General features: G+C 41.5%; 6 protein-coding genes across 14 annotated transcripts; 4 read left to right on the top strand and 2 right to left on the bottom strand.

Annotated features, from left to right (window-relative positions):
- Nucleotides 1-757: 757 nt before the first annotated feature.
- npy7r (neuropeptide Y receptor Y7) lies at nucleotides 758-15166 on the top strand. Its single transcript, XM_061835526.1, has 2 exons — nucleotides 758-795; nucleotides 13027-15166. Exon 2 carries the CDS (start codon nucleotides 13079-13081, stop codon nucleotides 14192-14194), a length of 1116 nt encoding a protein of 371 aa, XP_061691510.1. The 5' UTR covers nucleotides 758-795; nucleotides 13027-13078; the 3' UTR covers nucleotides 14195-15166.
- A 4158-nt stretch (nucleotides 15167-19324) lies between these two features.
- On the top strand, nucleotides 19325-25835 carry prelid1a (PRELI domain containing 1a). Of its 2 annotated transcripts, none has more exons than XM_061834526.1 (6): nucleotides 19325-19485; nucleotides 19871-19989; nucleotides 20807-21032; nucleotides 24396-24509; nucleotides 24618-24696; nucleotides 25229-25835. In XM_061834526.1, exons 2-6 carry the CDS (start codon nucleotides 19898-19900, stop codon nucleotides 25348-25350), a joined length of 633 nt encoding a protein of 210 aa, XP_061690510.1. In that variant the 5' UTR covers nucleotides 19325-19485; nucleotides 19871-19897; the 3' UTR covers nucleotides 25351-25835. The 2 variants fall into 2 exon arrangements, with proteins under 2 accessions (XP_061690510.1, XP_061690509.1); XM_061834525.1 differs by lacking the exon at nucleotides 19325-19485 and adding an exon at nucleotides 19609-19788.
- A 129-nt stretch (nucleotides 25836-25964) lies between these two features.
- Nucleotides 25965-35234, bottom strand: mxd3 (MAX dimerization protein 3). 2 transcript variants are annotated; one of them, XM_061834529.1, is made up of 7 exons: nucleotides 35099-35234; nucleotides 32317-32420; nucleotides 30780-30879; nucleotides 30623-30652; nucleotides 30427-30541; nucleotides 27934-28099; nucleotides 25965-27018 (listed from the first exon to the last, which is right to left on the bottom strand). In XM_061834529.1, the coding sequence occupies exons 2-7, from the start codon at nucleotides 32393-32395 to the stop codon at nucleotides 26900-26902; spliced, it is 609 nt and encodes a 202-aa protein (XP_061690513.1). In that variant the 5' UTR covers nucleotides 32396-32420; nucleotides 35099-35234; the 3' UTR covers nucleotides 25965-26899. The 2 variants fall into 2 exon arrangements, with proteins under 2 accessions (XP_061690513.1, XP_061690512.1); XM_061834528.1 differs by lacking the exon at nucleotides 35099-35234 and having other exon boundaries at nucleotides 25966-27018; nucleotides 32317-32857.
- fam193b (family with sequence similarity 193 member B) lies at nucleotides 33089-48391 on the top strand. Of its 3 annotated transcripts, none has more exons than XM_061834523.1 (10): nucleotides 33089-33436; nucleotides 35088-35339; nucleotides 37394-37580; nucleotides 41426-41644; nucleotides 42652-43066; nucleotides 43177-43357; nucleotides 43466-43699; nucleotides 45782-46787; nucleotides 46901-46976; nucleotides 47955-48391. In XM_061834523.1, the coding sequence occupies exons 1-10, from the start codon at nucleotides 33281-33283 to the stop codon at nucleotides 48049-48051; spliced, it is 2823 nt and encodes a 940-aa protein (XP_061690507.1). In that variant the 5' UTR covers nucleotides 33089-33280; the 3' UTR covers nucleotides 48052-48391. The 3 variants fall into 3 exon arrangements, with proteins under 3 accessions (XP_061690507.1, XP_061690506.1, XP_061690508.1); XM_061834522.1 differs by having other exon boundaries at nucleotides 33090-33436; nucleotides 45782-46811; XM_061834524.1 differs by lacking the exons at nucleotides 33089-33436; nucleotides 35088-35339 and adding an exon at nucleotides 36272-36419 and having other exon boundaries at nucleotides 45782-46811.
- A 1972-nt stretch (nucleotides 48392-50363) lies between these two features.
- On the top strand, nucleotides 50364-64421 carry LOC133508899 (probable ATP-dependent RNA helicase DDX41). 5 transcript variants are annotated; one of them, XM_061835437.1, is made up of 17 exons: nucleotides 50364-50402; nucleotides 52373-52468; nucleotides 52584-52734; nucleotides 52829-52903; nucleotides 52984-53044; nucleotides 53132-53268; nucleotides 53374-53446; nucleotides 54998-55151; nucleotides 55306-55442; nucleotides 55819-55981; nucleotides 57398-57529; nucleotides 57605-57676; nucleotides 57764-57860; nucleotides 60175-60324; nucleotides 61070-61141; nucleotides 61534-61644; nucleotides 61725-64421. In XM_061835437.1, exons 2-17 carry the CDS (start codon nucleotides 52466-52468, stop codon nucleotides 61859-61861), a joined length of 1725 nt encoding a protein of 574 aa, XP_061691421.1. In that variant the 5' UTR covers nucleotides 50364-50402; nucleotides 52373-52465; the 3' UTR covers nucleotides 61862-64421. The 5 variants fall into 5 exon arrangements, with proteins under 5 accessions (XP_061691421.1, XP_061691420.1, XP_061691416.1 ...); XM_061835436.1 differs by lacking the exon at nucleotides 50364-50402 and adding an exon at nucleotides 50452-50587; XM_061835432.1 differs by lacking the exon at nucleotides 50364-50402 and adding an exon at nucleotides 50605-50638.
- Nucleotides 64422-68369: 3948 nt separating this feature from the next.
- On the bottom strand, nucleotides 68370-69504 carry atoh1b (atonal bHLH transcription factor 1b). Its single transcript, XM_061835367.1, has one exon. It carries the CDS (start codon nucleotides 69297-69299, stop codon nucleotides 68700-68702), a length of 600 nt encoding a protein of 199 aa, XP_061691351.1. The 5' UTR covers nucleotides 69300-69504; the 3' UTR covers nucleotides 68370-68699.
- Nucleotides 69505-121896: the final 52392 nt, after the last annotated feature.

The raw sequence follows: 121896 nt of genomic DNA, 5'->3' as shown, positions 1-121896 counted from the left end.
TGTGGAAGGAAGCCGCAGGACTAGGAAAAGACGCAGCCAAGCATGGGAAGAACATACCAACTCCACACAGGTGAGGCCGGACTTGAACCCGGGTCCTCAGAACTGTGAGGCAGTCAGTTGTCACCATGCCCCTGCCCCTCCATTGTAAATCATTTAAGGCAATATTAATAATTAATAAGAATGATTCTGGAGGACTTTTTAAGCAGTACATTTCATGGTACAAATTTGATAATACACTACTCAAATAAAATGGTCAGAACACATCATTGTCACAAGTCAGTCCTACCATTGGAATATGGGCAAAGATGGAGAAACAGAGCCTGTTTGGAATTTTCCAGCAAACACCCGAGTTGTCAGGTGCGTTACTTGCATCCTATTCTCTTTACAGAGAAAACGTGACAGACGGGAGATTGTGGAGAACATTCTGGTGCTGCAACATAAATTAGTTTGTCCAGTTTGACGGTCCATCAATGAAGGCCTGGGGAGCCATATCCTTGGAGGGCTGCACAGTACATAAACTCGCCAGCGGTACATTGACTGCTGTTGGGAAGTATGATGAGATCAGTTTACAAGTGCGGTGGGGCCTGGGCTTTTTCCTCTTGTGACTGCGGTGACAACAGTGTTGATGCTATTGACTCACTCTTTTGCCGGACCTGAATTCAATCGAGCCCCTCAAGGACATGTATTGTTCCATCAACCACATTTCACATCTCTTTTGAAGGCGCAAATTGATGACCTGATGCCTCCATGTTCAATTCAAAATCCCTCTGGAGAGCAGCTCACCACCAGGAACATGTAAGTCCTAAACATGACTGTGTCCAATATATGAGTTGTCTTAGGTCAATTCAGAGAGGTTGGATGTGCCTCTGATTTGGAGTATGATTCTGCATCCGGCCCAGCTTTTTGCTTCGTTGTTTTGTACTCAACCACATACTGAAGGTCTTTGTCAATATGTTGAAAAATGGATGACAAAGAAAATAAAAGACATTTTTGACAAAAAGGGCTGCATGGGGGATTTAGGAGTCACTCTTTAGTGGCCCTTCTTTAGAACCAAAGGTAAAACAGTGGGATGGAATAAAAAGCATCCCACGTAATTGTTTACCGAGAATTCTACTCGAAAACCTTTCCCACTGTCAGTGCCTTTAATCCGTTCTTTGTAACGAGTGAAAAACTACGCTTAAAAACATCTAAATCTGTCTTCGAATTTGAAGCTGCAACAAGATCAAATTTTTCCTCCATTGACCGATGCATAAAAAGACGGATTGACATTTCTCAAATTTTACTCCCTCCGTCAATATCCAGTTGGCCTTCACTGCACAGAGGAATGGGCAAATCGCAGAATCGTACATTGGGTTTTATGGCTGCGTGAGAAGACATCAAGGAAGATTAGTGCACTCAAATCAGTCACCAGGATTGGATGGTAAAAACCCACGATTAAATGTAGGTATAAATGGATCGTCTCTGTGCTCAGTTTGGCTCTACAAGGATTTATACTAGCAGTGGTATAAAGTATGAAACAGCAAAAAAGATTAAAAATAATCTTTGTTGAGTGAATTGCTCTGGACCAACACTCTTTAAACCTGCCTACCACAATTCAGAGAAAGGATAGGGGTCACAAAAAGTTTCTGCAAGGACAGACCTCCCATACTGCATGCAGGTCAAACCAGGATACCTGTCAGCTATGACTGGAAATGGACTCAGTACACATAGAGGAAGGTCAGGGATGGCTCTTATAATTGAAAGCATAAATTGAAGTGAAGATCCAGGGTGCCCCAATCAATACAAGGCCACCACATGTTGCTGAGACAGTCATTATTGTATCATCAAATACCACTTGCGTGACACAAAGATATAATCCAGCGATTTTCAAACAGTGTCTCAGGAAAGGGGGGTGCAGATAATTTAAGACCCCCCCACCACACACACACACACAAACACACACACAATTGACAATTATTCCCCACCCCAAGAAAATTTCAAGCGGGGGAGGGGGCGCAGAGGGCGCACCCAAAAAGTTTGAAAACCTCTGGGTTATTCAGTCTGGGTGAGAAAAGCAAAATACAACATCTTAAAGTCAGACTCCTGAAGCCGTGACCTGAAATTCTGCTATCAAATTCTCGAAACCTAATTTTAGTAGGTCAAATGGTTCTCAAGGTGGACAAAGTCTTCATTTTTTAATGTCAAACTTCCTTCTTTGAATTATCATGAGTTAACGATCTACAGGTCTTGAGTCTCATAAAACCCAAGTCACTCTGATTGAATGACCTCCTTTCCTGATATGAATTCTGAGAATGTTTGCTCGTGGGTTTCATCTGATTTTGTTTCATCTGTTAAAGTTACTAATACAATAGCTTTAGCTATGAAAATGTCGAATTGACCCTCAAACCCCATCAAACAGTCTTTCCACAACCACAGTGCTCTCTGTTGAGCTCCATATGAAGTAAATACCCTCCGGCACAATGTGTATTATTATTTGGCCAAAAGATGTTTTTTTTTCCCACCATTCTCTCAACCACAAAAGGTTAAGTTTGTGCATCACCATTCAGAACACGAAAAAAAAAATCCAATGTTGGTGACCGTAAAAAAACAAGACAGACAGACGTATGGTCTTGTCTGCCTGATACTCCAACTGAGAATAACAATTCATGTGGAACTACAGCAATTTTGGCAGCTGAGGGATTTACTTAGATGGCTTTTAAGTATTGTATGTACGTGTCAATGACACGGTTTAAACAATCAGTGGCTCATACTCAGCTGAGTAAGGCTGGATTAAAATTATGTGACCTCTTTACAAGTCCTCTTTTTGGGAACTGAAAAAAACAAACAAATTTGCCCTGGATTTTTAGTCAATCTGTGTGAAGTCATTGGACTCTCGGCTACTTCATTTAAGACTGACCTTATTGTGTAAGACCAAGCATACCAAAATAAATTGATAAAATGTGGAAAAGACACAAATTAATGAAAAAAATGTATGCAATTAAATTGCAGTAAACCTAAAATGTGAATAAAATGAAAAATTCATATTAAAGATAGCTAAAATAGGTACAACACTCAAAATGCGGGGCTGTAGATCTACGTTCTGACTCCCGGTATCACTGAAAGGGTGATAGCACAGGACCTGAGGGTCCGTTAGGCTTGATATAGTTTGAACAGGTCAGCTAAATAAGAAAGCCCAAGACCGTGAAATGTTTTAATTCGTAAAAGAACTTTAAAATCGATCATGCAACACACAGGGTGCAATTACAGAGCATAATGTGCTCTCCCTTTCTTCTTTTCACCCACGAAACGGCGGCTTAATTCTGCAGGAATTGTAAATTACTAGTTGGAGAAGAGAGCTGTGCAGTAATCAATGAGGCTGCATATTACATAAGTTAGTATCAGTCTGTTTGTGTGTGTGTGTGTGTGTGTGTGTGTGTGTGTAGGGGGGGGTTCGGACAGGCAGACTCAGGCAATATTCTTAAGGTACTATACATGTACAGCACCAATTTACATTGTGATGTTGACATGTGCGATGAAACTTAACTCAGAGACAAATATTTTGGCCAGTTTTTGAACTTTGTCTGATGTAGTAAAATGAAAGATGGTATGTTTTTCTCTCTCTGAGCTTCAGGACTCTTAACTAAAACTGTGCATATTTTTTGTATGCATGAAAGTGCATTTGCTGACAAGCTACTCATCAAGAAATTTTCACTTCATTAAAAAAAATACTATTTCCTGGTATTGAATGCAATTACAAAGGATCGCTTATCGTCAAAATAATCTCCTGTAGTGCATGAAATGCGGGCTGTTTAAAAAGTTCAGAAATAACTTACTTGGATTTAGTGTTCCTTTGTAACTGGAGGTTGAGAACAAATGATGGGTAACACCCTCTCTGGTGACAAATTGTTTACTCTTCAGATAAGGCAGATGCAGAGAGGTTTGTAAAAGCGTTGGGCCCACACCTCCACGCTTGGTAACCATTAAGAGAAATCTGCCAGGGTTCGGGTTAAAAGCATGACTGGCTTATTAAACGATTGCTGAGGCAAAAGCCCTTGTAAATGAATTGTGAATGCCTCAATAATTGACACGTCATTTATAACAGATGAGGCTCTGGCCTCAGCCATAATAAATTCACGTGTCATTAGGTAAACGATTGAAGTCCATGTGACTAAAATAAGGGCCAGACACCTGTTGTTAAGTGCTATACGTTTATTTTACAACCGTTCCAAAGTTCCTTTAGTGTTTTGCATGTGACTGACAGAGAGCTGCGGTAGTTGTGCTGCCTGAAAATAATGTTCAAGATAAATGATTTTGAGCTGATCTGGCATTTCATTTATTTCCTGTACACTGATGAGCAGATGAGATGGAAAACTCATCATAAATATGCAAACGTTGCACAAGTCTCCAAGCGTTGTTTCCTGGGATGATGAAAAGTGTGTTCGATGGTTCCAACGGTACCTTACACATAATGCTATGAATCTCGTGCAAGTACTTTACGGTGTCGACTAGCCTACCCCATACTTGATTTTTAGCCCCCTTTGCAGTTATTGCTCTGCTTGCTCACTCGCAATGAGGACCTGCCCGTTGCGGACGGACCCGTCTCATGTGTGATGGAGGTCCTTGACTTCATGTCAGTACTTGATGCTGTGGTTCTGCTTCATAATTGATTTCACATAAAGGGCCCTCATCTGTTACCGTACGAATACACTGAATCTCGGACCCAACGAAAACAACTAAACAAAAGCAATTAAACGAGATTTAACTGAACTAAGGGAGCACTAGAATGTGAGCAACAACCATGAAGTAAAAACCTTCTTCAACAGAAGTCTAAATGAGAAAGACTCGGCGGTAATAAAGCAGTTGGGCAAAGCTACAAAGGGTTAAAATAAAAACTGAATACTTACAACACAATTAAAGAAACGATAACAGGTATTATCACGATGGTTCAAATGGCCCATTTTTGACTAATAAGTTCTCAGAGTTTGTTTTTGTTTTTGTTTTTTTTTTTTTCAAGAAAATGAAACTGGCAGTCATTTCAAATAATATTTATCTATTTTAAATAATTGGTAAATAACTAATTAGACTGAGAATGTACTCTATACAGTACATGACATTTATTTGTGATGTCACCGAAAGAACAGGAGACCAAATTTGCTGGATAGTGGACAAAAGAATGTACTATACCAGTGGTTTTCAAACTGGTGTGTGTGTGTTTGTCCTAGGGTGGGGGTGGCATGGTGTGACAGCGATGGGGGTGTGGAGCTACCATGATCTACCATGAACACTTTTCATTATTAAGTTACACCCAGCCGTTGTTCGTGTTTTTGTTGATTATGCTATTAATTGAGAAAGTAGCAAACCGTGAGAACTTACCTGATGCTGCACTGTATCGCACAGCAATTGGTGTCTTTAGGTTCAAATGACTCATTGAGTTTTATAGGAAAGTGGCTAACATGACCCTGTCCCAACTATTTTGCAATGTCTTACACGCATGATATTCAAATATAATGAATATTTGCAACAACAACAAAAAATCAGTTTAGCATTTTGAACATTGCAATCTCATCTTTGCAGTGCATTTAATTCAGTAAAGGTCAAAATAGATTTGCAAAACTTTGTATTCTGTTTTTAATTTAAATTCTACAGTCTCACCTTCATTCTAATTCGGGTTTGTACATACTGCATAATATATACTGCATACTATCCACCTCACTGCAATAATTAGTTGGATTTTGAATACTTGTAAAATGCATTCCTTTGAGGAGTACATACATAAATTAGTAGTCGGTTGTGATCCGCCAATTATGAGGCGCCGGTCTACCCCAAAAACGCCAGGAGCCGGCTTTGTTTTTTGCTCCACTCCACACTGAGCTCAAGCGACTATGTGATGGTGTGAAACTGCCTCAAGCATGATGGACCTGTCTCATAATTTATGGTTCTGTATCATACATGACAGACCTGTCTCATACTTAATGATGAGGACCTGTCACATACAGCAACTGGGTCATATTTGATGATTTATAAGGATCTCATACTTGATTGTCCTCGCTCATAAATGCTTCGCACTTGCCTGTTACATAATTCTGCAACATTTAATTTCATTTTTTCATCATTATAGTCCCTCAAGAGAAAATTCAACTTACATTGTCATGTGTAGCAAGTGTTGCACAGCACACAGAACCAGCTCACACACGTGCCAGCATACAAGGAGAGATTCAGGGTGAAAGGGTCACGCATCAAGTGCTGTACCGCTTGAGCTGGGGTAAGGCCTACTACATCCTCATGGCAGTAACTAACAGCGTGGAAAATTGATTATGTGGGCCTGCCTCTAATTTGATGAAGAGGACCTCCCTAATATTGTACTGAAAAGATGCTGTCGACCTTATACTCATACCTTGTACTTGATGGACCTCTTTCATATAGGATAGTGCTGACTTGACTCATATTTGATGAAACTGTCTCACGATTGATCATGTGGACCTGTAACATATCTGATTGGTATAGGTCAGAATTGCCTCATTCTTCACCTGCTTTGTGCTTGGTGGTGTGGCTCTCATCCAAAGGCAGTTCTCGGAGGGGCCGAGTGCACCTCACCACTTGCATATCGTTGCTACACAGTGTTGTAGTAAGACAGCAGCATCAGCAAGTAATGCCCATGAACGGCATTATTTTGTTCCACAATAAAAACACGCAAGGAGTGACTAAACAGAGCACAACCTTCATTTCAGTTACAATAACACAATGGAAGTGAAAACCAACAGGTGAGTAAAACACACACACACACACACATATCTATACACACACACACACAAATAACTATTATCATGGTAAAAATGAAAAAAAAAAAAGCATCATATTATGACTGACAGGTATTTACCGCATGTACAACATGCAGCAGGGAACTCTGCATCCACTTCTCCTGGTGCCACAGACAGCACATACTGAAAATATTAAAATTCTGACATTGCATCGGCCCAAAAAGTAGAAGTACTGCACGTCGCATAAAGTTTAATATTGTAGTGAGATACCTCAATGCATTTTGTTGTAAACCACATCACAGAGCTACCATCCGCTTTGTCAGAAGCAATCAGAAACAAGTAACAATTACTACAGACTATAAAGGAAATACTTCTGATACTTCTGGTCGAAACATTTTAATAGCCAGCTTCATTAATTACAATAGCAGCTTGTCAGATTAGGCATTCATGTGATCTTAAAATGTATGTTTCTAATTACCATTAGTTGACTTCAACGCAAAACTAGGCAAGTAGCTTATGATAAAAGTGTTATCTAAATAGTGTGTTGGTGAAATGTTGTGTGTTCCTCTCCATTGTTCCTTGTTGCCTTTCAAAATGCATGAAAATTTCTGATGCATTAAACACGTCTACAGTAGTTTCAGTCCATTTGAAGTCTTAGTTCAATGTCAGGATTAGAATACAATGAAAGAATGAACTGAATACAATTAGACAAAACAATGAATAAATCAATTTACTTTGTGCGTGCATGCGTGGCTGTTTAAAATTGTCCCCCTTTGACGAAACACCTGGCCCCACAAACTAATCAAATACTCTTTCACTCGTTCAAGAGCTCTTTGCTCCCTGAAATGAGTCATGAGGTAAAAGAAGTCCTGGATGGACAAATAGATGAAGAAGAGACGAGGTGTGATGCTGTGACTTGCTCTTAATTCACACACTGATTGAACGTCCCCACTAATTTGGATGCCTGGGGCCAGTGCTCAGCTGGCCCACCCCTCTGCGCACCACCGGAATTAAATGGCATGAACATTTTTCACATTTTTTAACAGCACTAGCATTTGTAAATGAATCTGTTATTTTGACTGAAAATGTATCTGTGGCCAGCTTATTTGTTGACAGGAAACGCATGAGTCATCACTCGTTGCTCATTTGAATGAAGCGGTGCAATTTTTACATTTGAAAAACGTGTAGGCATTTATTAGCAATCGAAAAAGAGGCACACTACCTCGCTGGAAGATATTAGGTCAGCCTTTCAGAACCTCTGACTGATGTGAACTTTAAGAGACAAAACAGAAAGGGCATCAACTTATTTATGAGTTTGCCACTTCTCTGTGATAGAATGTGTTTTCCTGTCACAGAAAAAGGATGAAAAGATTCAGTCGTGAATATTGTGGATACTTTTGACTGTAATAAAATATTATTATTAATCATCATTACCCCCTCCTTAAGTTATCAACTTATTGTGATGAAGAGGTCCCAATGATGCTCGGAGCTAAGTTGTCTGGGGATTCGTGCCCTTTGTATGGTCACCCACAGCAAAAAGGTCACCAGAGTGACCAGACAAAGCACTGCTACGTAAACCCCTATGACAAAAAAATGGATCAAGGTTTCCCTTGCCCGGACATGGATCAACAGAGCCCCCCTCTGGAGCCAGGGCTGGATGTGGGGCTCGAAGGCGAGCGGCTGGTGGCTGGGCCTGCACACATGGGCCTCAATTGGCCACAGCCCAAAAGGGTAACACTGGTCCCCCTTCCCATGGGCTCCCATGGGAACGTCACCTCACTGGCAGGGAAGGAACTCAAGCTGGTGTGTGAGGTCAAGAAGTTCCAACGAGATGGAGTCGAGATCGCCTCCACTCACAGGTTAGCTCTGGTACAAGTCCTCTTGAGAGGGTTTAGACTTTCTTCCTCTCGTGCCCATGATGAGAGGCGCCGAGCAGATGTGCATATACTTGCCGGCTCCAGCACAGTGCATGTACATTGGGGTTCACTTGATGAAAGGGTAGCCTCCTTTCGCCTTCGGGTAGGACGGGTCCTGATTGTTGTTTGTGCCTATGCACAATGTTCAGTGAGGGCATGGAGAAAGACTTCCGGGCGGCTTAAAGGAAATTCTGGTTCACCATCCGGTGTCTCATGAGGGGAATAAATGCAATGTCAACACCGTGAATAGTGAGGATGGGGCACTGCTGACCTCGACTCGGGACGTTGTTAGTTGATGGGGAGAATACTTCGAAGACCTCCTCAATTTCACTGACCTGCCCCCATGATGACACAGAGTTTGGATTCTCTGAGGCAGGCTCTCCTATGCCTGGAGTTGTAGTCACCGAGGTGGTTAAAATACTCCTTGGGGTTCAACAGGGTAGATGAGATTTACCCGGAGTTTCTTAAGGCTCTGAATTTTGTGGGCTGTCCAGGACATCAGGGCTCTGGACTGGCAGACTGGCGTGGTGGTGTGTTCCAATTACTGGGGGATGAGACTCCTCAGCCCCCCTGATAAGGTCTATTCAGGTGTTGTGAAGAGAAGGGTCGGTTCGGAAGTCGAATCGCAGCTTGAAGAGAAGCCATGTGATTTGTCCTGACTGTGGAACACCCTCAGCAGTGTCCTCAAGACTGCATGGGAATTTGCCCAACTAGTCTCCATATGTTTTGTGGACTTGGAGAAGGCGTTCGACTATGAATTTCGGGGAATTGTGTGGGAGGGACTTCGGGAGTATGGGGTACTAAACCCTGATATGGGCTGTACAGTCTCTGTACGCCGGGTGTCAAAGTTTGGTCCGCGTTGCCGGCAGTATGTCGGACTATTTTCTGGTGAGGGTGGCGTGGCAAAAAGGATGGAGATGGCTGAAGTGAACACTTATTTCCAGAAGAGGGAGGAACATATAGTGACCTACAAGAGCGGAGGTAGAAGCACGCAGGTGGATTTTCATCAACTTTATTCCTCTATAGTTCCCACGGCTCTGATCATCGCCTTTGTTCTTAAAAATGGGAACTAGAACACTTATCCTCCATTCTTCAGGCATCGTTTCGACCGCGAGTATTCTGTTGAATAAGTTGGTCAAAAACTCCACAGCCATCTCTCCAAATTGCTTCCATACCTCCACTGGTATGTCATCAGGACCAACTGCCTTTCCATTTTTCATCCTTTGTAGTGCCTTTCTGACTTCTCCTTTACTAATCATTGCCACTTCCTCGTCCTTCACACTTGCCTCTTCAACTCTTCCTTCTCTCTCATTTTCTTCATTCATCAACTTCTCAAAGTTTTCTTTCCATCTATTTAGCACACTACCGGCACCAGTCAACACATTTCCATCTCTATCCTTAATCACCCTTACCTGCTGCACATCCTTCCCATCTCTATCCCTCTGTCTGGCCAACCTGTAGAGATCCTTTTCTCCTTCTTTCGCGTCCAACCTGGTGTACATGTCTTCATATGCCTCTTGTTTAGCCTTTGCCACCTCTACCTTTGCCCTACGTCGCATCTCGATAGCCGCTAACCACATTATACATAACACCCTCAATTTCAAATTTTAGTCTCATCACTCGATCTGATAATCTTTTCACCTCCAAGACATTCTTAGCCAGCTCTTCCATTAAAATAATGCCTACTCCATTTCTCTTCCCATCTACTCCGTGGTACAATAATTTAAACCCTGCTCCTAAACTTTTAGCCTTACTACCTTTCCACCTGCTCTCTTGGATGCACAGTACATCAACCTTTCTCCTAACCATCATGTCAACCAACTCCTGAGCTTTTCCTGAGTGAGGCTACAGGGAGAAGAGATAGCGAGGGTGGAGTACTTCAAATATTTAGGGTCAACAATCCAGAGCAACGGTGAGGGTGGTATGGAAGTGAGCAGGTTGGAACAGCTGGCGGAAAGTGTCTGGTGTGTTATGTGACAAAAGAGTGCGACTGTTTGTTCTATGTGCCCTGCGATTGGCTGGCAACCAGTCCAGAGTCTACCCTGCCTCATGCCCGTTGACAGCTGAGATGGGATCCAGCATTCCTCGCGACCCTTGTGAGGATAAGCGGCTAAGAAAATGGATGGTTGTATATATTATGGTTAGGGGGTGAACAGCTCAAAGGTTGTCATCCTAGATTCGCCCCTGGGTGTGGCTATTTGATTGGGAGGACATCTTGTACTAATTGTTATATGACTCGGGCTCCCTCCCAACCGATGGTTCATACATGACGATGAAGACCTTTCTGAAAGGTACATACCCTGTCTGGTTCGGTTCCGACGTGCCTGACACGTCGCGGTCCCGCCTCGGGGACGCAGCGCTGAGCCACCGAGATGCGCACCAGGCGAAGCTTGGGAGGAGCTTGGCACATCTCAGCGTTTTCATGCCATTGTCGAGTGAAGACACGCTTTGCAGAGGAGATATAAACCGAAAGGTGAGTCCACCGCTCGCGTGCTTTTAAACTTTTGAATGAGGACTGTTGACACAAATGTATTATTTCAAACCAGGAATTGTTCGCCAATACTTGTGTAAGAAGCGTCATATAGTTGTTTTCGGGGTTCTAGGATATGTGAGTTTAAAAAGAAAAGTCCGACATAATTTGCTTCAATCACGGGTTGCTTTATTTTTTTTTTTACTGTGCTCCTGTCGAACATGCGTGAGTACGACGTCTACGAAAACCAAGTATTCACTTGGATGGAGAGAAATTACGCACAGAGTTGCATACATACGTTTCTGGCATGCGGTTAAGTAAATAACGTTGCGATGGAATAATTGACTCTTTTATTCTGGATTTGGCTACAGAGCGTGTATTGGACAGATTGGCTGCTTGTTTGGACATTAAGCCGTGAACACGTTTTCAGTGAATCGTAAAGTACTCGTGTCGCCTGCAGCCTGCCGGCTGTGATAAAACACAATACTAGGACGCATACGCAGACTGCTCATCCAAAACTCCTTTTAAGTTATTGTATGTTCCATCGCCTTGTATATGTTACGGCTAATGGCTGCATGATTTTTCATTTTTCAAAAGGATCATATATAAATGTATATATATATATATATATATATATATATATATATAAATGTGAGACTCTCGTACATGAACCCGAATGGAAATAACAGTCTACCTTGGATAATGCCGCTTTATCAAAAGGTCATCAAGGCTGCATCACCGTGCCGAATTTGTTAAGCAGTTAATATCTCTGAAACACAAACATAAATACTAAAGTGTCTCAATAAAGGAAAGCAACGACGTCGTATAATACATTTTGGGGTCTTAATAATTGATGGCTTTTTTTTTCACTTTTTTGTGAGGCGGAAAATAGCGCATCTGCAATTCTGGTGCATTGAAGCGACTGACACCATCATTGTTTGATATAAGCCAAAAAAAATGCCATAGCAGTTGATATCGAACTAAGTGAATCCTAATTTAAGAAAAATAGCAAAATGCACATATTTGGTGCATCTTGCATACACAAGCAGCCATTGATGAGTGTATTTCATTTGGAGTAGAAGCAGGTGGAACTTAATTCTGAAAACGGCAGCACGGTTCGTGAAGAGCTTCAATAGCACTGTACAAATTATGCTGCTTTAGGCTTGTTCATGGCATATTTTAGGTTGAGTGGTTATGCAATACAGGCTCAATGGCGGACAACCGGTTGCCACATCACAGTTCTGAGGACTCAGGTTCGAATCCAGACTGGGTAGAATTTGTAGGTTCTCCACGCACGTGTGTGGTTTTCCTCCCACATTCCAAAATCATGACAGGTTGATTGAAGACTCTAAATTGCCCATAAGTGTGAATATGACAGTGAATGTTTGTTTACGCCCTGCAATTGGCTGACAATCAGTTCACGATGTACCCTATTTCTCAGCCCAATTCGGCTAAGAGAGGCACCAACACACCCACAACCGGAGTGAAGATAAAAAAATGGATAGCCTGATAGATTGATGGTTATGCAATAAGGGGGTGGGGAGAAACCAAATATGCACTGTATTTACCTTCATGTCAGGGCTGGAATGCTTCAGGTCTCTTCATTTGATGATATTTTGTATGAAAGTAACGGGAATGGGGTTTACTTGGAAATAAACAGCAGAGATTGTTTAAACGACTCACGTTGGAATAAATAAGGATGAGGTTCACTTGATTTCAGAGAGTTTGACATGGAAGGCCACTGAAAGATTAGGACTAAAAATTCTTTGTTCAGGGTATGTATATACCATAGGTGCTGAATATGACAAATTGCAGCATTGTGTATGCTTTCAGCGTAGTAAAAAGGAAGAGAAAAACAAATGTTCTTGCCGTGACTTTCTTTGTTCTTTTCTGCCCTTGACAGAATCAAAGCGGCGCTGTGTCCCTCTCAGGTGCTTCCACAACCTGGGGAAGAAATGAGCCCCCCAGACCCATCTAACAGCACAGGAGAATGGGAGCCTTATGAAACCGGCATGTGGACTATGCCCAATGGAAGCATGGATTTAGACCAACATGGTTTCCACACAGACATTACCAAGCACCTGGGGGTGCAGATCACCCTCATCACAGCGTATTCCTTAATCATCCTTCTGGGGCTTCTCGGGAATGCTCTTGTTATTTACATGATCATCCGTTACAGGAACATGCGAACAGTGACAAACTTCTTCATAGCCAATTTAGCACTGGCGGATCTGCTTGTTGACACTTTTTGCCTCCCCTTCACGCTGGTCTACACCCTGCTCGACGAGTGGATGTTTGGCGCAGTGCTGTGCCACACAGTGCCCTTCGCCCAGGCCCTGAGCGTTCATGTGTCCATCCTGACCCTGACAGTCATTGCACTGGAGCGCTACCGCTGCATTGTCTTCTACCTGGGCCAGCGGCTCACGTGGCAGTCCAGCTTCCTCATCATGGCTTTTACTTGGACTATCTCGGCGGTCCTGGCGGCACCCCTGGCCATCTTCAGAGAGTACCGCTACGAAGAGATCCCCTCGATCAATCTGCACATCGCCGTGTGCTCTGAGAAGTGGCCATATGGGACCAACAGGGACGGCGTCATCTACAGCCTCTCAATGCTGCTCCTGCAGTACATTATCCCTCTAGCGATCATCAGTTATGCTTATATTTGCATCTGGGTCAAACTGAAAAATCACATCAGCCCGTCTACTCGCAATGATAGCATTATGCGCCGCAAAAAGACCACCAAGATGTTGGCTCTGGTGGTGGTGGTGTTCGCCATCTGCTGGCTACCCTTCCACATATTTCAGCTGGCCAGCGATCTGGACCTGGTTCTCAATTTTGAGGAATATAAACTGATATACACCGTGTTCCATATCGTGGCTATGTGTTCCACTTTTGCCAACCCGCTCCTCTACGGCTGGATGAATAAAAACTATAGAAATGGATTCTTAATGGTCTTCCGCTGTGAGGATAAGCCAGATTCTTTCCACCCCGAAGGCTCTGTCAGGACTCGCTCTATGAGGCGGCTGACGCTCAATGGTCGTAATGGCGGACACCCGCCAGCTGCCGTGTGAGAAGACATTTGAACATGTTGCTATTTTGCGGCACGTGTGGTACAAAGGCGGGATGAGCATTTCACAAAATATCCTGTTTCCATTTCAGTGTTGTATTGAGCAAAATAACACGTCAACCCAGTCACGGGGCCCTCCACATCAAATAATCAATATTAGTGTTCATCATCAACTAAAAAGTGTAAATTTGAGAAACTTATTCTCTTCTCCTGAGCTATAGACATGGAAATCCTTCTTAAGGATTATTATTCAACAAGTGAATCATATCAATGCTTTAGCTGTAATTGATGAGAATATTGGTCAACATTTGATATAGTTTATCATTTCGAGATCTTTGCGATGAAAAGTGTCATTTATGTCACACTCCACTTCATCTCTTCTGCATCCTCCACAGCTGACACTGACCACTGTACCAGTGCTACTGTTACTATACTGACAAGAGCATCTGGCTCTTGTCAGTTATGCACGTTGGGTACCCGCATGAAAAAGGTCGAGACCTTTGGTAGTTCTTATGAAAACTGTCTTCGACTCCACTGGGATCGCTCTGCTTCATTTTTATCACAATGTGCCAACATGTTTTTTTGTCCTGACTTGAGTCTGCCCGTGAGCAGCAAGACAATTCCATTCCATGAGAAGCACTGACGACACTTCAGACAGTAATAGAGTACACATTTTCATGTACTTTTTTTTTTTTTACAAGCGTGCAAATTAAGACTAAAGCATTCATAATTGTTTTCATCCATCCATCCATTTTTGAGGGGTTTATCCTCACGAGGGTCACAGGAGTGCTGGAGTCTCTCCCAGGTATCATCGTCTACGAGGTGGGGTACAGCCTGAACTGGTTTCCAGCCAATACCAGGTAATAATTGTTTTAAATCAAACTATGAATTAGTTTTCATGAGACGTTTATGCGCCCCTGGAAACCTCCCGACTCCAATAAGTTGCCTGTGCTTCCCTAATGGTAAATCCTTCCCTGGCTAGGAGGAGTTGACCTAGCATGGATGTAACGCTTATGTCACGTTTTTCAACGAGGGCCTATTTCAATGGCTGAGATGTCACCATGATACAGCGACTGATCAGTTGCGGCAACTCCGGGACCGGAGAGGTCATAATATAGCGTGCGCTCTGACCAGGAAGATGTCTGGGAGACATATCCACATAACGTGATATCCATTTCACCCAGAAACCGCTGCTATAAGGCTAAATACAGAATATATTTTATTTAAATAGATATATAATATATATAGGGGGCATGTGCTTGTTTGTGAGCTCGGTTGTTTCTGGGTGCTTGCGGTGAGCCATCTCTATCCTCAGCTGGCGAAGCACGGATACTGGGATTGTGAGGAAATGTTTCGACTTCTCAAAAAAATCCAAAAACATTGAGGCGATCATGCTGAGACTTTCAGAGGTGTTATCTTGAAGTGAGCACACGTCCACATAGATTCTAGTCATGGCTGACTGACATTAGGCGAGGTGAAGACTTTTTCTCTATGTACACATTTAGGGAAAATGCTTTAACGTACATCAAATCCTACATTTGGCTATATTTTTTATATTTTCAGAGGTTGAAATGAGCACAACAAGAGATGTGTAGGGAAGTTGCCAAAATGTATCCACTGAAATTGATCATGTTCGATTTCTCCGCAACTCCCTGGCAACCCAGCTCATTCCTAAAAGACTCCACGAGACATCACAGAGACATCCCAGCAACCAGCAGAGACTCAAGTCCCTATCAGGTAGCCAACTAGTCTCCAAGCCAGTGAGATAGGCCCGTTAGACCGCAAACTAGTTGAGACTGTATCAAATGTGCCTTTGTTGGCAGCCAAGCAGCGGACACCATTTTGTCTCAGTTGTTTCAAGATATGATTAATCAATAGCTGATTACTCACTATAGACACCACTCCATCCGCTCTATTAGGGGTGTCAAACAAATTATGGTGCCGTGACATATTGTCGTCACGGTTCCCCTCAGAAGGCTGCTACACTGTGAAGCCATAAAATATTTATTTGCCTCAACATAAGATGACATATACCCAGCACCTTGATGGAAAACTATTTTTTTAAATTCGAGTCAAACTGATTATTCAGCTATGATTCAAGTAAGCTGGGGTGGGGGGGGGCTGAATAAGAATGCTTACAATCCATATTTTTTTTTTTTTTAGAAAGAATTGTGGAAGTTGACACGTGTTTTGCCTCAGGCCTTAAGTTTGATGACATGTTTGTTCTGTCCATCCCTAGTACAAATGCAGCCTTTTAAACTCAACGATCTGGCCTTGAGTTTCTATCATGCTTTTTGTTTTGTAAAGCAGTTAATTTGTGAATGTTCATAGTGAACCCAGTGTATTTAAATGACGCTCATAAATGTTAATTATTTTCTGTAATGTGTTCCTTACTAATGCAAATGACTTGTTGATAAGTAACGTCCACTTAATTAAAAAGTCAGCTGCATTTATTTAATAATGTGTTCCTACTTCCCATAGGAAGATGCTACGTTCTTGTGATTACAAGGCCAATTTTATTTTTAAAACACAAATGTATGTATTTGCTGAGTTTTTTTTTTTTTTGTCTTAGGGTTTACTGCAAACCGAATGACATTCAAATCAATTTAAAGTGTCCACAGAAGGTTGCTGCTGCTTCTCTCTCCACAGGAAGTTAATTATGTCGACTTGAAGGTGCTCCATATCAGATGCACCAGCATGATTCCTTTTTAAAAGAAGTGAGAAACGGGATCATATGAATGAAGTGCAATGAGGTGTCTTGAAAAATGTGTAAGAGGGCTCTTAAAAGGGATTTCGATTAAGACTGTCTCTTTTTTTGTTTTTCAACTCTCAGCTGCTGAGCTGCATGTGCTTTGCTGGTTGTGTTTTATCAACAACACACCTTACACCCACGAGCAAAACTGTCAGTCAGAAAATCTGACACCATGTCAAGCAGAAACCTCTGTTCACAACTGTGTCAAAGTACTCAAGACATATGTGAATAAATACAGTAATGACAAGTGACAAGACTTCGTGGTGACAGGCCTACGATCAGTCACAGGAAAAAAAGACGTTTGCTCAGCTCAAGAACTCCACCCATTAGCTTTTAAACTGCTTTCTGAACAATGCAACTGGGGATTTAACAGCAAATAAAGCATTTGAAAAAGAAACAGAACAACTGTTGCTCACACATTGGTGTGTTTATATTTTCCTGTTTAGAAAATGCCTGTAGCCAGAGAAGGAATACTGGATCTAAACACCCACAGCGTGGATTTCATGGCTTAGCCTACGTATTCCTTTATGTTCCAGAGAGTCACATATAGAAGCAGCAGTCTTCGACCTACATCATCTGAAGTTTAAAAGAGATGCAATGTGCCGTGCATGACGTGTTTTTTCAGATGCTTGGCAGAATATTGTCATTGTTCAAAATTAATTGGGCATCTGTTCCCAAGTGGAGAATGCTTATGGGTGATTATAATTTAAAAGTTTTAACATAGTAGCCATTTCATTATGATTCCCATTCGCACTGTTCCATTAAGCAAAATGCCACTCTGAGTTACTGTTTTTTTGTTTGTGTGTGAGTTTCTTTTACTCATACACAACATTTATCTCATGCAATCCATTCTAAACCAAATTTCATAAGAACAGTAAGTATACTTATCACCTCTTCAGCACTGGGGTTACGTTTTGTGATTACTTGAAAAAAAAAAAAAAGAAATAGGAATAGTGTATTTAAATACACCCTGACTTGATTTTATGGCATTTACATCACTTGAATTTTTTTAAGTTCTCTAAACACACTTTTAAAACAATACAAACACAGTTAAACACATCCCGAGAGGGCAAAATCAATAGATAACATAAACATATTGTACAATACAGATTCGATAACTAACTGTAATAACACACCAGAAAAAATGTAAGTGAACCACGACATCGGGGTTTACCGTAGTGAATTGTTAATTCAGAATCAGCAACCTATTTTCTTAGCTAATTTGGCACAAAACATACACCGATGAAGACTGGCTGTCAGCCAGTGGCTGGGTGTGTGATTAAAACTAAATAATTCACACTTATTGCCACACCTATTTACAATTGATCTAGAGAGCTATTTTATTGGGTAATTTGGAGCAAATATTGCTCCATTATGATTAGTACTGTATAAACAGTGTTATCTAGCCATCCGTTTTCTTGAACCGCTTATCCTGCTTAGTGTGGCGGGGGAACTGGGGCCTGCAGCTGGATTTTAGGGCAAAAAGCAGACTCGTACAAGGCACATATAGAGTGTAGAGAAACTACAATTCACATCCACGATGACATTGTCGCTGAGTGGTGCCTGCACAAAAGTTAAGTGAACCACTACAACATGAGTTATATATCATCCGATTGTACAAAATGAAAAATTACAGCATGTACAGCTATATTGCAGAATTATATACCCTTATAGTAATTCGCAGGGATTCAAACGCCTGAACCAAAAAGGGTCTTCTTCTCAAACTTAGTGATCTGCGTGTCTTCTCTTACTGCAGCCATCAATTTGCACTTTGCTCCCTAACTGGCAGCTTGGTTTCCAGCATCTTTGGACTGATCCAGCCACTGTCCTTTCAGTATGTCCAAACCATCTCAAGATGGCCTTTGTAGCTTTGTCCTTAAACATTCTAGTCTGTGCTTCCCCCCACACCCCTGATGAGTTAATTCCTTATGCTGTCCATTCTCGTCATTTGCAAAGCGAATGAAATAAAATGTTCAATTTTGGGGGGAAATTATTCCTGATAATGTAACAACTCCTGGGCAGGATGAATGTAAATATTTTTTACTTGTATTTATTTATTTTCCACAGCGTGGACTCACAAAGTGCTTCACATAGACCACAGTTATACACAGAGTATACAAAATATTAGTTGCAACATTTCACTTTTTAAGTTAAAACGAGAAAAAACAAGAATAAATCACATAAAAATACATTTTAAAATAAATTTAAAAACTACCAACAACGTGTGTAACATAATTTGCCAACTTTATATGAAACTAAACGAAATCCTAGTTATCGTAGAAAAAGACAATGTAAAGAGCAATGGGAAATACCGCAGTCCTATTCTTCCCTCAAGTGGTCTAAAAGAGATATCGCAGCTACACACTGACCGGATATGACATCAGGTGTCACTTTCCGTTTGCCCCGTGTGGTCTTTGACTGCCGTTTTCTCAGCATCAGCATTGTCACACGAAATACTAGGAAACGCATCCTAGTGGGATTCATTTTTTTTGTTTGTTTTTGAAAGGAAAATATTTTTCCTATGAAGATTTTTTGCCGTACAGGTAAATATTTTATACTCAACATTTATCTTACATTGTCAGTTTGGGGTTATTAGACTATGTTATCGGGCTTGTGCCGCTCATATATTTCCTTATGCTAGGCTAGCACATGCTAGCAATGCTAGTAGATGTGTGCGGACGTGACACATGACAGCTGCGATATTGGACATATAATGTCGCTTATTAATGATAACTACGTTCTCCAATGTGAAATCAAAGGTTGTCAGCTCTTACTCTCAAACGAATTTTGCTCTTTTGAAACCAAAATGCTTTCGCTGTATGGTGAGAGGGTTATTCACAAACCGGGTAAAGTTTCTCTTATCACTTATGACGGAACACGTTTTAATTTACCTTAACGCCACCTAGCTTTTTCCTCCCATCGCCACAGGTTGTTTCCATACCAACTGGAGGAACAATGGTTAAGTATTTCTGCTGTGCAAGTTTGCTGAAAAGCTCTTGGGACCAAGTTTGCCTTGCTTTCTGGCAACGGTATCCAAACCCCTACAGGTGAGTCCAAAGTCAACACTGTATCCACTTGATACTGAGCTTGTATAAAAGTAATGTTTAATGTGAAATAAATGACGGTAAAATTATTTAAAGCAGTGTTTGCTTTTTGGGTCTACTTCCCTTCTGGAATATAGGGATATGCTTCATTTCTGCACATACCAAACGGGCTTAAATATAAACAAACAAAAAACCCTTCAATATTAACTTGCATCAAGTTTATAGAAATATCATCATTTTTTTCATTGCCAATAATATGAAAACAGGTTTTTATGCTTGAAAGAAGTTTCATTTATCGTAACATGTATGTAAAATTGAGCCTTAATAAATTAGCTTTTTTAAGTTTTAGAAATGAAATATTAATAAACCTTCAAACTGCATGACTCAGCTGGTGCAAATATCATAGACAATGCAAATCACCCTCTTCACCTTACTTTAGTGGGGCAGCGCAGCAGTCGCAGCGTCTGACTCATCTCAGTACACTCATGGACTGAATGCTTCTATAGGAAGTCCTTTGTCCCGATGGCAGTTACTATTTAAAGCCTCACCTCATGACTGGAGTTAGTTAAAAAAAAAAAAAAAACATTTTAGACCATATACCATTATACCATGGCTACATTCAAGATGATTGACACGTAGACCAGAGAGGCACATATTTTGGAATTGTATGTAGTCATATTTTTATAGCTGTCATTCAGAAATTGTCCTCCAAAGGTTCGAGCCTGGGCTGGACTACTCTTATGCTGTACTGGTTGCTAATCAGTTGTTGGTTATTCAGATCGTCTGATCCATGCGGTTTTTTGTTTTGTTTGCCTTTCAGTAACCATGTACTGACTGAGGATATCATTTTCCGAGAGGTGACTCCCAGCAACTGTCTAATTTCCAGACGTCTATTGACCAAAACGAGCCGCGCTCCACGCTGGATGGAGCGCTATCTTCCGAAGCACATGGCTAGCTGTGCGTACATCGTGGAGGACTCCATTGTGGACCCTGAAAAAAGAACGATGACCACGCTTACGTGGAACATCAGCCATGCTCGTCTCATGGTATGGCAACCACAGAATTAGAACATTGTCAAGTTAAAGCAATTGTTTGTAAATTATTTTGCCTCCTATACTCAAATACTATATTACAACAAATGCGGGTGAATATACACCAATATAAAAATCCATCAATTAATTTCCAAGCCGCTTATCCACACTAGGGTCGCGGGAGTACTGGATCCTATCCCAGCTAACTTTGGGCAGAAGGCGGATTACACCCTTAATTGGTTCCCAGTCACGAGCTGCTGAATCTCACGATGGAAAAAAAAAAAAAGGGTGGAGAGAAATTGTCAGTAGCTCAATAATCAGTCTATTTACATTCTATAACTACTGCGTGGTTACAGTGCCTTTTTTGTTCATACATCAGGGTTCGCACGCGTCCCTAAAAGTCCCTAAAAACCCCTAAATTTTCGACGGTGCATTTAGGGGCTCCTAAAAGTCCTTAAAATCCGCGAAAACCGGTCAAGCCCCTAAAAAGGCCTTAAAGTATAAAAAATCAAAGGGAGGACTTCTACTGCCAAAATTCTCCCGAAAAAAAAATAAATCTTTTATTTAAAAAAAAAAAAAATAGCAATCCGTCTGGCGTCTAAAACAGCCGGAAATTGTCAACGGAAGTCACCGTGTTGACAACGAGTCGCCATCTTGTCGTCGATATTCCATTATTTGTTTCCCTGAGTCGGCATTTCACTTCGTCTTCGTTACGTCTTTCATCGATCCAACTTGTATCATGGGGAAGTGCATTTTTCAAGATGCTTGGGTTGAAAGTAAGGAGTTTGGAAGTTGGGTTCGTCGAGATGCAAAAGATCGGCACATGTTTTACTGCCATCTGTGCAAGCAGACCTACCAGCTAGGAAAGACGGGCGTCAAAGCGCTGGAGTCGCACCGGAAAAAAAGGAGACACGCTGATTTGGCGAAGACTCTCTCATCTTCCGTTGGTAATCATCTGTTTCTAAAATATCAAGATAGTGAAGCATCAACTTCAGGCAGTGGTACTAGCAGTGCATGCGCACCTACAGTTGTCCAGCCATCAACTTCAACCAGCCAGAAGTCAGGCTCTATGAACGTAGTTCAATACACGAAGGCGGACTCGTTAAAGGCAGAGATCGTATAGACTTAAAAAGTGATCTACAGCCATTACAGTTACAAATCTTGTGAAAATAATTCAAAAGTGTTTGCAGTCATGTTCCCAGACAGCGACATTGCTAAAAACTACCACTGTGGGGAAATGAAGACTTCGTACCTGGCTACATTTGGCATCGCTGCCCACTTTTCATCTCTACTGCCTCAAAGCCAAAAAAGCCAGAATAGAGACTGACATATCAACGCTTATTGAGAAGGCTGACAGGCTGTGTGAGGAGGCAGAAGAAAAGAGGAAGCTGAGGTTTATCACCGAGGCCAATGCACTCAGAGGCAGAGCAAAGGACAAGAGAGCCACTTTGGCACCTCTGCAGCAGCAAATAGAGGAGACACTGGGTAGGCTCAAGGAGCTAGAATAGGGGTGCTGAGTTAGTTAGAATCAGTTTTTCTGTATACTGTTATGTGAAGACGTTGACAATGGTCATATCAATGAGAACTACCACAAGGGACGACAGGTGATCACTGTCACAGGTACTGAGGTACTGGAACCTTTGATGAACCAAGAACAGCCGATGGCACCATTGGGTGAGTCTTTTTTTCCTTAATCTTGATTTCCCACGATGGCCCTAAATTTTTCGTGTCGGCCCTAAATTTTTTCCGTGTCAGCCCTTAATTTTTCGTGTCAGCCCCTTAGAATGGCCCTAAAAAGCCCTTAAATTTTTGGGGTCCGACTGAGTATGAACCCTGTACATGGACACGGAAAGGTTTTGCAGGATTAAAGTGATTACATTACTTAAAGAGGACATATTTTCCAAACCAAATGTTTCTACAATATGTGATGTACAGTAATATTGTCTCTATGGTTCCTCTGTAAACATGTAAAATATGAACTAAAATCATCCACGCATTCCTGATTTGCATACATTTTCTGCCAAGAGCCCTGAAATCAGGACATTCAAATTTCTCAAGCTGATCTACATCACCAGCAAAGATCTCTGCCTTCTCTTTCCGGTCCCGAGCAAGAACTGACATCACAAACGTATCCTCTCACAAGTGGGTCATCCAATAAGATGAAAGGGGGTGGTCTCTGCTAAATATAGACAAAGGGAGGGTCAAACAGAAGTACCTGTTAGAGGGGCCTTTTCTGTACACTTGTATGACAAAACCAAAGGTGTTTTTTTTTTTTTTAAATGAAATTCACATTTGTAAACTAATTCCATTTCAGAGAGTAAGTCTGTGGAGTTTTAAATGTACAATACTGTATATGGGACCTTTAAATTCATAACGTACCTCTGGACAAGAAAGCAAAGCGAGTCACCAAAATGTACACAGGTGGTACTTTGGTATGTCACTGGCCACACAATGAAGCTAGCCTCTTTTGAATACAGTATCTCCCTCCCATCTCATTTTCCTGTAGCAACCCATTTCTTCCAGCTCCTTAATTTCCTGTGAGTAATGTGTAATTTTTTTTTCTTCCAAAAAATAGATCTTCAAAAGTCAATAATGCGCATAATATATTGGTATAGTCGAACTTTTAAAAAAGTGTTTGATGAGGCACGGTGGATCAGCTGGTAAAGCCCTGGCCTCACAGTTCTGAGGACCCGGGTTCAATCCCATACCTGCCTGTGTGGAGTTTGCATGTTCTCCCCGTGCCTGCGTGGGTTTCCTTCGGGCACTCCGGTTTCCTCCATCATCCCAAAAACATGCAACATTAATTGGACACTCTAAATTGCCCCTACATGTGCTTGCGAGTGCGGCTCTTTGTCTCAATGTGCCCTGTGATTGGCTGGCAACCAGTTTAGGGTGTACCCCGCCTCCTGCCCATTGATGGCTGGGATAGACTCCAGCACTCCCCGCAACCCTCGGGAAGATAAGTGTCAAAAGAAACGGATGGATGGATGGATAACAAGTGAAAATTATAAGGGTGTCTGAATACTTTCCATACCAACTGTAGTTTAAAATTGTTTACTTTTTTAAACTTTAAAATGGATTACTTTAGGATACAGGTAGAATGGTCTGTTTTGAAATGGTCATTGGAGCAACAAACCCTCAAATATTGGACCAAACTAATGACTTTCTAGCTAGCCTGCTGGCTACTTAACGCCGCCGCTACCTAGCTGCTGTAGCTTCATGCTACGCAATGTTGAGTAAACAGAAATATGTGGCTAGTTGCTGTCACATGTAGCACATAGCCAGTACATGCCAGAAATTTCTTTAACTCATGGAAAGTTTCTGTTGACCCCCCTGTGAATGACCATGTTGCCTATGCTTGTCCCTCTTTGCCCCCAGTCTGTGGAAGAGCGGTGCGAGTACCGAATTAACCCTGAGAATGGCAGCTGGACTGAGATCAATAGGGAAGCTTGGATCTCTTCCAATGTTTTTGGACTCTCGAGGGCTGTTCAGGTTAGTAGAGCACAACACACAAACTGAAACACAAGTGGACAAGGTGTATTGCAGGTATGTGCCTTCTGAATAATTTGCAGTACTCGATGCTTTCTTGTCAACTTTCAGGAATTTGGCCTTTCAAGGTTCAAGAAGAGTGTTACCAAGACTATGAAGGGTTTTGAATATGTGCTGGCCAAAATGCAAGGTACAACCCACAATTAGCTCCTCCAACTTCTTGACTGTGATTCAATTACGAAAGATGAAGAAAAGTATTCTCACCATACATAATTTATTAAAAATGGCGAAGCAAAGTAGCGATCAATTCAAAACTTATTCTATGGAACTTTCTTTGTCGCCTCCCAGTGATTGTGTCCTTTTATCTAGTAGCGGACATCAAATGTTTGCACAAAGCTAGAGTTGCATAACAGTGCTCAAAAGTGGGGCATTTTATTTGACAAGAATGGTAAAAAGGCAAAGGTGAGGGTGTGAAATTTACCTTCTGGCACTCAAGCGATTCAACAAGTGTTTTATACTTCATAACATATGCGATTTTGGTGAATGAAAGCCTGCATGACAGTAATTGTGGATCACTGGGTTTTGTGTAAAAGGCAAAGGCGGATAAATGCGACGTCTATTATAGCAATTTTGCATGAATAGAGTCTACCAGCTTTTCCCACTCTATAAAAACTGAGTGCAGCACATTTTACATTCTTTTTTCTGAATTGTCTATCGTGCAGGAGAAACGCCATCAAGGAGTTTGGCAGAAGCAGCGACGGAGCGTGCGCGAGAAACAGCACTAGCAGCTAAGGAGAAAGCCAAAGATTTAGCCTCTCAGGCTCAGAAGAAGCAATACGTGTGAAGATTCCTTTGCCTCACATTTCGGGGACACTTTTATCTTTAAAACCTTCCCAGTGCATCAGTTCATTGCACGGAGACCAGCATTTCCGAATGCCTCTGAGATGCGGTGGGTGGCCCATATGAAGGCCTGGATTGAGCTTCTTCCCAGACCACGTGTACTTGAATCAGTCATCCGGGTCATGCTCCTCTTCACATCAGCTCACAGGTGCTGTAATTTCATCAACTGTTCCTGTTGCCTTCATGCAACTTCCATGCCTATCATGATTCTTTATAGACTGTTTTGCTATGGTTAATATTTCAGAACTCAATGATTATTGCAAATTCATCAGGGTCAGATTTTTACCTCATTTAAGTTCTTTTTGTTTGACTGAATTAACTGAACAACACTTTTTCCTCCTGCCAAGAATGGTTTGCAATATGAGTTGAAGTATTGTTGACATAAAATTGACTACTCAGAAAAATTAATAAAAGCAAAAATACAGTCAATGTGCTCAGAAAATCAAGACTATCTTTTTAATAGTCACCATCTTTTTACTTCTTTTGTCTTGAATAAATGGAGCAAAGTTCTTTAAATATAGAAAATATTTATTCATAAAAAGCTTACAATTTTAAAAAATGCTACATAATATTACTGGGCGGAGAGAGTGAATGCATACAAGGTAAGGCATTTTGCAGCTACAAAAGGTGAGGGCAAAATGTGCCTTTGGTTATTACATATAGAGCAACATAATACATAGTTGTATTACAGCAAAATCATTACCTAAAGTTATTAATAGTGATCAAGAAGAACAATGGCTGTGCAAGAAATGATGCTTTCTATCTACCAGACATCAAAACTCTCACACGTCATAACAGCAAATGCAAATACACTAAATGAATATCAGGCACAGTCATGATTGTGCTATAAATCATTCCCGTTACCTGTTATTTCACTTTCAGTATACCGTACTTACAACTCTTAGGGAATAAGACAAGTGCAATGTGAAGATGTTTGTGTGCAGCAAAATAAAAAAAGACATGGCATATACAAACCATAGCAGAGATTAATGTTCTAAGTGCAGGCCACATGTGGCCTTACTGAGACACACCGTAATGCTTAGAAGTTCAATTAAAAAAAAAAAAAAAATAGACCAAAAAAGTTTAAGGCTGACGTCAGTGTAGGCATATTTAAGTCAAAAGTCTGAAATATTTTTTTATTTTTTTTTGGTGGGTGGGGGGATTTTTTTTTTTAACAAATCCTTTGCAAAATGAATGAGTCTTAATGGCTTTGGATATGTTTGATACAGCCATCCTTGCCCAGTGATGAGAACTGCTCTTCAGTCCAAATCGACACAACTCATTCATAACCAACATCATGATTACCCCTGTGATGTAACATTCAAACAACGTTGGAAAAACTGCCTTTGTAAAAAAAAAAAAAAAAAAAATCTGGTTCATTCACTTGTGCAATATCATTCATTGTCCTCACCCTCTTGGTTTTTGGAATGTTCTCTCCTCCTCCCCTCCCCATGCCCCTGCCTTGATGAGAATGAGGATGATAATAGCTGCTGTCATAGCCAGGCTTTGTCCGAAGTAGAATAACAGTGATCTGCAGCGCTGCATGCAATGTGCGGCTCTTCAGAGTCCATGCAGTCAAACACGATGCTCTCTACATCCACCTCTACATCCTCTGAAAGCAGAAAACAATGCATTTTCAGCTAAGACTAAACGGGCCCAAATTTCAAACTGAGTACACGAGTAAACTGAGACGAAATCATCATTATTTCAGTAAAACAGTGGTACCTCTAGTTACGAACATCTCTAGCAATGATTCAGCAAAAGTTCAGATTAGGAAACCCCTTCTCGGAAAAATATTCTCTCTACTTACGAAGGAAAATACAGGATATGAAAGGCAAAAATAGGCGCTGGATTCGCTGCCCCCAAATTCCACCGAACATAAACATCCTGTATCCTGGTTTGAAAGTGGCACAATAGAGCTGCTCTCCAATTGGTTATCGTCATAGCATCTTCCTGGCATCCCATTGGCTCGGAGGTACATCAGTCTTTACCCACGATGATTTTCGTTTACCTTGGACACTCCACCGTCACCGACTCACACGCTAGCGCATTAGCACGCTAACGCACATTGGTAAAGTACAACTTTTTCACGAGTTTTTCGTGTGTATTTTTTGCAAGTTTATTCATCTTTCGTCACCATGGGCCCCAAGAATCTTTAGTGGAATGAATTTGCGTGCGTGCGTACATTCCTACATATGTTTTCTTTCGGCAGTCAAACATTTGTCTCCTTCTCCCCCCCACGATGCCTTTTGTCTGTCACTCACCCTTCTCTTCCCATTGTCAACAACTGCTAAAGGTAAATGAACAGCATGAACTTTTCTTTTCGGCTTGTCCTGTTCGGGATTGCCACAGCGCGTCATCTTTTTCCATGCAAGCCTATATCCTGCATCGTCCTCTTTAAAACCAACTGCCCTCATGTCTTCCCTCACAACATCCATCAGCCAAGGTAATTGGCGATACAGGCAGGCGTGTACTTGGTGTGTCTTCTGGTAGGAAAGGGGAGAAGGATGGCTAAGGTAAAACTCACCCCTGTCTGAGTCCGACCTCTCTGATGACATGGTGGAGCCCAGGCTGTCGTTCCTCATCCGCTCGGCACCTCGCTGCAGCTGGTCCAGACGCACCTGCAGCTCCCTCTGCTCCCCGCGCAGACGACCCTTTAGCTGCTCTGCGCGCTCATCCTGCTCCTGCAGCTTCTGTTATGAAAAACAGAAGGACAGTGGAGATGTGAGTAAATGGGGGACAACTGTGAGGCCCAACCATTAGAGGAAAAGTTATCATTTGTCTCTGAACAAGTCACCACAAAAGATAATGTGCAGTTTTGATTAAGGGGGTCAAGATGTATTTATTTCAACTTTTATGCTCATAATGAGAGACGATACGAAAATGTTAACACAAGTGGTTAAGTGTGAGGGTCAAAAATATTAGAAACAGCTCTTGGGGTCCTGCTGACCCCACTTGACCTTCTTCCTAAAAAGACACTATCGCATTTGCCACAACACTTGCCCATGGAAGAAATTTATTTTACCTCATATACAGATGTGTAGCAATGTCTGTAAACAAACTCAGTATGTAAGCAAAATCAGTCTGATTCATGACACATTCCTTCCCTATGTTAATGAATTAGAATCCATTCTTAATGGTGCGCTGGTGCCCACCTTGAGGCAAACTGCGTAAGCCGCGCCACAATTTCCCTATAACACGATGACAGTTTGAAGCACCTCAGCTAATGCACAAAGGGTGATATTTGCGAGACAGATGCTAAAACAATAACTTCCTTAAAGTGGCACTGTCATGAAATGTGTGATTCTTAGCATGTTATTAATGAAAAAACGGCAGCCAACATGGACCCATGCGTTTTTTCACCACAAAACATAATTTTGACATATACAGATTTTTGTAACTCGCACCATGAAAATCCTCTCAAGGGATTTTTTTTTTTTTTTTTTTTTGAGAAGAAGCAGGAAGTGACGTACATGGCAGGACCGCCCTCAAGTAGACTCCTTTGTTTCTATTAGTTTTACCTCCGGAAGGTAACTCGTTGTTCCTTCGTGTTAGCCAAAATGCTGGCTCGCTGTATTGCTGGACATTGCTTGAAGACTCGGGAGGATGGATTTACCCTTCATAAGTTTGCAAGAGATCCGGTTCGTCATGAAAAATGGATTGCATGGGTGCAAAGGACGAGAGCTTTGTGGGTTCCCAACGCCAGGTAGGTGTGTATACAGCTAGTAAAAAAAAAAAAAAAAAATAGTTGGGGGGTGGGCGTAATCCATAAATCAGGGTTGCTAAATGTGTCGATGTGTGCATCGGAAGGCTTCCATGTAGCAGCCGCAGAAGGACTGCCTCCGCAGGCCTTGTGGATTGCTACCGGCCTTGTCGACAAGACCGAGACAGCCGCGGCCTTGTCGACAAGACCGAGACAGCCGCGGCCTTGTCGACAGGGCCGAGCCTGACGCTGGCCTTGTCGGCCGGGGTGGCTCATGTCCGCTGCGGAGGTGGATAGGGCGGGGAGGTGGTTTGGCCGTGATCCGCATGTCATCTAAATATGGCTCGAAACAATAGAGTAATATTGCCCCGGACACTTCACTCGGTTGTGATACGTTTTCTTCTAAATGAGCTTCCGTGTCTGAAGGGGCGTGTCCTACAGTAGGGGCCACAGCGTGTTTTCAATGGCGAATGTCCAGGGGGTGATGTCATAGACAGTAAATGCAGCCAATATGGTGACCACTTGGATGTTGAATGACACTTACGCAACTTTGCGCATAGATGACGCGCTCTCCGCTCATATTTATTTTTTCGTGTAGACATTGAAGTGAATAATCTTAAATGTATTTTTCATTTCAATATCTATTTTAGAATGTTTATAGGAGTGACACTAGACGTTCAATCTTAACCCTATTTCATGACAAGGTAAGACCCCCAATACCCCAAGTAGACAAAAATAGCGGGCTAGCCGACGACCTGAACAGCTTTTACTGCAGATTTGAAATTTCCACATCTCCAACTATTAACAGCTATTTAAAAACTGTTACCAATACTAGCTGGTGAACCTGTCACGGGCAATAAAAAAAAAAAAAAAAAAAAAAAAGATTCTGGGGTTATGACGTCACATACCATCATCGGTAACACCGTAACTGTAACTGAACATATTTCCAAAGTAACCCTACCAACCCCTCTGTACAAGGAATATGTACAACTTTGCAATTCCACAAATATGACTCTCACTAAAGAAAAGTAAATCTTAACAACAGACTCACAAAACCCTTGCTGAGTCCTTTAGGAAACAACCACATGACAAAGCAGGTCAACGTCGGCAAGACATTAAGAACACAGTCAACTACATTTGTTTCTGCAGTACTCTGGCCAAATTTGTATGCCACTATGTGCTGTAGTGGCTATTAACAGTGAACAACAGTGAATTATCACACCTGTGTGGCTGGAAAAGAAATGTTAATGTTTCTTAAACTACAGCCTGTGCAGTTTATAAAGGTTAACAATGGCCACGTGTTTTCATTTTTTCTACCTTGATGTGCAGCTGGGCTCGCCTGAGCAAGTTGAGCGTGGTGTTCCTCATCGAGTCGGACGCCAGAGGAACTTGCTTCTTGAGCTGCTCCAGGCACTGCCTCAGCTGAGCCCGTCTGCAAAGCGCAACAGCAGCTTGTACGACCGCAGGTCACCCAAACGTGGCTCATTATTCCAAACACGACCGTATTAGTCACCTGTTTTTCTCCAGCTCGTTGTGCACGGACCTGCATTCCCACCGTGAAAGTCCGGTTCATCGGGGAAAAAAAAAATAATGACAATAATCACCACACTAAAGTCAAACAACCAAACCACACCCTCTTGTCAGCTGTGTGTGTTATGCAATGTTTTCACCGATTTCCACCAGCAGATAGCTTCTTGCTCTTCTGTTTGCTCCTCTTATCAGACAGAGTCGGACTGGGAGGCAGCAGTGAAGCGTAGCCGTGTTCTGCCTCTGGAAAAAAAACATCACATGCATGTCTGTCAGACTCCCTCCATCCATTTACAGTATGTTCCATTGTTGGGGTCGCTTGTGTGCAGAAGCCTGTCCGTGGTGACTTTGGGTGAGAGGCGGGTGCACCCTGTCACTGGCCACCAGACAATTGCAAGAAACGTGTAAGGGATAAGCGTTGGTGTCCAAGCACGTAGCCTCGCAGTGCATTTCGATATTACAGGTACCTCTGAATAATCAGCTTAAAGATGCTATGCTACTCAGTTGTGAGTTAGCTTCCATAAAAAGGCCCATTTGACACTCCAGCGTGCAATTAGCAATGGCTTCAACCAAAAATGCATCTTTGCTGGATGCCTCAACATACAAAAGAGCTCACTGATGTTTTATTATGCTGCCCAAAAAAATGAGGAAATAAGAAAGCAATGGATTAAGTTTTTAAAGACACACGCAGATGGCAGATGAACATCAAGCATCACAACCTGGCTCTCCTATGCACATTTTCTGAATAATAGTTTTATAACCTTTCACCAGATAACTAAATAGTGGTAACCACCTCGGCTTCCGCCTATCGTCCTCCTGTCATCAGGTGCCGTGTTCGGCTGTGATATTATGGAAACAACAACGAGGGCAAATGAACTACTGGATGCTTATTTTAATAACCATTCAATTTTGAAGTTGAGCCTCCGGAGGTGATTTTACATCATAAAACCCATCACCCCCTCGTATGTTTCCTGTTGCATCCATTCGACACGCCCACCGCGTATGAGAGTTGGCCCTTGTGATTGATGTTTTGAAACCTGATTTTACATACCGTACTTCTCAATTTTTTTATTAATTCAAATTTGACAAGCTTGTTCACATTACTATGTGTGTGGTATTTACATGCCATTATTTGGGGGTCTGCTTCGTGCCACTTGAAGTATTCTTTATTTTTTAACAGCCAGATCATGTCACCGAATAGCACTCGTATTAAAAAGTACACATAAACTGTCTAAAAATGAACAGTTGCATCAGCTGTTTGATTTTGGCGCCATCACCCGCCGCAATTTTTCCACTGTTGCAAATGTCCGAAGGCTGTTACGTAAAATCTCGTCAAATACGAGCAAAGTACTGCCACGGAATTGAAGTGGGAAGCGCAAAAACAATTTTTCTGACATGTCCACTCGCCGTCAGAAGCGCACAAAGGCGCTCGGCTTCCATTTGAAACTGGAGTAGATTGGCGCCTTTGAGTACAATGATGGGAGCGATATGTATGTAGGTCACTGAGTCAAATGGAGACCTCGTCCAAAATAGCTTTCCTTGTCCATCGATCATTTCGCGTGCTTTCTTTTCAGTTCGCCCTTGTAGTTGCACTCGCATCATTTAGCGTATTGTCATTTTGACAATATGCAACTTCGCCGCCAATAGACGAACGTTTGTTGTAAATAAAGAGCCACTGACCTCGCTCTCTCCTCTCCAGGAATTCGGCAGCGCGAAGAAGCACCTGGATGTTGCAAAAGGACCCTTCCATTCTGTTCATTCTGGATTTTGTTCAAAATAACGAGCTGAAGGAGTCAGCAGCAGAATACGGGTGAAGCAGTTTCTGACCGACTGACTTTGCAAGTGTGCAACGGCTCAATCCACCCACATCACGAACGTAGTGCTGCCTTCAATGTTCAGATAAAAACTTGGATATCTGAATACTCACAAAAAAGAAAGAAAAACTAGTACAGTCGGTATCCATACAAATGGGCCGCATTAATTTAGGTTTTTGCGTGTAGAAAGACGCATACCTATAAATTGTTTTCTGAAAATGTAATCGTGCAAAACGTTCCCAAAACGAGCTCCAAAAGAGGATATTCGATTTTAGAAAAACGTATACAGAAAAAACATGACACGTGCAGGAAAGAACGTCGTTGTAGTTTTTTTTTCCTATGAAAAAAATTGCGACGCACTATTAATATCTAGAACGCATTTAGACACGATGTAAAACTTTACCGTCACGCCCTCTTCTCTTCAGTATTTTTTTTTTTGCCCATTATTTTTTTATCGATAACACAGAGATTTAAAATGCGGATTTAAGTTTTAGAATGTTATTCAATATCGAAATAAAAAAAAGTATGATACTAAAATAAAATTTAGAACAAAATAAAGGCGTTTTGCCCTTAGTAAATATGGCAGCGCTAGCTTCAAAAACCACGTAGACGTCAGTTGTATTTTCCTTATGATGGCGAAGCCGCTCCGCCATCAGTATCTGTAACCTATGAACTCCCGAGTGTGCCAGACCAGTCCTCCGCCATATTGACTGTTGTCTTGGTTGGAGGAGAGAGAGAACATTTTGTGGTCCGAAAATAAACCAAAGTGTGCGCTTGGAATTACCGAAACTGGTGCAAACTTGCCAAAACGCTTTGCAGACACCATCGCGATGGCAAGGAAGAAAAGCAAGCAGCAAGGCGCTGCTCAGAAGGAGCTTGTACCTGGGCAGCAGACCGTACCGAAGAATCCAGTGTCTCCCGGCGATGCAACTGGCGGCGGCGGAGATGCTGGAGTGGAGAGCCCGGCCACCACCAGGGCGAACCAGGCAAGCTACTTACTCATTTCACAATGGGCTAATTTGACCACGGCTCGCCCCTCCTTGCTCGGCCACCATACTGTATGGTTCATTAAAAAAAATCTGACACCCCCCCCCCTCCACCCCGTCTACCCCCATAATCTTAATTGCATTTTGTATTTCACTTGACTCGGGTGAAAAGATATCGTATACGTTAACGCATTAATAGCGAAGGGAACGCTGGAGACTGACAAGCATTAAACCAAACATGTTTCCTCAAGTAGCTTCAAATAGGTGTGCCATACTGTTTGGCATCGTGGCCGTGCAAAGCCCATCTTGTGCGCCAGACAGGTGACATTGTGCTTCAGACAGGTCGTCCCGTTTGCAACGTTGGACGCGCAACCGTTCACCCACCCCGCTAATATTAGCCACAAGGCTAGCCGTGCTATGGGCTAGCAGGCAAACGTGCTTACTACCTTTACTTTGTACACACCACAGGAAACGGCGGCTAACCCGGCTACAAGCTAATCGGGCTAGCTCGCGCCTAGAGGCTACATAACGGCTTTGTAACTGTGTAGCTAACGCTGGACATTTTCGTGGACTCCCAGGCAGTCTTTACTGCCGTTTCTAATCCGCCCTCAGCCACTGGAATGCATGGTGCAGAAATGTAGAGCTACTATAAAGTTGATGCGAAGCAAGCAATGGTAGAAATTCACGATACTCCGCTTCAGGTTACACATCTGTCAATCAGGGACCTCTGAATTTGAGTGCTTGCTCGCGAGTAATAACATCTGAACCCACCCACTGGAATAACCCAATAATGATATGACAGATTACGTTTATTTACATTTAAAAAATAAATCACAATATATCAGTGATTCCCAAACAAGGTTCCATGGGAATTTTTTTTTTTTTATTATTTCACTTACATTTCCCCCAAAAATTGGCATCATTAAGTATTTTTATTGGGTGGCGTGCCATAAGATTGTTGGAGCAATTGCCGCAGATGTGAGGTATGTCAGATAGACCTACATAGGTAGTTTGGCTTGGTGTTGTATACAAAACATTCAGTGATGATCTATCGCAGTATGATTTCAACTGAATTTGATTTAATCTCTTTTTCCTTTGTCTGCAGTCAATACGTCCAAAATAGTGGGTAGCGGATCAGAATAGTGGTTGGTATACCTGCTTCGAATCTTGGTTCAGGTCCTCTTGTTTGGAGTTATATTTTGTCTCCATATAGTCATCAAAACAGGGTGTTATCTTTGTAAAGGCAAAAATGTATAGACTTATTTTCCAATTGCTGTGTAGTTAATATCGTGGCGAGTTGGTTTATAAAAGGATTATTTTCCAATGTCACCCAGCAATTCCAGCCCATAATCTTCATGTCCACTTCGATATTTGTTCAAACAATTAGCACTTTATCTCTAATAAAACAACAGTGACAATCTAATAATAAATGGAAATTCATGGAGATGATCACACATAGTCTCACGAGATGCATAATGACCTCTATAATTACTGGTTCTATTTAACTATTAGTTACCTCCATCAGATCGCACACCCTGTTGTTTCATATTGTGTCATATATTTTTAATGAACAAAGTGATCTGTATAGTGTTAGAGTTTAGCAGCTAATCATGTTCAATTAACTCACATCTGTACCCTTTTATGCCCGTAGCCGATGCATACCTGCTGCCTTTTATGCCACCGTGAATTTAAGGACTGGGCTGTGAACCCTGTGAACGGGCTCCCTGTGGGCACCAAACTGGGAGACGCTGTGCCTGGACTCTCCCAGGCCTTATTCCAGAAGGCGCCGGCGGGTAAGCTGGCCCAGTCCCTGCTGGAAGAGGTGCCTCTATGGATCTGTCAGAGCTGCTGTAAGAGTGTGGAGGAGGAGGAGAGACGGAGTGCCCAGGAGTACCCAGCAGGGGTAAATAAGTGGAGTGAAATCAGTTGTATGTCAGTAGTTTTTTTCCGCTTTACTGTTTCTTTATGTTTAAATGAAAGTACATTGTCTGTTTACCAAGGTTATATAGTCTTTATTGAGCTTAAAAATGCATGTGCTTACTTATTTGTCACAGCAAAACCTCTATAGTCAAACAAAATTTGGTGTGTGATACCTTTTATGTCCTGACATGTTCACATTTCAAACTAATTATAAATGATTAAAATAATTCACAGCAAAACTAACATTGCAAATATTTATAAAGTGCGCCAATTTCAGAATTTTTTGAGTTACAATCATTATTCTGTCAAATTTTTAGCTTTGTTTGGCATCAGAATTTGAGTTATGTGGGAGCTTCAGCAACTGCTTGAGAGAAGAAAACGAAAAAACAGCTACCGTTGCTGGTTTGCTTTCAATTAATTATTGAACAGGACAAACATTCAAATACAAAATGAAAACACATTTACACTGAACTAACTGCATGGCAAACAAGCATCCCGACTGATTCAAAAGTCTGAGTCTCTTTCACATTAATCTTTTACCCCGTAAGGACTGACTTTGTGGTGTACCTTCCTTCAAGATTAGCTGAAGCCACCACTGGTGACGGTTCAACGTCCCAAGATTTCTTGTGACTTAAGAGGGACATTTTCCAAAAGTATGGATAAATTTCAAGTTATAGTTCTTTGGACTCTTTGCAGTAAATCTCTGGGATAGTACTTCATCATTGTTTCTGTTTATGGCAGCCTTCAAAAAAAATTTCAAGTTCTTTTGTAATTTACCTTTGGCAGTTACAAATGCTTAAAAATAGTTGAATGGGATGACTGCAGTAGTCTCTCCTTTTGTGACTTAGAAACTATTTGTTTGGCACATAATGGACCTTTCCGATGGCGACCCTAAGCTCCGCCCCCTTAGCCATGTCCTTCAAGCTTTCAAAATGAGGATTGAACAGAACATGTTTGAAGTCAATTCTCTTTGGCTTATTCCAGATAATATTGGGGTATGTTTTTTGCCAAATGCGTCAGACTTGTCCAAGAGAGTACTACAGAGAGGCCTCAACTATTTCACGTAAGAATATGTGTACGGTATTGAGATTTTGGACACAGCAGGACACAATGTCAGAGTTACAGCGAAACGTTGGCGATCGATGCAAAAAAGTTTGGCGCCTCACAAACTTCATATTGAAATCCAACAGGATAAAATTGTGGAATTGTAGTGCACATGTAAAGCAGAGTGAGTACTTTTTACTTTACTTTTACACGAGCAATATGGTGAGTGAGTGGGTGTATTCATCTGACTTGGCCCGTAATCGAACCCAGTACTCTGTCTTAAAAGTCAGATGTGATACAAATAGGCAAATAGACATTTCTCTTGCATGACATTGCTCGTTTAGTATCACGAACCCGAGTCTTCAGCATAAAGCATTACACACTTAATTCGGCAGGTCAGTGATTCACTAACAAAGTGAAAGTTGTTCTGCAATGTATAAAGCACTGATAATAATGAAATCAAACTCAAAGAAGATACTTATCCATCACTTACCTTTGAACATACAGCCTTATGTTTGTTATTGTCCACACTTAGTTGTACGTGCACTCTTCCCCAAACCTTAATCCATCATAGACATTTCATCAACTGTGTTTTAGGCTTTGGAAAAGGAATCAATCGGGCCCTTTGTAACCGAGCCAGATATCTTTCATAAGAATTGCATGTTGCCCAAGCGTATCTGAGGACCATTTTGTTCGTAACATTAATTTTTCAAAGCGCACAGGACTGATAACCAGCATTGCTTGTGGGACATGACGACAAGAGGGGCGTGTCAAGCCAAGGATTAAAACAATGCAGCTATCTGATTGGCTATTATTCTACGAGTTATTGACAAGTCGGAAAGGTCTATAACGTGGCTCTTTTACAGCACTTTTCTTTCACACATATTGAGTCACTAACATTTTGATTTATTTGGAGCCCCTTCTTACTGTTGGTGGGATGTAATGCAAGACCTGTGATTAAATTATGTAATTGTGTGTGTTTTGTTATTGCAGGTACCATTGTCACACTCTTCCTCCTGTAAGTTCCAGGGCTGTGGGAATGGTTACCCAGAGCAAAGTACTGTGGATTGGGACCCAAGTTCCTTCCTGTCAGCCCACAAACTGTCTGGGCTCTGGAACTCAGCCCACACCAATGGAGGGGAACACTGCAACCACAACGCCTCCTTACACATACAACAAGGTCTGTCGTCTTGTTTAAGAACAATGAACATCGTCAAACATTCAAATTTCAGATCTCAGATCAGCGGCCACATACTATTATATTTTAGTTCCTTGTCGTTAAGGTTTTAATCTTAGAATATATGCAGTGTTTCTAATAACATTTATGAGGTAATAAATAGATGTAAAATAAATGAATTGCAAGGTTGCCTTTGTGCAAAAGTGACACATGATTGAAGTAACAGTTAAACAGTAAGAGTAAAATGATTACACTGTGTTACAAAACATTTTTTGTTGCAAGTTCTTTTTAATCAACTGATGAGGACAATTTTGCTGCGCTCAATCTGCAAATTACATCCCTTTCTCTTTTTAACCTCAGATTTTTATTCCAAGTTAAGGTTACAAATATTACAAGCTTTGTTTTCTGAAAATTGAATAGTAGACATTGATAAAAGTAATATCTAAATTGAATGTTACGTCATCATCATTGTTCAAAATTCAAAACATAAACCTTTCTTTATTTGAACCTCCACAGCCAAATGTGTGGACACAAACAAAATTATGGCCAGAGTTTCTGTTCACAATTTAAAAAGTTCAGACCTGAGCAAAAACAATGTGCTATTTGGCTTCACCACATAAAAAGTGTCCTAAATCCATCCATCCATCTTTCTACACCACTTATCCTTACTAGGGTTGCGGGTGTGCTGGAGCCTATCCAGCCCACTGTGGGAAAGAAGCAGGGTACACCCTGAACCAGTTTCCAGCCAATTGCAGGGCACATATAAACAACCATTCGGACTCTCATTCATACCTTCACACAATTTACAGTCTTCAGTTTACCTAATGTGCATGTTTTTGGAAGAAAACTGGCGTAGCCGGAGAAAACCCACATACAGTTGAAGCCAGAAATTTTCATACACTGTGCAAAAACACCCGTTTCAATATTTGTCTCACTGAAGTCAAATCACACTAAACACCCCCTGTTTCAAGTCAATCAGGATTACTAAAAATATTTCTTCTTTTTCTTTCGGCTTGTCCCGTTAGGGGTCGCCACAGCTTGTCATCTTTTTCCATCTAAGCCTATCTTATGCAACCTCCTCGCTAACACACTCTGTCCTCATGTCCTAATGCCACAATAATGAGAGAGAGAATTTCATATTTTCTGTGAGGTCAAAACTTAGCATAAAATTAAAGTACTATGTCCATAAACAACATGGGGAAGCCCAGACGATGTCATGGGATTGGAAGTTCCTGATAAGTTTACTGACAACATGAGTTAATTTATGGCACACCTGAGGATGTATTTAAGGCCGCACCTCAAACACTCTGCTTCCCTATTTGAAATCATGGGAAAATAAAAAGAAATTAGCCAGGGAGTGAGAGAAAGAATTGTAGAGCTCAAGAAGTATGGCTCAACCTTGGGCGCAATTTCCAGATGGCTGAAGAGCAACATCTCGAGACATTGGCCAGGAACCTCAAACTTCCATGGAATTTGGTCTTCTAAATGGACAATTACCCTAAGCATACGGTCAAAATTGTTAAAAAGTAGCTTGAGTATAACAAAGTCAATGTCTTGGAGTGTCCATCACAAAGCCCATATCTGAATCCCATTGAAAATTTGTGGGTAGATCTGAAAAGGTGTGTGTTAGCAAGGCAACCGATAAACCTGACTCAGTTACGCCAGTGGTGACAGGAGGAATGGACCATGATTCCAGCAGAGTATTGTCAGAAGCTCGTGGAAGGTTACCCAAAATTTGGACCAAGTCATGCAGTTTAAAGGAAATACTATTCGATACTGAGGAAATGTATGTATTTTTTTTTACCTTTTAAGAAAATAATAATAAGAATTCTTGAAGAAACTCATTATTTTGGCATTCAACAAAATTAAATAATTTTCCTCATCTGACTGACCTGAAAAAAAGACGTTCAGTCTTTTTGTCTTCAGAGTGAGACAAAAAAATGAAATGTGCTTTTGCACAGTGTATTTAAACTTCTTGCATCAAGTGTAGGCATGGGGAGAACATGCAAACTCAATACACCTGAGGCCGATTTGAACACCGATCCTTGGAACTGTGAGACGGATGTGTTAACCAGTCATTCACTGTGCCAGGACATAAAAAAATAAAAAAAATGTTTTAAATTTTAGACAAATTTGTTGTTGACCTGAAGTAGCAATAAGTATCAAAGGAAGAGTTCATTTCAGACAGATCTTTAATAGCCTCTTGTTCCGTTCTCAATCCCCTTCACTTTTTTGGAGTAATTCTAGGCCTCACGTAGGTTGTATTTTTAAATGAGCATGGAATTTAAATCTTACTACTGAATGTGTGATTGTGACCTGAACTACTTGTGTGCATCTTGACTTACTCGTCAAATATTTTTTGCATCACCACATTTTCAATGTTTGTGTGAGTGCATGTATTTGGTGCCTCAAGGAGTTCAGGTGGGCAACGGACAGAAGAAGTAGAGGGGACAAAGTGGGTAGAGGTTTCAGATTCCTGCCAGCCTGATGACTAATACTGTCTTTGAGTCAGCGAGTCCTCGGCCACAGACCCTGCAGTCTCCTCCCTGATGACAGCTGACTGAAGAGGCTCGGTGATGAATGGCCATCCCCTGTTTTACACACACAGGGCTTTGCAGGTGAAGGCGGTGCTGTAAATGTCCTGCAGTAAGGGGAGGGGCTGTTACGATGACCTTCTCAGCTGCACTCGCAATGGGAGAGAGAATCTTGTGGCCGGATGTACTGCAGGCTACGTACCAGAGTGATCCAGTTGGTCAGGATGCTCTTTTTGTTCCCTCTTTAAAACGAGTGCAAGATGGGGGTCGGGCCTCCTTCTTTTCTGAGTTTGCACAGAAAGTAGAGACACTGGTGAGCTTTCTTGGCCAATAATGAGAGTTTGCTGGTCTACGATAGTTTCACAGTGATGTGCAATCCCAGAAATTTGATGTTTTGCACTGCTTCTCTGCACCATTGATGTTGAGGGGAGCATGCTGGGTGTGCGCTCTCTTGAAGTCCACAACAATCTTCTTGTCCGTCTACCCCTCCTCTCCCCCCCATTTAGGGAGAGATTGTCTGTCTTGTCCTTGTTGCTGATGAGACCCACCACAGTTGTATCATCTGCAAACTTAATAAAGATGTTGGATATGTATCCCACCCAGTCATATCTCAGCAGGATGGAGAGGAGGCGAATCAACACACAACCTTGAGGGGCCCCCTTGTTCAGATTGATGGTGTCAGATGGGTTGCTGCCAACCCTTACTGCCTGCATTCTCCTTGTCAGAAAGTCCAGCACCAAATGCACACCGAAGTGTTGAGCCCCAGCATGTTCAATTTGTAGATCAATAGTTGAGGGATGATGGTATTGAATGCTTAATTGAAGTCTATGAGCAGCAGTCTGACAGATGCATAAGTTCATAGAGACCAAGTGTGTGAAGGCAGTGGAGACTGTGTCATCGGTGGACCGGTATGACAGATATGGAAGGGGTCTAAGGATGAGTGGAGGGAGGACTTGATGTGGTGCATGACTAGCCGCTTGAAGCCCTTCATCAGGATTGGAACAAGCACTACTTGACGGTCATCATTGAGGCAGGAGGGAATCAACTTATTAGGGACCAATGATGATGATGATTGCTTTGAAGCACATGGGACAACACTGACTCAAAGAGGTCTTCAAGATCTCTGTGAAATCGTCATTCCTGAGAAATAAGAGATGAGCTTTACAAACAAAAACAAAAAAAAAAATTGCACACATCTGGCTTTGCCATCAAATTAAATAGGTTCTTTATGGCACACAGTTTTGTGTATTCCTGCCAGCATGCCTGGTTGAAGTTATATTTATGACCCCAACAGTCTGTAATGTCCACATGCAGGTATGACAGCCGCATCAGTCTGTCACGAGAAAAGAGGACTCCACGAAGCACCTGGTAAATCTGTTAAAACATCGGTAGCCAAAGTGTGCCCCTACAGTCACCCGCTAACTCAGAATTCCAGTGGCTCTTCTGCTGGGACCCATCTCTCTACCTCAGCTGACCTGTGCAAGACCACTCCCAAGCATTTCAAGAACGTGTGCCGTCGACCAACGCCACCAGGTGCAAAATCCTTCTTTTATATTGTACAATGAGAGCCAGTGTAGAATCATCCGTGACTGAATTTCAGTCTAAGTCTGCCAAATTATCACATAGAGTCAAATCTCAAACGTTACATCTTTCTTTTCTCCATCCATCTATCCATCCTTTTTCCACTTATCCTCACTAGTGTTGCAGGCGTGCTGGAACAAATCCCAGCTAACTCTGAGCGAGAGGTCGGGTGCACCCTGACCTGGTTACCAGCCTATCCCCGGGCACATTGAAACAACCAACCATTCACACTCAGATCCACACCTATGGCCAATTTAGAGTCATCTTTTGACCTAAACTATGTGTTTCTGGGATGTGGGAGGAGACCGGTGTACCCAGAGGAAACCCAGACAGGCATAGGGAGAACACATAAACTCCACAGATTTGAACCCTGCTAACCAGTCGGCCATTGTGCCGCCTAAAGTTTGTTCATCAAATTATCGAAAAAGCTAAATTCATTTTTTAAAAAATAATTGGAGGATTTTTAATAACCAATTTTATTATAGCACTATTGATAATGTGCTCAGTGGGCTGGAAAGAACTGACTGGGCTGCATGTAGCCCATGTGCCCTAGTATCCTACGTCTGCTTTAGACTATCCATCCATTTTCTGAGCCGCTTATCCTCACAAGGGTCGGAGGCGTGCTGGAGCATATCCCAGCTATCATTGAGCAGGAGGAAGGGTGCACGCTGAACTGGTCACCAGCCAATCGCAGGGCACGTAGAAACAGTCAATAGTCACACTCACAATCACACCTAGGGACAATTTAGAGTCTCCAATTAATCCATGATTATGGGATGTGGGAAGAAACCAAGGTTCCCGGAGAAAACCCAGACAGGCATGGGGAGAACATGCAAACGCCACACTATGAGGCAAACGCTCTAACTAGTTGCTCCACTGTGCCTTTAGACTAATTAAACAATATAAAATATGATTATAAAATGTAATTGCAATTGTGACATGGTACATGATTCTTACAGGTGAAGCCTTCCACACCAGCGACCATCATCAACACACAGACTTGTCAGTACCCCCTAATAGTCCCACGGGCCTGTCTTCCCAGCATTCCTCCCTATTGCCCCCAAAGTCAAGTTCGGGACAACACAACCACGTAACCTCGTCATCTGCCACCGGTGTCGCAGGCCACAACCCCTTCCCCCCTCTGGTACCAAACCTCCATGGGCCCACAGCTAAAAGGGCTTCTCCCAGTCCAGACAGCCCAACATCAGTTCACAAGCCCAGTCCGTGCAAAAACTCCCACATTCCTGCTGTGAATACACAACACAGCAAATCGGGCCCATCAGCAGCAGGTTGTAACCACCCTTGTAATGGGCATAATACGGGAGGAACGGTGGCCTCTACAAATGTGGGCAGTGTGTCAACTGGGGTCTGCAGGTTAGTACCTATGAAGTAACCATGGCATTTGATAAGTGTGATTGATTAGTGACTACAATATCTTCTTAAAATTATCTTGCATGGGTCGTTTTTTTTTGTTTTTTTTGTAGGGACCAAGCATGTAAGGGGCACAAGATGACTAATGGGACAATGTATGATACAGTAGAGATCGAGGAAGTCGAGGATGAAGACAGCAGCTCTGAAAGGAGCTCTTGTGCCTCCTCTTCCACGAACCAGAAGGATGGGAAATATTGTGACTGCTGTTATTGCGAGTTCTTTGGACACAATGCGGTACAATTTATTCTTTGCTAGCCTCTGTTAAGAATACGGGTTTTAGATTCTTTTGCAAATTCTTACAAATTGTGAAAAGCCTATTTTGAAATATGCATTTGGTTACAGCCCCCAGCCGCTCCAACCAGTCGAAACTATAATGAGATCCGAGAGAAGCTCCGGTCGCGACTCACCCGACGCAAGGAGGAGCTGCCTCAGCGCCAGGACTCGGAACTCACAGGGTCTGGTGCTATCGACAACCGGGATGTGGATGAATTGCTGGACTTTATCAACAGTTCTCAGCCCAAACCTGTAAACAGTGCCAAAGCGGCCAAAAGGGCTCGGCATAAACAAAAGAAGAAGGTATGCCATCAATAACATTGGGTTTCAAGTTCCTTTTCAAATACGATAGCTAATTCATTCATTGAAATTTGTTCAATTTTGCAATCATTCACAAAAGTTGAAACTCTGTGGAACCGCAATTGTTCAGTGATCACGGTTGACTTAAAATTCAGTCCTTTTCAAAAGTGTAAAGCAGATGTAAAGGCATTTAAAGTAACATTTTAACATAGCTGGCATACAACGGTGAGTAGTTGTCAATATAACAAATAATTGTTAAACCAATTTAATTAAAAGAAAACGTTTGCTCAAATTTACCTTCAAGATACCAATAGTTGGGGTCACAGGAAGAATGAGTTTTCTGAGCAATACTGTCACCTTGTGGCATTCGATGTGCACCACTGGAATTGATGTTTCGTTTAAATACGTTAAGCTGTATGTTATTTCAGCGGCCTCATTTAAGAAACTGCCACTTAACGTTATCGTAGTTTTCAGCGGAGTAATAATGTCATATTTGTTGGTCAATTACTTGCTAGTTTGTTGCCACGATTGTTTTGGTTTCATGCTATACACAGTGTCATGAAAAAGTATTTGCCCCCTCCTGATTTCAGGTGTATTTTTGTTTTTTTTCACATTGATCACACAAAGAGGTTTCAAATCATCAAGCCAATTTTAATATCACTCAGAGACAATCCGAAGAAATACAAAATGCAGTTTTCAAATGACAATACAAATTATTACGGCACCAAAAAAGGCCAAACCTTTCTGACCCTCTGAAAAAGTAATTGCCCCCTGAATCTAATGACTGATTGTGCTTCCCTTGGCTGCTGTACCTAAAGTCAAGCGTTTGAGATGATTGGTGATGATGCTATTTCATCGCTCTGGAGGAGTTTTGTCCCATTCTCCTTTGCAGAATTGTTTCAACTCCGCCATATTGGACGGTTTTCTTGTATGAACTGCCCGTTTAAGGTCACACCACAGAATCTCAATTGGATTTAAATCCCGACTTTGACTTGGCCACGCCGAAACTTTAGTTTTATTTTTTATTTTCTTTTTTTGCCATATAGACCTGGACCTGCTGGTGTGTTTCGCATCGTTATCCTGCTGAATGATCCAAGAGCGCATCACATTCTGACCACCCTGCTTCACTCTTGGAATAATGTTTTTATCAAATGCTGTGCCATTTTTACACCAGATGTCACAGGCCGCACACCTTCCAAAAAGTTGAATTTTTGACTCATAATTCATCCATCAATTCGTTTTCTTAGCCGCTTATCCTCACAAGGGTTGGAGGAGTGCTGGAGCCTTTCCCAGCTGACAAAGGGGCAGAAGGCAGGGTACACCCTGAACTGGTTGCCAGCCAATCGCAGGGCACATGGAGACTGACAACAGTCGCACTCATAACCACACCTAGGGGCAATTTAGAGTGTCCAATTAATGTTGCATGTTTTTGGGATGTGGGAGGAAAACCCATGCAGGCACAGGGAGAACATGCAAACTCCGCACAGGAGGGGCCGGGATTGAACCTGGGTCCTCAGAACTGTGAGGCCAATGCTTTACAGCTGATCCACCGTGCCCAGTCCACAGAGTGTTTCTCCAAAAGTCTCGAGGATCATCAAAATGTGTTTTGGCAAATGTGAGATGAGCCTGTGTATTCTTTTCTGACACCGGAGGTTTTCGCCTAGGGACTCCCCCATGGATGCTGTTTTCGGCCAGTGTCTTTCTTATGGTAGAGTCATGAACACTACCATAGGTCTTTAGATATTGTTTCAGGTTTAGTTAGATGCTTACTGAGCTAAACTTACTCACGTCAGGTATGTTTGACCTTGAAATTTCGTTTTATTTTTATATAAATTGAGTGGGGGGGGGGGTTTCAAATCAGGCTTATACCTCTTTTTGGGCTACTCATCTTGGAGGAATACTTTCTCTAAATAGAACTAAGAAATGTCTTTGTGTATTACGTTTTTGACAAAGGTAGCCAATATCCCAAATGTTAGATGTTGTTTTAAATGCAAATAATAATTATTTCACTTACTTTCAATTACAAACAAAATAAGTCTGATCAGTGTTGGAGGTGATGATTTACCGCTATCATGTCTATTTTAGGAAAAAGCTCTTCAGGGCAACGTGAGTGCTGCCAACAGTGATCCCCTCTCCAATCCATCAGAATGCCTAGACGAGACCACGCCCGACACTGCCGAGAGTTCACGGTTATTGGATTGGCCCCAGCTAGAACTTGAGCGGGTCAACAGTTTTCTCACCAGTCGGCTGGAAGAGATCAAAAACACCATCAAAGACTCAATCCGGGCCTCGTTTAGCATGTACGATCTAAATCTGGACGTGAATGATTTCCCGAAAAAGGCAGCCACGCTGGAGGGCAACCATTTATTGTCCCATCTGAACAGCTCCCCTGACTTGCAGCAGATAGACCTCGACTTGGCCCCTCTTTCGCTGGGAACCTTTAAGAACCATCTGGACCTGGTCAATGGATGGGAGGACACAAACGCTTCCCCAAACCCCACCACCACCACAGCTGCCAGGATGACAGGCGTGTCCAAGGATCTTCAACGCTTGAACAGTGCACCAAGTGTCTCCAAGCTCAGCAGAGTCCACTCCCCAGAAAAATGCACTTCCTCCGGGTCTGACAGTTTTCCACACGTAGCGGCCCATGTTACAGCAAAATCAAAGGAGGACATATCCGATTCTAAGAACAGCACTGTTGGGAATGGCAGCACAAAGTCAAAGAAGAGTAAAAAGCAGCAACAGCAAAAACAGGAGCAATCATTTTCAGAGCACAATTCCAAAGTCACTGAGTCAAGAGTATCTGAAATAATCTGTAATGGCTCAAAAGCTTCACTCAAACAGCTTCAGCAAGCAACGGACACCCACAAAATCAGCCTGAAGAAAGCTGAGGAGAGCAGATCGTCCAGAAATGCGGCAGCCAATGGGGGAAACATTTCCCTCTCAAATGCACACAAAGTTAAAGCTGACACAGAAATGCGAACGGGGCGATGTGAGCAGGATTCCGAAAGCAAGCCTCATCCTGCGGTTCCGGCGAACGGGCAGCATCAGACCCATTCGAAGGGGAAAAATAAGAAGAACAAGAACAAGGGTGAAAAATCCACTACTGCTATTGGTGCGGGAAAATCTTGATATTTATGTCAATGTATATATTTGTGTGCAGCTTTCAAATTGTAATTTCTGTTTCTTTTTGTTTCTTTTTAGATGATGTATTTCTTCCAAAAGATGTCGATCCGACAGAAATGGATGAAATTGATCGAGAAGTGGAATACTTTAAAAGGTAAAGCAATTATATCAGTAAATCCAAATGCATTAAAACAATAAAAACTGACCACAGTTCATTCTGTGACTTTTGTGGACATCTAATTTGACAGAATTTGAATGTGACTTTACCCAAATTAGATCCGATGTATTTGAAAATGGCTGAAACAGGTCATCCTTAAATTGCTCACCAAAGCTGCGTACACGCATTCAGATTTGTAGCATTTACGTGAGTCCATGGTTGGGCTAAACTTATTAACGAGACTCAAAAGGATTTGCAATTTTATTTGATTTTATTTGACCCCATGTGTTTTGCAAGCGGTCTGTAATGTCTTTGCATATGATTTCAGCAATCAAAACATTGCTTCATTTTCCATATAGGGTTATCATCACTAGGGTCATGGGCGTGCTGGAGCCCATCCCAGCCAGATATGAACCCGGTCCTCAGAACTGTAAGGAAGACATGCTAACCAGTCGCCCACTTCATAGATATTTCATGTATTTAGAAAACAAATCACTCCCATTTCAGGAAGCACGGTAACTGAGTGGTTAGCACATTCGTCACGCAGTTCTGTGATCGGTACTCATGAGTTCAAATGTGGGATTTCGGTCTTCCTGTATGGAGTTTGCATAGTCTCATCATGCCTGTGTGTGATTTGTCTGAGGACTCAGGTTTTCTCCTACATCTCAAAGTATGCATAAGTTAAGTGATGTGTCTATATTGTTCGTAGCTTTGATTGTGAGTAAGAACGGTTGTTTGAGCACCACGATTGACTTGCGAACTGTTCAGCGTTTACCCCACCTCTTGCCCAAAGTCAGCTGGGATAGGCTCCACCTCACCTGTGACACTGGTGAGGATAAGCAGTGACAGACAATGGATGGAAAAAACTTTCATCTTTGGAAGTTCCACTGTATTTTGAGCTTAATAATGTAATGTAAACGTTGCCATGTTGTTTTCCTCCGCTTCTCCTCATCTAATTGCTTGTGGTCTTTCTAGGTTCTGTCTTGATTCTGCGAAACAAACCCGCCGGAAGGTTGCTGTGAATTGGTCCAACTTCAGCCTCAAAAAAGTTCCCTCCAATGCAGGTCAATAGCTGACAAGAGCCAGGAAATAAAACTTCACACCACAAACTCTTTGAATAGAGCTGTGCTCGGCCTGAGGCCTTCTCTCATTCCCTGTTTGGTTATTGTTGAGTTGAGGGAACTTGTTCACAATATCGCACTCGTTCAAAAGACTGACGTTCAACCAGTGGCTTTTCAGCCAGGGATCAATATTAAGGACCGTTTTTTTCTTTGGGCTGTTATGGCAATGTTCACCAAGTTAAAGATCCTAAATGGGAAAACTAGTGTGTTTGTCCACTGCATCCATGTTATGACGTATGTAGTATGTAAACATTTACCTTACATGAATAAATGTTTTTATCAGAAATTTTACATTTTAACAGTGTTAAACTTTTGGACTTCAATTCTGGTGCTCCCATTGTTACACACCAGCTTTTACATTCAGCATGTTTGACAAATGTCAATGTTTACTCACAAGCAGAACACAATACAGTATACACCATGTGCAGAATTATTAGTAAAGACTCATTTTTTAAGGATTTTTATTAAATCACCAACCACAGTGCATTAGATTGTTAATAAACGTCAAGAATGTTTAAGTAGCTGAAACTCGGTTTTATATTTTTATTTGTTTAGATCAGGATTATTAACAAATCTTGAAACATTCCAAAAGAAACATTTTATATTGCCAAAATGATTTGTTCACTACAAATGGGAATTTAAATGAGCATCTATAACAGCATTAACTCTTCGCACAAGGTTGTCAGCAAGGTTTAGGAATGTATTTATGTATTCTTCACCATTCTTCCAGAAGTGCACGTGTAAGGTCACACAGTGATGTTGAGCAAGAAGGTGTGGCGCTGTCTCTACTCTTAATTTATCCCAAAGCTGTTCTATCTGGTTGAGGTCAGGACTTTGTGCAGGCCAGTCAAGTTCATCAACGCCAAACTCTCATCCATGTCTTAAGGGACGGTTCCCATTTCAGTATCACCCGTCCAATTTGCTTGCATCTTTTGAGTCAAAGTGGACCTCTGTTCTCGTTAGTGATCCAGCCACGTGGCCATCAGGAATCTCTCATGTCAGTCTCTAAGAACCTTTGAGAAATCTGTCTTCAAATATTTCTTGGCTCAGTCTAGACGCTTCAGCATGTCTTTTTTTTTTTTCAGCCATACATGTGTTGACAATGTCTCGCAACACCAAACATCTTGCACTTCAAGGTATTCTAGGTGGGTTGCAGTTCTGAAATATGACAGAACTTAAAGATAATGGGTTCCTGGTATTTTCACACTTGATTTTTTTGTAAATTCCTGGCAGTTGCTTTTTATTTTTACTAGACGACCCTTTTGACCATTCAGAACAAAACATTTAATGGGTCGAATGATAGTTCAAAAGTGCTGCATCACACTGAGATTTTGATCATTTTCATACTTTTCTGAGCCAGTTAAATCTCTTTTTTGCTCATTTTGCCAAAAGAAAAGAAGGTGCATAATGCTAGGAAATGTCCCCGATAAGTGAAGATATTGTCTAAAACCTAACTTGTCTAATAATTCTACACGTGGTGTGTTTGGTGACTTTCTCCAGGTGCAATGGGCATTGAAAAAGATGCACTACGGGAGAAATAGAATGTATTCATTTGAAATAAGATTAAGCAAATCAGTTTACATAGACAAACACATTCACTGAATGCACCCCAACACTTAAAGGTTATTAATAAAGTTATTAATAAAAAATAACAGAAAATGGTGTCGCTCAGTCAAAATGTATTGCCGTAATGTCATTACTTCCTTGTTGCTCATGAATATATTTCATAGCTGTTAGCCAGAAGACTTAAATGATCCGAACATCAGTCTATGAGAGAGGTGAGGTTCGTTTTAAGGCCACTTCATACTCCCGCTCGCGTGCCCGACAACACCTGCATCGCCCCACGAAGTACCTCTTCGTACCTTGCCACGCATTCATCAAAAAGAGGTTTCTGAGCAGGCAGAGTCGCAGAGCTCATCTCTCCTGGATGGCCCGTTTTAGTCACATGGTGTGATGATGTGTCACGGTTCCTCTTGGCCCCACATAACACCAAGCTGCCTTCTCGATCAATTTTGCAGTATAATTAAACGTATCATCTGGTCATTTACATCCATTTGTCCAAGCAGACACTTTCGCGGTCACCATTGTTGTTACGGAATGGAAAATAAAAACAGGGACCAGAAATGACCAAAAGGTGCTGCCAATACCAGACGAAGTGACTGACACCTCTGACTTGACAACTGCAGCACATTTTCAGAACTGTCCCCATGGGTTGCGCTGGAGTATTAAGGGTTATTGGATAGGTTTCCAACTATGCCATCTTGTGTGTCATAGGTCAGAGAACACAGGTAATAGGTGAAAGGTGAGGTTTTTTTCTATCATTAATTTATCCAATTGGTCTAAGGGTGGTGGTGATGTAATTGGAAACCTATCCATACAGACGGGAGAGCCGCAGTGATGTCCGTGCGGTCGCCACGAGCTCGAGTATAAAGAGACCTTTAACATTTGAACCGCAACACAATTCATTTTGATTCCTGAATGTATAAGGTAGATATTTTTGGGGCCCTTTTAAGACTGATGTGTTACAACGGATTAAATGTGAGTGAAACGTGTTCAAACATGAGACTTTTTTTTCCGTATTGGACTTCAAAGGTTTGATCCATTTTTCAGTATAGCTTGGCTGGGCTCTAGCACTCCCACGACCCTTGTCGGGATAAGCGGCTGAGAAAAAGGATGGATGGATGTTAAGAACACTTGCATCAATAGTTAGGTTTCACCTTACGGTTATCATGGTGATTAATAAATTTTGTCTTCATTCTGTCAGTTTGTTTCCATACAGATAACTCCGATGCTCTTAGAGTATCTTAATAGTTAGAATGTAGATTTATACAATTGTGATGTCAGCTAGTGTAGTGCTTTTTGTGTACTGTGTATTTGTCGTCCATTGTTATTTGACGTCACTTCGACGAATAGAATTTTGACCCTTTTAGCTTTCTGTACTTCAGCAGCATAGTTGTCCGATGTGCGAAGGCGCGAGCGTATGATACATATATTTTAATACGTTATTTGGAAAACTTGGCCAGTTAGTGGCACAAATGTCTAAGCGAGTACGTCGTTTCTACTAAGATGGACGACGATAACCAACCCAAAAAGGTAAACGCCAATTAAAAGTCGCGGTTCGTGCGGCAGACGAGAAATATTAGCAGCTAGCTAACTCGCTAGCAATACAAACCATTCCTCGTTTGACGCAAAAAGTAAAACTAAAGTAATGTTTCGTGTGTGACGCAAAGGAGGTTCGTCAGCTTCAACTATAGTTTAAAAGCTATTTAATCTTAATATAACGCGCCCCATGGTTGCAAGGTGATACTGCTGAGCTGCCTCCCTCGGTCCACCTCCAACCTCTATTCCCTTGTCGCTAGGTGCTTTTCCCTGTCTGAAGATGTGTGTTCTGATGGTGCTCTGTTGGCTTAGTGTGGTTTGCCGACGTATTAAGTTTTTTTTTACAGAAATTATAACACCACGCTTGGTACTTTCTGGGTAGTTGGTTGTTTTTCGTCAGGCCTTCTGAAAGCTGCTAAAAATGTTTAGGTCATTTCCTTGTTTGAGAGTCTGGAGTGAAATGGCCTTCCCAGACTGTGGCTGAACTGGTCCGCAATGCCTCTCCTCCTAAATTGAAGATTACCTAGTCATTCCATTGTCTTTTCTACAGGGATAGGCTTTTGGACTTTTAGTGCTTGAATCCGCCCCCAGGTACAAAGATCATCCATCCTCTCCAAGAGCATGGATGTGCATTGTGCAGTTCATTGGAGGCAAGTTCTGTCATCTTTCTCACTCCCGAGTTGGGAAAACCTTTACCCTGCCACCAGATGAACACCATGCAATTGCCTTGCCCCAATCAGGATCACTTCAATTGCTGCCACAAAGAGGATAAGTGAGATCGAGCTTGAGATTGCAGTTACTTCCCACTTCTAGTATTTGTTAGCCACTGCAGGGCTTTTGCAGCGTTAAACTAATTTGCAGGGCTTGGAAGTATTTCATAAGCTTAATGTCTGCAATTTGCTGAGAGGAAGAAGTCATGCACAAAAAAGATTAACATGGCGAGGTCTGTACCGATAGGTATTAGCTTCATTCAGCAATATGGCATGTAGATCTCGCTTTTTTAAAAAATTATTATTGTACTGCACCAATTGTAATCCTTCACAGGGAAATTCAATTTGTACTCACCCCAAAAGTTTATCTATATTGTCTGTTTCAATATTAAGTATGATGACTTTATTTTACTGGGACACTTTAAATGTCATTGTTTTCTTCTGTTTTATTTGTTTTTTTAAGAGAGCTCATGGAGATGATAAAGGTTCTGGCCTTGAAGGGTCAGAGGATGAAGATTATGTTCCTTACGTTCCCGTCAAAATCCGAAAGCAACAAATGGTAAGTTATCACCCCTCCTTCATAAGGCGTTGAATCTGCGGTTGTGTTTGTGATAGTTGTGGAAATAAAAAATTATCCTTTATATTGCTTAATACACCAGTTGTTCACCTAACAGGTTCAGAAGATGCTGCGATTGCGTGGTAAAGCAGTGGATGAGGAGCACAGAGACAGTGGGGAGGAACAGAGGGATGAAGACGAAGGGCTTGGTCCACGGTCCAACGTCAGTCTCCTTGACCAGCATCAGCATCTGAAGGAAAAAGCAGAAGGTTTCTATTTCAAGAGATATTTTCTGAAATCAAACATTTTACTGTTAAATGTATTTTTTTCCTATGCATTAAGTCTCTTGTTTAAATTGAACAGCACGCAAAGAGTCGGCTAAGGAGAAACAACTGAAAGAAGAAGAGAAGATTTTAGAAAGTGTTGCAGAGGGCAGAGGTGGGGAAGAAAAATTTGCACTTCACTGTAATAATTTCAAAGCTTTTGCAAGCCTAACATTTCCATTTTTTTTCTGCCAGCTTTGATGTCCGTGAAGGAAATGGCCAAGGGTATCATTTATGATGATCCAATCAAGACAAGGTGGGATCATTTTACTTAAAGTAATCACTTAATAATTGTCAAATAACATTTGTGGCCCACTTTACATAACCCAGTGGTTCTTTGCAGCTGGAAGGCTCCGCGCTATGTTCTCAATATGCCAGAGACCAGAAATGAGCGGGTCAGAAAGAAGTTTCACATCTTAGTTGATGGAGATGGCATCCCTCCGCCGATTAAAAGCTTTAGGGAGATGAAGCTTCCGCCAGGTTGGTTTCAAGATGTTTAACCCCCCCCCCCACCTCATCAAACCGCCACCTTTTATTTGAGCATGATTTCTATGTCCAATAACATTTGTGTCATATTATTTGCAGCAATTCTTAAAGGTTTGAAGAAGAAAGGAATTGTACATCCAACACCAATCCAAATTCAAGGAATTCCAACAGTGTAAGTGGTGAAATTTATTTATTTTTTTTACATTAGGATCAAATGTTTGACTTCATTTAAGATCATCATCATCATACCAATTATTGCCTTTACATGAATGAACTGATTTCATCTGATTATATTCTGTTTTGTTTGTCTATAATTGCACTTCATTGGAAAGATGCTTCAATTTTTTTGTTTTCATATTCATATAGTTTTGAAAGAGCCTAAACAATTTCAATGATTCTCAATATGATAGAATGGTTCCCTACTGCTGCAAACATGCAATTGTGATAGTCAACCTTGAATTAGTCTTGTTAGTTGCAAACAAATCTGAGTACTAACTGTGGAAATATTAGTGAGTGTGGTGAGTAATAAATATATGCATCCAGACTACTTTTAGATTATAAAGTGATGCCTTGAAATTGATCTATGAGTTTAATCTATTCATTGACCACACTTATAACTCAAAACACTTGTATGTCAAATATTCTGTACCTTTTTAGATGAACGTAAATGTCTTTCATCGGTTCCAGTCAACCCATAAAGATAAACAAAAATGTTGGAGTTGGTTTTTATTAAGAGGAATCACACTCTACATTTTACTTTGTAAAACATAGAGTATGATAATGCCGTAAGTAAATAGAATACAAAAATGTAACTAGCATCATGTTCATGATGAAATAATTGATGGTTCTTCTCGTCTGATTGTCTTGACCACCAGGTGCAGTATAGTACACTCATAGAGATCCAGTTGAACAAAAGTTTAACAAATACACTAGGTGACTCGATAAACTGCAGGAACAAGTCTGTCTTCACAAAGTTGCTTGTGAGTTCTGTCTACATGCGATTGTGCTTGATTTGTGTTCAAATATCTGTTGCTCAAAGCATGATACCGCCCCCATATAGATGCTATTCGTTAGCTAGTATGTGCGACTTTGCATTGTCAGCATTAAACGAAGCAAACTTTTGTAAGACAATGCTAGTGTGGGTTTTTAAAATAAACACCTTGATTCTGATGTTTTCACCTAAAAATTCTATCATGAAATGATATGAACAGATTCTAGTGACAAAGGGCAGCCTTGACGGGGTCCAACCCTCACTGGAAAAGAATCCAACATTCTGCCGCCAAACTTTGACACCATTTGTACAGGGAGTAGACAACTCGCATTAGGGAGTCTGGTACCCATTTTTCTCCCAGAGCACCACCAACAAGATACCCTAAAAGACATGGTTGAACACTTTTTCCAAGTCCAAAGAGCACATGTAGACTGGTTGGGAGAACTCCCTGAACCTGCAAGTATTCTCTCGAGGGTATAGGAGCTCATCCACAGTCCCACACCCAGGACGAAAACCACACTGTTCCTTCTGAATCGGAGATACAGTTCTCTCAAATTCTGATTCAAATTAATCCGTAACTGTCTGAATGCGAAGGTTTTTAACAGATTCAGCATAACTTTGTAAAAGAAAGGTGTATCCCTCTGCTCACAGTAGAATTCCCCATATGAATATGTTCCAGAGGATTTTAACTACTATTACTAGTTTTTCATGCCATTTCATCTCTACTTGTAGTCTGTCAGGTCGCGACATGATCGGCATCGCCTTCACTGGCTCAGGCAAAACTTTGGTTTTCACTTTGCCCATCATCATGTTTGCACTGGAGCAGGAGAAGAGGCTGCCCTTCTTTAAAAGAGAGGGACCTTATGGACTCATCATCTGTCCTTCAGTAAGTCATTGCCATTTTTTCTTATTGCATACATTAATTAACGTTGTCTACATTTCCTTTACAATGCATAGGATCTGTGAGTTTTGATACCTCCAATGATGGTGACATCTACCAACGTTGTTCTTCAACTATCTGTAATACTGATTTTGCGCAGAGAGAGCTGGCCCGACAGACACACGGCATCATCGAATATTACTCTAAATTGCTGGAAGAGGAGGGAGCACCACAAATGCGAACAGCCCTCTGCATTGGAGGGATGTCTGTCAAGGAGCAAATGGAGGTTGTCAAACAGTAAGTTGAGGTCAAAGGTGGAATAAAGAAGTTGCACTTCCTGTCTTTAATTTAGAACCCACAAGTCAAACTACCTCACTTGTGCAAATTGTGGCTTTGTTTTTTTTTTTTTTTTTTCTAAATTGAACTGCAACTTTTAAATACTATTAAATCACATGTATTTTAAATGGTTAGATGATTTATGAAGTGATTCTTTTGTGTCCCACTTGGGGGATTGTGTACCATACTTTAAGAGTCACCGTTCTAATATATTGAGATGAACTCGTAGTTGTCTCTGTCCCCGGAGTGCATGCCGTTCTGTTAAGTGTGAAATTTCTAACCAAATGAAGATACTAAAAAGGTTGGCCCATACAATTTGAATATTTTCTGCTTGCAGTGGCGTGCATATGATGGTTGCCACACCTGGGCGTCTCATGGACTTGTTACAAAAGAAGATGGTGAGTCTGGACATCTGTCGCTACCTGGCCCTGGATGAGGCTGACAGGATGATTGACATGGGCTTCGAGGAGGACATCAGGACCATTTTTTCCTATTTTAGGGTAACGACCTCCCCTTACATATATACTATACCAGATTAATTGACGCTAACTGGTGGAAAATTGGATATTAACAGAGGTCTTCCATGTTTTAAACGTTCCCAGGAGTGTGTGAAAGTATTACAAATATAGAAATCAGTTTTGAGTTGTTAAAATGACATATACATGAAAGAGCTAAAAATATGTGACTTATCATATATATTTTTTTGTTGTAGAATTGGGGGGCACCATTTATTGAATTTTAATTGTGACTCCAATTTTGAAATATGGAGTGCACTTAGTATACTACACTAACACTAGCGCGCTTTATCTACACCATAACAAAGCCCAAAGTGCTTTACTTACAAAGCCTCACATTCACCCACTCACGCGCACATTCAGACTGCTGCCGTGCAAGCCGCTGCCAGGCTCACTGGAACAAATCAGGATTTAGTGTCTTGTCCAAGGAGACTTTGACATATGGACAGTCAAGGCTGGAATTTGAACAAGGGACACTGACCAACGTTGCTCGACCAACTGAGCCACATTTGCCGCCTATTTTGGCTACCACGATTAAATGAACCTGATATTCGAACATTTTTTTATGTATATAAATAAAAAATATACATAATTTATGTGTAAATAAATGAATTGATTTCAATATAAATCCATTTATTATGTACATTTCTTTATTTTATTTTACATTTTACATGTGGTCACATATGAAAAGTGCTTCATTTGTATCTGTGCCTGCCCCCTTGTCAGCCCGCCAGCCACCTGGGAGCAAACATGGTTAAGGCTTTTTGAAGAGCCTGTACCATACCGTTCGCCAAATTGAAAGGGGATGTTTAAAATGGCGTTGATGTATATAACATATAAGATACATGAAACATTTTATGAAGTTGGCCCTCTCAGGATTTTGGCAATTATGACAGTTACAACCATTGTAGTGGCTGCCATGACTTCAGCTTACATGACAGAAGTAAATAGAGAGACATCACAACTGTCAAATTCTTGTGACTGTGCATCAGTGGGCAAGCAAAACAACAGACGTAGCCTTCCTTGACAATTGACCCCTCCGTGGATATTGCGCAATCCGCGTCACTGACCGATCAGAGGCCAGAGATCTACATAGACCGTGACGTCACTTCAGGAGGCGTGGTTAAGTACCCTGTACGGAGGGGTCAATTCACTATCTTGATGGGGATTTTCAAATGAAAAGTTGGGGCTTCCAGCCTAATGTTGTTTTATGCATTAATTATTTGTTTCTATTAACTTGCCAATGGCGATTGCACTTTTTAAAAGCATATCTATTCAGTTAGCCCTGGTAAAGTATAATTTTTATGAGTAATTTTTTTTTAATCTATCATTTATTGTTAATTAAAGATTGAAAGAGGACAAGTATTAAAGTATTCTCCCCACCCCCACCCTCTCCTCAAGGGTCAAAGGCAAACATTGCTTTTCAGTGCCACCATGCCCAAGAAGATCCAGAATTTTGCAAAGAGCGCTCTGGTCAAACCCATTACTATTAACGTAGGCAGAGCAGGAGCAGCCAGCTTGGATGTCATCCAGGTATGCTATGATTCACCTGCCAAAGACTTTATGATGTAAAAGTTGATTCTGAGACTGTTTTGTGTGTATGAACAGGAAGTGGAATACGTCAAAGAGGAAGCAAAAATGGTGTACCTGCTCGAGTGTCTCCAGAAAACAACACCTCCCGTCAGTACCTTGTTCTCCATCAAGCTCTGACATGCATATACAAAATGTATACATAATTTTATTTAAAAAAAAAAAATTCTCCTTCAGGTATTGATATTTGCTGAGAAAAAGGCTGATGTTGATGCCATCCATGAGTATCTGCTGTTGAAAGGAGTAGAGGCGGTGGCTATCCATGGAGGAAAAGGTACTGTGTGGAATTGATCCATCCAATTTCTACAACACTTGTCTTTACTAATGTTGCAGGTGGTCTGGAGCCTATCGCTAGCCAATCACAGGATATATACAGGCAATTATTCATACTAATATTCACAAATATGGACAATTTAGTCTAGCTACAGTATGGGTTGGCAACTAAGTGATGCCTCGAGCCACAATTTTTCATGACAATTCAATTGTGGGGCAAAATTTCATTCTCATCAGCCAAACCCTGGTGTTCTGACAAAAAAATATATTTTTTACACATTTATACATGTCCAATAATGTTATTTAACTAATTAAAAAATTTAAATTTAATTTGCTTCAGGCTGTTATTTCTTTTTCCTGCCAGGTAAAATTTTGAAATGGTCCCTAACACAGATGGTAAGCCAAATATCAAATCACATGCAGTTGTTGCTGTTATTGCCAATATATTTTGTATTGACAAATCCAGCGACGATAGTAGTTTTTATTATGTTGCCGTATTCGTAATTTAGAATTTCAGCAAAATGGTCCATAGGCTGTAGTAGAAAATTTGGTTGTGAGGCTGAGTACAACCATAAGAATTCAGGGTTCAGCGAATATCAAACATCTGACTAATTTTCTCTCACTCATTCCTGACCATGCCGAGAACAAAAAAAATTGTCATATTTGCATCAAACTTCATTGAAAATAGGAAGAATAATAGTTCATCACGTCGATATGGTTGTCAATCACGACAAGATCTTATGAACACCGAAATCAAGGACAATTGTGATCATCATAGGAAGTGCAAGGAGTGGAAAGGAATAAATGGCATTAATCCTACCTGCATTTATAAATGCAATGCCAACTTTTCTCATCTCCAATGAGGTCTCAGCCAGGAGATGGATAGGATGAGAGGTGTGAGTGTAACTGGCAATCCCATGCTGTCCAGCCACGCCGGGATTGTCACCTGTTAAAAGTCAAATGCGGCGAGCAGCCATCCACCCAGTGGGGCCTGGCCCCAGGAGCACCGCCATGAAGCTAGTGGAAAACCACCTCCCCACCCACATAATAAATGCCAGGTCACCCCAACTGCTAGTCATTGGCCCTACCCCTTGCATAAGTAGCCGCCGAGTAGTGTAGTGTTCAAATCTCGAGTGGGCCATGAAGATGGGGAAGAGGACACGGGTGCCAGGCAGTTGTACCCTGCAGCCAGAAATCAGTGTCTGTAGCGCATTAAAAAAAGAAGGGGGATAATTGTGATAATGTAATCTCTCGTAAAAACTTGCATTTGTCATTTTGTACACATTACTTCTGCGTTGATTGATACGTTTTGGTCTCTTAAGCAGTCACATGGGGAAGTCAGCCAATCAGTATGTTTCTTCTTACATTGTCACATAGGTTACATGCACAATCAAGTGCTTAAATACTGTAGCAAGGAAGTGAAGTGTGTGCTGTTGCAGCTTTCCCCCCCCCTCCCACTGCTGTAGCAGCACAGCTCATTATCGTTCCTTGACAAGAGTCAGCTGATGGGCTAGATATAATGGGCAGTGGGTCTATTCTGGCCCCCAGGCTGCTATTTACCCATCTCCGATGTACAGTATGCCTTCAATAAAGTCACAAGATATGAATGAATTTAAAAGCCAGTGTAGCTGGTGAAAACACATTCAAACTCCACACGCAAAGCACCAAGATTTTAATCCCAAACCTTTCAGCTGTGAGGTAGACATACTAGCAGGCTGCTATAGCTCCCTTATTTGTTGAATTCATGAAAATCTAAAACAGCCAAAGGTTTCCAGTTCAACCCAGTCCACCCTGTAGTTCCTCATCTTTGTCACTAGATGTCCCTTTAGCTTCATCTTTTTCGTAGAAAGTGTTCCATTGACTGGAGACATTATTTCTTTCATCACAATTTGAAAGTGTTCCCTAGGTTTCTTAATAAAATCAGTGGCAACTGTATTTATCAACAATCAGGAATTATAGTACACTTTAGACCCTATTTCTTGTCTGAGGGCTCTCTTGAAAGTGGCCCTGGATCTTCGCCCAGCTTCGCTGGTCAAGTCATGGGCAGAAGAACTGTGCAGGGGTGCTTATTGTGTAAATTAATCCCACTGTTGTATTACAGTGGGGCAGAATGGCTTTTGTTGACACATTTTCAAAAATAGCCAAATAAAAAGACAGTTGTTTAATTGTGTACTTGATGGGTGTTCAGATACTTCAGATAGCTGACTTTTCATCTATTAAAAAGAGGTTTCAGTGAAATAATGTCCCTTTTCATTTACATTAATTTGAGTCTGTCTTTTTTTTTTCTTTTTTTTTTTTTTTTTTTTTTGATGCAGATCAGGAGGAAAGAACAAAAGCCATTGAAGCATTTAAAGAAGGAAAGAAGGACGTCCTAGTTGCCACAGATGTGGCCTCCAAGGGTCTGGATTTCCCGGCCATCCAGCATGTAGTCAACTATGACATGCCGGAGGAAATCGAAAACTATGGTATGACAGTACGGTTTGTGTTTTTGCTTTCCAAAATATTTTGTTATTTAACTTGCTGATCTCATTGGAAGCCCCTTGCACCTGTCGATGTTCAGCGCTTTGAGCTCAAGATGACAGCACAAATCTTTGTTTTAATGAATAGAGAAAAAAATCACTCTTGCAGAAAGTCTTCCTGTAAGAGTAGAAGCTGTTTGTCTGCAAAAGATGGACCAACACCATCTTTATCAATTTTCCACCCCACTTTAGGCCCTAAAGGCAAAAAATCAAGTGTGTAGACCTGAGGACCCCTTACAATGACTGTCATGTGCTTAAAACACTTCCACTTGGTGTTTGGTAAGTGGGTCTTTGCACTAAATGAGAATAAATGAATTATGGGCTTAATCTGGACATTTCTTGATTTGACCTACTAGAGAAATCACAGTCAGTCTAAGAGGTTTTTAAATACGTAGTCACTAAAAATGAAAAATGTGTAGAAAGTCATTATCCATCAAAGCAGAACAGCCTGGCACCCACATCTTCTGTTCAGAAAGCAGCTTATGTGCATAACATGAAAGGACCCCAAAATGTCAGTTTTTAAAATGTATATACCAGTAATCCTTTTAATAGTCAACTATTAGAACATGTTGCATTCCCAGTAGCCTTTTCCCATGTCTGTTTCAACTTCATCAGCATTCAAATACTGAAAGAATTGATTTTATTTGGATTGATTGTGGATGTCTCCCCCATTTTTTTTTTTTTTCCCCAGTCCACAGAATTGGAAGAACAGGGCGATCTGGTCAGACTGGTATTGCCACAACATTCATCAATAAAGGCTGTGGTAAGTTACTACACCGATAATAAGTCACATTCTGATTGGAATCAGTAATTATTCAAAATAATTCATAGTTTCATATCCTGGCCAAATTTTGATTGTGTCCATTTTTATTTGTTGAGCCATTTTTTTTTTTTTTATGAGACAAAGAATCATGGAAAGTCTTGACTTTTTGGTACATTGTGAAAAAAAGTTGCATGTTCAAAATGGTTGAGACCTTTTCTCAATGCAAAATATGTGGACTAAATGTTTAGTTGATTACATTGTGAAAGAAGTAACCACTGTCCTTAAGTCCAAAATTATTCCCCATTAAGGTCAGAGATAGAACTTTCATAATGTAAGAAAAAATATATACATTTGTCATTGATATCGCATTTTCTTTTTGCCTCGTTTCTCAGGTGAGTCTGTGTTGATGGATCTGAAGGCCCTGCTCATTGAAGCCAAGCAAAAGGTTCCTCCAGTTCTCCAGGTGCTCCATACAGGAGATGAAACAATACCGGATATTGAAGGTTAATCATTCACTAAATATAAGCTAAATAAATGTTTGACTGTGTTTGTCCTAACAAACGCTGCGCTTGCTGCTTTCCAGGAGAGAGGGGGTGTACTTTTTGCGGTGGTCTCGGTCATCGTATTACAGATTGTCCCAAGTTGGAGGCAATGCAGACCAAGCAGGTCACCAACATTGGGCGGAAGGACTACCTGGCTCACAGCTCGATGGACTTCTAAGGGAAAGGAAACACTGTGCTCCACTTACTGAGGAAGTATATACAGTACTACTCGTTCACTTGCGTGCGATAGCACTCAAACCACCAAGTACCAATACATCTGTGCAGAACGATTACATCAGCATTTTTCTTGTACAGTTGTTTTACAAATTGTAAATAAATATCAGTCTTTCTGAGAAAAGAATGCCCTTCTACCTTTGCATAAGTAAAAACTGGATGAATGAATTTAAATGAAAGTTTATTTTGAGAAAAGTCATGCTGTTTTTATTGATTTCCAATTTAATTTTGAGCAACCTTTTTAATCAAATTGACTATTTTTTGAAAAATCAATACAAAAAGGGGGGAAGGAAATTTTAATATATCAATTTGAGGGAAATCAGCTCAATGCGTTCAGAAAAGTATCACTTTAATCTCAATCCTTTAAATGGTTTTTGGGCCCAATGAAAGGATGGAGTGGAGCATATATGGCCCGAGTTATTTATTTCAAGGGATCAATGTATGCACATTCGTGTAACTTTATTCAAGAGTGCAAAAGGGCGGTGCATAAAATGGATACCAACTAAAATTGATGCCGGTATTACAAATTACAGTTTTACCAATGCAAATGCATATGCAGTGCATATGTCCATGCACAGTAAATGTAAATCAAAGTGGCCGCGAAAGTCGACAAAAGCATTGTAGCCCTTGTCATAATAACATATGTACAGTACTTTTATTCATTTCCATTCAAATTCTAAAATGATTCAGGATTATTTTTTTCCCATCAGAGTGGAAAGTGAATCTGAATTTCCGATCATTTGTAGCTTTATTGAATATTGATAAAGTATTTTTTAAAATTTATTCCATCATATTGGTGAGGTGAGAGCATGAACTTATGGAAGTACAACCATGAAAAATGCCTGATGGTATTCGTCCACAATGAAGCCCAAGCTGTCCGCCAAATATTCATGTAACTTAAGTGTGATAAAAGTTGTTCAACAAAACAATCTGTGATGCTAATAAAGTAAGTAACTTTCCATTGATTTGAAATGAAATATTTTGATTTTATTGAAGCAGCGATCCAGCTATTGGATTATTAAGGAACTTGTTTTGTAATTTATTTATTTATATTCATATTTGTAGTTAGTGCCGATAAGGACTACACCAGTACAACCACCCTCTTTTCTTTGTAATCTGTGTAATTGATATGTTGCGCAGAGATACAGCAGATAGCACATTGCGGAAGCTCCAACTCCTGACATGTCACTTCTCCAATTCTTCTGCTTGCACAAGCTCTGGACTTTCTTGCATCTTAATCCATTCAAAGCCATAAAGCGGTGATAAGAAGGTGGAGTGCTTGCAGGGTCATATTTACCGTGCCACTGTGTTTGCAGAAAGATCCTGGTGGTGAATCACGCAAAGGGGGTTTCAAGAGAGGAACTGGCTTGACCTTGAAGAACAATAATCTTTAATAGACACGGAAAACCAGTAAGAACTTTCACATGACAGCTGATCAGTCCAAAAATCACGACAGCGTGGGTATCGTGTCAGTGAGCGTGCAGACCAAAACTCTATATGAACTTGCCAAGATTGCAACTTTAATAGTATTATAGTATAGTATTATGATACTACAGTTTTTGTAATAGTTCCAGCAATATATTGTCATTTCAAAATGTACATAGGTACATATGGGGCGACAATTAAAAAAAAAAAAATACTCCCTACCTTGAATAAAATAGTATTTTACCCATGTTATATGAAAACAATGTTTCAGAAATATGTATGTTTTTTCCTTGGAAAAAAAATGTATCCTCCATAACGGATCCCTGGACTATTCTGTTGTACTTACACATCACAAACAAACAGTGCAGCTCAGCTTCTGGCCCTCAGGCAAGGCAAAATGCAAGCAATATGCAAAGTTTGAGAGTCGTGCAACACACAGAAAGACTTCCTGCATTCTTACATTTGCAAAGTTTTTAACTTTAGCTTGGAATTTGTCGATTTCCCTCGTGTCGTGACTAGATCACGTGGGCCTTCTGAAAGCAACACCCAGAAACAAAATTGCAGTTTTCAGTACATTGTAAATTGTTGTGATCAGCAAAAACAAAATTTAAGCAGTGGGCCGCAGTCACTAATTTATTCCGTGCTGGTTTGGATGTACCAATTTATTTTCTTCCTAATGGATTACACGTCAGTTGGAAAATTCAGGCACATGAGGTCATTTGTAGAACGCAAGCATTTTTAGTGAGCCACGCCTCAAAATGTATGTATTCATTTTGCTGATGTGTTTGTGCTTTGGCCTTAGAGAAGGAAAATGTCACAGTTATGAGAGATTTGTTAGAAAGAAGGAAAAAAAACTGACTAAAAAGTGAAGCACACTTTTTACGTTTTACAGACTACTTGAAAATGAAAATGTATTATTTTGCAAATGGTGTCGGTGAGGTGGTAAAAATTTAGTTTTTTTTTATTGTTATGATGTATAGGTTGAGATAACCCCGAAGCCCAACGGATTTATTTTTGTTTATCTGACGCGTTCCACAGCATTCATTGTGAACTCACTTTGTGAGCATGTCAGCATCAAAACTGCTAACTCATTATTGGTGCCAGTAATGTTGCATAAAAAAATTGTTGCAATGCCAAATAGATCAAGGAGAACAAAACGTTCAGAATGGACGATCTTCCTTATTTTTCTTCACACAATCAAAGCGGTACTTTAAGGCTTTGGAATTGTACAAAGCAGAGGAGAATAATTAGTCTCATGGGTTACATGTTGTGGATACAAAATTGTAGTTACCGGTACTGTCTTAACAGTGCGGTGTACCAAGTTCAGACATCGTGGGTCTGTGGGCAATGCCGTGCCCATCCCATAAAAACTTTTTGAAAGCATTTTGAAGAAAATGGGCTGCTGAAGCTGGTTTCTGTAGCTGGGGATCAAATCGCCAAGGTCCCCACCCAGCTCACATTGTACCCGACCCCTATGGCCCCTCTCACAGGTGGTGATCCCATGGGGAGAGGGTTACCCTTTCGGGCTGTGCCCAGCCAAGCCTCATGGAGCATAGAATTTGTAGCCGCAGCCGAGGCGTAGAGGTTGTCCGGTTCGGTGGCCTCAGCAGCGCATCTCTGCTCTTTGCAGATTATGTGGTTCTGTTGGCTTCATCAAGCCGTGATATCCAGCTCTCACTGGAGTGATTCGCAGCAGAGTGTGAAGCGACTGGGATGAGAGTCAGAACCTCCAAATCCGAGACTATGGTCCTCAGTCGGAAAAGGGTGGCGTGCCCTCTCCAGGTTGGGGATGAGATCCTTCCCCAAGTGGAGGAGTTTAAGTATCTTGGGGTCTTGTTCATGAGTGAGGGAAGAATGGAGCGGGGGATCGACAGACGGAGCGTCTGCAGTGATACGACTTTGTGTCGGTCCATTGTTGTAAAGAGGGAGCTAAGCCGAAAGGCTAAGCTCTCAATTTACCAGTCGATCTATGTTCCTACCCTCACCTATGGGCATGAGCTGTGGGTCGTGACCGAAAGAAAAAGATCCTGGACACAAGCGGCCGAAATGAGGGTTTCCGGGCTCTCCCTTAGAGATAGGGTGAGAAGCTCGGTCATCTGGGAGGGGCTCAGTGTCAAGCCGCTACTCCTCAGCATTGAGAGGAGCCAGATGAGGTGGCTGGGGCATCTAATTCGGATGCCTCCCGGACGCCTCCCTAGTGAGGTGTTCTGGGCATGTCCCACCGGAAAGAGGCCCCGAGGACGACCCAGGACATGCTGGAAAGAATATGTCTCTCCGCTGGCTTGGGAACACCTCGGGATCCCTCCGGAAGAGCTCAAAAAAGCGGCTCGGGAAAGGGAAATCTGGGTATCTCTGCTGAGGCTACTTCACCCGAGACCCGACCCGGATCAGTGATAGATAATGGATGGATGGATGGGCTACTGAAACCTATCCCAGCTGACTTTGCGCGAAAGACAGACAACACCCGGAACTGTTCACCAGTCAGTCTCAGGGCACATAAAGACACAAACAACAAATTTCATGACTCCAACATATTCCCAAAAAAGCTGTGAAAGTGCCATGACTTGCACTACCTTTCATTTGGAAATGCAATCAATAAGCTTTTGGGAACTGAGGACATGAATTGTTGAAGCTTTGTAGGTGGCGACGAAGCCTTATGAAGATGCTCGTATCATGACACTCAGCTAACCTGTTCACGTACGGAATGTTTCAGGTAGGCATTACTTTTTTTTTTTCTTGGGCATTCCTCAACATTCCCAGTCTTTTCTTCCCTTTATCCCACTGGGGCCTCCACTCCCTGAGAAGGGTTGCGTCAGGAAGGGCATCCGGCGTAAAAATTGTGCCAAACATTTATGTGCCTTCATCTGAGATGACACGCTGTGGCGACCCCGAAAGGGACAAGCCGAAAGAAACTTACTTTTTTGCAAGCATCAAATTCCAAAGGAGAGAATATTTGAACAAGTTGGAAAGCAATTGGCTTCATTGGTTGAAGCCAGCTAATAGTGTGTTTGGCATTCTTAGACTTGCTTCACAGCTCCTCCAAGCTAAAATGAATCATCCAGAAATGTGTGAAAAACATTTACCGTGTCCTGCAGCCAGGACAGCCCCTTAAAATAAGCCACCACAGAAGGTCATTACCTTACCATATTCCATTTCTTCTGCGAATCACAACCAACCAACCTGTTGACGACGCACACGGAGGATCAGGCAGGTCCGCTTTAATGACGCCTCTGTAGTATTTGCAAAGCGGCTTTTTCTTCTTATGGCAAACACCGCCGGACGTGAGGATGAGAGGAAACATTCCTCCGAGGCCAGATAATGTCACTGATGGAATGCCTAATATAACTGTCAAAAAAAAAAAAAGGTCAGCAGCCTGGCTCTAGTAGGTTTAGAGACTTCCTCGTATCTTGACGAATCACCAAGTCCCCTGCTACCGTATACCAGCCCCCCCTGCGAGAAACGACATCCAGCCTGCTAACGACATCAAGTAGACGGGGCGGGGAGACGAGGAGGTCATCAGCCCCCTCCGCCGACGTGGCCCCCCTACTGAGGACTCGGCCAATTTGACACACGGGCTGGCAGAAAGCACTTCTGAGGCGATGGAAAAGTTCCAAGCGTCTCTCGTTCGGAGAGGCCGTTCCCATTTGTTCTCACTAGAGGCCATTAGTGCAGCAAGGAAAAGCCACTTTAACCGTGACAGATAACCATGCGGCGTCATTAGCGTTATTAGAATTTGGCTTCTTCTACTTTCAGAGAGCACTTCTGGCTTGTGTTTGCCCGATAACTTACCTTATTTAGCAACTCAAGCGGAGTAAGATTTAAAACAATTTCTATTCCTCACAATGTTATCTTGGTACATTCTACTGTATTGATATACAATAAGTCTTACTTGTTTAATTAACCCTTTAGTGAGGGGTTGAATTGAGTTGAATTGAAATGGACACCGCATCTCATTATAAGGCAGGAGATCCATCTACACATTTTTAAATACATATGTAGTATATCATAAGTTACACAGAAAATTGTTCACCCCACCCCATTGTAAACTATAGTGCAAAATGTCCAGATTTTCAATGGATGATCACTGCCAATAAATAGTGACCGCTCGTAATATTATGTTGCGTTATTGCAAATTATTCATCTGAATGGGTGTTGAGTACTTTTCAATGTAAGTATGTCACTGTTTAAAACATTGCAAGAAACACGACATGGGTGTATTGTATAATTCACAATATGTAAAAGTGCTAATGATAAAAACGTAAAAAGTTCTTATTTACTCCATTAAATTTAGTCTAAAATCAAATGACATTGAAATTTTGTTTTATTTTAAATGTAATCATGGCAAGTAAAATACAGACTGTATAAAAATAGAATAGAATCATTGATCAATCATTGTCCTTGGATCCCTTGACAGGCATGATATAAGTCACTCTTAATAATGTTATCAGGAGTTATATGAAATAATTTAAAGATATAGTGAAGGAAATGCCCACAAAAAATGGCTTGATATTGTATCATCTGCTGCAGACCTGAATTTTACATACAAGAAAAAAGTAAGTTGGGGGGGGCTTTTAAAAATCTGTGGAATTCCTCTTCTGCACTTTTATGACATGCATATACATTAACGACCAATAAATTATTGTACTTGGGCATTTTTATTCAGGTGAGGTCCATACAAAATATAGCTCCGTGTTCTCTGTACTATAACTAAAATCTTTATAAATCACATAAATACAGAAATACCAAAATAACAACTGACTAAGAAAATAATGACATTTGTGATGGTTCAGCCCATGTAAAGTGCAAAAAAAAAAAAAAAAACATCTAAGAGTTCCTTGTGACTAACATTTTCATTCATTTAGGACATTTTTTTTTAATTCTTCTATCAAGTTATGATTTAACCCTTTCACCAGGGGATAAACCAATCAGGAGAGTACATTAATTAAACAAATCATCAGTTTTCACACCACGGATGACATCTCACCCGTATGGTAGTTTATGTTTTTCAAAAGATGATTTACTACACGTTTTGTTGTTGCATAACCCAAATAAAGGTATCTTGTTGCACCCTACACAGATGACATGAAGACATAAATAGTCACTACATGGCAAAGTGTAATATTTTCACGTGTTGAAATGGAATAGTAACAAACGAAAAAGAAATAATGTGCGAATCCACTCTGCTCAAGCATTTGCGCTGGGTATTTCTTGGACTTACATCATAGTAACTTTAATTACTGTTTTTCCCCTCCCTTCTTTTTCCATCAAGTGACAATTTACTTATTTTTTCATTTTTTTTTTTATTTTTTTTTTGCCGCACATTTGGGCTCGTTGTACTTCCAGCCAAGTGTGTTGGTTTATTGTCTTCCACTCGGACTTTCCTCGGTGTCGCTGAGGTGAGACGATTCTCCATCACTACAGGAGCACGTGGTGCTTTTATGAAGCTCACTTTTAGGTCCGAGTATGATGAGCTGCGAGCACGAATCCCTCCGCGGGTTCTGCTCCGGGACGAGGGCGTGGATGACGTTCCTCCTACAGGAGGTTTTGTCCGCGGGGACCGGGTGTTGTTGGACCATCCCGGCCAGGAGCTCCGACAGCTCGGTGATGTAAATCTGCGCCATTTGGAGGGTGTCGTACTTGGACAGCTTCTTCTCGCTTTCCAGTGACGGGATGACGCTCCGCAGCTCGTCGAAGGCTTTGTTGAGGCCGTGCATCCTCCTCCTCTCCCGAGCGTTGGCCGCCACCCGCCGGTGTCTGTGCGGGCCGCAGTGGGGCGGCGGCGGCGTCTCGCCTGCCTCCTCGTGGTCGGACGCGGGGATTCGCAGGGCGGACGAGCGGCCTGGTATCTCGGCGTCTGGCCTCGGGGAAAAGACGCGCAGGGGGTTGGGGCGGTACCAACTTCTGCGCTCCTCCTCACGCTGGATCCAGCTCGTAAACTCGCTTTTGGTAGCGCTCATCGCTGCGATGCTCACAAGTTGTCTCCGGCGTAACACGCACGCTAGATTTTATACAAGTGCTCCCACCCCCGACAGGTCGCCCCAACCTCCCCGCCCGACTCTTTCCAACACCCCCGGTGACTTTTGACAGGTCCGCTGCAGCCGAGCCCCTCTGAGCCAACACAAAGCAATTTAACAAAAGCATCTTCTTTTTTTTCTTTTTTTTTTTTTTGGGGGGGGGGGGGCGTCACCTTTTGTGCATTGTAACTCAATCGCCATCTTCTTATTAACTCCACGCAGAAGGTAGGCCGGCGTATGAATCATTTAAAAGCGTGCCCTGAGAGGATGACTCCTTACAAAGTGGACCAGATAATTGGCAGTCGTGCCTTAAACTAGTGGTCTAGGCGTATTTGATGGGGCCATCAGTTCTTCACCCCCCTGCTCCAAAATGTTTTCGTTGTTTAAATTATTATTATTATTATTTGGTGGGAACTGGAACTGAAACAATTTGAAGAGTGCTCAACAGTCTAGAGGAGGTAATTTAAAATTCACATGTAAAGATTAAAGTTAAGTTTACGTTCATCCTGATATTTTGTGCAAAAACTGCATTTTTTAAACTTTTTGCGCAAAGTGTATATGGAAACAATCATTGAAGAGGAAGTAAACCCACAATTTCTGTAGCGAGAGATGCGTGTTATTGACATGATTGTGTGAATGTGAATTTGATAAAATATTGTCGAGAAGATCATGAAATCAACCGGGTGGTCTGTGAACAGGTACCTCCAGCGAATGCGTCCGGGTTTGGTCATGTGACTTACGCAACCAGCGTCACAGCACATCACATCACTAAGCCATAATTTGGTGACTTACCAAACTGAAGTTGAAATGACCACATTGTAGTGAAATTGCTGATAATGCTAACTGTACCAGAAATGTGCACACCAGCAGCTAACTGAAACTGAATCTCAAAAGCTCAGTAGAAGAAGGATCAATCAATCAATCATCAATCAATCAATCAATCAATCAATCAATCAATCAATCAATCAGTTTTGAAAAAAAAAAATTAGGTTAGCAAGTGTCCCGGCAGTTCGTGGAAAAAAGATTTGGATGTATTTCTCATACTTTTTAATTGGCCTTTAAGGCGGATTTGTTCTCAAACAAACTGTAAAGACTATTTGCAAAAGAATAATAAAAGGAACAGATGGAAGGCAAAAGGCCCCAGACACACCTGTCTGTGGTAAAGCCAAGACAACTGATAAGTAAAGCCATTTATGACTCGTTAAAGATATCATACACCCATGGCATGATGTTCAAGGGAAAATGAAAAGATAGGCCAATCATATTTGTATAGACGTTCATATTTCTATTTGTCTTCCCGTGAGTCTTTGCAAAAGCATGAGGTATAATTTTGATTACAGTTTGTTGGCTGCTTAAGCTGAACACACCCATTATAATCATCTCTTAAGTGTAATTTGCAATGATTTTCATTTACATCTTTATGCATTTTTAAATTGTGACAGTGACGTCTCCACCAGTGGTCTCGATTCTCCTGAAGTACCAAGCCTGACCTGTGAGAGGCAGCACAGTGCCACAAGGCATCCAGACTGCCGGCAATTCAAAGAAGAAGACATATCTGAAAGAAGCTAGGCTATATTGCTATTGTCTTTGCTGGTGTAGTGGTACACGCGCCTAACTTTGGTGCAGGCAGCACGGGTTCAATTCCTGTTTAGTGATGGTGGCAATATTTGCCCTGCGACTGACTTGAAACCAATTCAGTGTGGAGTCCGCCTGAAGTCTGCTGGGTTTTAGACTCCAGCATGCTCACGCAACTTGTGAGGATGAGTGGCTTGGAAAATGGATGGAAGGAATATTCTATTTGCATGCAGCACATGGAAAACAAGCTAGCGTATGAATTAGCTATGATTCTTTGCCACAATCACAGTCTGTGGCAACTGATATTGGTGTAACCCACTTTAGCAGTAAAAGCAGGAAAATGCTCAAGAGAAGGTGGAATTTTCCACCAGAGGGACTCCAACATATCTGTGTTTTGTTTCTAAAAATACTAAACACTGAAAACATGTGCTAAGACTTATAGCAACATAGTGATGGATTGTTGCAGAATAGGTAAAGCATTTAGTTCACGATTTGCGTTTTCTTGATTTTATGGGGGCGGCACGGTGGAGCAGCTTGGTAAAGCGTTGGCCTCACAGTTCTGAGGTCCTGGGTTCAATCCCAAACTTACCTGTGTGGAGTTTGCATGTTCTCCCCATTGCTGCGTGGGTTTCCTTCGGCTATTCTGGTTTCCTCCCACGTCCCAAAAACGTGCAACATTAGTTGGACACTATAAATTGCCGCTGGCTATGATTGTGAGTGCTGTTGTTTGTTTCCATGTGCCCTGCGAATGGCTGGCCACCAGTTCAGGGTGTACCCTGCATCTTGCCCGTTGACAGCTGTGATAGGCTCCGGCACTCCCTGTGACCCTCGTGAGGATAAGCGCCAAAGAAACTGGATGGGTGTGGGTAAAACAACCTAATGACATAACAGAGCTGGGGCGTTTCCTCTTGACCCCTTCCCCACTATAAACCGACAAGGTGACTTCATTTTGGTTGGCTGCTCAGTTGAGAGTTAGCTGTGCTTAACTTCTGTAATTAGGCCCATTTAGCAAGCTAGCGATGGCTACACCTGGAAAATGCATCTTTGCCGGATGCCTCAGTTTATAAAACAGCTCGGTAACGTTTTTTGAAGCTTCCAAAAATGTAGGAACTAAAAAAAGCAATGGGATTGACTTCTCAAAGAGACACGTAGACGGCGAGCTGAACATCAACACTCCGCTGCAGGCCACATTTTGCAATAGATCGTCTTGGCTCTACCTCTCGTCAGGTGTGGCATTCGGCTTTGACATTATGGCATCAACAGCGAGGATAAGTTGACTTGTGTCCTTATTTTCATGATTATAGCCCTCAATAACCATTCAGTGTTAAGTTGAGACTCCTAAGATGGTTTTATATTGTTGTTGCATATGTTTACTTTTGGTGCATCCATTCGGCATGCCATCGTGACTGAAAGCTAGCTGACAGGTGGGCCTTTACATACTTAGCAATTGTTTTGGTCATTTAAATTTGGTAGGCTTGTTTGCATTGATCTCTGTGATGTGTCGAATTTACATGCCTTTTTTTTGGGGGGGGGGGGTCTACTTAGTGCCACTTTAAATCTGGCACATTTTTCCCCTCAAAGTTTGATGTTAACAAAAAGTTCTTTGGAGTGTTGAGTCAAGATTATCCCAGAATGCAAATGGTGAAGTCCTTCCTAGCTACTGAATCTCATGTCACTTTCGTGTTGCTGTTTGAGTCTCCATACTAATGTTTCCCCAAACTCTGATATAAAAAAACACATACATATGGTACAGTCCAGTACTTTTGAATCAGCCTCCATACTCCAGTACGTGGACTAACAGATCGCTGCTCCAAGAAAATGATTTTTCTTTTTGCTGTTTGAGTTGCTCTTTTGTGGTCAAGGGCCACATTTGATTTTTAGAAAAAACAGATGGGCCCGGTCATTTGTTGGTGAAGTGAAAAGAAAATGTGTATATATGGGAAATAATTTTTTTTTTCTTGGCAAGGAAAGTATAATTATTTCTTACCTGTATTATTTATAAATTAATGTCAAATAATGTGTATATGAATAGTTTAATTATCTTTATTATTTACAATCAACCACTTATGTAATGAGGTAAATTAAAAAATGTATAAAAAAATTAATACATGGATTTGAAATTCCAAATTTTTTTGGGGGCGGAGCAAAATTAAAGCAACAAACAAATAAAAGTTTTGTGGCTCGGATTAAAGAATGGTGAGGGACACATGTGACCCGCATGCCATCATTTGCTCACATCATACATGCAAATACAAATGGAAAAATGCATTGCTCCATTTTTTTTTTCTTTCTTTTTTGCTAACAGTTTAAACCTTGGCGGGGATCTGTATGTCTGAACTTCTTGCGTTTGCTTATTATTCTATACAAATCAGAGATAAACACCGAGAGACCAATTCTGAGGCCGGTGTGCCTATCATCTGCCGTCCCCTGGCACCTCAACACAAGACGAATCGCCCACGTCTCCCATATGCCGCGCTGTGCGGCAACTCGACTTTCACGCCGACGCGAGATACTCTGACACAAGCGCTAATGCCTCATTAGGTCATCAATTACAAGCGAGGAACGTTCTCAGCACCAGCGCGCAACATCAGACGTTTGCGATGATGCACACTTGAACAAATTAAGCATCTGTCTTTTTCTTCTGCTGTTTGTGTGACAAGCATGACTGAGCACCAGTAGAGAAAATCTCCGTGACCTGCCTGGCTGCCAGCAGTGTAATGAGGCCTGCTTTTAGTTGAATAAATTGGCACACTCCATCCCTGGGTGTCCATTCAATTCGGGGCTTGCATGAATATTTCATTCCTTCAGCCCCACTGGCAGAGCAACAGCCTGCAGCCCTGCGCGCCGCCTTTAAAAAAAATGCAGCCACACTTCCCATCTGCTGCCGGGCCGAGCGGGGAGGTGTAAGGAGCGTTTTGAAGGTCAACGCCTTGTGACCTCCTGCGGGGGCGACACTGATGCCTCCCAGCAGGGACCAGCCAAGGAGGGGAGACACGCTGACACTGTTGCAATTCTCAGTGGAGGAGGATGAGGAAGAGAATGCATTCAAGCATGAAAAGAGAGTTAACTTGTTCTCAAACGTTTGATACCCAAGTTAATGAGTATTCCTTAACAATCTGAAACAAAGACTCACTAACTCCTTTGGGATGAACTAGAACAGGGACCGTGTCAATTGAGGACCGCAAAGGGATCTTGTGAAATGTTGATGAATGAATGTTTTGTCACTTTAGCGCCATCGTCATAATGATACATTTGTGTCACAATTTTTTATGTTCATTGGTTGCTTCTGTTGCAAGTTTTATTTGGCCCGTGAACACGCTCGTAGTTTAAAACACTCGTATCACAAATCATCTTTACCCATTGACACGAATAGAAATGCCATAAATCTGTGCCAGCCTCCCTCCTCCAAAACACATTTTTTTTGTTGATTTTTGAGAAAAAAATTACACTGGTTTGGAAATATTACATTTGAATTTTAATTCTACTTTAGTTTGTCAGTGAGCAGTTGTGTACCAAGCATTTTATTTTCTTTGTGATTGCGGCGGTGTTAGAGGAGACTCAAGTCGTGTTGTATTGTGTGGGAGACAAACATTATCTCCATCGTCAAAAAAAGACCAGCAAAGGATGTATGCGTATTTCCTGCGGCTCGTAAGGAAGCACGGCCTGCCACGAGAGCTGCTGAGACAGTTCTACACTGCGGTCATCGGATCAGTGGATCAGTACTGGTTTTGGGGCTGCCACAAAAATGAACAAACTCCGACTGAAACAGAGACTCAAAGCTGCTGAAAAGATTGTCGGCACCACCCTAGAGGAATTGCACGCCGTCCGAACTAAGACAAGAGCACGCAGGATCGTCTCCGACCCATCGCATCCTGGTCACCAGCTCTTCCAGCTCCTACCTTTGAATAGGAGGTACCAAATAATCCAAACAAAACTAGCAAGCATTCCAATAGAATTCCATTTCCTCATCTCTTCCTGCCAATGAATTATCCTACAGTTCATTCCATCCCAGTGTATTTACAGTATATGATGCCAACACGTTCAGGGTGTGTAGTTCAAGTGTACTTGCAAATGGATCGCAGCCAGATGAGCTGTTTTGTTACCATAACTGTGTTTCATGTGACATATCATCTCTATTGTGGGCTTTTGATGAGGAGAAATCACATTATTACAAATGATCATAATAATGGATAATGGGTGAAAGATGTCTCTTTCGCATGTAAGGGAGATGGCTCATACATGAGAGGGAATTGGGTCCAAAAAGAGTCCAATGCAACCACTTCCCGCTTCACTATTATGCAAGTGTTTTTTTATTTATTTTTTGGTCTTGAACCATGTTGTTTGCGCCAAACATACTCTTTTGAAATAATGACCAAAAAGATGAAAGCTAATTTCATCAGATCATCACACATTTTCCCACATGCACTTGGAGATTTCAATTGTGTTGTTGCAAAATATAGCTGGCCTTGGATAATTTTCCTTGGAAGATAAAGCTGATATCTTTCCACTCTACCTCACAGCCCAGACATATGAAGAAAACAAAAAATTGTCACATCGTCACATATCCCAAACAGCCAGTAGTCGGGTTTATTTTTAAACAGGAAACCTTAATCCCAAAATGTCACAAAGGGCTTCACAAGCCCACAGTTCACAGAGATCAATAACATCCCCCGGTCTCAACCCCGGATCTAAGCAAGGCAAGAAAAACTATTAAAAAACAAAACAAAACATATTGGCTGTGGGGGTCGGGGGGGGACACAAATGTTGAAAAGGGGTCACAGATGGGGTGATCTTCCATATCTGCTGAGTTAACAACATTAATCACAATATATAATAAGTAAATGCTGTACAATGTTAGCATTTGACAGAAATTCCTACAACTCCTTCAGTGTTGCTGGCATCCTACTGGACCAATTTTCTTCTCATATGGAATTCATTTTGGAAAAAAATTGTCCAGGTCTTGGTAATGTCACTGCCGTGCCATATGCTGTAACTCACTTTTGCACCCACTCCTAGCTTGATACTTTTTTGATTGGAAGAAGCCAATTATGCTGTAGAAGCTCTCTGGACTTGTGCTGTAAGATTTGCCTACAAAATGTCAAGAGAAGCCTTTCGACCTAAGATAGCTGGGATAGGCTCCAGCACACCCGTTACCCCCATGAGGATAAGCTATATATAAAATGGATGGATGTTTTTTGAGATTTTACATTGTCCTCGGGTTACACAGTACTTGACCCACCGCGTTTGGACTTCAGAACGCTTGAGTCTCGCCCGTCATTTTGTCTCCAGCCCCGTAGTGTAGCGTGTCTGTGTTTGTGCTTCATAATTTTCTGCGTATCCTCGCCTTTTTCAGCCTCCTTTTTCACATCACGGCCCAAGAAAAGAGAGCAGAATCTTCAAGCAATGCTGGTCCAGCCAAGAGGAAAGCCATTCCGATGGAAACGAAGCTGGATATCATCAAAAGGTCGGAGAAAGGCGAGACGCCGACCAGCATCGGTCAAACCATTTTAAGGGCTACAGTGATCATGAAGCAACGTTCTTCCATCCTAATCGAGATGGAAAAACGACTTATCATATGGGTCGAGGATCAGAATCAACATAGGCTTTTGATTAGCCTAATACTCGTTCAGGCAAAGGCGTGGCATGGTTTCCAAACTTTGAAAGAGCAGAAATCCAACGATGCAGAGAAGGAGGAATTTACCGCCAGCAAGGGCTGGCTGACTTCGCCTCCTCCTTCTCCAGCCAACTCTCAGCGGTGATGGTAAGAACAGTAGCTTATTTTTTTTCTCCTTATTTTATTTTAGCTCTCAAAGTAGCTGCTGCTAAGCCTCTTCTAAAAAACAGAGCACTGGACGATTCCATGTCAGCCAGCTATAGACCCATCTCAAATCTCCTGTTCATAGCCAAGATACTTGAGAAACGTATTTTTAATCAATTGAATTTAAATTGACTTTTTGACAAATTTCAATCAGGTTTCCAAACTCATCACAGTACAGAATCTGCTCTTATCAAAGTGCTAAATGATATAATGTTCAGGAAAGGTGTCAATTTTGGTCTTGTTGGATCTCAGCGCGGCTTTTGATATGGTAGATCACAATATACTGCTAAACAGGTTGGAAACATAGGTAGGACTAAATGGAACGGTCCTTAAATGGTTTAGGTCCTACCTGGAGGAAAGGAGCTACTTTGTGACCATTGGAGGTGCTCAGTCTCAGCAAATGGCAATGATCTATGTCGTCCCTCAAGGGTCACTTCTTGGACTTCTCCTGTTCAGCCTGTACTGTATATGCTACCCTTTTTGTCAAATTCTTCAAAACTTTAATTTTGACTACCATAGCTGTGCAGATGACACAGTTATATTTAGCAGTGTCTCCAAATGAGTACAGTTCGATTGAGGTATTGTGCCACTGTCTAAATCAGATAAATAACTGGACGAGCCAGCATTTTCTTCAACTGAATCACAACAAAACTCAGACAATTGTTTTTGGCAATAAAGAAAAGAGAATTTCTGTTCGTAAACACCTGGACTCTCTATCTTTAAAATCCAAAGACCAAGTCCGAAACCTTGGTGTTCTGATTGATTACGACCTGACTTTCAACAATCATATCAAATCAATCACAAAAACTGCCTTCTACCATCTGAAAAATATATCTAGAGTCAAATATTGCATGTGTCAAGCAGACCAGGAAAAGCTTATCCATCCTTTTATCTCAAGTAGACTTGACTACTGTAATGGTCTTCTGACTGGACTCCCCAAAAAGAGTATTAAACAGCTGCAGCTCATTCAGAATGCTGCAGCTCGCGTTCTGACCAAAACAAAGCGGTCAGAGAAAATATAATGCCAATCCTAAAGTCCTTGCACTGGCTTCCAGTCAGCTTTAGAATAGATTTTAAAGTTTTGGTCTATAAATCACTAAATGATTTAGGTCCTGAATATATGAAAAGAATGCTTATGGAATACAAACTCAGTAGAGCTCTGAGATCGGCTGACTCAGGTCAAATAGTGGAGCACAGAGTCCAAAGCAAACATGGTGAAGCAGCATTTTGCTATTATGCGGCACACAAATGGAATAAGTTGCCAACAGAGGTGAGGTCAGCCCCAAGTGTGAATGTTTTTAAATCCAGGTTGAATACTCTTCTTTTTTCTCATGCTTTTTAAAATATATCCACTTTTTGATCATATTACTTACACTGTATGCCGTTTTGTCTTTTTATAGTATTGTTTGTTGTTTTCATTGTTTTTATCCCATTTTCAATGTTTTTTCTCTTTCTTTTCAAATCCCTTTAATCATGTAAAGCACATTGAGTTACCTTATGTATGAAATGCACTATACAAATAAATTTGCTTTGCTTTGCTTATTAATGTGATGTATAATACTTGGATATGGATATGTATTTAGAGTTTTAGGTGGTAGGGTTAATTACGACTTCCACAGAAATTCGGGTTACGTAGCCAGCGTAGGAACAGAACTCATATGTAACCCGAGGACCACCAATATATAAATGATGTATAGATATTACTATTTTATTTCTTTTTGTCATTCTTGTACTACTACTACGATTAATAATAATGGTATTTGATGATGAGACTACTTCCAATCTGAAGCTATCGAATGTCAAATTTTATTGCATCACGAGAAGCAAACGAGGTTGACAAAGGCGACGTGGTTTATTGCAGACTAGGTCATTTTATTACAATGGAGGGAGGACTGAGGTCAGCCATGTAGCCTGGAATTAGCCCCCCCCCACAACTACAGAGGCGCTTCCTTTTTCTTCACTGGCACATACAGAACAGTACATTACAAATCTTAATGCGGGGGTTTTATACCACGAGCAAATTAGAATGATTAGCTGCCTCATTAATTTGGTTCAGGAGAAGTCACATTTTAGACACAGCCACGCTTCATTAAGTCAGTTGCGCTAATTGACGCATGGTGCAAAAGAACTATGATCCAGAGAAACCCTTTTAAAGTATCATTTTTTTTTTTAGTTTGCCACGTGGCAGTCACATATCTTTGCTGCCCTGATGTTAACGAGGGTGCTTCTCCGTGGATCTCATTATGCAGGAAGTAGACGGAGCCCTCAGGGGCTTAGGAAATATAACAAAGCTGTTGTTTGAACCGCGACTTGCCTGCCTCGCTGATCATGGGTTTCACGCCATGATGTGCGTCCTGTATACTTACTCTGTACACGTTGGCTTCCATTTCCTTTGATCCTTAAGGGTTTGATTATTCATTTGAAACACCGTCATCAGGCTTGAAAATGTGTCATCAAACCATTTTGCATCATGGGTGTAATTGGTGACTCCGTTTTTCTTTTGTTTACAACTGAAGATGAGCTCAGTTGTGGCGCTGCCTCAGTGTATACTTCATATGCTGTCATTCGCTCCGTTATTCGTCGCACCTCCTCACTTGATTGCAAATGGGGAAAAAAAAATTGACAACGGACTACCTTTTTACAGCTTTGCTGCTTGGCAGCAACAAAAGACCAAAGCCGAGTAGCTTCAGAGCTCACAAAGAGATGTCAGATGGCTTTGATGTCAGCTAGAAGATGACAAAAAATGTAATCCTTTGACAAGATCATGAATATTGTTTTTCATGATTTTCCGTTAAAGAGCCATACTAATGATTCCATCAATAGCAACAAGTTCTCCAGGTCTTGAAGGACAAAAGCAGCCCAAGACCATGACACTGCTACCACGTTTGACTGGCGGTATCACTTTTTCTGCAGCACTGTACTACATTTACTGCAGATATAAGGAAACACACCTTCCCAAAAGTTGTACTTTTATCTCTTCAGCCTCTATAGTATTCTTCCAAAAGTCTTGGGAATCATTCAGATGTTTGAATGCAAAAGAAAGAAGAATCTTTGTTTTTGATCTTTTCGGTCAACAGTAGAATGGATGGATGGATGTTTTTTGGCACTTTTGATCAGTCTGTTCCTTATTGCTGTCATGAACATTGAACTTAACTGAAGCATGCATGGCCTGCAGGTCTTTATAAGTTTTCTTGGGTTCCTGTGTGGCCTCCTGGATGAGTCATTACTGTTTTCTTGGGGTAATCTTGGTTGGCCCGCCATCCCGAGTAGATTCACCACTGTTCCACATGCTCTTCATCTGGAGATACTGCATCTCCCTGTGGTTTGCTGGAATCCTAAAGGTGTAGAAATGGCGTTTATAACCCTTTCTAGACTGATAGATGTCATTTACTTTATTTCCTAAGAATTGCAGGATTTCTTAGGATCGTTTCGTCATTTTCTTGCAGCTTTTTAAAGACCTTTTGTCTGATTCGGTTTTGTCAGGACATATTCCGTTTCAGTGGTTTCTTGATTTAAACATGTCTAGAGAAATGTGCGTTCATCTGAGATGACACGCTGTGGTGACCATGGGACAAGCCGAAAGGAAGAGAGATACTTAGCCATGGTTCAAGGTGGGCAATTGGTTAGGAAATCTGTCGCTTAATTCCAAGGACCTGGGTTCAATTAGATCTCGCCTGTGTAGAATAGAATTTGCATGTTCTTCCTGTGCCTGTGTGCGTTTTCTCCGGGTACGCCACCTTCCTCCCACCTCCCGAAAACATGCATGGGAGGTAAATTGAAGACTCTAAATTGCCTGTAGGTGTGAATATCCATCCAGTTGGTTGTCTATATGTGCTCTGGAATTGGGTTGGGACCAGTTAAGCATTTACTCCGCCTCTTGCACAGAGTCAATGTTATTTGCTCCAGCATACTCGTGATCCTCGTGAGGATAAATGGTACAGGAGCTGAATGGATAGTGAAACCTCGAAGTTTGAACATATTTTGTTCTTATGAGGTGTTGAAAGTCTGATTTGTTTAACCTCAAATATTTTTGAATGTGCGTGCTCACACGATGACTGCAGGACTGACTTGAAGTGGGCAGGGGTTTGTCTCGGCACCGCCCGGTCTGCGTTCAGCAATGCTCGCTTCACTCGGCTACCCGATCAACATGGGTTCAGCTTTGCTCGGGTATTGGGACTCCGAGAATTGGGTTGAGGTCAGAGCCATTTCTAATGCAGATTTTCTTTGTTCAAGTCCAATTTGTATGACCCCCACCAAGTCGTTCAAACTCCGAGGTTCCACTGTATACTGAATCTTGGCTTGGCCTCAGCCTTTGTGATCTTTAAATTCGGGTACGGAAGTATCAAGGGGAGGTGGAATGACATTCTGAATGTCTTTCACAATGGGACAACGATATGTTGTTAATATTCTCGGTAGCCCCCAAAATGGCCACCTTAACCCATCTGTGAAGTGGTTTTCAAGCGCTTTTACCACAAGGACATGAGAGGTTGATGAAGAAAAAAAGAAAATGATGATCTGGGATCCCTTGATTCTGATTTAAACATGGAACTAAATTATTACTCTATATTTTAAAATAAATAAGAGGCCCCGTAGCTCAGTGGTTAGAGGACTGGTTTGGTAAACCAGGGGTTGTGGGTTCATATGCCACCCTTTCCGGCGTAAACATATATGTGCGTTCATCTGAGATGACACTCTGGCGACCCTGAAAGGGACAAGCCGAAAGTAACCTCCTCCATTTTAAAAGAAATAATTTTACATATAAGGGGTGTCGGGTGGGACCTTTGCATTTTCCAAACAATTATTTTTTAGAGACCCCCCCAATCTCAAAAAAAAAAAAAAAAAAGGTTAGTTGAGCCATTATGCGGCCAATACCAGCAGACGAACTGCCAGGGAGTTTCCGAGGTGTTAGCATAACTTACCTAGCAAACCGTACCTTGCAATTGCGCCCGATAACTGTTGATGAAAACAAAGGTGCAAAAATTCTTAACTAGTGAAAAGCTTTGACACATGCCGGACTCCAAAGTACATCATTTTAGCCACACCCCTAAAAATCAGGAAACCTAAAATAGTAAAAAGCAGTTCAGTCCTACATCTCCACCATTGGATTTTACATAGTTCTGTCTTTGCAGATTTCCAGCAATTATCTTTTCACATGTACAATGTACTGCGATTGGCTTGGAACTTGTTCAGGGTGTACACTGCCTACTCTCCGATGACGGCACTCTCACAACCCTTGTGAGGATAAGTGGCTCAGAAAATGGATTGATGTACTGTATAATGTATTTGGAAAGAAAGACCCAAACTTAGTTTACAGGGTCTTGAAGTAAAATGACACGACCTCTTAAGGAACATCACTGTGCTGCAGCACCGTGGTTGGAATCCCTGGTGCAGCACAGCCATATCCAATGTGTCACTTCAAATGTACGTTATTAGAGAGAGAAAAAAAAATCAGATCTAAACATTACATTTAGAAATGGGCACTTGGCACTTTTTTTTATTAAGTGCCACTACTGTTGTGTGTAAAGCTGGACCCATGTTGTCGATATTTTTAGCTCCTACGTACGCGCATCAAAACAATACATTAGCATCTCATGACAAACAATAACCTGAATCTCCATTACGCATTGTTAAATACTAATTCAGGAGTGACAGGTCTCTGCATGGCTGCGCGGTGCTGAAGTGTCTGGAGCCTTTCTTGTTCGTTTGACGGACTGCATCCTAAGAGCCTGCTCTGCGCTCCCCTATCTGCCATATGTTGCGCCGCTGTAAGAAAAGAACTTAGTCCAACGTGTAGAGCCTGTCATATGCGGCCTTAATTAAGCACTTTGAGTGATGAGGCCCCTAATGAGCAAAGAGTAGGATTAATGCAAAATAGATTAAATACTATAAGAGGGGGTTTATGGATCCGAAGATGATTTGGGGTGTTATTCAATATAAATTTTATGAATCCTGTCGCAAGACTGTGCACAATGCAATAAGATCCAATACAAATCCTGCCGTTATTAAGATACTACTTGTAAGCGCAGTTATGCAGGAGTTCATTTAACCACATGCAGTCATTATTTTTAGTCAATAGTCAATTATTAGACACAGCTTTCAGTATAAAGGAGTGCAGTTGCACAAGTAAAACGTTGCATAAAAGATTCATGGACTCCATAAACATCGTTGCTTCTCTTTTAAAGTGTTTGTGTGTGTGTTTTTGAAAAGTATACAGTGGATATAAATACTCCACAGACCTCTGGTTAAATGCAGTTTATGTGGGGGAAAAAAAAAATCATTTCAAACTTTTTCAACCATAAATGTGACTTAGGAATTGTACAAATCAGTTAATTTTTTTCCAAAAGTCTGCACACCCCATCTTGACTGGAATTTGACTGTGTTCAGAAATAACCAAATGTAAACTGGAGTCAGCAGTTGCACACATCTGCTGCTATTTAAAGTACTTCTAATTAACCCCAAATCAATTCTAGCCATTCTAGGTGTCTTTTTCAGATCACCCCCCCAACCAAACTCTGATGGTTATATGCTAAAAGCAGGAGTTATTTCAAACTGTCCATAATTTTTTGTACCTTCTCTAAAGTGCAGGTTCCAGCTGTAGGAAAAAGTGTCCCGATTAATGACGCAGCCATGATCCAACGACACTACGGTTTAACATTTTGTCTGCTTTGCCGGCACAGTAGGAAGAGCGGTTAGCACGACTCCTGCCGATTCTGATTCTGGGTGTGAATCACATCTGAGGCTATGCTCTGTTGGCTCTGCAAGTTCTCGGAAGGTTTTCTGCAGTTACTTGGACTTCCTACCACATCCCCAAAGCATGCACGTTAGTTCAGATGAAGACCCTGGTTTTCGTAGTTTTAACTAAAATGGAGGTTTGTCTGTAGGAGCACTCTGACTGGCAATACCTGGCGACCAGTCCAGGGTGTGTCTGCCAAAAGAGTACAAGTGGGATTTAAAAAAAAAAAAAAGGCTTTTTTTTTCCAAGATGGGTAAAAAAAATATTGAAGAAAAATACAGCATGAATTTCTTGCCTTTCAGCAGACAGGTTTTATTTGTGTGCACGCAAGTGTGGTGGTGACTTATCCCTGCTTTCTCTGAAGCTTAAAACAAACGGAAAAAAAACCCCTCAAAACAGTTTTTTAAACATTTCAACCCAAAACCTATCAAGGGCACGGCACACCATATGTAAAGTTTACTTGTACTTATTTATTAATACACTTTTTTTTTTTATAATCGAAATGTAAAAATCCTGCCACAAGAAAGAGTGAAGCAAAATTGGAGTCACAGCAGAATCACTCTGACTGTCGGCCTCGACGGTAGCTACCACTAGATGGCAACAGCACCAAGCCCTTGCTCCAGAAATCTCTGCGGTCTCTGCGAGGAGACGAGGTGCTTAAAAAAAAAAACCCAACTCTAATAGAACATATTGATGCTTAAAAACACACACACACAGCTGCACATTAGACTTTGTGAAATGAGATAAATCAGTTTATTTACCACCCGGCTTCCAGAAAAGAATCATTTGGGAGGGTAAACACAGTAATCAGACCCCCATTAACTGCTATGGCTAAAGGCCTTATCATAATAAAGCCCAGCTCACAAAATCCAGACCAAGACAACCTGGGATCCTCGCGTCCCAGTCTTGTCCGTTGGAATGTTTTCCATACACGGCGGACAGGGTGGACTCTACTATTGCACTCTGATCTCAGCATCATGCATTCAGCGGTCAGTAGGGAGCAGCAGCACTCTGCACTTCTGCTCTTCACTGAGATGAGCAACACTTCACCTATTGACATCTTTGACCTTGTCAATTTGACTGTGCAACACAAAATGAGGACTCTCAAGCCACGCCGAGCCACGCGAAGCTTTTTTTTTGTGCCCGACCTTCACGCGTTAAATGCCCGCGTAGTCCGTAAAATGCGCTAAAAAGGGCTTATCTTTGACTTTGTTGTAGGCTCTTATGATGTCTTTGTCATATTTGACTGACACGCCACACTGAGCCATTTCGGAAAAAAATAGGCTGATAATTCACTCTTGCTGCAGCGGAGGTCAGAAGGTTATTTTGACAAGAGTGTTTCGTTTGACACATAGTGACAACCACAACCAACTTTAATTATAATCACTGAATCCCTGAAATTTGTTCCAAAGGATTGTTCATCAACTTTCAGTGTGATTTTCTATGGTTGATTAATGTAATTGGATAGGAAATCAGTCATGTCTGCGTCGGAGCTGTTGCACATATCCACATGGGCGTGATATTTTTATTTCTGCAAGTTGTACGCTTGTTTTTTTTTTTTCAAAACGCGTGAGAGAAAACAAAACCAGACTGCATGTATAAATAACCAGAATTATGAGAAGAAAAATAAAAATTAGCACCTGAATGCTTACTGCCGCGCTAAGAAATCACGTTGGTGCGATCGCTCCTTTTAAAGCAGCTTTGATGAGATAAAAAGAAAAAGAAGTGAGAAATTGAGTGAAGGTCTCGGGTGAGACTTCTGCTTGTGATTGGAATTGTTGAAACAATAAAGCAGCGTTCGTCGACTTTTTTGAAACAAAGCAACAGTACGTCTTCAGTGCTGGTTAAGGTGAAGTTCTTCCAGGTTCACGTTGGTAAACATTCCAGGAAAAATATTTTTTTTTGTCTTTTATGTCACCAACCATTTATGGTGAAGTGGAACAAGTGTGTAAATGAATACAGAAAATTAAACATTGTTCAAAACCAACGATGGTGAGTATCATTTTCAGAACCGACCATAAAAATATGTAATCGCAACGATGAAGATGTTTTTATAATGCGGCAAAAATCCCTCCATAAATGTGTCTCTCTGGGATTCGTATTATTTTGTATTATGAAGTGGTTGACATTTCATACTTAATACGTGCGGCACGGTGAATATGATGGTAAAGTGTTGGCCTCACAGTTCTGAGAACCTGGGTTCAATCCCAGCCCCGCCTGTTTGGAGTTTCCATGTTCTCCCCGTGCTTGTGTGAATTTTCTCCGGACACTTCGGTTTCTTCTCAAGTCCCAAAACCATGCAACATTAATTGGACACTCTAATTTGCCACTAGGTGTGATTGTGAGTGCGGCTGTTGGTCTGTCTCTGTGTGCCCTGCGATTGGCTGGCAACCAGTTTAGGGTGTACCCCGCCTCCTGCCCGTTGACAGCTTGGATAGGCTCGTGAGGATAAGCAGCAAAGAAAATGGCTGGATGGACTTAACACGTGTATGGCAGTAATGCCCTTCAGAATGTCACAGAAAAATATACTGCTGGCCTTAATTATTTTTAAACTTGGAAGTCGACCGAATTGCATTGGATTCCAGTACAGTACGTGTAATCCGTAACGTTAAGTGATGTAATAGCGAGCTAGTAGAAGTACTTTAGGATTAGGTGAAGGTGAAAGTCGTGATCGCACTTCTGTCAATGCCAGCAGCCCTCACCTCGGTCGCCCCACACATAAGTGGAGGTTTACTTGTTGTCTCCGGCTTTATCCGGTCCATATATTTCCAAGCCCATGGTTAAACTGTATGACAATCATTAGCACCTTGTCCTTCATTGTGATCCTCATTTTGCAAAGTGCAAGTGGGGGAGCCCGGAGGAGGAAAAGTAGCGATGTGGGAGCCACTTGGCCGCAGGAGGGGTGAGCATAGATGGATGAGACGGGTGAGGCATCGGTCAAGGTTGAGAAGAAGAGACTACAGGGAGTGGAATAAGAGGTTTGAAGAGGCTGCTATTAACAACATTTTAAAAGAAATGGGCTCCACTTGAAGATACTTAGAGCCGTTGTATTACTTTTCCACATCACACATTTGCCCCTGCTTGCTAAGTGTAGTTTATGGGGCGCAACCCCCATTGGATGTTAATAGACTTCATTAGAACTGCAGTACAAGAAATTCCCCTCTCGGATTGAACCATAATAATAACGAAGCTACGCGAGTAGTTGACACCCGCTCCAAATAGTTTGTAATCACCCAGAGATCCCACTAAGTTGCAGCAAAACACTTTTTAAAATGAGATATGTCATTGGTCAGCGAATACGTGAGTTTTTCATCAAATAACAAAAGATAGACTGGCAGAAGAGAAAGATGGCAGCTGTCAGACTTTTAGGAAAACCTGCCCATGAAGACAGAGCACTTGAGAAGAAGGTAAAAGGTGATAGGTATTACACAACTAATTAAAGGAGAAAAACAAGAACTGTTGTAACTAAGTAACGAGATGATGAGAGTATGTTCTCTAGTTCTCCAAAAACGGTCACAAGTCTTTAGTTCTTCAACTGCAGACAGTACCAGGGACTTTGTTAAAGGAAGAGTCAATTTACGAGACACTCTTGATGGAAGTGAGCCAAAGCGCCGTCTCGTATTTATTTTTATTTTTTTTTTTATAGGGGTGGGGTCTCTATTTGGAGGGAGGCATTTAATTTTACTCAAATGGACAACGCTCTAGGCAACTATTTACGTCTGTTAAAGGAGAAGCCACTCTTTGAGGACATATCCAGAGGATTTGGAATTGAATCCCTGCTTTGTATTAAATATAAATGCAGTAAATGCCAATCGGTGTTTGAATCCCTTCCACCTTGCCAAACACAAGGAAGGAGGGGGCTCTTCGGGGTAAAAACATTATAACATCTGAAAGGCGAGGGAAGCATATCCACTGGTTGCACCCCACGCTAAAGAACTGCTTGCACCTATTGGGAAAGTTTATGCGGTACTGCAACATCTCAACATATTCACTAGTCGTGTGTTGACATTGTGAAAGTCGCTTGCCCTTTGAGTGAAATTAGATGCATCTTGGTTGAGGGACAAGAGCGAGGTCAGCGCAGGAGGGAACACAACAAGCTCAGACGTCTTGTGAGATCTTGACACGGTCGCATCAACACCTCCACAAAAAAAAACAACAACCCACAAATATCCAACAACTCTTTGGTTACGACTGAACCCATTTGCTCTTTAATTTGAAAATGTATGAAAGCCCGAGTCATGTGTATTGACCTTGCGCGGGGAGGTTTTAAGTTTTCACTTTATTTGAACGAGAAATCCAATTTCCTTTTCGGGTTTGCTCAAGCGAATATACTGTATCTGTTTTTGTGTTTGAGTTTACGCTGTATTTGCATATTGTTGTTAAATATTTTGTTCGCTATGAAATAAAAAAAAAAAAGAAAACAAAAACAAGATCTTACAGAAGTGATGAATGGCTGGCTTGACATTTTCCTTCATTGCTTTTTTCATATGGTTTCGACCTACAATATTTTGTGGTTATTCCTCTACCAGTGTACTGCTACAAGAAAGATAAAGAAATTCTTTTTTTTTTGTTTGCATTTTTCGTCAGATTATTGTCTACTTAGAAGTACTATACTATATTTTGGACTTTACTGATGCATTTTCATTAGATCCTACATGTGTTCTGACTTGGGCCTAGTACACACACACTGTAACCATTTTTCAAATCCCATTTTTTTTTTTTTTAAATCAGTAAAAGAATCCTACTCATAAAGATAAAAGATCACACTGTAAACAGTTTTGTTTGTATCTTGTGTGTATTGTGCTCTGCTGATCTCAACACAGAACACAACATACTGTACAAAAAGAGTGTGATCTTGAAATCTCACCCGATCGATATGTGATCTCACAAAACCGAAAAACGCTTCCAGATGGGGGGATTTTTGCCAAGTGTTCCCGAAGGTTGCAGGAGCTGGGAGACTTGTTAAATGGTGATGTGCTTAAAAACCTGCTATGGAAAATAGTTCTTGCTGTCTGGGGAGTACACTTTTGTACAGAAAATACATTGGGTAAGATAAGTTGGTTTTTATTTACAATATTTTCCTTGTTGGAGAGTCAGAGTGCTTCTTGATTGGCAAGATTCTGTTTCACTTCTCAATTCTTGGCGTCATCCCTCGGGATACATCGGTTTCCCCCTCATTCATGAAGAATTTTGGTCACAACTAGTAAACGGTTTCAATATTTAAGATTGTCGGCCCCAACCAGTTTCGGATCATAAAATGGAGACAAATCCGCTTAACAATCCTATAGCATAATTTTATAAGACCCAAGGTTGTCGGTTGACCTCTTCAGTCAGGAAGGGGCAGAATATCTCGATTGGCTTTATGTGCACTGATAAACATTTCATAAGGTTTTTACTGTAAGTTACTGGCAATAACTTACCACTACAAATTTTAATACATGACAACATACGGTGACCACACGAACACGGGCTGGGGGCAATGACTGCCAGTTGCAGACCTGGCTGTTGTAGCAACCCGGGGGTTGGGGGGGTGGTGGGTTGCAAATCCTGAACACGATCGCTCGGTTTTCCCGTGGCAGGCAGTTGATTTTTAAAGTGTGAGGGTTAATTGCCTGGAAGTTGCACATCAGGTGGATTGCCTGGCATGTGGGTGGTGGGGGGAGGCAACTCAGGCAGAGCATCAGCCTAAGACCATGTTATTGTGTGTGTTAATTTTTGTACTCCCTTTTCATTAAGATCTTCAAATGATACAATATTGTGACAATGATGAATCTCAATTGTTGAGCAATAGCAGTGGCATATCAACTCTGTACAGTAGACTTGGTATTGAAAATAGAACCTCATAGTACAGCAGTGTCAAGCCCGCCCAAATAATACAAGCACAGTTGCAAAATGGTATGAATGGTCAGTGGCGTACTATTTGCTTTGATATAAACACAGCGCTTCTGTGTAACTTCATTCCCATAATGTATTGTCTCGGCTCCAGGCAGCTCTTGTTTCCGAGTCGGTGAGGTCTTCCCGTCCGGTCAGTTATGTCGCCGTTCAGGAGTCGAACGGACCCAGCGGGAGTCTGAACAAAGGCCCGCCATCATATTTAATACAGCCCTTCTCCTATATGAAAAGAGGCATTTGGAAAACCGCAGGGAGCTATGATAACGACGGGTACGACTGATTTTTCTCCCTCGCCGCTCAGTGTCTGTTATGTCTGCTCTGTTGCTAATGGCTGTCCCCGACACCTCCGTTCAGTCAGCCAAATGTCACATCGCAGAAACTGAAATATCAACTTGGCACTCAATATAGTGGAAGAAGGATGTGGGAGGCGCTGCTGTCTTGTCCTCAGGGAAGCTATGTGCGTCTAATTATCACCATGGCAACATGCTGAGAAAGAGGCCCTTGAATAAATTATTCCACAATTTTGTCTGTTTACCTTAAAATCCCCCAAACTCTTTCATTGTCTAAATATAGAACAGTGACAACGAACCACGGTGTTGCAGGATCCTCAGGTGTGCCGTGGGCATTGTCGGATCTGCGGGGCTGCAGCTGGTACCCCCCGCCAAACCCCCCAAGTTGGCACCCCTACCGCAGGTAATCAATCTTTGAGAAAATAATTTACTAAAACCAAAATTAGATTATAAATGTTAGTGATACTTACTCCATAGTTTGTTGTATGATTTAATCACTGATTTAGAATTCACTCCCACGCCAAACCCCCCTTTAAAGAAAAAAATGGCCATAAACAGGATAGTCTCTTAACATAAAGGCATAAAATATCATTGCTTAAATTCAGAAAACTGCCATCAATATTAACCAGAATTTATATGAATCCATCCATCTATCTTTCTATTTTTTTTTTTTTAATGTATTGGAAATTGTTTAACCAGGAAGCCTCGGTGAATTAATATAATTATTATTATAAGAGTGTCCAGGACAACAAATAGTTCTGGAACATTAACAATATGCAAACCAACTTGAACACTACAAAATTATAATATCGCGTGAAATCTCAAAAGCTCAGCCATCAAAGTACTAACAAATTGTTGCATCATCCACTCCATTCAATTACTTGTTAAAACATTTAAAGATACGTAACACCTTGGACCCAATTTTTCCTCAAACTCCATGTGACACTATTTTAAAGGGTATGAAAGAGCCTGTTTCGATTGGACATGGCTGTGATCACGCCCCGACCAGTTCAGACGTCCCACGTTTAAAACCCATTCATGGGCAGGGTGGCAATTTTTTGCCTTATTGAGATAAAAGTCTCCGAACAGGCCCCAATCAAGGAAATACTTCTTTTTCGTTCATGATTAAGTTAAGGGCAAAAAAGATGTACCCTCTCTCGGGCAGCATCCCAAAACTGGGACGGGTATATTATCAGTTCTGTGAAGTGGCACATACTCGAGATGTGTTTATTAATGAATTCTTCTTCTAGAACAACACTTACGCATTAATAATGCTGATTGATTAGCATTTTGAAGACAAATTTGGTTGCATACTGACGTTTTTCCCTTTCTTCTCTTGGAAAACGTTCCATGTGTATTTGAGGCAGCCATGTTGGGTCAGGAAGGAAAGGGAAATAACTCTGTGCTAGCTTTAACCGATGAGTTATCCTATCGTGATACTAAATTATGGCTTCAGATTAAAACACTTCAATATTTCGATATACTGAAGGATATATTGCGTAGAAATCATGGTGTCCCAAAAATGGGACGCTGCCCACGAATGGAATATGATTAAATGTGTTTGAGGTACGCCGATCCATGAAATTACCAACACCGCCCACATCCTCACAGAGTTGGAGACCAAGCACAATGCTGGATTAGCACTAGTCGCAAAAATAGAGACCATATTGTTTAAACACAACAGTACTCTGCCTAATCTTGTTACTGACATCTACTTGAAAAAAATAAAGCAATAAACGAACAGCACACGGCGGATAAAGAGAGAGGTTATCACGCGGGTTCTGTTTTGTCTGTCTCACAAGTCCCAGTCAGTTCGGTTAAATCTACTTTCACAGACATAAATGAAAGATGACTGCTCCGAGTTTTATTGCCTGGAAATACACTTGCCTGCATAGCAACCGGACAAAGAATAAGCACAGCAGGGGGAAAAGCTACTATGACTCGCAATCACAACCTGCGTAAAAGCACATTTTTCAATTGTGAACAATGCAAATAGAGATACTGAAACTACTTGTATTTTAATTGTATTTTGTTTGACTGTGAACCAGTCAACCTCTCGATGACTGCAGTACGTGGACTGATCAATACTGAGGGAATACAATAATAAAATCCAAGCAGTTATTGACTGCAACCCCCGTGAGCTATCAAAGAGTTGATGTGATGATCCAATGTGCTCTAACCTTTCATTAAGCACACGTTGAGGACGGAGACATTAACAGACGTGTAAAAGTCGTCGCTGGTACCCTCTAGCTGGACATTAATTGGAGAGAATAATGGAAAATTATGGCAGCATGTCAGTTCCAATTGCTATCTCAAAAACACGTGTCACAAACAGATTGTCAAGCAGGTGCACTCAATTTAAAGAGGTCCAGTTTATGGAGATTTTATATCGTAGGGTAAATTTCATTTTGTCAAATATTTTGTCATGGCGGCACACTGAAGGAGTGGTTAGCATGTCTGGCTCACAGTCAGGAGACACGGGTCCTTTTTAGGAACTTCTTTGTGCGGATTTGCCATGTTCTTTTGTTCTTGTGTGGGTTTTCTGCAGGTTCTCTTCTGTTCTCTGGGGTCAGGTGGCGGGGGCAGCAGCTTAAGCGGGGAAGCCCAGACTTCCCTCTACCTAGCTACTTTGTCCTGCTCTTTCGGGGGATCATGCGCTGTTCCCAGGTCAGCCAGTAGAGAGTCTCTCCTGCAGGTATCCTAACTCGGTAGATGGGTGAGCCACCCCATGTGGGCGCCCTTTCGATGCAGAAGAGTTGTGGGTTTTCTATGAGCCCCTCCTGGATGACTATCCCTCAAAGGAAGCCTCGAAACAGTGCAGATGAAACTCATTTTGGTTGCTCATATCCATGTTCTTATTTTTTTTTTGTAGACGACACACAGTTCTTGACCGTAGGTGACGGTAGGAATGTGGAAAAAGCGGTTAATTGAGAGCTTCGTCTCCTGGCCCAACTCCTTCTTCATAAAAACAGAGATGAACAAGGAATATTTTTTATAGCTGAGTGTAATGTGGTGAAAGTCGTTGTAGTTGATAAATCGATGACATTATTGTTAATTATTACTGTTTTATGTAAATATATTTGTGAAGACAGGTATTGAAACAAATGACAACAAATGATTAGAAATGCAATTTAGCATTAAGGGAAATGTGACTTTGAGTCCTGAACATGTTTCTTTACAACAAACCTGCCGGTTACAACTGTTCCGTAGGACTTTAGACTTATCAGACCACAATGTGACGTCTCTTCATGGGCTACATCTACATGAGTACAAAAACGAGCTGGGTTAGCCTCAATCACATCTGCTATTCCAGTTGCCACTCGTTTTTAAAGAGCCATATCAGAAGTAGCTCGGGACTACATGGTGGCAAGGAACGAGGGGAGTGGCGCAACGCCAACTTTGCTGCCAAAATGTCTAATAATGCAGACAACTGTGAGCTACAAAGGATTGTGTTCCTCATCTAAGTTGTTTACGACATCATTGTAGGAGAGAGAAATAATGTCGTGGGAGAGTGAGTTTAAAAAAATGCAGTATGATTACATCTGCAAATGAACCCTATTCTGTTGATTATTTCAATTTAAATACATTTTGTTCTGCATTGTTAAATGTTTATCAAATCAAAAGACTAGAGAGGTTGTTACATTCACAGATGAATCAAATCTATTGACTGGCTCAATGAACGATGGAACTGGGACTGAATGGCAGTTATGAGCTATTCTTTTTCTTTCAATTTATTCTTTTTTTATTGCTGTGTGTTTCACACAGATGCAAACACGAGCCACTGAGTAAGATGAAGGACAGGCACATGAAGAGGAACAGGCACGCTATGTGAATCCTGCTGCACGTTGAGGACTTTAACTGCAACGTGATATCTGCTTTCATGTCACCTGAAGTCACTTTTGAGCGGAAAAAAAACCCCATTAAAAAGAGTTGAAACGTCTCCAGATTTAGAAAGAACACTACTGTGTTGCCTTGTTTGCCAGACATTTCACTGCTCCACGAACCGTCAGCAGCAGATAGGCAGATCAAAAGGAATTTGTAAAGTGGCAAAACATCACACCATACAGAGAGGACATAATACTGAGGCCACCAAACCATACACCTTCAAGCCTATAAGGTCCATCTATAAAGGTAACAAACAGAATCAGTGACTAAGGGCACCACTTCCCCAATATGGATTTTACACAAGATCGTACTTCCCTCGGATGAGACAATAGATAGTGAATGAGAATTTCCTGAAAGTCATCTGGAAGTCTTTCTCCATACCCTGGTGGCATGACATAGTCTTTTCCTCAGAAACCACCAAATTGGCATTATGCCTGGCCTGGCCTGACACATCAGCAGCCACCATAGAAGTACAGCCTGAAAAGGCCAGAAAGGACTCCTTCTGCAGATTGTCAGCATCTTTCACCGCTGGTGACCACAAATGAAACAACGGGCAGCCATCACCGTACAGCCACAGCTCCGCTCTGCTGCCTCAACAATGGAGGCATGGTGCATGGGCCACTCTGACTCAGTGTCCCCTACCTCCATTGGCACTTGGTTAAAATTCTAAGGGAGGTGGGAGCTGAAACGCCTTCTGACAAGAGACTCTGCTAGATGGCAGACCTGGCTGCGTACATGTCTGCCAGGTCTGACTGGCATCCTCCCTGACCACGCGAGCCAACATAGCACCATATTGTGATCAGTTGGCAGCTTCCACCCTGTCTTTGTCGGAGTATCTTAGACATGCAGCTGCAAGTCCAATGAAATTACCACAAAGTCAGGCATCCAACTCCGGATGAGGGTGTCTTTGTCCTAACGCCCTCATATTTAAACATAGCGTTTCCTATGGACAATTTGTGATGGGCCCAGTCCAGTATCAAAGCACTGTGGTCAGGGTTGCCATTCTTCTCAATCAAGTCCCTCTAGGTCTCTCTCTCTTTGCCCAGTGTGTCCACAGCATGATTGCTCTTCAGTTTCCCCTCCAGGGATTCCAAAAATATCAAATGTACTGTACACGAGGACAGTGCACTGCATGTTTGTGTTAGGCATTCGTCAAAGCTGAAAGAGCACTGCGTGATCATAAGAGTAAGTAGAACGTGGCTCCTTGCCACATAGAAGTTTGTTTTATCCTGACCCCTATCAGAGGCTTTGTCCATGGGAAGACCCACTCCATACTAATTATGGTCAAGTTGTTTGTTGTAGAACAGCTCCTTCTCTTGTTTACTAATGAAGACCATGTGTGTTGCTGCCGCAGCCTTGATTAGAATGGATCGTGTGACCTCTACTCGCCCCCGTAGGCATCCATAAAGAGAGACCTTAAATGCTCATCTGTTCCACCTATCAGACAGTGTCAACTTTGCCTCCATCTTTTCCAGTGTGGTTTGTTTGCATGCTGTAGCTCACGATGCCTGCTGAGATCCATCTGTGTTCACTAGATGGCAGGCAGCGAGGCAGCGTCGTGTTGAGTGAAGAAAAGAGGACTGGGCCTCTTTCAAGTGCCGGGACACCTGAGGGGGAGACTGCAACCTCTAAGGTCCTTCAGTCCATGCACTATTGTTTTGTTCACCTAATTAAGAAGCACTGCTCAGGCTGATTGGTTTCCAGTGTGTAATTATTAAACCTTCCGTTGAGTGGGCTTTCCATCTGAGTGCCAGCCTGTCTGCCCCTCAACTAAGAGGAAATGAAGAAGCACTTGACAATATAGAATGCCAAGGTCACAAGCCTCGATTCTCCCAGATAAACCTGATTGCTCTAAACAAGGGGAGAAGTTGGGAGGAGGGTGGGGGTCCTCTGTTTTGAGGCCTCTTTAGGTTTAGTGTATATTACAGTACTTTCTAGACGCATCTTAATTTGCCCGCTATTCTGCTCTTCAAAGTTGGTTACACTATGCCAGGGGTCACTAACCTTTTTGGAATTGAGCGCTACTTCACGCACTGCACGCTGATCACTGCAAAGGGCTCACGGTTTGATACACACTTCTGAAATAAACTGACTTAAACCACCTTTAATGGTATTATTATATGTTGCTAATTAATGGTATTCATTAGTTATTAAAGATCAAGTGTCATCCTATAAACATTCTAAAATAGATATTGTAATGAAAAATACAAAAACATTATTCACTCCAATGTCTATACCCAAAAATAAATGTGAGCGGAGAACGCGTCATCCATGCGCAAAATTGCGGAACTGTCATTTTGCGACATCCAAGTGGTCGCCATATTGGCTGCATTTACTGTCCGGGACGTCACCCGGGCATTCGCCAATGAAAACACGTGGTGCACTTTACTATGGGAGACGAACACGCCCTTTCTGACACGGAAAAGGACAACACCACACAACCGGGTTAAGTTACCGGAGCAATATTACACTATTGTTTCGAGCCATATTCAGATGATATGCGATCACGGCCAAACCGCCTCCCATCCTATCCACTTCCGCAGCTGAGATGAGCCATCGCGGCTCTTCGTAACCGGCCGGTGTGGCTCATTTTCGGCGCTGTGGTGGCTTATAATGGAGCCGAGCCGTGCTGCTTTAGGGGGTTGTTCATAGCCGCTGCAGTCCGAGATGAACAACACCGTCGTGCCGGGGCGCTTTACTGCGTTGTCGTCGCACGCGGCTGAGTGAGGCATTGTCACCTCCGTTCTTCAGTGCCGCCACCGTCCGCAAGCCTGATGGCAGCCTTCGCCAAACCCGTGACCGGTGAACGCGGCGCCTCAGCTGGTGTAGCTCATTTTTGGCGCCGTGGTGGCTTATAATGGAGCCAAGCCGTGCTGCTTTAGGGGTTGTTCATTGCCGCTACAGTACAGGATGAACAATACCATCGAGCCGGGGCGCTTTACGACGTTGTCGTCGCATGCAGCTGAGTGCGGCATTGTGGCAGCATTCTTCAGAACCGCCGCCGTCCGCGAGCCCGAAGCGCAGCCTTCGCTGGCGAAGCGACACAGCAGCCCGACACCGTCCGATGCGCACATCGACACATTTCGTCCGCGGATCTTTTGTTACGCTATGAGAGACTGATTACGTGGTCCGCCCCAAACTATTATATTTTTTTAGTAGCTGTATACACACCTACCTGTCATTTGGAACCCACGAAGCTCTTGTCCTCTGCAATCTTGTTCTGTGCAATCCATTTTTCAGGACGAACCGGGTCTCTTGCAAACTTATGAAGGGTAAATCCATCCTCCCGAGTGCAACGAGCAGGCATTTTGGCTAACACGAAGGAACAACGAGCTACCTTCCCGGAGGTAAAACTAATGGAAACAAACAAGTCCACTTGAGGGCGGTGCTGTCCTTTACGTCACTTCCTGCTTCTTCTTGAAAACAAATCCCTCGAGAGGATTTTCATGGCGGGAGTTACAAAAAGCTGTATATGACAAAATCCTATTTTGTGGTGGAAAAAACGCATGAGTCCATATCGGCTGCGTTTTTTTCATTAATAACTTACTAAAAATCATGCATTTCGTGACAGTGGCATTTTAATCACGTTAATGATTTTTCAGTTTTGAGGACACTTAATTTCTACAAAACGCTTTTACAACAATCCTAGAAAATGACAATGTCCTACATTGTTGTAGTATATTCGACACAGGCCTGCAGGCTCCTCATGTTCCTTGGGGGCTCCCTGGTGCTGGCTGTCACCACTATAACGTGGTTCCACTACCATATGAAGAGTGTGCTGTACCACCCAAACACTTATTTTAGTGTTTTGTGAGTTCATCAATTAGCAGAGGGTTCCCAATCCTCACCCTCCCTTTGTGACAGCAATACTAGTCAGAAGGATAGTTTTTTAGCTCCCACTGAGGCAATGATCAGTGACTTGAAGCTATGTTGAAACCGGCCACAAAGTTAATGGTCACCTCTGCAACTTGACATCGTATTTTGCAGTGTTGGCCAAAATTTGTAGGTACCTGTGGTGGTGTGAAATAGCGTGCAACAAACATTCCCATATAGTACTTGAACTGAGGAAATCAGAGAAGTTAGAAAGTTGAATATGGATGTACTGATTTTATGTTCTTTAACAATAATGTGTATATGACCATGAGCCGGTCGTGTTTCTTGCTTGTGTCATAACATTCTGATCCCATGGTTTGAGTTTGGTGACGAATGTTTAAGTCCGAAATTCATTTTAGGCCATTTTCAGCCTGCCCAAATTTTTAAATTTGGTGCATCATTGATCTCAGTATAAAGGTGCTATCATTCATACTATTAAATAGCTTAGCATGTAAGACTGTTGCTGAACACAAGAGCAGCATGTGAGCAGTCAGGTGATCTATAATCAGGAGTCTATGTGTCATATTTCAGTTGTTTCAGTCAGTTGATAGGTTTCCAATTACCCGTCATGCCTTGTAACGGCCGCCATCTTGTGTGTCATAGAGGTCCGTGGAACACAGGTGATAGGTGAAGCGTGATGTTTTTTTTCCCCCATTGTTATTTATCTTACTGGTCTAAGAGTTATGACCTCGTAGAAAAAGGGAATCCTGGGACTGTGGTGACATCATCTGAAATCTATCCAAAGCATCCTGTCTGCCCCAGTTCTTGCTCTTTATGTACATTTCCTGTAAAAGTCATTTTTAAAATTAGTTTATAACTTGAGTTTTGCATGACATAATGAGAGATATACCAGTCATAATCTTTAATATTATTCCATAAATTGATTTGTACAGATAAAAGCCCCTAACAGAAACTTCCTTACACCTGAGCGAATAAATGCCCCATCTGTGGAAATCCAGCAAACCAAAATGCACTCAGAATGATCACGTTCTCACAATATTAGTGCTTTAACAGTGGTGACAGGTGAAATATTTGCTTTATAACAGCAAAAATACTTAAGTAATAATTTCTTCAACTGTACTAAATGGCTCCTGTCATTTTTCCTTCCACTTGACATTTATACTATGGCCATGTATGTCTTGTAAAAGCATCTAATTGAAGTTGTCAAAGTCTCAGTGTCTCCAATCCCCACACAGGAACACTGTTGGTGCCGTTTGATCGTTCCGGTATTCATAAAGCTTCCAGGAGCAGGATATCTTTTAGGTGAATGGCTGCCACGAGCGGCATCAAGAATATCACCGCTTAGAGGGAGAAGCAAAGTTTGACTGCATTGCAAAGGAACAGCGAATAAAGGCATGCTTAAATTACAGCTCGGGAGAAGAGGGGGGGAAAGGGAAAGAAACGCATTCTGGAAGAATGAACACGACACATTATAAAGGATTAGTAAAGAGCAACATAAGAAAAACCATTGTACTCCAAGGAAAATGATCAATTCATTGAAGATGAATTGACTTTAATCTTCAAAGGCCTTGCACATTTCATTTTCCCTTTCAAGTGCTCCATATTAGTTTCTTATATCCTTAGTGAGCAAATCAGTCCCCAAAATATGTTGAAAGAGGTCAGACTAGAGAAACAAGCAGCGCAATCACAATAAATAAGACTAATTAAGTGTTGTTTTGATGAAACTGTCATCGCAAGAATGTTGCACAATGATGCAATGATTCACAGCCGTGCTTCAAACAGGAAAAAATAAAATAAAAAACAAACTCAAGCATACTCTATCATTCATTCAGGGCTCTTATGTGATTACCCCTGAAGAAAGAAAGCGTGATGAAATCCGTAAATGAATTTCAAAAAGCAAATTGCTCTCCATAAGCGTTTGGACCGAGCACTCAGCAGATGCTTCCCCTTCAACGCGCTGCTCGGTGATGATGTCATCGGAGGTCATCAGCGGCGATGGTGCGAATGAGCTTGAAAACGAGGTGAAAATGTGGACAGTTTCAAGCGCTGCCTCCACATGCCGAGAGACGTGTGGGGTCTCGTGATTAGTCCCGCCAGATGCTAAATGAGACCACATGAGACGGGAAAGTGCGACGGTGTTAAGTGGAAAAAGTGTCCAAAACAATCATGCATCGGCTCTCATTGGCTACATCTGACATAAATGCCACTACTTGTGAAAAGTGCAGGGGATTAACGGAAATCTATGGGAAAACTTTAACATTATAAATGTAGAAGTATGAAAGAAAAAGAAAACCGATTCCTTCGGGAACAAAGTAGAAAATCACAGAGAAACATGAACCCGGTGTTGCAAAACATTTGCGGATGAATACTGTCGGACCTCATCCCCTGTTGCGAGAAGCGTTAAGAGGAAAGATGACTCGAAGAATGAATATGCCTTAGAGAGCAGACAGACTCGGACGGCCAAAATGAAATGGATTATGTGGAGAAGTTGCTGCTTAATTTCGTGAATTAAAAGCAAATACTAGTGAGCGATACAATCAATGAAATGTTAATTTGTGAAAAGGCGACCTAAGGCAAAAAGAAATCCAATTTATTATCTAGAGAGGAAATGTTCAAGGCTAGTCGTGGCTGGTTTGCTCAATTCAAGAAGTGAACGGGAATTTGCAATGTAACATAACATAAAGGTGCAGCAGAAAAATAGAATTTATTGAGGGTAATGGACTGATAGTTCATTTATTCCAGTACTCATACATTATAGGTTCATCAAACAGTACCGCCTAGTTCCTACATTAAAATAACCTTTTAATTTGTTTATTGTTCTTTACATAATAATTTAGTTTTTGTAGATTTGGGTTTTTCACATATTGTAAACTTTAATCTGTATTTTCATTGCGATGTATGTGTGTGCAATTGTTACATTTCATGATCAGTTGCTGTGTTGTTATACTGTAATAGACAGTGAATCAACTGTAATATTAAAAGTGACCAGCAGGGGAGGACTACTTTAACTACTACTCGAGGCAGTGAGCACACAAAGTGCATCCAGGGACCCCTAGTAAATTGGAGTTTTTTTTTTTTTTTTTTGCAATACAGTAATACACTGCATGATTGTAAAAATAGATTACTAGGAAAATGATTTGCTGTATCAGAATGCCTTAGTTAAAACACAATATAAGCTTGCTCTTTTCCTTTTGGCTTGTCCTGTTAGGGGCAATCTCCAATAATATTCAATATATTTTCTTTTGTAGTATTAGAGCAAATATATTTATTCAATGGCATGGTGGATCTCCTGGTAAAGCATTGGCCTCACAGTTCTGAGAACTGGGTTCAATCCCAGCCCACGCCTGTGTGGAGTTTGCATGTTCTCCCCGCGCCTGCATGGTTTTCTCCCGGGCGCTCCGGTTTCCTTCCACATCCCAAAAACATGCAACATCAATTGGACACTCTAAATTGCCCATAGGTGTGATTGTGAGTGCAGCTGTTTGTCTCGATGTGCCCTGCAATTGGCTGGTGATCAGTTTAGGGTGTACTCCACCACCTGGCTGTTGACAGCTGGGATAGGGTGCAGCACTCCAGACGACCCTCGTGAGGATAAGCGGCAAAGAAAATGGATGGATGGATGGATATTTATTCAAATAGTCAGCCAAAACTGTTGGAATGCAAAGTAATTCATCATTCCGTTCATACTGTGGTGCATATTTTTGCTTGCATATTCAGGACAAAAGTGCTGTTTTTATTTTAATTCTTCATTTACAAAAATGCCATTCAAACAACAACTTTTTCTGCGTGTTTGATATTGTTGAGTAAAAGCAGTTATTTGTTACTTGTAGGGACTGCATGGGTGGCAACAAATGGGAAATTCAATGCCTGTACAGTATTTGGTGGGTAATAGCCCATCAGCAACATATTGAAAAGAAAGGGAACAACAAACTATTTCAGTTTTGGAGTGGTGAACTTAGGTCCAGATTTTGAATTATGACCTATGAACTAAAGTAGTTAATTTCTGGAACGATAAACTGAACTTTACACCAAAAATGCTCCCACCACCCATATTCCACATCGCGATATCGCTGTTGAAATCTTCTGACCCTTTGCCACCTGGATTGCGCTCAACAAGTGGCCGGTGCGCTAATGAATGAGTTACTCGCGTTCTTCAATCCTCAAAGTTTGACCCGAGATTTTACTTGAGACTTTGCGAGCAGTAGGAGAGCAACATCCCTTGGAGCAGACTGCCACTTTTTTTTGTCTCATGTTGGGAAATGGATGACGGCAAGAAGTGAGCGACGCAAAGTCTGTTTGACAGGTTCATGTCATGATGAATAGAGGGTGGGGGGGACGGGACAACAGGTGGACAGCATAGTTTGATGTCTGCTTTCCCTCTTTTTATCACAGTATGAGTTCCTTGCACATCAAGCTTGCTGTGCTCCAAAGAATGGACAACACAAAATATTTCTTGCATTTCAGCTCATCCTTGCTCTGCCTGTCCCTTTTTCTTGTCCTTGGTGTGGGTGCACACTCAATACAACTGTTCCATTTCATCAGGTTTTTATCCCATTAAAAGAAATCAAAACAGGATTTCGGCTCCCATTCTCCAGGAGACACACTGCGGTGACAGCAGACATTTTTTCCCCCCTCCTGGAGGCTGCTGAAAAGCTCTGGATGCAATCTACTGTGCATCAGTAAAAGAAAAGACAAAGCATCCAGGTATGAAAACAACATCAAGAGCTTTAAAAAAAAAAAAACAGAAAAAGAACCCTTCTTTCCAACGTGTTTCATCCACATTTCACCAGTTTCTCTCTGAGTCGCTCCAAAAAGGTTTCTGTGATTGTAAAAGAAACATTTCCACACTAGTACTGCAAAATCACCAGTAAAGAATACACATTTTTTGGTCACTCCCGAGTGTGTATAAAGCTTTTTTTTTTTTATGAAGGCTCCCACTCAAAGCTAGCCATTACTCAATTGTGACTTCTGTGTGAGCATGTGCGTATACTTACATGCAGCTCTGACCAATTCTTGTGGTAGAACAGTGAAACTGCAGTACATGTAGAACACACCGAAGATCGTTACCAAAAGCATCACATCGAGCGTCTGTTGTCCACGGGATTTGTGGTCACTGGGACATTTTAGCGGAACATATAGCAGACTTGTGGCTTTTCGCAATCGACACTAAGTCCAATCAGACCCTTGGCCCCAATTTACATTGGCTTCCCATCCAGATGCTGTAGATTGCATCCACATTTCAAGCGAAGCGCCATCACACAACAAAGTCACCAAAGGGAACACAAATGGATTTCATTCAATCAATGGAGGATTCCTTCAGCCATTCATTTGAACTAATACTGGACTTCTGTGTACCTCCAAGTCGGAAGATGGGACTGCCATGAATGTGGAAAAAACCCGACACCACTTAATGGTACAAAACTGCCATCAATTGTCACCAAAATGTGTGCTAAAATCTCTATTTATGCTCCCCCTCGCTTCTGAAAATATCAGAATGATCATCCCAAAGTTTTTTGGCTTTGTGGACATTAAGCGCTTTCCCCACATTAAGTGACATTATAGTGAGCTGAAACTTCCTAAGCGCCTCCTGTACTTATAAAGCGATGCAACTACGCCATTTGAAGTTGTAGGGCACATCGAGTCAAACAGCCGCACTCACAATCACACCTAGGGGCAAATAAGAGTGTCCAATTAATGTTGCATGTTTTGCAAGATGCGGGAGGAAACCGGAGTGCCCGGAGAAAACCCACGTAGGTACGGTGAGAACATGCAAACTACAATGCGTATCTTGAAACGAAAATGAAAATGTGTGCTTACTACAGAAGCTCTTTGCACAAATTTTCCCATTTACACAACATCAAATATGTATTTATCTTGTAATAAAATTGTAGTTATTTCAGCTCTTGGTTGTTGGCTGTTTCCACAAATTGTAAATGCAGCAGTTGTGGAGTATGTAACTTTTGGGTGGGGTATGTCAAGCCTGTCATTCAATTTTGGAGACTTTATTTGACAAGTATTTTGAAAGTTTAGTGTCCCTTTTCCAAAGGAGTGTGGCGTGAAAGTCAGGGTGTGGGAGGTGGGGAAGCTGAGGAAGAAAAAAGAACCAGCTTGCCTGCCTCAGAGTGCTTGCTCTGCGACCACAAGAAAATGGACATCAGCCCTGGAGGTGGGTTTGTAAAAACAAGTGGCAGGGGGGTGTGGGGTGTTATCTGAGGGGGTGTGGGGGGGGGGGAACTGTTGCTGCTCGTGGGGTTCTTTTTTCACCTGGGCATTTCAGAACAAAGCGCCCACCCCACCCCCTCACTCCCCGCCTTGCCTCCATACACTCCCGGCTCCCACGACGTCCACACGAATAGCTGATTTCTCCTTCGGTTGACCAGCACTGAAGGTGGCCGATGGCAGAGGGACTGCGGCGGAGGTTCCTTGCTTGGGAAAGGCGGCTGACGTCCCAGCCGGTGAGGATTTGCAGAGGGAAAAGGAAGCAGCATCTTCGAGCTGCACCCAGCCGTAACCCATTGCAGAGTTCTGGGAAACCGCCACTTCTTCAGCACAGTACCTGTACTTGTCTAATATATATATATATATATATATATATATATATATATACATACACATTTTTTGGCACTACAAAACGCAGGTTTTATTTTACTATTTCTGTTTCTATGATATATGGATTCATGTATTAGCTAAATATATAGTTCGACCCAAGAATTTCGATTTAACATTTATATTTCAATATATATTGAACATAGTCTTATCATTTATATTTAAATGGAAGATTTATCGATATTTAGTTGATTTACATTTAAGGAATGTGTATATATATATATATATATATATATATATATATATTTATCTTTCAAAATTTCTATGTTTAAGATTGAGTTTGAGATTTAGGTTTAAGAGTATAATATTTCATATTTAATATTTGGATTTAAATAAGTTGACAAATGTTTTTCTAAATGTGCTGAAAAGTAATTTGAAAATTGACACCAGTTTTTTGAAAGTGTTTGAAGCTAAATGTCACAAAGTATATCAATTGACCAAATGTTACAGTCACTTTATAAACTGCACCCCATACGCGGCAAGACCAAGCGACCTACAAAACTGTTGACTCGCTTAGCAGCTCAAACCGATCAGAGTCCTGGCAGTTTGGCTGCATCCTGAAACGCAGTTGTCGCAATGGGCTAACACGGCTAAGGTAACGAGAGCTAACCGCTGCAAACGCCCCTCCTCTGTTCCAGTGTTCGCTCACTGGAGAATAAATTAGATCATCTACAAATAGAATTAACATCAAAACACAACTGTCCCCCTTTGTTCGGCTGGGAAAGCGCAAGTGCACATCCACTAATGACCCGCGTCAATTGGCTTTCCCAGAACCAAAACTCCCCCCTGCCACAAATTCAAATGATCACCCTATATTATCATCCATTATCTGATCTGATTTTCCACCCTTTTATTATATAAAAAATAATATTTGAACCTGTGTTTTATGTGAATATATTAGTATTGTATGCCGGTACATTTATACACGGCATCTCATCTGAGTCTCACAGTACTTTTGCAAAGTGACAAAAACATTTTATTATAAGACCAGTTTAATATAAAACAATTATTTACAATATCCATAAGTAGTCTCGAATGCCTTAGTCTTGAAATCATTAGCAATCCCTGATATAATACATCCATCCATCCATCCATTTTCCTGTTCGCTTATCTTCTCACTTGGGTCGCGGGCATGTTAGAGCCGATCCCATCTGACTCTGATCGAGCGGCAGGGTGCACTGATCGCAATTTGTAAGGCAGATACAGTATAAACAAACAGCAAGCCACAGGCACATTCACACCTACGGGCAATTTAGAGTCTTCAATTAACTGACCATGGATGTTTTTGGAATGTGGGAGGAAGTTGGAGTACCTGGACAAAGCCCACGCAAGCATGGGGAGAGCATGCAAACTCCATTTAGAACAGCCTGGATTTGATTCAGAGTCCTCATAACTGTGAGGCAGATGTGCTAATCAGTCATCCACCATGCCACCCAAAAATAAAATCCATATTGGAATCGGTATCACCTTGGAGAAGGAACAAGTTATTGTCCATCCCTAGTTGTCATGGGAATGAGAAGGATGCCATACTCATTCCTAATCAGATTTACTCGAGATATTACAGAGAACCTGTAACAGGGAGATAGATGTGCAGCAACTGCTTTCGTCTGGTCGAAAGCGACTGTGCAGAAAAAAACAACAGCAGACTTTGATTCTCACCATCCCTCATCTGAGATACAGGTATTGAATGCCATCCATATTGGTCTGCCTCAAACCAATGAACAGTGACAGGTGAGATAATCCCTCACTGGGACAAGGTGGATTTCAATTTCATTTGGATGGGAAGAAAGGGCTGTGGAAAACGACCTATTCGTTCCTCTCCGGCTACCATTTCACACAGGAGTCACACAGGAAGGCTATAGTTTCACATGAAAGGTGTGCTAACTAGCACATGTTGAAAAGAAAAATCAATCTTCATATGAGGAATTTTGTGTCATTCACATGGTAGATCAATACATAGTGTACACAACTATCATAATTCATCATGCATACGCTGCCCGGGGGGGGGGGGGGTAGTAGTTAAACAGCAGGAATCCAAACAGAGCAGGCAAGAGATAACGAATGAGGGAAAAGGACACAGAAAGGTTAGCTGGTCATGTCTTTGACTTTCTGATGTTTGCCTTACTGAGTAGACAGTTTTTCAACAGGAGGGAAGTCACCTTGGCCTGCGTGGGGACAGGTTACAGGAGGAGCGGGCCAAGCTGCGGCACCGTCTCTGACTCCCGCTGATGTGGGCCGGTCTTAAGTCGAGATGACAGGCGCAGGGAGCGGCTCGCCGGGCTCGCAAGACCACACAGCAGTTGGTCCGGGAGACGCCGGCGTAAGGACATTGTGGGGAGGAAGTTCCTTCCTAACCTACTGTCCTGCAACTTGATTTACTCGTTCTTTCCATCACATCACAGTCAAGGTCTCAAATACTGAGGGCACCTGGAGATTTGATTTGATATTGCTCTTTTTAGGGTACAAGATGCAAGGATATGTGCTCTTTTCACCATTTGGTGCTCTACGCCGCATTCCAAAGTGGAGTGTGGGAATTAGATTTTCTCTGGAAGGCTCCTCCAAGTCGAGGCAAATCACTACACCCTGACTTTCCATGGACTACTGTATTTGATTACAGACGACAGAGCTCATTGGGAAATTAAAAGACAATAACACGGACAGGCGGTTCATGTCTTACAAAGGCGTTCTGTTCCTATAGCTGCAATGTTACCTGGATGTTGCCGCAGTCGACAAAGTTGTCCGCCAGCTCTCTGTATTGCATCACCTGTCCATACTTTACACAGCCCACCACGGCAGAGTCATCAAGGAACCTCTGCAGGTGCCACAATCCAGAGTTGTCATGGAAGTTTGAGACGGACAAGGTGAAAAGAAAAGGAAACAAGACTGTCCCTTGTGGTGCCCCAACATCACTGACCACATCATCTGACAGGAGGCTCCCCAAGCTCACAATCTGGAGCCTGCCTGATAAATATTTCTTATTCTGGAGACACTAGAGGATGGAACACCATCCAAAGTAGCTTCTTTCTCAACAATTGGATAATATTGAAGGCCCTACTTCTTCACAGAAACTGATGTATCTAGCGATACATTCTTTGTGTTGTGCCGTTGTGGCTCACATGGCACGTCCCAGTCTCTACACTCTAAGCAACCCTGCACTGCATCGCTGACTTCCTGACTCCACCTCCTAGGGACCCTTCTGCTTTTGGAAGCCCTTGAATTACAGAAAAATACTGAGGGCCCTAACTTTGCAAGATTGGGTCCAATAATCCAAGAAGGGGCCAGAGTGGAGGGCTCTATGCATCACTAGAGTGTGCATATACCAAGTCTGACGTCTTAGTGTCCCTTGTTATGTAGTAGACATACTGGTGAAAAGTGACAAGTACTCAGTTCAAATTGCAGTAATCAAAATCCCCACTTATGGTGACAAAAAGCCTCAGAGTGCAGGCTGTGAAACCTGGCAACAGGTGCATGGATTGCATTACAAGCCGCTGCTTCTATTGCAGATGGTTGGATGTACACTGTTGTGATTATGACGAAAGAAAATTCTATTGGCAGATTATATGGATATATTCAATTCCCTCAGCTAACAGGTGCATGTCAGGTGTACAAAATGTATTTTACAGTATTATGTCTGTTCTAATTCACACAACTTGTAATTGTGCCTCAATTGTGAATCAAGTCGGTGTTCTCATTGTCCCGATACTTGATGGCATTGTACTGGCGTCAGTGAGTTTGTCGTATAGAAGTCAGGAATAATGATAGCTGGAATTGAAGGGTTGGACTTTCTCTTCCTCGTTTGCATTTTTATACTCTGGCTTTGCATTCTCACCACTTCGTTTGCATCCTGCGAAACTCTGGGGGGAAGGAATCCTTGCTTTGCACTCGGGCGCAGATGTGGCGAAGGTGCACATGGAACATCTGTGCCTTGCAAAAAAGTGAGAAAAAAATGAAAAAATATACGAGGAAAATGTGGAAACCTTTCCCCAGTGGTCGTGTGACAACACCTCAAAGAACAGCATCCATAAAGCAGCTTTTATTTGAAAAACCTCCATCCATCCATTTTCTGTACAACTTATCCTCACTAAGGTGGTGGGTGTGCTGGATCCCATCCCAGGTATCATCGGGCGAGAGACGGGTTACACCCTGAACTGGTTGACAGCCAGTCGCAGATGCTAACAACAACAACAAACACACAATTCAAAACACAACCGTGAAACAGAGTGTTTGTTCATTTTCAATTAAATTTTCTTTTTTTGGGGGGGAGTTAACAATTTATCACAACCTCTTCTGGGGAGACTTTCGTTTTATAATTCCTTATGTTGTCATAGTGCATGGGTCAAGGCAGATACCGTTAAAGGTCAGACTAAAGGTGGCACGTCTTTTCACTTTTTATCATTTCAGTCCACTTGTTTTCGGGCCACATGTGACAGTGAGCCACCACATCCTGCAGACGTAATGGTTTTGAAAGAATCTGACTTCTTGGCACCCACTTTGTACTGCACATGATTGACAAATATGAGATTTGAGTGGAACAGTCCAACGAAGCAAATTTTCTGACCTTGGCAGAGGTCTGCACTCTACTGGAAATACCCCACCCAATCAAATGGGTAGTTTAGTGTGAGAATCCATAACATTAAGGTTCTGGTCTTTGAAATAATGTTCTTAGAATAGCACGGTATTAAGTTTTCATATGGGTATATCATGTTTTTGCATATGCCCTTTTGCTAAGCCCTTCCTCGCTTCCTTTTCCTCATTCCTCCCCTCACTCCCAGGTCGGCATCCATCACCACGCAGGAGGCAACCTCGCGTCTGACAGCTTTGTCAATGCAAATTAACACAGTCTGTCCGAAGTGGTCTCAGCCAGGGAGAGCAGCTGCTGCAGGGCTGCCCATTGCGTGCTCAGAAAAGCCCAGAATAACTGACCTGCTGGTCGAGGGGTATCATGCAAGCCGAAAAATTCTGGGGCAAAACTCAAGTCAGGAGTAGTGCGGGGGTGGGGTGCTTCCCATAATCTAGTTCCAAAATCAAATTTTGCTAAAGTACGGCAAAACATTCTATATTTAGCAGGTACTGTATTTTTGGATGGAATATATTTTACTGTATAGCCAGAGGATAATTCTCTGGACTACAACTTTTCACGTGATTTGATTCTGTATGCATTCACGATGATTTATTTGGTGCGCACAAATGGATTCAGCGCAATGCAGTCAATGGAGAGAGATGACAGAGGAAAGGGGGCTGCACAACTAATTCACCCATATCCAGTTCTGGGGTTTGTTTCTTTGCTTAAGGGCACCTTGACAGAGCTCAGGAATTGAACTGACATCTGTTCCAGGGCAGGTCTCAAACCTGTGACACTTTGGCTCCTAACCAAGTCCTTACTGGCTGAAAGGCCAACAGCAATTTTCCTCTCCCAAGTGATTGACAACTGACCAGTCCAAGGTGTACGCCACTTCTCGCCCTCCATCAGGTGAACGGCCAGTTCACCTGATGGAGGTGGTCCAGGATCATAGCAGAATTGAAAATGAATAGGTGGATAGAGCTCATCATTATCTCTAAAATTCACATTTGCTGTGGAATTTCCAGAGTCAACTGTGGTTCACTTTGAAGTTTTTCAAATTAAAAGATAAAAATACAAATTCTCATCGCAGATAATGTCAAGCACTTAATTCCCGACTCAAACTGTCACCATCCCAAAGGTCACATTAACAATACAGGTCAAGTTTTGATGAACATTTCAACACTTGTAACTAACATTCAATGAAAATAAGATCTTTACCACTGTATCATTAATTAATTAAATAAATAACTAAATAACTAAATAAATAACTAAATAAATAAAGGTACTCACCATGTGGTACTGGTGTGTGTACTGCAAGATTTCATAGCAATGCAATACCGACAGTAGATACCAAGTAATTTCTGGGCCAATTTGGCCAATGTTAAGGATGATGCAACTCAAAATTTCTAAATCTGAATTAATTACACTTACCTATTATGCATTAGTTATAAACCAAGAAAGTATTAGTTAGTCAGGAAATGGCTATAAAATTGCTATAAAGGTTTTCGTTGGTTTGGTATAGTATTAAAAAAATGACAAACATGCAGTTTCCTTTTCAGAGTTAACACAAAAGTGTATTTATGTCCAAACTCTTGCCAGGGGTGCCTTAAAACATGTTACATAATGCTAAGGATGACTAAAATATTACTTTCACAACTATTACTTATGTGGATTACGTTATCTGCCAGACTTAAAAGGCCCCTACCAGCAAACACCGCTTCTGGGCAGAGGGTCTGGCTCCGTTGAGTCCAGTGGATCTTCTCTCCATTTTTCTCCCATTTCAATATACTGGTAATGTTTCCACAATATTCTAGTAGCTTTTCAGCTGTTGTATCATTTTTTTTTTCAGCCTGAAACCAAAGCAACAGTGTCTCTGTGCTGCTTGTGTGACTGACTGCATGGTACTGGGCAGGCGTACTGAACCTACTTGCTTGTTAACCAGCCACATGGAGCGGCAATTACGTCGTAGGCAGAGTTACCGACACGATTTAAGTTACTTCTTTGATAAAACTGCAGCCATGCAAACGGCTGCGAAAAAATGCCGTCGTTGACTGGAAAGTCAGCGGAGGAAGGCGCTAGCAATCTGTAACCATCAGCAAATTAGCCGCAGAGAAAATGGCTGAACACACAAACAATTATGTATTTAGCTAGATTCTATAATGTTAACATCTGTTTGGGGGAAAAAAACATTTTTTTGTATGTAATTGCTGTCTCATTATTGGTGCAGCCAGACCTTTCCCTGTGTCGCATTCTGTTCCATTTCCCTTTCTGCAGTTTTCACAGACACGCTTTTCCTCATTCTGATCACAGAGAAGTCAGACAAAATGCAAATACAGTTGAGCAAACTTGAACTAACCACTCTGAGTTTTAGTATTTGTTTAAAACAAATTAAAGTGCAAAATAAAAGTTTAACTGTTTACTCTTAAGCACGACACTATGAAGATGGAAATCGTTATCGATCCGCCGCGCAGTCTGGCTGACGAGAGACACTGGACTCATGCTGCAGCTTCAAACAGAGTGGCTGAAATAAGTACTTCTTTACTTTCAATATCCTGAGAAATACATTTTATGCATTCCATTTTACACGCAGTTGTATTTATTTGTCTTCTTATTTTATTTATTTATTTATGTTGCTTTTATGTATACAATGAAGCAGGAGAGACTCTCCAATTTCAATGTACAGTTCGTATGATGACGATAAATGATATTCATGCATTCATACTTAAGATGTCAACATTTTTTTCCTCACTAAACATGCTTCCAAAACTCCTTGGTGAAATGAGCCAAATAAATAACGACGCTTGGTTGAGTCACAGCGCATATCGTAAGTGCAGACCAATGTTCAGCCTTTGCTTTAGTAATGATTAATGAAACAAAGGAAACACGCTGTATTCGTAATGATCCAAAATTAAACACACATGATGACTAACAACAATACCAAAAAAAGCCTAAATATTTTAAAATGGAGCTGTCTGGGAATTGACGTCACGGGACGTATTGCACGTTTTCTGCACGAAGCTCACGTGCGCCTGAGCAGTCAGACATACTTGACTATTTTTGTAAAGAATGAGCGATACTTATACTATATTACAATTATCACCATGCCATTCGCTACTTTTTTTTTTTTCATCCATTCATGCGTGTGTATTTTTAGACTCCATAGTCGACTTCCGCTTAGAGCGGCCTGTTGACTCTTATTCACCAATCACACTACCTAAGGCAGTCACATGACCATGTCTTTCACCTTCGCGAGCCAATCAAAATGAGTCATTTTGGGTGTTTAAAAAAAAAACAAAAAACAAACATTGTGTGAATTTACAATCCTACCCCGAAAAAACATTTTTGTCACGGAGCTTTGTCTACTTGGAAAGTTGGATATTTCAGCCCACTTTAAAACTGAGAAAAAATTGCGGTAAGTTGTAGATCAGGGGTGCTCAATGCGTCGATTGTGAGGCAGTTTTGGTCGATCGCGACGGCGTGTCGCCAGAAAAAATAAATGACATCAATCGTAGTTTTCTAACCTTTAGCTCACTGCGCATGTGCAAACAATGACACTACAGGAAATCAGCGAGTTCCCCCCTATTTTAAGCCCTTGCTTAAGAAATCTTATCAAACATGAGTATGGATGTTGAAGTAATGAAGACTAATCCATGTCACTTTCATACGGAATGTGAGGTGGAATTATTTTTCATTATGACATTTTCGAAGTGCGTTTGCCTCATCTGTCAGTGTAGTGAAATGTGTAACGGCCTTTTCGAACTGTTCATGGAAAATACGACACCGACATTCCGACGAAAATCAAGCTCTGAATGAGAAAAGTGAAGGAACTAAAATCCCAATTGGCCGCACAGGGGTCATTTTTCACACAATATAGTTCAACAGCTAAAGCCGCCACCGAACCATTGTTACGGGTTTGTCACATCATCGTTAATAACAAGAAGTCCTTCCAAGACGGAGGGATTGTAAAAGAGGCATAGCTGACTAGTTGTTCCGATCTTTTAAAAATAAGGCGGAAATATTATCTTCAATAAAATTTCTGCAACTGTAAAGGCGCTGTGAAGCCATGGCTGACGTGCAAGGACATTTTCTCACTGCACGAATCCACTGACGTGAGTGACACAGTCCAGGTGTGCTTTTTCATTTGTATGGTTTTTAGTGATCAACAACGTGAACTCAGATAGTTACAAAAAAAATGTCTACAGTTATTTATGTTGTGTTGTGCAATATTGGGTTAGGGTTAGGGATATGCAAGGCACACAAACTTACATTTACACATAAAGAATCCTCAATATACTTTGAAATAAATATATTTTCGGAAAAAAAAGGACGCCAGCCCCTCCCCCCCATTGAGAGAGGCTGGCTGCTTGAAAAGTAGATCTTGTGGTTAAAAAAAAAGTCTGGGCACCCCAGTTGTAGATGTTTCTTTTGTTGTGTCGCAGGTACGTGTCAATTTGCATATAGTAGTTGTTATTTTAATTTGATGTATTATTCTAAAACAAGGGTCACTAACGCGGTGCCCGCAGGCGAATGGTAGCCCGTGAGGACCATATAAGTTCTAAAAATACTATAGGCCACAAATTGTTACTATTATTTGTGCTTCTGAATATGGCTTGCTTTTGTTAATTAAAATTTTAAAATACCTGTAATGTCATTTACTACAATAAATTAAAACAAAGATATTTTATGTACATGTAATGAACTGAGTCTAAAATTTGCCACAAACGGGTCACGTAGCCCTTCATACGATCACGAAGTAGCCCTCAGCCTCAAAAAGGTTGCTGAGCCCTGTTCTAAAATAACAGTTTAATGAGTGATGCACATGCATTTACATTCATATGGTGTCAATACAAAATACACTCTTCCAAACAGAACAAATGTTATCACAATGTATTTGGCATGCAGTACAGCCTTCAGACTTCCACCCAATGAGACTCTGCAGTATTAACTGTTGATTGGAGGTAAATGCAACAAGGACACAGACACTAACTCCCCCATTTCTAACGGATAATACAAAAGCCCCCGTCAACAATACCCGTGCAACTCCTAAAGGGACAATTCAGTCCTTATCCATGAAGCGCTCATTCTTGCGTCCTCGCATCGACTTCTCACAAGTTGCTCACGCCGTTGTAATATCTCAGTCACGACTCGCTCAGCTCGTGTTAAACACTCATCTTCGTCCATTCTTCCACATGAACGGTGTTACCTTACGTGAGACAGTGAATTCAGGAGAAAATCAATATGATAAACTGCGACTTGTTTTGTCCTGAAATTGTTTCGGTTTGGAAATCAATATGGGACCCAGAGCTATTCATCACTGTATAAGAAATGTGGACACCCCTGGGAAAATATTAGGACCTCCGTATGTGGTGCTTGGGAAAAATGCAGTGGGTGTGGGCAGCGAGGAATAAAGACAAAGTAAATAAATACAAATGACTCGGGGAAGAGGATTTTACAGTTTTTGCAGCCTATCCCATCCTGATAGTCTCAAAGGGTTGACATCTTGGGCTTTATCACACTCTGACAGACACAATGAAAAATACCCTTCACAGTGTGGGGTCTTCGCGAATTAATATCGAGCAGCAGGCGTCTGTGCGAGGTCATTAGGAGGCTGCTGATGGCGTCATCGCAATAATAGCACGCAGTATGGTGGTCACGTGTGACAAATTCTGCCATGATCCTTGTGTGACCTTTACTGAGCAGCCTCTTTCTTTCCATGTGACAAAATGGAATGCCCACCTTGTAATTTCTCAACATTCTCACTCATCTTAGAATTTTCCAACCGCAGAGCTTGACAGTAAAATTATAAAGGGATGTGCCCTAGGTAACAAATGTCATTCGAACAAAAATGGGTTTTAACAGTATGCAGGCAAGTCAAAATATTTTGCTCTTTTTTTAAGTCACAGAATATTAAATAAAACATCATAGACTATATTATTCTCCATGTATGTATTGCTGTTCGGTATACATGCGTGGGTAGTTGTGTGCATGCACGTGTGTGTGCGTGTTCATGTGTGTGTGTTTAAAAAAAAAAAAAGCAGTTGCTTGAAGGTTTACAATTTCTGTATTAATTATCCTTAACTTATCTGTGGCATTTAGCGTTAAATATCAGGATTCAGGTCTACGATCTTTCGTAGGGTGACATAATGAATGACTTGTTTGTTTCCTCCCACAGTCCCCAAAAATTCATGGTAGGTTAATTGAACACTTTAAATGGTCTAAAGGTGTGAATGTGAGCACAAATGGTTGTTTGTCTTTGCCCTGTGATTGGCTGGCGACCAGTTCAGGGTGTACCCCGCCTCCTGCCCGTTGACAGTTGGGATTGGCTCCAGCACTTGCTTGACTCTGGTGAGGATAAGCAGCTCAGAAAATGGATGGATGGATTCTTGGTAAATGAAATGAATGGTTTGGTTGAATAGTTTAGTGTCTTAATACTGTATACAACTTTTAAATCTCTTTTGTTCTCAACCAGAAGTGATAACTTGAAGAAAGTTTGCGTTGCCTCTTATTTCAGAACTGGGAAGTGAGAATCTTCTGTTTTTGTTTCCTAAAAGATATTTTGTGTGATAGTTTCACATTTCATGAGCGCGAAAGTGAGAGCAGGTGTGGAGGAACAGTTTAAAAAGTCTGTTTAAATGTGTTTCAAGCATCTTGGAGGGATAAAACTTTTGGTTTCACCTACCGTATTACAGGTTTGTCTGGAATGTACTCAATCTCAAGTGATGGGATTCACACGACCTTTATCCCCATTTAAGGAGAGGCGGGTTGCAGAAAGCAGCCCTATATGCACATCCATACAAGTCCAAATCCCTAACTTAAACAATGAGGCGGTTATCGCAAATCATTGCAGGCATATGCGGATGCAGCTCCTGTCAGCATGTGACTGAAGTACTCTACATGGACATTGATCTTTTTTTCTCCAGTGATTAGAAAACATGTTTCTCGGAATGGGACCCAGTTGTTTGTTAATGAACATTTTTGTTTCTAAATTAGATTTCTGGATAAAGACGAAGAGCAATTAAGGTAGTCTGATACACACACACACACACACACACACACACACACACACGCACGCAATACTTTTGTTGGTAAATGGGCCTGATGCTGGAGACGCAAACACAAACGATACACCTCCATCTCCGGCCATCAAATTGCACGGAACATTTGCACGTTACTGTTTATGGATGCTTTTGAAATTACACTCTGGCGGTTGATTGCTTTAGGGAAGCAATGCTAAATTGCTGGTGGTTAAAGGCTAGGGGATTTTAATTTGAAAATCATGTGAATTGAATTTTAACCATGAACAAGCCAGATGCGTATGTGATTTAAAAGCAAAGAACAACCTTATGCTGCGGTGTTATTGGCAGACCACAAATGGCTAATTTCTGTTTTGCACCAAGAGTGAAATTGTTTTACTTATCTTTAGTTTCCAATTGACAACGGCATCACTCTGTTTCCCTTTTAAATGGATATTGCCAAAACATTTTTCATTGCAGCGCTAGCACAGGGGATGAAGGTTTGCTTCCCAGTTGTCAGGGCCAGGGTTCAAATGTCAGCTGTTTTGCCAGCGATTCCAGTTTCGAAATCTGAAAATTCTCAGAAGCCCACCAAAATCCCAACATGTAAGATTAGGGTTGATTACTCACAAACAAGCATGGAGAGGATAAACACACACTCAATGATCACCTAAATAATTGGAAACTGACAAAAGTTGAAATACATAAAAAATTCCTAAAAATTATAACAATAAAAATCAGGCATGGTTTCATTTTGTTGTCAAACAGAATTATCCTAAAAATAACAAACTGCCTGTGCCATAATTAAAATGAGCTTGGATAAAAGTTAATGTAGCCTGAGTGCAATAGTTTATTGCAAAGTGTTTTGAATAAATTACAGCAATCAAATTACTTCTGTAACACTCAATGGGTCTCCATCACCAATAAATGCGTACAAGTGTTCTCACTACGTTTGTTTTTTTTAGTACACCCAAAATCACTGAGAGTCGTGACACGTCTACCGACAAGTTTTCTTTGTGCCACTCCGCATGTGTTAGTGAATAAAAATTCAATCAAAATGACAAGAATGTGCCTTTGTTGTACAATCTGCATCCAATAAAACAATAAAAGGACATCCTTTTGAAACATCTAAGTGTAGAGTACTTTAAAGTCACAAGAGGTGAGACCTGAACACATTAAGAACTTTCCACATCTGATCCTACTTGAGAAAAGGTTGGTAGAAAAAAAATGAAGTTAAGTTAATTTGTCATAAATTGGCAAAATTATCATTGTTTAATCCCTTTACTCAATTTACATTGCTTGATTACTGGTTCTGTTGCACTTTTTTTAAAAATTTTTGATTTATTTTTTTTTTTTTACTTGGCAATGACACAAGGGCAGCATATGTCTGTCCTTCTCATCTGATGTATGTAATCATCTGCACGGCGAATGTTCCCGATGCTTTCAACGACAACTCGATGGATGTAAAACCGAGGACAGTAAAAAGCATGCCCCGGAGCTCAGCAATTTATACTGAATTTTGATGACAATCAGCATTTATTTATCCATATATTGGACTTCAGGGTTTGAAATCTTGAAGAAAAAAAAACATTTGAAATGAATTACAATGAACTTTAATGAAAGTCCTTCAACTTTTAGCAATCCAAAGTCTGCATAACTGCCTGTGTGGGCGGATACAATCACCACAAGTAGCTGAAGCTGAAGTTGAGTCTCATCTTTTTTGCCAAGGCTGGATAAATATTTTCCAATGCAGGTTTAAGACACTGCGTCTACATAATTTTCCATTCAACACCATTCACTTCTAATTTTTGGCTCTGATCTAATTCTTCTGTCTGTTCCATTTTGATGGGCAACAACAAGTGAGTATATTTTGCCCTCTAAAATGGCAGGAATGCAAATAGGATGTCATTCAGCGTTTTCACTTTCACCATCAGTGTCTGGGAAAATGAGATTTATATCTGCATACTTGTTCTATACAGGACAGTATCATGATAAAAGTATAAACCTATTCACATAATCTCAATATATTCTTCAAATGCACAGATTAATTTAGCTACAAAAAGAAATCAAGGTATTAAATGTACAATCCCTCGATCAAGCCATTCAATTTAGAGCTTGTACCCATTCAGGGCACCGATAAACTGGAGCTGATACAACACATGATTTTGGGCAAGAGGCGGGGTACACACCAGACTGGTCTCCAACCAATCACAAGTCACACATTGGCAAACAATCATCAATTTAGGAATATGGAAAGAAGCTTGCGTAAAATCGAACATGGGAAGACCACAGTTGGGATTCAAGCCCAGAACCTCAGAGGTGTGAGGTAATTGTGCTAACCACTAGGTCACTAGGTGCTTCCCTGCCAGTGATTTTCACAATTAGCTCCTGCCAGACTTTGATATAACTTTAAAACATTTTTTTTAGCATTACAGTGCATGAATAAATGCATCTGTGGTAAGTGTCTCTGGTGCTGGTGCACCGACTGGTTTTTGCATCCGGTAGAAATTGTTTCACCGTCGGATTGATACATGGGATGAGGCGGAGTGATAAATAAATTAACAGCCTGTGTTTTAAGGAGCCGTCGCTGTTGTACACGAGAGATAGAAGAATAGGGTATGTGAGTGGTAGCGGAGCTGTGGCCTGAAACACATGCTGCTGTGATAAAGTCTGACAGGTGAGGAGGGCTGCAGAGGACTGGCATGGCCTGCAGTGATCAAAGTCAACAGCAAGACCTTCGCTTTCAATATTTCATAGAGCAGTACTGGATTACTACAACATGCCATCAGCCATCTGACCGGTTTGATGGATACTGACTGAAACGATGTCATCTGAATCCTGCGTGTGCTATAGATTCTCTGGTGCCACCGATAGCCAGGGAAAATGTTTTTTTCTTCTTCTTTTTCTTCAGTACATGGCAGCAAAATCAAGAGAAAACTTTTCTTTGTCCAAAATGATGCAATAAAAGCCACGATCAGTGCTTCATGGCTGAGTGAACGCTGCGCCTCGGTGTTTTATTTATTGGCTCTGTCACACCTACTGGAAGAACTGAACAAAATGCTGAGTGTGTGAATCAGAGAGAATCTGCCCGAGGCGGAGAGCAACTGAAGAAAGACAAGTATGAATTAAAAAAGATTGTCCCACGCACGATATGAAACTGCATTATTTATCGACTTGCTAAAGGAATCCTGTTTGTAAATCACCTGAAGCAGTACTTCTTGGAAGAGCCAACAATCCCAACGTAGTCTAAATCGTAATAGAATGGTTTACACAGTTTCTTACAGTATATTTTAATGAACAACTGTTAAAATACTCAATGTGTTTAACTGCAATATATGATTGTATGACTGTGTATTGCTTAGTTATTAATGGCTCCCCCATTCAGCAGTGATTTTACATCCATACCAGATGACAGTAGTCCATGCTGCTGTCATCATACAATTACCCCCATAATCTTCCCCAAAAAAAATCTTTACATTTAAATTACGAAAGCAGTATGAAGAGTTATGAAAATTCTCAACGGTCAGCTCTTTTTAGGGAGACAGCAAGGCAACTTGTCGCATATGCACTGTAATCACTCATATTACTTGACACTGATTGAGTCTTAAGTGTGCACTTGGACTGGGTGTTTTTTTTTTTTTTGTTAAATGAAAAAAGTGAGAATAACAGATCTAAAAATGAATATTTATAAAAGACTGGAATTATTGTTCTAGTCGACCCGCTGAATTTCTCATTTCTCAGTAGGAGGACCTCCGCATATGGATATGTTTTATCCATTGATGACTGGCAGAGCAAAATACATTTTCCGCGTGTGTACCGCTCAACATGATAACCTTGATAAAGTTGACATTTATTGAAAGTTAACATTTATTGTGACCAGCAGCGGCACATTAAGACTCCCATCACTCGTATTCACAACGCAAAACTAAACCCAGAAGAATATTACAAAATTTCCCTTTAGGTAAGAACGAGACAACCAGCAGTTAGTTAATTTGTGTGTGTCAGTGTGTAGGGTGGGCACAGTATAATGACGTGTAGGGAAGTTGGAAGTGTTTAATAATGTTGTCATTGCTGCAGGGAACTCTACAAAAACACGACACCCCCAAAACTCTGCTATAATGACTCCATATTTGTACCTTCACCACGTCTTGATCACCCCTTCTTTTCCTGTCCCACTCTGCTACACTCATCCTCACTTCAATTCGTTTTCCGTCCGCCATCACTTCCTAAAGCAACACTCTGTTGCCACAACTTCAGTCATTTGTTCCCTGAGCCTTCTAACATTCTGTTGTACAAGATGGCGGTTATCATAAAAAAATTAAATAGTGGGAGTAACCACCGCACTAATGCTAACGCAGCGCTAGCAGCGGCAGTTAAAAAAAAACCTACCGGTAAAAATCACAGACACTGCAGTAACTCGCTAGCGCAGCGCTAACAAGGCCGGAGCGGTAAAAGTCACTTCCTCGGCACATATATTCCATAGGTCTCACTCTTACCTTTTCCGCTCGAGTGCCCCCCGCGGCTGTTAGAAAAAATGCAGGAATTGGCTGCATCGCCACACAAACTGCAGGGTTGAAAGCGTGTGAAAAAGGTCATGGCTTATAGTCCTCAAGGCAAAGTTTTTTGTGTCACACGACCATGTGACTTCAGTTCATGTCGATTGTTCGAATCACCATTTGATTTAAGCGCGTAAATGTGCTTTTGTGCTCATTTATAGTTCCTCGTAAGCCAGGGAATGGACTGTTGTTGTATTTTTTCTTTTGAAGTTAAGGAAGCAAAAATAAGCAAGGGCAGAAGGAAGGAAGTAAAAAGAACAATAAGGTAGGTCAGAAAGGGAGAATGGAAAAAGAAAATGAGAAAAGAATCAATGAAATGAAGGGAAAGTGTCGAAAATGGGGATACCAAAGTGTTCAAATGGTTTGCACGTCTTCCTCCTGGCTCGGGAAGCAACAAAGAAAAGACAAGATGGGAGGGCACAAGGGAAGAAAGGAGTCAAGGAAAGGCCAGAGGAAAGAAAGTATGAAAACTGGGGAAAAAGTAATGGAATAAACAATCATTAAAAAATTCATAAATGTAGCTGTTCCAAGTTAGACTACATTTGCAAATTGAGTATAATTTTTGTGAGTAGAGGTGTCATGTTACAGATTTTGAAAGCAAAGGAAATCTATTCCATCCTTGTCTGTTTTGCTTCTACCTGCCTCGTTTCTTCATTTAAGGGGGACTCAGCTTCCTAATGATTGGGGAGGATTTACGCTGTGTCAGCTGTTTGGCTGAGGAAATAAACATCAGTCCAGTTCATTTTCATTTGAGCTATTGAGGCTAAATATATATTGCATTGTGAAGATCCATCCATTTTAAATTGTAGTCCTCCACGTTTAAGATCGGGGTGAGGTGGAGTCTATCCCCACAGACTTTGAGCGAGAAGGAGGGTACAATGGACTGTTGCCAACCCACTGACCGTAGGGAATAGACTGTATAGATAAACAACTATTCACATACATTCCTACAGGCAACGAAGAGACGGAATTTATGTGCATATTTTTGGAATACCGGAAGGAAGTCAGACAATGCAGAGAAAATTTGAGAAGATTCGAACCTTGAATTGTTCTGCACACATGCTAACCCACCGGTTCCTTAACTTTTTTTTGGGTCTGCCCCCTGTTTTTGGAGATGAAATTTGAGGGGTAGGGGTGGTGGGGGGTTTTGGTGGTGAAAATTTTAAAGCGGGAGGGGGGTTGAATCCTATCCCTCCTTTGAAAATCACTGTGCTAACCACTAATTGTCTACTACTAGTAGTTGACTGAACATACTCAGATCTTCCAACAAATACAAACAGAAAATCCCTACATCGCTCTCTTTAATTCAGAGAAGAGCACTGTTTTAGTCAGCTCTAAATCTTAAATAATTTACAATTACACTACAACATGTTCATCATTTAAATATGCGCCCAAAGTTGCTTCCCGCAAGTCCATATTTTGTCTTTCTTATAATGAAAATGAAAAATGTCTTTGCTATAAATGCTTTCTGTTTGGACTTATTAAGTGTTCAAACTGACTTCCAGTGGAATCGCAATGCAGTAAACGGTCAGAATGTGAGCCAAATGTCGTAGCTCATCCGTAGTCTGGGAAGTGATTGAGAGGAACAAAACTCTCAGCGGACGGCGCTCTAAGTAAGGGCGCTTCTTGGGCTCTCCTCAACGTATCACCCTCCATGCCAGTGACTTTCTACAAGCATGCAGGTTGAACTGAATGATTTCTTGCCACGCCTGAAGTGGAGTGACAGGTGGCCTGAAGGGGAGCCAATCTACCAAATCCACTTTCCGATCGTCACCAT

This window comes from Syngnathoides biaculeatus, chromosome 11 (genome assembly GCF_019802595.1).
Source record: "Syngnathoides biaculeatus isolate LvHL_M chromosome 11, ASM1980259v1, whole genome shotgun sequence".
NCBI classification, from domain to species: Eukaryota; Metazoa; Chordata; class Actinopteri; order Syngnathiformes; family Syngnathidae; genus Syngnathoides; species Syngnathoides biaculeatus.
Note: the sequence above shows the minus strand (reverse complement) of the source record. Positions and strands in the feature narration are given on the sequence as shown.

Excerpts from the sequence above, each read along its gene's own strand:
- atoh1b (XM_061835367.1), bottom strand. The coding sequence starts at position 69,299 with ATGAGCGCTACCAAAAGCGAGTTTACGAGCTGGATCCAGCGTGAGGAG.
- npy7r (XM_061835526.1), top strand. The coding sequence starts at position 13,079 with ATGAGCCCCCCAGACCCATCTAACAGCACAGGAGAATGGGAGCCTTAT.
- fam193b (XM_061834522.1), top strand. The coding sequence starts at position 33,281 with ATGGCAAGGAAGAAAAGCAAGCAGCAAGGCGCTGCTCAGAAGGAGCTT. Across the intron at positions 37,581-41,425 it reads CTCCTTACACATACAACAAG|GTATGACAGCCGCATCAGTC; the intron begins GTCTGTCGTCTT and ends GTCCACATGCAG. Across the intron at positions 43,700-45,781 it reads GGCATAAACAAAAGAAGAAG|GAAAAAGCTCTTCAGGGCAA; the intron begins GTATGCCATCAA and ends TGTCTATTTTAG.
- mxd3 (XM_061834529.1), bottom strand. The coding sequence starts at position 32,395 with ATGAACAGAATGGAAGGGTCCTTTTGCAACATCCAGGTGCTTCTTCGC. Across the intron at positions 30,653-30,779 it reads CTATCTGCTGGTGGAAATCG|GTCCGTGCACAACGAGCTGG; the intron begins GTGAAAACATTG and ends GTGGGAATGCAG. Across the intron at positions 30,542-30,622 it reads AACGAGCTGGAGAAAAACAG|ACGGGCTCAGCTGAGGCAGT; the intron begins GTGACTAATACG and ends TGCGCTTTGCAG.
- LOC133508899 (XM_061835433.1), top strand. The coding sequence starts at position 50,782 with ATGTTAAGAACACTTGCATCAATAGTTAGGTTTCACCTTACGGTTATC. Across the intron at positions 60,325-61,069 it reads GGAGGAAATCGAAAACTATG|TCCACAGAATTGGAAGAACA; the intron begins GTATGACAGTAC and ends TTTTTTCCCCAG. Across the intron at positions 61,142-61,533 it reads ATTCATCAATAAAGGCTGTG|GTGAGTCTGTGTTGATGGAT; the intron begins GTAAGTTACTAC and ends CTCGTTTCTCAG.
- prelid1a (XM_061834525.1), top strand. The coding sequence starts at position 19,669 with ATGATAACTACGTTCTCCAATGTGAAATCAAAGGTTGTCAGCTCTTAC. Across the intron at positions 19,990-20,806 it reads CGGTATCCAAACCCCTACAG|TAACCATGTACTGACTGAGG; the intron begins GTGAGTCCAAAG and ends TTTGCCTTTCAG. Across the intron at positions 21,033-24,395 it reads TCAGCCATGCTCGTCTCATG|TCTGTGGAAGAGCGGTGCGA; the intron begins GTATGGCAACCA and ends CTTTGCCCCCAG.